The 121896-nt window shown below is 39.2% G+C and overlaps 2 protein-coding genes and 5 long non-coding RNA genes across 14 annotated transcripts; 2 read left to right on the forward strand and 5 right to left on the reverse strand.

Annotated features, from left to right (window-relative positions):
- Positions 1 to 14458: 14458 nt before the first annotated feature.
- Positions 14459 to 30761, reverse strand: LOC105664365 (uncharacterized). 4 transcript variants are annotated; one of them, XR_013039810.1, is made up of 8 exons: positions 30129 to 30761; positions 24344 to 24949; positions 23532 to 23624; positions 23373 to 23419; positions 23145 to 23218; positions 19466 to 19616; positions 18121 to 18335; positions 14459 to 16718 (listed from the first exon to the last, which is right to left on the reverse strand). It is a non-coding gene; the product is annotated as an uncharacterized LOC105664365 (long non-coding RNA). The 4 variants fall into 4 exon arrangements; XR_013039809.1 differs by having other exon boundaries at positions 23532 to 23627; XR_013039812.1 differs by lacking the exon at positions 24344 to 24949.
- Positions 30762 to 42512: 11751 nt separating this feature from the next.
- LOC143265355 (uncharacterized) lies at positions 42513 to 45088 on the reverse strand. The gene is made up of 2 exons (XR_013039826.1): positions 44302 to 45088; positions 42513 to 44219 (listed from the first exon to the last, which is right to left on the reverse strand). It is a non-coding gene; the product is annotated as an uncharacterized LOC143265355 (long non-coding RNA).
- A 139-nt stretch (positions 45089 to 45227) lies between these two features.
- On the forward strand, positions 45228 to 48670 carry LOC143265356 (uncharacterized). The gene is made up of 2 exons (XR_013039827.1): positions 45228 to 45513; positions 45595 to 48670. It is a non-coding gene; the product is annotated as an uncharacterized LOC143265356 (long non-coding RNA).
- A 499-nt stretch (positions 48671 to 49169) lies between these two features.
- On the reverse strand, positions 49170 to 97962 carry LOC100877272 (Sex combs reduced). The gene is made up of 2 exons (XM_003700388.3): positions 95799 to 97962; positions 49170 to 53288 (listed from the first exon to the last, which is right to left on the reverse strand). The coding sequence occupies exons 1-2, from the start codon at positions 96613 to 96615 to the stop codon at positions 52984 to 52986; spliced, it is 1122 nt and encodes a 373-aa protein (XP_003700436.1). The 5' UTR covers positions 96616 to 97962; the 3' UTR covers positions 49170 to 52983.
- A 259-nt stretch (positions 97963 to 98221) lies between these two features.
- LOC143265351 (uncharacterized) lies at positions 98222 to 114928 on the forward strand. 3 transcript variants are annotated; one of them, XR_013039817.1, is made up of 3 exons: positions 98222 to 100302; positions 113513 to 113849; positions 113925 to 114928. It is a non-coding gene; the product is annotated as an uncharacterized LOC143265351 (long non-coding RNA). The 3 variants fall into 3 exon arrangements; XR_013039816.1 differs by having other exon boundaries at positions 113513 to 113845; XR_013039818.1 differs by having other exon boundaries at positions 113513 to 113793.
- On the reverse strand, positions 103724 to 108289 carry LOC100875892 (uncharacterized). The gene is made up of 2 exons (XM_003700459.3): positions 106692 to 108289; positions 103724 to 106224 (listed from the first exon to the last, which is right to left on the reverse strand). Exons 1-2 carry the CDS (start codon positions 107317 to 107319, stop codon positions 105725 to 105727), a joined length of 1128 nt encoding a protein of 375 aa, XP_003700507.1. The 5' UTR covers positions 107320 to 108289; the 3' UTR covers positions 103724 to 105724.
- Positions 114929 to 115020: 92 nt separating the features above from the next.
- LOC105664364 (uncharacterized) lies at positions 115021 to 120616 on the reverse strand. 3 transcript variants are annotated; one of them, XR_013039825.1, is made up of 4 exons: positions 118501 to 120616; positions 117834 to 117985; positions 116421 to 116561; positions 115021 to 115359 (listed from the first exon to the last, which is right to left on the reverse strand). It is a non-coding gene; the product is annotated as an uncharacterized LOC105664364 (long non-coding RNA). The 3 variants fall into 3 exon arrangements; XR_013039821.1 differs by having other exon boundaries at positions 116421 to 116564; positions 118501 to 120615; XR_013039822.1 differs by lacking the exon at positions 117834 to 117985 and having other exon boundaries at positions 118501 to 120604.
- Positions 120617 to 121896: the final 1280 nt, after the last annotated feature.

The following is a 121896-nucleotide window of genomic DNA, read 5'->3' on the forward strand; positions in this document are numbered from 1 at the left end:
GCGATGTTGATCCAATTCGATATTTCTCAAACAATTTGCGGAATTTCAAGCAAGTAACGATGAAAGAACGTGTACGTTTCCGTTCGGTAGAAGCAAAGAATTAATCAGACGTCGGAAGACGATCAAAATGAAATTTCAGAAGAACGAGCGAACGATAGGTCAAAATAGACAGACTGTTCGTCGATCGTTTCACGATTTAGCAACGCGCGGAGAAGAAAGACAGTGAGCTCGTAAGATGGCCAGCCAGCAAACCGTATCCTGCGGGGAAAAATGGCCGTGGCCCTGACCACCTGCTGCCACTTTGATACCGCCGCTAGAATCTCATTTAGCCGTGTAATTCCGACGTTCATTGACGATGGATCGTCCCGTCTTCGCGGCATTGTAGGTGTACTGAAACACTTCGTACCTTCTAATATATGATCGATCGAGAAGAGGCACAACATCGTGCCTGTACAGGAACAAGCCGTGTTAGTCTCAGGAAAAAATAGATTCGGTTTCCTGCGATCCTGTGCCAGAAGTCGATAATCTATGTTCCGTAATACAAACCGAGCGCTTAACCAACTATACATTTTCTGTTGGACACTTTTTATTGTCAACGATTATGGAGACTCGGTATATGGCCCTGAACGAGCGGAAGAAATCGCGCTACAGGCGAACAAAAGGAAGGTAAAAACAGCACTTGCGTGAATAGTTGCAAATTCTATAGCGGACATCTTATGTTATATTCATAATACAACTTTTTTATGGTGCAATCTGTTCGACGTCGATATCCTGTTATTCGTTCAGCTTTACATGACGTGTAATCAATCCATTTTATGCAACAGATGTTATGGTGTAATATTATTAATGTCATTTGCAACGTGATACAAGTCAAAATTTACTGTCATTAACGTGCTTGAAATAGTAGCCAATCGAAGGAGCATTTTGACAATTTCTAAATAAAATTTATGACATTCACCTACTTAGGCCCGACTGGGTGAAACTATTACGGTATAACAGAAATATAATAATGTCACAGGAACATCCTCCTAAAATGACACTATCAATGAAGCATCTTTAACAGTTTCCAATAAGACTTCATAATACAAGATTATAACCACATAAAGTTGTATAAGTAAGGCAGTCGAGGTACCAAATCGAGAAGTGCCGCTTGAGAAGGTTTTTAAAATGGTAGCCAGTGAAGCGGTTCAGTTTGAGAAGGGTCCATCTGAAGTTTGACGCCATTTTCGAGAAAAATCTGGTGCCTCTGATGATCTGTAATTATCTTCCCACGTGACTCACTAGCGGTATACTTGTGAGCCAGTGGGCAGGGCATCTCTCAGTTCCAGCTGCCTAGAAATGGTCACGTAAGACGCCGGAACCATCTTGCCTATTCCATCTTCTTTTTTTTCCTCTCATTTTTCCCCCGACTCGCCTAGAACCGGCGATTAATTATATTCCCTCTCATTTTTCTGACCTCTGGTTGATGGACTTCACAGAGGAAAGGAACGAAACGCTTGAGAGCATCGCGGCACGATGCACGCGCGTTAACATATTTATTTATTCGTTTCCGCTGGTATCCATTTCGTTTCTAGGGTTCCAGCGTATCTGAGAAAAACGATGGCCAGCTAATTTTCTGATAACGATAATTAAATCATAATTATACCGAAACGTATACCCATGTTAAGTGTTTGTTAAGCGCTGCCAGGAGGATTATTTTGACAGAGACAAAGATCTAGAGCGGGATATCAGGACAAGAAGGCAAATAATTGTTCATAAATCAGACGAATTTCATTAGCCGCAGCACACAGGAACGCATTAAATATTTATGCACTCGTTAGGGAATCCAGTGGATTTCCTGAGTGGCTCTCCAGTTCTCATTAATCGTTGCGCTACCGAGATCGTCGGTGTACAACCGATGACATTATTCCTCGCGAAGTTTCAGCAAATGTTTCAGCGTTACAAAAACGAGTCGAACGAGCCAGTGACTAATGCGCAAACGAAGCGAGCGAAGAGATTTATTGGGAAATTTACCACTCGTGACTAAACAACATTCCAGCGGGCTACGGGCTCCATTACCAACTCGCCAAAGAGACATATTTCTCTTGCAAACCTACAGATATCTACCGCGACATACTTCACTGCTGTTTCAATCCTTCGCGATGTATAAATCAAAATCTGTTCAGAAAAATTTTCATACGACTTTTTACCCTAGACCTTCCTATTAACACGTCGCAACGAACACTCTGTATTGCTGTACAGCATGCTGGAATTGCAATTATAGACTCTTCTTATATTGTCACGGACAAGAGTATCGTTCAGACTCGGAATGTATTATTCTCCCTATCTCGAATTTAATGGCGATAGTAATGATGCGAAAATGTAAAGCTCTCGCGTACTTCTGTACCGGTTTAGAACTGCTTCTGTCGCACGGATTCAATAAGAGGATCGATAAGAGTATGATCTATATTCAAATTAGCATCCGTTATGGAAGCGAGAGGTGCATGAAACTACCGTTCCGGCGATTCCGCGGGAAAAATCGCGAACCGTCATTAGCCCGACGGGTATCCACGTCACCGATACCCATCGCTATTAACAGACTTATCAATATTAATATTAAGCAGCTTATTAATATTAACGACCGGGAGACGGCGAATAGTCGAACCGTTGGAACACGGGAGAATTTATCGAGAAATTGCATCCCCCGGTGGAACAAGACAGTCTTGGACAGAACGAAATAGATAGGCTCCTCTATGGGGGCAAGCCAGTCATCATTAATATTATAGCACAGCGGCGCTCATCGCGTCAGATCTATGCCGACCTCTTTCTGTCCACGTCCGATACGCGAGATCCATGTGGTGTCCGAAGGCCAGACACATCAAAAGCCACCTTCGTCCACGTTTCTCTACCGATCTCTTTCTCTCTCGCTGCACGCTGCCTCTATGGCAGGGACGGGTATCGGGACAATCTCTTCGAGCGATGTGTCGCGATTCGAGCAAACTCTGTCGACAGGACGGTGACATTTTTCAACGTTGGAGGAATTCGATGGGATCTATTGCTATCGATATGACAATTATTCGCGGATCTTAAGTGGACTAGGATTGCTGGCTTGGTTTTAGTTTTTTTATTACTAATATGCAGATTTTGGGAGTATTAGATTTTAGAAGCATGGTGTACATAGATTGTAGAATTATTACTTTTTTTTAGAACTATTAGAGATTATTTTATATACAGTTTAAGGTCATGCAGAGTACAGGACACTGTGTACATAGATTGTAGAATTGTTATTTTTGTTTAGAACTATTAGGGATTATTTTATATACAATTTAAGGTCATATAGAGTACAGGACACTGTGTACATAGATTGTAGAATTATTATTTTTGTTTAGAACTATTAAGAATTATTTTATATACAGTTTATGGTCATACAGAGTACAGGACACTGTGTGCATAGATTGTAGAATTATTATTTTTGTTTAGAACTATTAGGGATTATTTTATATACAGTTTAAGGTCGTACAGAGTATAGAACACTGATATTATTCAAACTTTGTACAATTATAAAAAAAGTAATTTATTGTTTAACATAATAGCATGTACTTCATCTCTGAAACCTTTTGTCCTACGAACATCCTTGTTCATTCAAAATATTACAAAACTCTGAGAATATGTAAAAGATGTATGTTACATATACATGAAACATATGTAAAACAAACTTGCATGTTTTAATTGATATATATGACAATAGTTCTGTTGTGTACATCGTAAGTGATGCATTATTATGATTCGTCTGTGATTGAATTTACCATTGCAGTTCTATATGAATTTCATTATATAATATTAGTCGAAGAAAATTGTTTCGATGTGCATCCCTGGTATAACTTACCAGCACTGCAACATTCATCGCATCTTCTTGATCCGAGGCTAGAATTGATGACTATCTGTCCACGTGAAAATGCGAGATATCCTTGCATCCGGTCCGAACTGCTGGACCAGTCGTCCGCTTGTTCTGTGCACCGACTGGTGCATAATAATTATGAATTACGGGATATAATTAAGAAACAGCCAACCAGGGACCGGTTCAGTGACGCGTCTCGAGCAGACTGGACCTCCTCCCGAGCAGAACGCTCGGCCACTGCTTTATTTATTAAACCTCTCTACTACCGAAGAAATTCTGTATTGCTTATAATACTCGATAATTATCGAATCAAATATACAAATGTACTCGATAATCAGATCTTATTTCAATTTGTACGTGGGGAAAATGGTATTCGATTTGTTCTTGAAAATGTGAGACGCAACTTTTATTTGTTTGACAATGTTATTGATACTTTTGATGAGGTGTAACTATTGTCGATGAGGTACAAAGTATCACAATATGTGGATAAGGTGTAATATATCATTTTATCTATAAGGTACAATATATCACATCGATGAGATATATTACAAACAAGTCATTTATTAACGCATGAGTGTTTCTGGAATGAAAGGCGGCTGTGGATGCAAGTGTACGTAAAATATTTTATCCGAGCCTCAGTTAATAGTTGGTCCTTGACTTCAATTTAAGCAATATACTTGATAGGTATTGAATTTTCAACGCTATTAAATTCAGCGATGTTTTAATCCTAACAAGGTTGCCACTGAATATTCATAAATTCATATACACTCAACTATAAATAAAATATGTAATATCTAGAATTTCAACATACCCCAACAATTTAATAATGTTTCAACAAGGCTACATATCCCTCTGAATATTCATAAATTCATATACACTCAACTATAAATAAAATAATTTATAAAATGTCAACATGCCCCAATCAAACTTCCACAACAATAAAAATATAAAAATATTGCAAAAAATATATCAATAAAAACATAGCATTTAGACAGACGTTTAAAAAAAGTGTATCAAAGAGATCAGAATAAGAAATGGCAAAAGAAGGACAATCATGCAGGACGAAAGTTCGGTTAAAAAAGAAAGCATGAAGGGTAGATCGTTTTGACCGGCATGACAGCTGATCCGGAATTAGCATGACTCGTATCGGACGTGCCTTTGCATAGCTGAGCTCCTCCTCTTTCTCGTGGAGGCTGTTGGCGTGTGGCGACGTTTCGAGGATCGTCTGGGGATCGTTGGTGATCGAGGAGGTGCCATCAGTCACCGACGACGAATCCGACGGGGGTTGCGCTGTTCGCGCGAACGCTCCGTTTAGTTAACCCCATTCGCCTGACCCGTTAACCGCACGACGTGACGACGCTTAAGCGTCCTCCTAACCGCTGCATCTACCGATTCCTCGGATGTCCTCTTTGTGACAATTTTATTACGGTAATAGGCTGAGTCCGGGCGATTTTGCGACCGTGGGCTGTTTGAATGTTTAGGAAATTTACAAATTCACAGGTTAATAAGTTTACGAATTTTGGAGGATTCAAGGATTACAAGGTTCGCGGATTAGTAAATTATTAGGAACTAATAATTTAATTTGGAATTTGGGAGAGGTGGGATTTGGGAGAGTTGGGATTTGAGAGAGTTGGGATTTGGGAGATTGGAAATTTGGGAGAGTTGGAATTTGGGAGATTTGGGATTTGAGAGAGTTGGGATTTGGGAGATTGGGAATTTGGGAGAGTTGGAATTTGAGAGATTTGGGATTTGGGAGAGTGGGGATTTGGGAGAGTGGGGATTTGGGAGAGTGGGGATTTGGGAGAGTGGGGATTTGGGAGAGTGGGGATTTGGGAGAGTGGGGATTTGGGAGAGTTGGAATTTGAGAGATTTGGGATTTGGGAGAGTGGGGATTTGGGAGAGTGGGGATTTGGGATATTTGAAATTTGGGAGAGTTGGGATTTGGGAGAGTTGGGATTTGAGGGAGCTGGGATTTGAGAGAGTTGGAATTTGGGAGAGTTGGAATTTGAGAGAGCTGGGATTTGAGAGATTAGGGATTTGGGAGAGTGGGGATTTGGGAGAGTGGGGATTTGGGAGATTTGGGATTTGGGAGATTGGGGATTTGGGAGATTGGGGATTTGGAAGAGTGGGGATTTAGGATATTTGGAATTTGGGAGAGTTGGGATTTGGGAGAGTTGGGATTTGAGGGAGCTGGGATTTGAGAGAGTTGGAATTTGGCAGAGCTGGGATTTGGGAGAGTTGGGATTTGAGAAACTTGGATTCCTAACAAAATTGCAAAAATAAATTTTTAAAGTCACCCAAAAACGAAAGAATAGTTTTCCTCCATTTTCTCTAGAAAAAAATTACCGTACTCGATACTGTGCATTACCCCAGTAATTGCACTTCCGCAATTATCATAAATACAGGTATCCGCAGATTGTGAATGACGACTATATACGGCGCTAGCAGATAAAAAGTTAATAGCACGAGAATGCATGAATGGATGAAACTGGAATGATTTGCTAGGAATAAAATGGCTGAAACACGTTATTTTTAATTCGAGGCACGGATCTCGGCAGCTAATGAGTGGCTGGTGTAAAGCTGGAATGTTAATCAGCCAGAATTCATCAATCATTTCTACAAAGAAAATGTGGAACGATGCGATTTACGAAAACTAATCAGATAGGTGTGTGAGAGTTACAAGAAGAAAACGAATAGATATAAATCATAACCGGCCTGCCGCAAAAAGTCCCTGCTAAATAGCATTTCCATCCGTATTTTCTTTAAGTCTTCCTACGATTAGATATGTAGTTCTTGCAAGCTGTTAACGAAGCTTTCAACATTTTTAACGTCTTCTTTTTTACTTTCAATGTTACTGTATCTTCTTTGACTTTATCGATGACTTCGGAGGGACAGAATCTTTCATCGTGGAATTGATAATGATACACTTTTAGATTAGACAAAGAGAGAATGGAAATTATTAATGTTATACTAAACCGTCAGTAAATATAAAGCTAGTTTACGATACATAATAAATGAAGTTGATCTTCAGAGATGATACTTGTTTTACACTGACAATTAGATTAAACAATACCCATTTATGATTGTACGAAATAAGTCATTTAATAAAGAAAAATAAATAATGAATTATTAAATGCACCTCATGAAAAACAATTCAACATCTTTTAACTGATTATGAATTACATTATAACAACAGCAAACAAAATCTTGCAAAGATATAAATAAGTCACATGCATCCTACCAAAAAGAATTTAAGAAATCTTAACAAATTTTGCATTGCAACTAATGGATAAAATTCTTCAAAAAAAAAAAATAATAATTATCAAATACATCTCACAGGAAATAATTCAGCAAATCTTACATAATAACAGCAACAAAAAGAATTCTTGAAAAAATAGATAAATAATAGACCTCATAAATACACCTCACAAAATAAAATTGAACCCTTAACAAATTACAAATTTGATAATAACATCATGACGAGCAATCACCATACAAATAAATGACAAAAATGTGAAACAGTGCCACAGCACCAATTTCTCATTTTCGTCCCAGAAGCATCAGCCAATAAAATAGAATCTTCCAAAAAATAAATAAATAATCAAATGCACCTCACAAAATAAATAAAAAAAAACACCGCATGAATTTCTCATTTTAGTCCCAGCAGCAAAACAGAAAATACGGTTGCAAAGAACAATAACAACAATAAGCAAAGTGTCGCGAGATAGTTGAAGAGCAGGGAAAATGAGTGACAAGTATGCAAGTGGAATAAGGCGCAGGACAGCGCAGTATGGAAAGTAGCGAAGCTATTCCTGCGGTTAGTGTTTCCTCGTGGCAGTTCCCGACGCCAGTGTGCTCGCCAACCACCGCCCCTCGCCCTCCTGTCGGGCATATCATTAATCTTGCTATGTTTTCTCGCGCACTTGGATGTGGATTTAGACTCGAGACTCCGCGAGGATCTCTGGAAACGTAGGTAAACGCGTCCACCGCGACCCCACGACCGTTTGTCTTCATTCGACGACGCCGATTGAACTTGGCTGCTGCCCTCTCTTCCAACTTCCGCCGGATGCTGGATCCAAGCTGAGATGCAACTTCTTCCTGGAACTCGGTCTAAGCTTTCTTCTGCGGGTTTTCTTAGACCGGGAATATGGCTGGGGATGTTTGATAGTGGATTCAATGGGGATTTCAAGGTTTAGGAAAGTTTAGGAAGCGTTTCAAATTTGGAAAGTTCTAAATTGATAAAATTAGCAAATTTGAAAGGTTACAAATTCTCAAAGTAACTACGGGAAGTTCAAACTTCTCATAGTTCCGAATAAGCAAAGTCCCAACAGTACAAAGGTCCAACTCCATAAAGTTACAACTTTCCAAAGCCTCAACTTCTTACAGTTCCAACACTCCCAAATCCCAACTCGATCAAATCCCAACTCTCCCGAATCCCAACTCTCTCAAATCCCAACTCTCTCAAATTCCAACTCTCCCAAATCCCAGCTCTCCCAAATTCCAACTCTCCCAAATCCCAGCTCTCTCAAATTCCAACTCTCCCAAATCCCAAATCTCTCAAATCCCAGCTCTCCCGAATTCCAACTCTCCCAAATCCCAAATCTTCCAAATTCCAACTCTCCAAATTCCAACTCTCCCAAATTCCAACTCTCCCGAATCCCAACTCTCTCAAATCCCAACTCTCTCAAATTCCAACTCTCTCAAATCCCAACTCTCGCAAATCCCAACTCTCTCAAATCCCAACTCTCCCAAATCCCAGCTCTCCCAAATTCCAACTCTCTCAAATTCCAACTCTCCCAAATTCCAACTCTCTCAAATCCCAACTCTCTCAAATCCCAACACTCTCAAATTCCAACTCTCTCAAATCCCAACTCTCTCAAATTCCAACTCTCTCAAATCCCAACTCTCCCAAATTCCAACTCTCTCAAATTCCAACTCTCCCAAATTCCAACTCTCCCAAATTCCAACTCTCTCAAATCCCAACTCTCTCAAATCCCAACACTCTCAAATTCCAACTCTCTCAAATCCCAACTCTCTCAAATTCCAACTCTCTCAAATCCCAACTCTCCCAAATTCCAACTCTCTCAAATTCCAACTCTCCCAAATTCCAACTCTCTCAAATCCCAACTCTCTCAAATCCCAACTCTCTCAAATCCCAACTCTCTCAAATTCCAACTCTCTCAAATCCCAACTCTCTCAAATTCCAACTGTCTCAAATCCCAACTCTTGCAAATCCCAACTCTCTCAAATCCCAACTCTCCCAAATTCCAACTCTCCCAAATTGCAAATCTCCCAAGTTCCAAATTCCCAAAATTCCCAAATTCGAAAGTACCAAAATTGCAGATACCTCAAACTCCACACCCCAAAATCTCGAAATGTCATGTACCATTTTCCCTCATATCTATTTTGATCAACCAAGCTTGCGTAAGTGTTGTAGCAATGCAATGACGTTTTTATCCAGACGTCAGTAAAACGTACAATTATATCAATATTCGAAGCATAAACACTTTGAATAATACTGTTCGATGTGTCAGTCATTTCATAGTTACTTTCTTGTAAAGAACGTCTCTTACTTAAGATTAAATCGCAGATCGTTCCGTAATTGGTGTAATTACACGAGTTGTTGCACAATGAGGACGTTAAACCTGGAATGGTTTGTGCTATATAATTTGTTTTTTTAAAATGCAATTGCTTTTAGTGCGTTGACTTTCGAATTGGAATGAAGCTTGGTTACTTAAAATTCTTTCGACTAGATTTTTTCTTGTTTTATGCATAAAATTTATTGAGAGTATGCTGAACCGATATATCGATATTTATAATCTTTAGTAGTTTATCTTGGTGTATTAATCGTACACTAGGAGATTATTTAGAATTAGTACTACTTTTATTTATTTTAGTACTTTATTAATTAATTTATTTTAAATACTGTTTTCATGGAAATTTTTTTTTATTTATTATCGTGTACTATTCTTACTAAAATAGTGCTTCGGGTAGTTAATTAAGTAATTAATATTTGACTCAGCATCACTCTGTATTTTACCGTTTTCTCCAAATTCTAAATTTTACTAGTCCACTTTTGATTTCTATCTACCAATTAAATATTAACAGTATATCTGCTTAAAAACTCAAAAACCGTTGTTGAAAATGGAGCTTAATGAAACTAGCGCAACGACCAGTAGAACGTTCAGTTCTTTTTACCGTTTTCTCAACACCATTGCTTCGCGATTATTTTTTCCGCGATTTCGTGTAAATGACGTTTTGATGGCAGCGATGTTTACAGGAGAGTTAATGACCACTGCGTGGCAGACTCTAATGAAGGAATTCATGTCGGACGTCAAGAGAGCGCACATCGTGTATACGCCACATCATGGTTAAGGACACTTTGATGATGTTTGCGTATTAACTAATGATACTCTTTAACCTGTGAATTATTTGATGGAGGATTTGGTTAACGCATTTTACATTCTTTTGTAAGTTAGACTACTATTTACTAATAAAATTATTTTTAATTATACAAATTAAATTTGAAGAATCCTAAATTGCAAATGAAACTTAAATTTGAAGAACACTAAATTGCAAATGAACTTTAAATTTAAAGAATCCCAAATTGCAAATGAAACTTAAATTTGAAAAACCCTAAATTGCAAATGAAACTTAAATTTGAAAAACCCTAAATTGCAAATGAAATTTAAATTTAAAAAACCCTAAATTACAAATGAAATTTAAATTTGAAAAACCCTAAATTTCAAATGAAACTTAAATTTGAAAAACTCTACATTGCAAATGAAATTTAAATTTAAAGAATCCTAAATTGCAAATGAAGTTTAAATTTAAAGAACCCTAAATTGCAAATGAAATTTAAAACAAAAGCGTAAAAAACTCAAGACACTTACCATGTCTTGCAAATCGTACACATCTCTGTGAACGTTTGTCCGCATTATTTCGGAACAAACATATCGAACCCGAATGAAATTATTTAACCGACGTATCCTCGTTAATCATGACGTTATATACGTGCGTCAAAGCACGTTCCATCGGATTTCAATTAATTTCCTTTTTTCCACTCGACACTGAATAGTAGATTTTCCAGCTATTTTTTTTTTCTTTTGATTAAGCAGCTAATTTGTGTACCGATTACAAGCAACGATTAGGCGCGTACACATCGTCGATGAGATAATGAGCTCGGTTGATCGTCATAAGTGATAAGGTCGTCCGATAAGCGAGCAAATAAAACCAGATTCGATCGAGCAACGATCGCGGTGCGGTAGCGCAAGAATCATCTTGCGCATTAATTATAGATCGTTAATTACGGCAGCGGTTGTCAACTAAAATTCATACGAACCGTCCTGTAGATTACAGTAGCGGATTTACTTATGAAAGAAAGGTAGACTAAGCAGCTTCAATCGTCGCGTCATTTGAAACGGGGTCAACTGTGAAGCACAAAAGAAACGTCGTAGAGGTAGTCTCGGTATGTTCTTACTTGCAAATTAAACCTGTTCAATGTATTTACTGTGTAAATCAAGTTTAATTTAATTTTTTAAATTTTTTCATTTATTTTATTATAATCTTGTACATTGTCTGTGGATCTGAGGGGAAAAGAAGGCTATTAGTTAATTTATAAAAGGGGTGGGAAAAAGGGATGTATTAGTAGTTCAAAGATTTATACAATATTTGTATGGTTATGCTATTATTGTAAATTTTGATGTCATAGATTTTACTACTATGTATTGAATTTTCTGGTGACGAATCTACAATGCGTTGAATTTGCTGTGGATTGTACTTGCCACGCGTTGAATTTGCTATGCGTTGAGTTCGCTACGCGTTGAGTTAGCTACGCATTGAGTTCGCTACGCGTTCAGTTCGCTACGCGTTGAATTTGCTACACGTTTATTTCGCTACGCGTTGAGTTCGCTACGCGTTGAATTCACTACGCGTTGAATTTGCTATGCGTTGAATTCTCTACGCGTTGAGTTCTCTACGCGTTGAGTTCCATATGCGTTGAGTTATCTACGCGTTGAGTTCGCTACGCGTTGAGTTCCATACGCGCTGAGTTATCTACGCGTTGAGTTAGCTACGCGTTGAGTTCGCTACGCGTTCAGTTCGCTACGCGTTGAATTCACTACGCGTTGAATTTGCTATGCGTTGAGTTCTCTACGCGTTGAGTTCTCTACGCGTTGAGTTCCATACGCGTTGAGTTATCTACGCGTTGAGTTATCTACGCGCTGAGTTATTTACGCGTTGAGTTAGCTACGCGTTGAGTTCGCTACGCGTTGAATTCGCTACGCGTTGAATTTGCTATGCGTTGAGTTCTCTACGTGTTGAGTTCTCTACGCGTTGAGTTCGCTACGCGTTGAGTTATCTACGCGTTGAATTAGCTATGCGTTGAGTTATCTACGCGTTGAATTAGCTACGCGTTGAGTTAGCTACGCGTTCAGTTCGCTACGCGTTGAGTTAGCTATGCATTGAGTTAGCTACCCGTTGAGTTCGCTACGCGTTGAGTTCGCTACGCGTTGAGTTCGCTACGCGTTAAATTTGTTATGCGTTGAGTTACCTACGCGTTGAATTTGCTGTGCGTTGAATTTGCTACGCGTTGGATTTGCTCCGCGCTGTACTCACAACGTCTTGAACGTACTACGCATTAAGTAAACTACGCGTTGAACTTACTACGCGCTAAATATACTAGCTGCTAAATTTGCGACGTATCGAATTTACCCCACGTTAAACTTATTTCGCGTTGAAATTCCTACACATTATATTTGCTACATATTAAGTGTTCTACTCCTTGAATTTTCTGCACTTTGAATACGCATTGAACTTCCATTTCCACGTTCAGATACGCAACACGAGGATCACACTGCGCATCGCTGCGCGTTGAATCGTAACGCATCACATCGCAGCGCGTCATACTGGAACATTCTTAAACTACGCGTTAAATCACACCGCGTATCACTACAATCGCAACACGAAAAGAAATTTTATCACATCGAACCGTGCACTATGTCACCACTAATACCACATAACTTCCGATTTCATAAAATGAATTATATCATCTTCCCGTCGGTATTACAAAATGTTTACAAAGGAAGTTTCATGCCCGTCAGAAACGTCGTAAAACTGTGATTATTACGAAATTCTCTGATTACTTTTTCCAACCTTTTTTCTCTCCGTTCGACTGGTAGAGGCGCGAAAAATGGGCAGGCTACTTGAACGGTAATTACAGCCGTGTATGCACTTCATTAGCACTTGCCAGCAGTTGCGTAACGAGCGGCGTGTCATTTTAATATGAACACGATCAAAGATTAATGGACGCGTAGCGGCTGTTACAGAGGGTTTCAAGAAAACGCACCAGCCTCTTGTGATCGACCGTGAATAAGAGGATAAGATGTCGAATTAAAAATGATGAGACGTCTATCTGACCATTCGCTTATTCTTCCATCTCCAGTCATCTTCGTCCTTTCTCCTCGGATTGGAAAATACAATCCGCTTACGCTTTGCCTTTTATTCTTCGAAATGCACGTGTACATATTAAGTCCTTTTTAATAAATTTTTGATTGATCTGCAACGAATATTTTTTTGAAAGGAACAGGGGTTTGGAGAATTTCACTTGGGAGTTTTTTATAAAATTTTATGACGTATCGAGTTGCAGTGCAAAATTCACGAACTTAGGAATTGAGTTAATAAAGTTTGTGGTCTACACAAGTTTATGACTATACTTAAAATTTTACAGAAGGTTCAAACTTTCACTTTAATCTTGTGATATAAATGTGGTACAGTGAAATCACAATTGTTACAAATGACATGACCATTGCAAATAAATAATTAACTCTATCATTACATCATTGCATCTCTATCTTGCGATAACATTATCATCAGAAATTAATGATAAAAAGTATAGAAAATTTAATTAATTTATAACTAATAATTAATATTATAATGTGAACGATTATTTCGAGTATAGTATGTAATAACAGCAGCAAACGCTTTCGTTAAAGAAGATGTCAATGTGTAACGTTCATAGCCGCAGTGGTAATTTTTTACCGAATAACACTTATTGCGACCTTGCTCTTACTATTTCTACTTCATAATTACGTATAATAATAGAGCTACATGTACTTGAAAGCATTAAATAATACCCATCGCAAAATTACTATTTATTAAACTATTATTAGTATACAAAGGAGTAGATAAACATAAAATAAATAGCAATACTGAAAAGTCATAAATAATTTCAGCACGACACTCTATAATTTGAGTAGTAAATTTTTAATGACCTCTCAAAAATAGTAAAAGTGTAATTTATTTAGTTGTAGATACATTAGAGTTGAGTGACATGCAACATTGTTTGAAATATCATATAATGAATTTTTGAAATGCCCACTGTATTATACTTAATAAAATTAATTCTGTTTAATAACAATATTTGTCGAAATCCCCTGTACATAATTTTCATAACATTTAAGGTAACCACTGTTAATAACAAAATTAATAATTCAATTTAGTACTATGTCACTTTATTTGAAACATCCTATATTGAATATTCAAAACATCCACCACAGTCATCGTCAATAATAAAATTAATAATTCAGTTTAATAGCATACCACTTTATTTGAATCACTCTATATTAAATTTTCAAAACATTCACCATAGTCATCCTTAATAACAAAATTAATAATTCAGTTTAATGGTGTACCACTTTATTTGAAATAACCTATATAGAATTTTCAAAACGTCCACCACAGTCGTCCTTAATAATAAAATTAATAATTTAGTTTAATGGTGTACCACTTTGTTTGAATCACCCTATATAGAATTTTCAAAACATCCACCACAGTCGTCCTTAATAATAAAATTAATAATTTAGTTTAATGGCATACCACTTTGTTTGAATCACCCTATATTGAATATTCAAAACATCCACCTATTATTTGCAGGATGAATATTAAGTCATCCTTAATATTAAAATTAATTCTGTTAATATTTGTCGAAATCCTCTATACATAATTTTCGTGACATGCACAGTAACAACCGTTAATAATAAAATTAATAATTCAGTTTCATGGCACACCATTTTATATGAAACACCCTGTATTGAATTTCCAAATATCCACCATAGTCATCCTTAATAAAACTCAGTGTAACGAAATGAAATTTTATTTATAACATCCTATAAATTTCCAAAACACCCGCACCCAAAATTCCAAATAAGTATTAACTTGCAATTCGCGAATTTTGAAGAAACCTATACAGGGCTAGTAATATGCAAACGAATAGAACACGTGCATCTGTGAAATAGTTTGATCTTCGGATAACTTTTCTAGCGCACGCTCTATCGGCACAAAGTTGCTGAACAGGTGAAATGAATAATGGTTATTAAATAACTCCTTATCACGTTTAAGATACGAGGCCTGTAATTAAGGTTCTTGCGAGATACCTTGTAAGTACTTGTCATGTAAGATCATGCAAATATCGGAACAACGTGATTTGAGACTCGTGGACAAAAACCGAGTATCAAGATTTCTAATGCACAATAAAATTGAATTCTGTGTTTGTATTACAGTTATTTGTGAAAGAACTGCATTAATGAATCTTATAGGTAGCTTTCTTGAGGCTGAAATTAGCTTGAAATAGCGAATATGAAATGGAGCTAATAAAAAGCAGAGCATGTTTCATCTAGATCAGATTACAAGATTTCTAATCTTTTCAATTAGATCTTTGCTAGTAGAATACTAATGACATTTCGCGGTTGTTGCAATTCGTTCCATGCATTTCAGATGAATTTATAATTTCGCATTTCTGTGTTGATGCCAGCATGTCTGATGAATCTTTGGATAACCAACGCTTTCAAATTTTAACTCTTCCAAATTCCAAATCTCCTAAATTCAAAATTTCCCAAATTCCAACTCTCTCAAATACCAACTCTTCCAAATTCCAAATCTCCCAAATTCCAACACTCCCAAATTCCAGCTCTCCCAAATCCCCAATCTCCCGAATCCCCACTCTCCTAAATCCCAAATCTCCCAAATCCCCACTCTCCCAAATCCCAAATCTCTCAAATTCCAAATCTCCCAAATCCCCACTCTCCCAAATCCCCACTCTCCCGAATCTCCACTTTCCCAAATCCCAACACTCTCAAATCCCAACTCTCCCAAATCCCCACTCTCTCAAATCCCAAATCTCTCAAATTCCAAATCTCCCAAATCCCAACTCTCCCAAATCCCCACTCTCCCAAATCCCCACTCTCCCGAATCCCCACTCTCCCAAATCCCAACTCTCTCAAATCCCAACTCTCCCAAATCCTCACTCTCTCAAATCCCAAATCTCTCAAATTCCAAATCTCCCAAATCCCAACTCTCCCAAATCCCAACTCTCTCAAATCCCAACTCTCCCAAATTCCAACTCTCCCAAATCCCAACTCTCCTAAATCCCAACTCTCTCAAATCCCAACTCTCCCAAATCCCAACTCTCTCAAATCCCAACTCTCCCAAATTCCAACTCTCCCAAATCCCAACTCTCCCAAATTCCACTAATTTAACTTTGCCATAATGATTAGCGATAGATCGCGAGTTTGCACGCTGTTTAGAGACCACACCGTAGCTCTGTATGCACCACACAAACCTCTCTAGAACCGAATTTGTCGCCTCTTATCAAACAAATTCGGATCTACAGGGTAGATGTAGAGCATTAACTGGGCCTTCTCCTATCGGCACGTTGATCAACGCAGAACTTTTTCTATAATTTTATCAGATTCTTGTTTACGATTTTGAGTAACATACGTGCCGCATAACCTCTTCGTTGGCCCAGTATCGACAATGTCCTCCATTTTCTTCTTCTTTTCACCACCTAAAAATATTCTTCAATTATTATTTTTATTCTGTTTATTTTTAGTGAAGCCTAGTTTATTTTGAAAGTGAAAACTTATGTTTTATATAGGTTACAAATTATATTGTTTATATAAGTTTGAGAAAGTGAATTATAGTAGCGTCTCTATTTTCTATTTTACGTAAGGCCTTATTCATGTTAGAAAATAGAAGTTGATCATTTTATTATTGTGTACGTGTAAATATTACAATAGTGATAAATGATGATGATGAACATAAATCCAATTGATGCTATAATAATTTTATTAACTATAGAACAGTCTCAACTTTAATGAACAAATTTTAATTTAGAGGAGTCTATTCCCATTTCTAGAAGCAGTCTGTTTCTCAAGGGTTCCTATAAACAGTTAAAATTGCCGCTCTCACTAGCCCAGATCGAGAGTGTGACCAAACTGCAGAGTCATTCAAAAATAGAACGATTATGCTTCGTCACTGCTTCGACGAACAGGGTTGCATCTATAATATTTCTGCGAAATTGATCGATCAACCTAACCTATGAATTTGCTTCAAATTTTTAATTGGGAAGGAGGAAAAGATGTCCTTTAATTACTAGATTTCTATTCGTAAATATCCAGAGTGCAATGTCTACAAATCCCTAAATTTCAGATCTCTATATTTCCAAATCCCTAAGTATTCAGATATGTGTATCTCCAAATCTCTAAACCCCCAGATCCCTACATTCTCAAATTTCTATGTCTCCAAATTCTTAAATCTCCAAATTCTTAAATCTCCAAATCCTTAAACCCCCAGATCCCTACATTCTCAAATTTCTATGTCTCCAAATTCTTAAATCTCCAAATCCCTAAACCCCCAGATCCCTACATTCTCAAATTCTATGTCTCCAAATTCTTAAATCTCCAAATCCCCAAATCTCCGAATCCCTAAATCTCCAAATCCCTAAATCTCCGAATCCCTAAATCTCCAAATCTCTAAATTTCCAAATCCCTAAATCCTCAAATATTCTCAAGTTGCCATATCTCTTCATTCTCATATCCCCATATCCCCATATCCTCATGTCCCCATATCCCCATATTCCCATATCCTCATATCCCCATATCCCACATTCCTAAATCCCCACTTCCATATCTCCTAAACAGCCTACCACTCACAACAAATACTCCAAACACAATCCCAAAACAATATCACCAACAATATTATTAAAATAAACATAACAACTACCAACTAAGTACATGTAAGACATAAAAATTTGTAGTATAAGAATGATACTAAAATACAATGAAGATTTACTCCTTAGACCCGACGGTCTTGATACACTGTTAAAGATAAATCCTGTTATGTCAGTTGGCACACTTCCAGGACGTATATCGTGTCTGGTTATCTTAGCGACAATAATCATATTACACCTGCACTATCGATAGTGATTGATGCTCCTCCCTGGGATCGAAAGCACCTGAGCGTTAACGGCTCACGGATGACACAGCTGAATGTAGCAAGGTCGTGTTCTCCTTCATCCTCTTTCTTCTCTTATTCCGTAGCGGTACAGCTTCTTTTATTCGAGCACGCGTGTCGATGTACCTTGCATTTCCAGGTTACTTGGTCATCAGCGTTCCTTGTTTATCTGAAATCATCCGAGATTGTGGATTGATTCGTTACTTTCTCGTTGAGTGAATGAGTGGAAAGATAATTGCTACTGTCGTTATCTTTGTGGGGATGTTGATGTGGTGTGATGTGGACATTTATGTGAGATTTTTTTAGAAGAATTTGCAGTTATGAAGTTTATAAATTTTCTAATTTGTCAATTTTGTAATTTCCTACGTTTCAATTTTTTCAGTTTCGCAATTTCGTAATTTACTAATTCCCACATTACCCAATTTCCACGCCCCCAAAATTCTACATTCTCCAATTCCCACATTTCCCAATTCTCACATTCCCCAATTTCTACGCCCCCAAAATTCTACATTCCCCAATTCCCACATTTCCCAATTCCCACATTCCCCAAATCCCACATTCTCCAATTCCCACGCCCCCAAAATTCTACATTCCCCAATTCCCACATACCCCAATTCCCACATACCCCAATTCCCACATTCCCCAATTCCCACATTCCCCAATTCCCACATACCCCAATTCCCACATTCTCCAATTCCCATGCTCCCAAAATTCTACATTCCACAATTCCCACATTCCCCAATTCCCACATACCCCAATTCCCACATTCCCCAATTCCCACATTCCCCAATTCCCACATACCCCAATTCCCACATTCTCCAATTCCCATGCTCCCAAAATTCTACATTCCACAATTCCCACATTCCCCAATTCCCACATTCCCCAATTCCCTCATTCTCCAATTCCCACATTCCCCAATTCCCACATGTCCTAATTCCCACATTCCCCAATTCCCAAATCTTCAAATTCCCATATCTTCCAAATCCTAAATCCCCCAAATCCCAAATCTTCCAAATCCTAAATTTTCAAATTCCCAAATCTTCCACATATGTTGCAATCCCCACATCCCCAAAACTAACCTAAAAAAATGTCCATACTTCCAAATCCAATAATTCCCTAACTAAAAACAAACTTATTGTATGTGTGTTCCTTTCCCTCGCTCCGCCATTTTCCTAAGAAAATATCCATAAATGTACCTAAGCAGTAGAATAGATTACAAGCAATAGCTCTAAGGGACAATTTGTCAGATTAAATTTTAGGTCTGAAGAGGAAACAGTGTGAACTGTCAAAATATTTTACCTTGGATTATTTTGTTCTGGGATTGAAACAGATACGACAACGATAGTCTTCCAAAAATCCTAGAGCTTTGCGTTGAGGGTTAATCCTCTTAGTATTATCTCCTTATGTTTGCCAATCGGGGATTAACTCGAATTAAGGCGGGCACTGGTTCCTGCAGTCAAAACATCTTTAGGTTAGTTTCTTATTTAACTTACAATTCGGTTAACACCTTTCGTGTTCGGTGAAATAAGATTCTTAAGACAAGTTTATGGTATTGTTACAAAAATAATTGTTTAAACCTGAAGTTATAGTACTGTACTCTTTCATTAGAAATATTTGTAAGTGGAATTACATAATGCAAAACATATTTTGGGAAGTGTAAATTCATTAAATTCTTACAAAATGAATGTGTGCATATGTGCATATGTGAATATACATATGTGTATAGCATGTATTGTATTAATTTAATATATTATTAGTTTAATAGTAGTTTAAAATTGTAATTGCTACAAAATATCACATGTCTTCTCCTTATTCCCAAAAATTTTTAATTCTTTATTAACGTCAAATCTAGCACAGCAATCGCACAAGAGGTAAATTCTTTTAGAATTTTTATACAGACCCAAATATAAATAACAATTACAAACTTGAAGAAAAAGAGTACTTCTACCTACTTCAAAGATTAAATTCCGTTATCCAATAAATCAGTATTAATTCCCGATTGATAAAAAATAAATCCAGTAACTCGAGAAGGAAATTGATCTTTAACAAGCTGTCTAAAATTTGTCAGAAACAGTAATCCTTCGGAACGCGACTTCGACGATGACGTTCGAAACGAATTCTCCCGGGTATATATTTACGACCAGGTAGACGTTGATTTGCGACTTTGAAGAGCTAGTAACTTCCCTCCGGGGAGCAATAAACCGACAGAAATTACCGCTGTGAATTTTAAAACCTTCCCTCAGGTATACAAAGTTGAAGAAGCGATGCTATCTTCGTTTATTAGTTAATTTCAAAATGAAGAGGCATTAATAACAATCAGTACATTCACTAACTTTTTAAATTAAGAAAGAAGATTTTAGATTTTATTTATTTGAAGTTCGACTGCAATTTTGTGTCAGATATATTGTTTTTATTTATGAATGTATTTGCTGTTAGGTTAATTATGAATTTTTTACTAGTTTGACGGTATTTAACAATGTTGTCTAATAATATTTAACAGTGAGTTTATCAGTGAAGAAACGTAGAGAATTATTATTGTGAATTATGTTATCATTCATGTTAGTGTCGTCTTTATAACCATTAGACATAGTCTTCATGTTCAAAAATAAAATTGTCACGTTTGACCTTGGCCTCCCTATTTTTCATACGTTCTATATAATTTTTAAACAATCTAATATTACATAAATTGAATTTGGAGATCAACCTCTAAATATTAATAGATAAACTCTGAATCCTAACATTATTAAACTACAAATTTATTTTAACTCTGTTACATTCATTTCACTATTCATTTCAAACAAATGTATTCAAAATGCAGATATAATTCGATATACTCTATTGCTAATATTATTATCAGATAAACTAACAAAAATTATTAATTCTACTTAAGAAAAAATTCCTTAGAATAATTGAAATACATTCTTAAAATTGAATAACTCTCAGAAGAAGATTAAATAATTGACTTCAATCCTAACATTATTATTGCCTTTACAAAATCGAATATATCTAAAAATTTCACGTTCTAAAGCTAAAAGAACAAGTCCAAATAATTACAAGAATAAGTCCATATAATTATAATAGTTAAGATAAATAAAGTTTGTGTTTAAAGAAAAATGTGAGCGAACGATCTCATAGGTGCAGAGGGCGTCCCTGAACCCTCGGATCCGATAGGTGGAGCAGGATTGCTCGAGTTTCTCTATCGACCCGATTCACCCTCGCCATTACAGCCTTAGCGTCTGCACCCCGACGCTATTATCCTCGTCCCCTTGTTCGCATAATTTTCCGTATTAGAACTGTTGCTCCCAAAACCATCGAAACTTTTCCCGCCCTAAGCAGAACCGAGTTTCGCGACGGAATAATGGAACTTGCACGAACGATGATATACTTGGCAGCGCTAATTCCACGGAAAATGTTGCTTGCTCGACCGAAACGCGGAGCACGATAAGAAAATTCGTTTATTTATGGCGACACATGAAGCTTCTGTTCGCTGATTATTATCGAATTTCGAAAGTTTGCTATTTCGGGTGCTTGCAAACTGTGAGCCTCTTGAACGTTGAATTTGATAGGCGTTCTGGTTAATAAGTAGTTAATAGTGATTTTCATTAGTAATTTCTAATAGTGATTTTCATTAGCAATTTCTAATAGTGATTTTCTTTAATAATTGCTAATAGTGAATTTCATTAGTAATTTCTAATAGTGATTTTCATTAGCAATTTCTAATAGTGATTTTCTTTAATAATTACTAATAGTGATTTTCATTAGTAATTTCTAATAGTGATTTTCTTTAATAATTACTAATAGTGATTTTCATTAGTAATTGCTAATAGTGATTTTCATTAGTAATTTCTAATACTGATTTTCTTTAATAATTACTAATAGTGATTTTCATTAGTAATTGCTAATAGTGAATTTCATTAGTAATTTTTAATAGTGATTTTCTTTAATAATTACTAATAGTGATTTTCATTAGTAATTTCTAATAGTGATTTTCATTAGGAATTACTAATACTGATTTTCTTTAATAACTACTAATAGTGATTTTCATTAGTAATTGCTAATAGTGAATTTCATTAGTAATTTCTAATAGTGATTTTCTTTAATAATTACTAATAGTGATTTTCATTAGTAATTTCTAATAGTGATTTTCATTAGGAATTACTAATACTGATTTTCTTTAATAACTACTAATAGTGATTTCCATTAGTAATTCCTAATAGTGAATTTCATTAGTAATTTCTAATAGTGATTTTCAGTAGGAATTACTAATACTGATTTTCTTTAATAATTACTAATAGTGATTTTCATTAGTAATTGCTAATAGTGAATTTCATTACTAATTTCTAATAATGATTTTCAGTAGGAATTACTAATACTGATTTTCTTTAATAATTACTAATAGTGATTTTCATTAGTAATTGCTAATAGTGAATTTCATTACTAATTTCTAATAGTGATTTTCAGTAGGAATTACTAATACTGATTTTCTTTAATAATTACTAATAGTGATTTTCATTAGTAATTGCTAATAGTGATTTTCATTAGTAATTGCTAATAGTGATTTTCATTAGTAATTGCTAATAGTGATTTTCATTAGTAATTACTAATAGTGAATTTCATTAGTAGTTTCTAATACTGATTTTCTTTAATAATTACTAATAATGATTTTCATTATTAATTTCTAATAGTAATTTTATTCTCAACAGGCCTGATAGACTGTTTTGATAATATTAAACTACTTTTTATAGCTATACTTCAAGTGTTTAATAATGTTATTTATCTTTGGATAACTAAAAGTGCTCTCCATAAAAGGAGTACTTGACTCAAATATAAATTTATGAGTCATATGAGTGACGTGGTTAAATGTGTGAATCGTATATGTGTATGAAATTTTCGCCGTAGCGTGTGTGTATATATACGTGTGTGTTCAAAGATATTCAGTGAAAGATTTCTATTTAATATAACTTCATATATTGCATACCTAAATAGCTTTCCGTACGAATGCAACTGAAAGTGGACCCAAAATGAAATCATAGCCGTAATTGAAGTTTTAACCTGAAACGAAACTGAATTATTATACTTGTAACTACAAAATTTTAATTGAATTATATTTGTAGTACATTAAGTATTACAATTGAAATATATAATGTATTATACTTGTAGTATATATTGTATTGTATTTAGAACTGTTTTTTTATGAATTACGTACCGATCTTGATTTAAAAGATGCAATTTTTCTGTTATCACCTTGATTACCTGAAAATCAACGTTTCTCTTAAATTGCGAGACAACCGATGGATGTAAGCAAGGAAGTGAGAATTGCCTTCATTTGCAGTGCTATAATCTGTACAAATGAAATATAGAGTACCGTGTAAGTGGCGATAAAGCAGCCGAGTCAGCATCAATCAACCCTTTCGTCGCGACAGTCCCTCTTTGAACAATCGACATCCGTACATTAACCCTGCTGAAAAACAATTCGATCGTCAAATAATCTACTTAATTCAATGTCTCAATGTTTAGTACTCAAGGTTCAATACTTGCTAATCTAAAACATAGCGTTATACAGTTTCAACTTCATTTACAAATTCCTTTCATAGATAAACTAATGAAGAAACTTTATTTCAAATTATACCTTACAAAATTATTGATGTGTGGTTACATTGTATTTTATAAAAATTCTTGAATTGTAGTTGGACTTAAATTTCTTCAATACTAGGATTGTGATTGCATTTAAACCCCACAAAAATTCTGGAATTGGGATTACATTTACAAATTTTACAAATTACAAATTCTATAAAAGATTTAGCGTATTATGACTACGTTTAAGTTTCACAATGCATTTTTGAATTGTGGTTACATTTGAATTCCGGGCAGATTCATGAAAACGTATTAAACCAAGCGACGGAAACGGGAAGGATAGTAACATGAGTTTAGTAAATTTATAGAGTATCGCTAAAATGAAACAAGCTAATTCTTCAAACAACATGATTCTTATATTACCTAAAGCAGAAATTCATAGCGTGAGTTTAGCTACTTTAGAAATTCGAAGCTTTAGGTCTGCAGAGCTTTGAGATTCCCATAACTAATTTTATTTAATTTCTTCGAATCTTTTAAACTTTGAACGAGAAATTTTGAAAAATGTATATTTACATAAAAATCGAAGAAATCATAAAAAATTACCGTCTTCAAAAACAAAGCTGCTTCAGTCTCACAGGAGATCCAAAACCAACTCAACAATTTAAAACTTAGAGAAATAGAAAATCGAAATAAAATCCAAGCACTCCTCCAGCATTTCACAGCATCACCAAATGCACCACTTGTAGATTAAACCTCTAAACGGAGTTAAATCACCGGCGAAAGCACACCTCGACATCTCGGACATCACCCTCGTGCATTCCACGCGTGTAAATCACGATCCCCGAAAAAGCTCGAAAAAGAGCAAATCGTCCACATCGGCGAATTTGGCGTAAATGGTAGCTCGAGGACAGATAAGACCCGGTTGCTAGTCGTTGGTCCGTTTGAACACAAAGAGGAACACACACCGGCTGGTCCGATGGCTGGACGGGACGTCATGGCTGAACCGACGAATAAACCAATAAACGGCGCAACCATCTGCTTGCCAGCCGGCACATCTCTGTCCTCTCCCCGTCTATTCCGTTTCACGGCCTTCTGTCCTCTCCATTCTTCTTCTTCCCTCGTGTTGTTTCTCTCGGTCCCTGTCCCGTTTCCCCTCGGCACCACCATCTTCGCCAACAGCACTAGCGGCACACACCATTTTATGCGATCCTGAAATGAAATCCACGCGAGGGCTCAGCATCCGTGGGGAACTCCCGTTGCTTTTATTCCACGACAATGAGCATCAACCACCCAACGTTCATTGGCTTTCTCGGTTTCTCTCCGCTTTTTCTTGCCCTTTCTTTTTTGCTTTATCTGGATGGAATTTTTACCGATAAGGGTGAAAACCTTTCGGAGAGGGTAGTCAAGGCGAAATCACGAGGGTCCTGTAACGGTTCTCGCGGACGAGTGTTCGACGAAGCAGTTTTGGAGACCCTAGAAAATGGAGGGTCACTTTTTCGAGGCGATCATCGTGTATATGTTACGCAGAATATTCTGTTATTGAACATTGATTTCTGATGATAAGTTTGGGGAGGTTTTGTGTGAGATTACGTGTGATGTTTGCTTATCACGAGATGAGAGCTCGTGATACTGGAAGAATGCTATTGGTTCAACTAAAGGGAATTTTAACTTCAGACAGACTTTGTACAGGAGTGACTTATTTATGGTTGTACACATCTGTTGATTAGAAAAACAGGCAAAGTTTGACTCTAAATTTTTGGAGTTCTTGTGATGTCACAGTAATTGAGTGTGTCTTGATGTGATGAATCATTATGTGGATTTATGAGGCTATGTTGGCAGTTACACGTGCATACCATTCATAGGGAAACTATGTTCTTCAAAGTTACATTTCAGATTTGTAACTTTAAGAAATTTGAAATTCGTAGACTTGAATTGATTGTGTGAACGCTAGAAATGAAGATGGTGATAAAATACGAAGATTTTCAGATACGAAGAAATGTAAAGAAAAATGAAGAAGGTAAAATTTTGAGAATTTCGAAATGGCCAGTGAATCGAAGGTCAATCGACCGCCATTATTCTTTGCCTATTAGTTACAAAGGTCCACGATACCTGCTCCGAAGGACGAGGAAAAAGAATGAACAATAGTATACACCGAGCATCCCTGCTATATTGCCGCAATAAAACTACTCCGGTGTGTCCGTAAAACCGGACGCGCAATTCCGAGAAGATTTTTAGTAGCCCCGTTAACTTTGCATTTCAACGGGAGGATCAACGAGAAGGCTCGTTGTCTGTAACTACCTCTAATCGCAGCTTCTCCACCTTCTTAATCGTTTGCAAGAAACGATAAAACATGGTAGAACATTTTGGTCTCGTGGAACACATCGATCCCAATAATCATCTTTACTGAGAGCAAATTTTCAGGAACGTACGACCAAAATATTTTAGTTTGATAAAGCTAATAGTGATTAGCTAAATCTTGATTAAAAAAAATTACAATTATAATTGGAAAGAGTTAGGACACAGGAAATGTTTTTGGTAATTTTGTTAATTATGGAGTGCACTATTTTTATGATAAAATACTGGAATTTTATAAGAGAATTTCATGTAGCATCTTCATGACACAAAAATAATAAAATAAATTTGTGCAACGAAGTGATAAAAGCAAACTTAAAGATCCTGTACATATTTAGAAATTTTGTTCGCTTGAAAAAAATAAAAAATGACTACATTGAAAATTAATAGTTAGCATATAATCTTGTACATATTTAAAAATTTTGTTCGTTTGAAAAAAAAATAAAAAATGACTACACTTAAAGTTAATATTTAGTATACATATAATCTTGTACGTATTTAAAAATTTTCACTTGAAGAAAATAAAAAATGACTACAGTGAAAGTTAGTATTTAATATGTAATCTTGTACATATTGAAAAATTTTGTTCGCTCGAAAAAAATAAAAAATGACTACATTCAAAGTTAATGTTTAACATGTAATCTTGAGCATATTTAAAAATTTTGTTCGCTTGAAAAAATGATTACACTGAAAGTTAATGTTTAACATGTAAAACAGAAATTAATATTTAAAATTGACTAAGCTTGTATAATAATTACTAGATTATTTCTAAATTGCGCCAAAATGTAATTTGTAACAGAAAGTGATAAAATTTCTCTGTTAAGAATGAAGAGACATAATAATAAATGTTTGCAGTACAATTACAGTGTTCATTGGATTAATTCGAAAGGGACAATTAATTTTTTACCGGATACAGTTAAAAGAGTTCCAACTGTGGTCGAATTACCATGCACTTTATGGCAGTATACTGCATCAGTGGTGGGAATCGACTTGTGCCCATATGGCGAAGTATAAAAGAGCAACGAGACCTCGTTGCGTCTCCCATGGTCGAATTGCGGTGCGTGACGTCACTTCTCGCGGAAACGTGTTAATTTACGAGCGCGACACTTTAATTTCTTGATATCAAGCGCCGTGAAATTGCGTGGAAACAACGGCAATCCACCCGCTGTGAATAGCGTAATAAAATCTATAGTTCAATCGTTCCATTGAAACGAAATTCCATTTTCGATCGATCGGTTCAATTAAAATTCGCCCGTGTTCTATCGAGTGTTTTAATCGTGAAAAATATTGAATCGATATTGAAATTTTTCAGCGTTTGTTAATGGAGTTATTGAATGGGCAAATATTCAACAAGTAAAGGTGTTGATAGGTTGTGAATGATGCCTTTAATATCTAAAAATCGCGGCTCGTGTATTGTGTGGACAACATCGATCATCGGAAGCTTTGTCGCGTCATGCCGGCTCTTGTTCGTTCAGGTGTCGATTCAACGGACCTGTCGGTGTGTTTTAACTAATAACAAGCTCGAGAGACACTTAACACGCTGTAATATACCAACGTGGAAAGTAAGATGAAAATATTTGCATATGTAACGCGTTTGCATATACTTTCAATTTGCTGCGTGAATAAATATTCAAAACGCGAGGGAAATGATAACCATTATATCACTGTTGCTAACTAGTTCCAGTTACGAAATACCAGCTTTCCAATTTGTTCTTATTGCTATTAATAAATCATATTTGCACTGCCGGACAAATCGGAAATACAACACATTTTTACTTAAAATTAATTCAATTTTACACGAATACATTAACGTAATTTTACGCGAATGAATTAATTTAATTGATACATTAATTTGTCTCACAGAGTTCCAAAGTGAAATTCCGTATTAAATTTCCCATTCGCTAAATTCCGAGTGCTCAAGTTTCCCATTATTCCCAATAAATCAGAATACAAATGGCACGGATCAAATCGATGAATAAGTAACACCGAAGTTTTCCAATAACCCGAGGAATCTCTCCGCAGGGATCTATAACTGAAAATCAAGGATTAATCGAGTTAGATGTTGAACCACCGAGTGGGACGTACCGGCGAGTTTAGGGATCGAAAGACTAGACGTGGAATGTGGGCCGAGTGAGTCCTTGATTGGAGTTATAGCCGGTTTGCCCTCGTGCACACACGTCCACTGAATATTGTCGTCTTCCTGAACGGATTCGAAAGCAACTTGCTAAATGGATCCACGTAGGACGCGAGTCGTAATGGAGCATGTCTCGAAGAACATAACTTCGAAGAAGAATCGTTCGAGATAAGACTTACAGCACCAATAATCGCCTCTTCAAATCTTTATGACGGTTTCAATCGAACTTATTCGCGATGAATGAAGTCAATGTATCGAGATTCGTTTTTCTTTGAATCAAGGCTAATAACGTATCGTGAATTTGTCTTACAGGTTGATGGAAGTATTAATTAATTTGTACTTGGAAATGTTATGTTAGATATACTCTGTATGAGCTGTGAGTGCATCGAGTTTCTGGATGAAAGCTAGTTCTTATGAGTAATAATTTTAGAATGGAACATGATTGGCCACCATTTTCATAATCAAGTTTCTCAATTTAGTTTAGGGATCTTCAGTCTCCAAAGTCGTAGACATCAAGTCTACATTGCACCTAAGTGTACCAAGGAGATTAAACTGAATTACAAAATCATGGGACAAAGTTTGCGGTTGTCACATGGGTGCCAGAGATTTAATAAAATTTTTAACTTGTCTACAAAATTTGAAACTACAGCAATAACATTATTATTGCATTAGAATTTGAAGTGTAGCTAGAAATAAAATTTGTTTGTTCAAAATTTTTAAGTCTAACATGAAATAAATTTTATAATCAAGTTGTGTACCTCGACACAATAAAAAATCCTTGTACGAGGATCAAACTATATATTCCTATATTTTTTCAAAAATTTCTTATTTGCTCCAGAAGTATCACAAAACATGATCATCTTCTGCACATATTATTCTTTATAAAAATTTTCTTGTGACAAAACAGAGTCTTGATTAAGGAGGCGGTGAATTTAAGAAACTGAAGCTTGCATCCACATCCAAGAAATGGAGTATTAGTGGAATATTAGCGTTTACCTAGAAAAATCACACAGGAAAGGAATGTCGTCGATCTGTACAAGGATTCCCCGTGGTCACCTTTCGTCGTTTGTGAAACGAAGCGAAACCAAAGTGTGTCGACGAGGAGCACCGTGCAAATCGATCGACGTCCCGCCAGATTCCGAGACGTTGGCCGAAACGAACGAAAAATCCGCCACCGTCGGCGCCACTGCACCGTTTCTTGTGGCCCGCTTCAAAACAGAAACCTAACCATCAACCTGTCCACTAACATCGCGTTGCTTTTGCTTCGATCCACCGTGTTAGGGTTATTCGTCTTTTGCAAGAACATTCCGACCCTAATTTCAGACGAATTTGTTATGGTGGAATCGTCGGCAATTTTGAGGTTGGGAATGCAGCCTCCAAGCGTGAAGCTTGTCAAAGAGGCTTTTTTAGACGAGTGTTTGGTCAAACACTGGTTCTCTGACAAAAATGTGGATCAAATTGCTTTTGTACTTGACAAATTATTACCTTGAGGGTGGAAGGAAGAAAAGTTCAAATTTTTTACTTTAAGCAGTTGCTAAGGTTGCTAGGCATAAATATTAACTCTTAAAAATTTGTTAGGTGAAACTCTTTTTAGACTCTAGAGTGTAAGTCTAGATAAGAGTAGACTCTTTAGTCTGAGTTCTTCATGAGCTAGAAAGAGTGTAATTGAGTAGGATTTAGATCTGGTAACTTTATTACAAATTATTGAAATAAGTACAGATAGAAAAAATAGTATACAGAAAGAATAGTAAGGCATACAAATGTCTGATGCTTGAACATAAAAATTTGTATTTGAGAGGTTACATTCGAAACACACTGTGAATTAAAAATGCACCCTTTCAGAGTAGAACTGAAATTAATTCTACAAATTATGAAACAGATAATTCTACGCCGAATACTCACTGTATGAAAAGACATCGTTCGCAAATATTGTGAGGTGCTTCCAAAGAACGTAGCTAGAGACCCCACCACCCCCGGATGGTAGTAATGGATTCCGGACGAGCCTGCGCCCCGAGGGATGAAAACGCATGCATCGAACTTTTCTACGACGATCCCGTGACAATCACAATCTTCCTTACGGACCGTGTAATAACACAATTGGATCTGAAAGTGTCGACAAACATGTCACTGAAAAAATCCGCAGCCGATCTTAAATCGGTTCAAAATGTCACTTTGCACTTGAAACAGTTCGTAACATCGTTCGAATTAACACAGAGTATGCGACAGCACTCGTTAAATCACGCGGTTCATGTCGCGATAACTTGCGAGTAATTGCAAGAAGGATATTTTGAGGAGAAAATCGAGCACGGTGTTTTCGGAGGATGCAACGAGCCACGCACAAGCGCCATGGAGCGATGGATGTTCGAGTCTGCGTGGTGGAAGATGGAAACACGGCGGATCGACGCTGGGCGTCGCCATCGAGGGGTTGAAACGAGGGTGGTTGGAGAGGGGTAGAACTACTACGCGAATAGAGGAGCGGACAGTGGCGTGTCCGATCGGCTCCACGGAGACGTGCAGACTGTTCCATGGTCCGGCCTCGTCCCTCCTCGGGCCAAGAACAGTCATTAACATAAATTGTCTTCGGTGACAGTTATTTCCACCACTCTCCGCTCGAGTCTACCGAAATAATATTACGCTGCTGCGAAACTTCTGTCCGCTGGGGTAGAAACTTCGGGAAGTGCCTTTTAATTGCTATTAACGTGTACAAATTTCGCTTGAATTATCTTTGATAGTTGGGGGGAGCTTCACTCGTATTTTAGTCAGTTTAAGGACACCTTGATAACTTTTATGACCTTGACATATCATGTCAAGGACATTCTGAATCATTTTTCTATAGTAGTCTCTTAAATATAATTTTGGGGATGTTTGCAGAAATATTTGTAGCGTAATTATTTAGAAAAGAATACAAGTTTCGTCGATTTTCAAATTTAATTTTATATGAAAACAAAAGTCAATATGAAAAAATGTTATTCTTTCGTTTCTACTTATTTTTACATGTAGAATTTGACTCTTTGTACCACGGATTTTAGAGCAGCTTGTATAATAAAAGAGCATGCAAAATGTAAATTTCCTGCGAATATCTTTGAAACTAAGATAGCGATGTATTTCAACATACACCACTGCTGATCAACTACGTTAATTATGCCGATCTAACAAAAGAGAAATCTTATTCCTTGTTCTTTCTATTAATTATGCATTTGACTTCAATTAGCGCCCGAGATTTGAAATCAAGTAGAATCATTTGTGTTGAGCAGCGGAATGTTCACACATTCGTACTGCTATTTTGCCAGTGCATTTTGCTGTTCCACTTCAACTAAAGATGTTCAAATATCGCGCGTTTCCTTTTTTCTTTTAAATGATAGACGCTAACGAGGATGTTTTCAGTAGTCTCCTTTGTACAGTACTTGGCAGACGTGTTAAGAATTTCTCGAAAGTTACAAGGTTCTAAGCGGACAAAATTTCTACAGCAATCTAACGCAACGATCGATCGCGTGAGACCAGAGTGACCGGTCTTGATCGAGAATTTTTCTTATCGATGATGCCTCGAAAGCCTATTGCCTTATGCAATTGCATGCAATCTTCTGTTAAAACCACTTTCTAAACGACGCTCTTCAAATTATTTATGTGCAGAAGAATTCTTTTATACCCACAAACATTTTTCATGATATCTATATTAGGTACTAATACTTATTACCTCTGAAAGTAAAATAATTTACAAAATTACACACAGTGTTTCACAAAATTTTAATAAAAATGAACAACGGTGAAATAAAAGTGAACATTTGAATTCCAATAAAAAACTTAATAATTTTGCAGCGTTCAGAGTTTATAGCCGCAAAGAGTGCACCGTTGAGATAATTGAAATGCAGATAAAGGCGCTATAATGAATTAAATTTGAATTGTTTGTCGGTGGAATACGGAATTTATTTCAATAGCATCTACATATTTAGCGATCAGTTGCAGCACACAGATTGCGACATCACTAGTACCATTTATATTCCGCATTCCATGCAGCAAGTTGTTCGCGATATTGACCATGACCTTGAGCCTGTCGACGTATTCGGATAGACAGCCTTTGGAGATTGCATAGTCACGAATAGTATTCCAGTCATTGATCATGGACGCCAGATATTCCGTCATGATAACCGATATGACTGTGGTTTCTCGAACACGCAGACATCGAACATAATAATCGTGGTTTTTTATTTTTATTGTCATTGATATAAAATTTTTGACTTGTTTACTACCAACTTTATAATGAAATTTGTATGCACTTTTTTTTTATATTTAAATTGAAGTTAGTGATGAACGTAGATTTATGGGTTTACATATTGTAACGTGACTGAGTCAAATAAATCAAAAGTTCCTAGTGGAGGGGAAAATGTGTAATTAGGATTGATGTTAATTTAATTAGGATTAATTAACTTCGTGTGGAATATCCATATGTTACGCTTTTTATCTACTCTGATGAATATGTGAGCTGAAGTAGGTGTTAAAGACAGATTTATTGTTTTAACGAGATTTAATAGTTGTGTCAATTTTACACCCTGTGAGAGTTATAATGTACATGAGATTTATTTTGCTTTAAATTTGTGGATCGATAATGAAATTTATTTTTGGGGTATATGTTTCAATGAACTTCCAGAGTCAAGACGTAATATTATCTAATGCTTTCAGTTCGAGGTTCATTATTACTAATCCACTTATAGTAAACTTTATGTAATTTAAAGTGTTTTTTTATTCAGAAATTTACACCTGTCAGACAAAGCTAAACAGAATAGAGTTGCAAAAGAACTTGATTGATTAGTTGATTTTAAGAATAGACGTCATTTATGATTATGAGAATAACTACTATTTTGACTGTCGATCATCACTTCATCGATCAAAGATAATGTAGTTCCTGCTCAACGAACATTTTTCATATTAATTTCTGCAACTAGGTACAATATGACATTGATGAATCTTTATTTCATCATAGTTATATTCAGATGTATTTATGTATACTTATGTTTAGATAAAATTTCTATCTCTGTTTCACTAGTTTGAATATATCTTGAAAGATGGCGGTAACAAGTTGTTCTGAGGCGGTCTTTTCAAAAGATCCTCCACTTTATTTCATCTCGAAATCTGATAGTGGACTTGTTAGAATCTCAACAAATTCCTGCCTCAAACATAATTATATTTTATTAATATTACGTTACAGTGACTCTCACTTTTTGGCTAAAAATTAATATTATATCTACAGACATATTTTTCTGTAACTTTCACTGATTGCTACGTTGATAACTTTTTAAGTTATTACACATTCTGTTGAATACTGTAATATTTATTTGTATGATTTATATAGAGGAGTTGAACTTCTTTTTCATTATTTCAAATAATAAATATATTCCAGTATTTTTAATTTACTTTCAATCGCTATAGTCGTCATATGGAACCTATTCTCGATTAACATAGTAGAATGTGACTTGGAAATGGTAACTATCTCTGGAGCCCTGTAAAACGAATGACATGGTATTGTACAACTCGTAAGTGATCTATACTACACATCCTCTATGATTATATTATGTACCATCAGAAGATACATTCTAAAGAACCATTCGCAGACTGCATTATCGACGTTTGTATCGCTAAAAAGTTTCCACAGATCAAACTAGATGGCCAATCCAAAAAATTATATATCACAAGCAAGTCTACAACTCCTTTCTTTATAAAGCACATCAAGGCTTAACAATTTCAAAATAAAAACTAATTTATTTACTAATAATTTCCAGCATATTTAGAAATTTCTTTAAACTGAATCTTAAAGTTATAGTCGTGCCTTAATGAACCTTAAAGCTATACCCTTATCTATGCAACATGATTCACTCATAGGTCCTAGCAAAAATTAAAGTACAATTCGACAAAAATTATTATTGCACCCTAATTATAATTATGAATGTATTGTTCTATGCGTGTGATTGTGGTATACGAGTGATCATTTGTGAAATATTTCTACGCCAATGTGGTTCGTCCAGGTGGTCGTAGGTCACCCGTAGCCGACTCCACCCTTCGAGTGGTAGGCTTAACCAGAAAGACCCACCTCTCTTCAGCATCAACCCCCACTTCCTCTTGACATAATTTGATTCATGATGGCTGTACAACGATCACGACGCCATCTTATAGCGTACTCTAGAAATCCTTGGTATCTTCTACCGCTTGATACTGTAGGTTGTAGACCTCGGAGGAACTTGAATCTACTATCGGCACAATGTACCTGTCAATCTGAGTGTCATTGTTCTGTCGTAGATGGCAGAATTTTTCGTTCTTTCAAAACTAGGTATAAGAATTAACAAACTGTAATCTTCTGTTTAATATTAATAATTCAAACTTTCTAGATGACTGCTTTAGAATTTTTTGCTATTTATTTTTTATTAGAAATAGTTCTTTTTTAACTTCAGACGCTATAAATTTTGAGGAATCATTATTATCAAGATTAATGATATATTAATTATAATATCAAGAATTCGAGTGCAGTTTCAACCTTTCAGTATTTAATTTTTAATGGTAAGTACAAAATAGCAGTGTAGGTGCATATTTTATGCAGAGTTTTATTACATGTAAATCGTTCAAAACATCACATAAATCATTTATTCATTGCAAAACTTTTTTCTGAACTGAAATGATCCACACCTCTGCACTAAATTTCTACCTTCACAACAAACCAAATTCCTAAATTCATAAATCTGACGATTACAATGATCAACCCTATCCTATTCCTCCAGAAATACAAACAGATCCCTAAAAATAAAAGTTACCTTCTACAAATGCATTTTATTGCATACAAAGAGCAAATCTTTTCGACTCCCAATTCTACCTTCAACTTCAGGCTCATCAAAACCTGAATGATCCGATATTTCCGTAGTCCAGAATTTGAATATAGCACCATTTTGACAGTTACGTTTTTAACATTCATATGTGGGGTGTCTCATGTCGCAAGTCGAAACGTTACGCAATCTTATAACAAGGCTCGTCGACCTAAACGCGCGCACACGTGTCACATCACGTTTTCAGTTTTCCTGACACCCACGGCTTTTGCCAGTTGAAGTCTTACCTCTGGGCTCCCATGGGGCCAGTATTCTCGTAGAACATGTAACTGACACTGGTCAGAGGAGAAGCACGCTTTCTTCCTCATTGAAGCTGACGCTGACTGAATCCGTAAGACACGCGAAACGTTCCTCGGGTTCCCCTTTCAATTCCATCGGGGTAAATTTAGAATCGGTAGTATTGCAAAGGTGTCGTTTAATAACGTATCAAAATCTACCTATGCAGCAGATTGTAATTTGCACTCCTAGAATATTGATACAACATTTACGACCAAGTGAAGAGACTTAGAGTGGAAAGACTTAGGTCTGAACTTAAAAAAACTTAAATTTAGTTAAATACAGGTTTAAAGAATTCCGTATATTTTCTAAAATCAACAAAGAAATGACACTTTATCAAATGACAGGTAAACTTTAATGAACTGTAACTACTTTACATTATATAAATAGGCAATCTAGAGGAGGATTAACAAGTGCAGACTCTTCCGTGTGATATTACATTCCAAAAAGGTGGTAATGTCTGCACCTATTAGAATTACATAAGTAGACAATCTGGATGAGGATTAACTTCAGACTTCCGTGTAGTATACACTCTAGAAAGGTGGTACCTATTAGCATTACATAAATAGATGATCTGGATAAGGATTAACAAGTTCAGACTCTTCCGTGTAATACATTCCAGAAAGGTACTACTGTACCTATTAGTTGAGCGTCGATGTTCTTATTTGCTGTGAGTCACAACCGTAATCCCAGGAAATCCCAAGCAAAGAAACGAGTAATTTAAGTTCGTTGATTTTGTGAAAGTAATGATAAAAAGGAGTATAAAGAGTATTGTAGACAAGGCAGTGCACAATAGTCGGCGTTGACGCTTCGATAACTTGCGAATCAATATAGCGAGGGTTTCTTAGAAAAATGACGATAGAATGGACGCGGTTGTTTGCGACCCCCGCATCTCTTTCTCTTCTTCTTCTTCGCGTTTCGAAGCTGCTGCCAAATCTCGGCCCGTCACCGACTCGCGTGATTGATATCTACTTCGTCTCTACTACGGTCCTTCCTCCCTTTATTCGACCGATTCCCATCGTAGCCGACGGAAAACTATTCCGTTCACGCTTTTGTTTTAAAATGAACGCTTGTCTTGCCTCGGTCGATAAATGTTCGCGACTTTCGAACAGTCTCGTGTTTCATCACGCGTTTCTCTCGCTCACGTTTTTTCATTTGCATCGAGTATTTAAGTACTGACACTTACGATTTTTATTCGTATGTGCGACGTTCTTTTACTTTGGATAGTGATATGCGAACTTGACAATGTTTTCAAGTTTACAAGTTCTAAGTTTCTACATTTTACAACATACAAAGCCTATGTTTTCAAACTACCAGTTTTCTTATTACCAAACTGTATTGTAAATTCTGTATTACAAATTTACAATTACAATCACAAAACAAAAATTACAATTCTTAACAAAATTACAATTCTATGGTACAAGAGTTTTGGATCCTAATTTCTGTAGTCTTATTAGAATTCTGGATCCCTATGTATCAAAATCTTTGTATAGTAATTTGAAAGCTGTAGCAGGGAGGTACATGGGTGTAGCCTAATTTCTGTATCAGTATGACCCGAAAAGAGGAAGATGATTGTCGCGAGGTAGGAAAACCGTTGATCATGGGCCTAATCACGTCCAGTGGCCTGGATCTGTTGATCGTTCACGGCAATAAAGGGTCACAGAGCAATTCGCAGCAACGAGGCTTTTACCGAGTCGTTGCACGCCATGCCGTGAAGGAGAGGCATCGACCAGAGCACGGAACACGAGTACACCACCACCATCGCAACCCTCTAGCAGCTGCAACGACGTCGACAGGTTAGCCTCGCAAGCGACGGAGTAAGAGAACCGAGTTCTGCGGCCGTCACGTCGGAGTGACGAGTGCCCCGTGCACCCCCGACACCTTGCCAGCCCATCAAGCGGGCCAACAACCCAACGTCACCCAACGCCACCTACAACCACCCGACAGAGGGCCCTGTTCCCCGGAACCGCGGTGTGCAACCCCCTTCCTCCTTCGACCCCTTCACTCTTTGCTTCTCGTCTCGTCTCGTCTCTTCGTTCCTTCAGCCACGGCCGACTAGTAGTCGAGGAATTCGAGTTGCTATAAATCTCCCTTGACGGGCGCGATGCCAGAACGCTGAAGGGAGGGGGAGACGTGGGTTGCGGAGGGCTACGAGCTACGAGGAACGGAGCCGGAGGATGGGGATGGAGGATGGGAACGCGCTTCAGCCACACCAGGAATTGTAATAGTTTTGCTCGCAGGGTTAACGCAGTCTGCGGGAAAAGAACCACCCCGCGAGGAATAGAAAGAACTCCGAGGCGACGCAACCCTGTGTCTGCTCCACGACCACCAGACGCTTTGTCCGGCTCCCTCGAATCCTCCCACGTGGACCCGTCACGATGATTCTTGTAAAGAAGTCCTTGAGCGAATTTCATTTTCGCCGAGATTGAAGCGATCTCGCTCCTTTCTGTTTCCTCGCCATCGACAGAGCTGACCGCGCTGGGTCGGGCAGCCTTGAATTCTCTTCACCGAGGGTGGAATTTGGACAACCTTTACGATGAGTCGAATCGATTTTCGACCGTCGGGTCACTCGCAGAAAGGATACTCGAGGAATCTTAAGAACGGTTATTTCGCATGGTTATGCACGACCTTGTCGCGAATGTCGAGCAAAGGGGTTTGGCTCATAAATCAAACGGCATTGATCCTTGAAAACTATTTCGCATAATTCGTCGGGGTAATGAGGAAACTAGGAATGCTTCAGGCTCTATTCTTCCTTCTCTCGTCCCATTTACCCGAGATTAACAACGGTATTGTAGTTTGTATCTTGAGAGAAATGGCGGGAAATTCAAATCTGCTTCAGCAACCTTTTTTGTTCAATGAAAATAAGGCTATCGAAATTGTCAAAAATTTGATACATCTCAAGTTTTGTGACGATTTCATGGAATCACAATAGGCTTCAGCTCTTTCGCCCTCGCGAGTACGTAGAACGGAGTTAGATTCGGTAAGTTAAATTTCCATCGGCAAATGGCGACTTTTATCGACGTAACATCGGTAAATTAAAGGTGGTGCTCGCGATCCACGACGGGGTCATTAGGAGATAGACGCGGAGCGGCAGTCGAATCACGACCGCCTTATCGGTACCTTAAATCGCGACCAAAGAAAACAAGTCCTTCTTCAATTCAACTTACTTGATGAACCGACGACCTGGTCGCTCGGGTTTACGTGCAACGACGATTCGGTCGACACCTGGAAACTTTTCGCCCCTTCTTCATTGGATTGCTACTTTCGGTCTCATCGGTTCGCAATTCGGCCTTAACGGTGCGATACTGCAGTTGTTAACCGTCGGGGGGTGGAAGGTAGTTAACCTCCAACGTTGACTGAATTACTACCGAATTCTTATCGTTCTGTTTTTGCGTTTCAACTTTTTAAACGCCAACGAATTGTGTTCTCTTGTTTCAACAGCAATTGCATTTTTGTAATCTTACGGATCGTCTGATTCTCATAGTTCTGCGTTATTCGTGATTTGCATAATTTGTTATTTCACAAAAATCTTTTGATATAAACTTTTATCTGATTGCATTAGAAAATGTCTTTATTCTAATATATTTATTTATTAAGTTATCTGTTGATTAGTTTTTTAACGCAAGTCGTATAGATTAAAAATATTCATAAAACAGATAAGTAAACATGTTCATAATAATCTCATATATTTTTATAAAATAAATAAGATAGTAATATACTGTTCCCATTCGGAAGTCTATTTTCATAAACAAACAAAAAGAACAAACAGGTAAACAGATAAAAAGCAAAATCGTTTAGGAGGACAGAATCGATAGATCGAGAAGGACGTTCGGCAAAACGCTGCTGTAAATTGAATTCGCAGCGGTGCCGTTATTCGAGTCGATGTTACGGAACGGTACTTTTCTCGAAAACAGAGTGGCCGGCCTGTATAACCGTGGTCGGGAGCATAAATCAATTAAATTATAAATTACTATACAGAAGTTGAGCAAAACGACCACCTGTTGAAGACAGGACGAGGAAGGTAGGACGAAAGGGAACCAGGGTGGGGAATGCTATCTCGTAAATTCTCTGCTCCTACCTCCGCTTGTATCCATGTGTAGAAGTGTTTACTACTTACTTCCTCTCTTCTTTCATCGTGATCTCCTAGAAAGTTATTTACGAGCCCTCTATTGTTGCTTCTCCTATATTATCACGGAACCGCTAATTGGGCCTCGCTCGTCACGAATCGTTTCGACTCGTGTGCTTTCCCTGATTTTATTAGCGAAAAGACTGTACTTTAACATTATAATAATAACAGACACAATTTTAGTTCAATTTAGTTAGATATTATATGTTCAATATTGTACTCAAATTTATCAGTATCTATTTTCTAATGTAATAGTTTTATATGTCTCAGAATTTCATTGAGTATTTTTACTTTTGTAGGTTAACTCACCCCTAGAATAAGGAATGTAGTGTACTATGTATATTGCACTAAGGATATTTTTTATAAAAAGAACAACTCCATAATACAATACCAGCTTTTATAATATTTGTGTATGTTACATGTACTTAAATTTCCTAACACATATAGCTCAAGGGGTTGAAAAGTACAAACTGCAATTTTATTCATTACAAGAAATGAAGCTATAGAAGATATACATGATCTGCAAATTCAGCCTAAAAAATAACTAATCATTACACCCTCGAGAACAAGAAAAAAATTCATCGAATACTAAAACGATTAAAATCGAGCGAAGAATTCCGATCGATGCAGTGTCTTGAACCCTGTCGAAAATAAGAAGGATCGTTACAGAAGCACCGCGAGCGAGTGACAATAACGGCGAAAAGAGGGGAGAAAGTCGAGACAGACAAAGAATCGGTGGTAAGAAGCTGGGTTAGCGGTTAAAGGTAACGGGGCGGCCTTTAGACGTCACTCGGAATTCCAAATATCCGCGAGTTTCTACGATGTAATAACGAATGACACGGCCGGAGAACAAACGAAACGAGAAAGTCTGCCGTAAGGTAAGAGCGGCTCTGTTGCGAGAGGGTCGGAGGGTTGTCTTGGGTTCGCGAGCAACGAGCACCCAAGGGTGGGAGGTTCGGGTCGATGGTGGAACGGGGGCAGAAAGGGGCGCTACAAGCGAGTTCCAAAGGGTCTCTCTGGCACTTTCCAGGCGAGAATTAATCATCCCTGGCAGCTCTCAATGTCCCTGCCTACTACTTTCTTCGCATTCCCAATTATACGCTTATCTACCAAATCCGAGTCAAAGCTTAAATGTAAACGAACCCCTTTTCGAAAACTGCGAATGCGGAAAAACCGCGAGCATGTTCTTCGACTTTTTGCAAAATCTTCTTTTATCTTTTAGGAAGTTTCGACTGTTGTGAGATTTGGGAAGTTGAGGAAATCCGAAGGTACAACGCTTAATTTGGATAACCCTGTATGTGGCGGTTGAAAGAAAGTTTGAACTTGTATTTGTAACTCTTCCAGTAGACAGAATGGATTCTTTTATTTTTTAGAACAAACAAAATATTACAGCGATGAAATTTTATCAAAAATTACTATTCACGTAACTCGTATCTCCCAACAAAAATACACAATTATTCACAAATTAGATATCGCGGTATAGATACGACGCAAGTAGATACGCAGTTGAGTTGCATAACCAAATATTCAAGATGTCCGGAAAAGCGTTCAGTCGACTCCGGGGGAGATGGTGGACACACCTCGCAGGCGTCACGAATGTCCATACGTCTCGAACCGCGAGATGCGACGGTCAGACAGCACGGTTTTCCGATGGCAGAATTTTTCTCGGTGGAGAGAAGACATCGGGGAAGGTTTCTCCGGTGTTTCAGCGAGCCGTCAGCGAAGCGGGTCTCGCGGGGAGTGCTCGCGATATCGCAGCTATTTGCATAAGGCTATCGTCTTTCCTTTGTTGCGAGCTCGCCTCCCACGTACGTGGCGAGGCTGTCACTCAGCTCCAGACCTCTCTTCTCGGCCTTCGCTCGCATCAGCCGCGGATCAGAGCCTCCTCTCTATCCACCTCGACGTTTCTTTTTCTTTCTTCTTCCACCGCCTCTCTGTCTTTCCTGTTTCCTCCTCGTCCCGCCTCGCTCGTCCTCGCTCGTCTTCGCTCGTTCGATTTCAAACCTCTCCACGGAACGGACCCGAGGTACACCCTGTCTTCGCTACCTTGCCTGCATTCCTGCATACAATTACACGGGGCTGCGCTTATGCATTTCGTGCGTAACGCTCCCGCTCGCTCTTCTCGATTTCCACAGGCTAAATCGACCACTTTTGCGTGCGAGATGCGCGCTTAGATTACATATTGTTTGGAAAGCCGATTATGGAGTTGATTATCGCCCTGGGTGCATCGCGATAACGTTTGATGTTTCAACTTACAATTATTCTTCCTTCTTTCGACCTATCTCTCATAGAATGACACGGTTACTCGTTCAGCTATCATATTAGAGGTATAAGTATTCAAAATTTCTTCGATGACTTTAAACTTTTTCTATGAAAAGTCGAAGGACTTTGTTTAAGAAAGGAACAATTGCCTTTACGCTGGCGAAAAGCGTTAGAAAATGATGGAAATTTTGTTGATTAGTATTTAAGATTTGTTTTTCGCCAGCAAACAAAATTTTAATTACTTTTCGATACCCCTAATATATTATTTATATATTATTCCTCGTCGATGCACATGCTCGTTATAAGTCGCAGTCTCATTTATATTCAAATTCGATAATCAAATTACCCCCTCAATACTGTGTTTAATATAAAGACGTTCGGTTAATTATAACGAGTCATTTCAGATATTAGTTCCGGCTAATTATTATGTCCAGTGCGAACTTACATACTTTCACTCGCAAGCGTGAAAACAAATGTTTAACGCGTTAACTACCACGGTGGTCGTACGTGACCGGCGCTGCAAACTCGGTTAAATTAATTATTTATAGGAAAAGCGCACGAAAGGATCTTTTGAGGGCTCTTAATATTGAGACCATGATATATACTGACAGTTTTAAAGACAAAATTCAAAGTATCTTTGTTTCTAATAATCTGTGTTATAACGGGTCTGATCGCAAAGGTCAGTTTTCACTCAACGTGTGGTCCACGTGCTAAAAACGGTATGAAAACTTAAATATGGTAGAAAATCTATCTGGGTGACGTTCAGAAACATTTATTCAATAACATAACTCAAGTACTACATTAAGTTTCTAAATATTTTTTCGCGAATCTACAAGAACATAATCTAGACTTTCCTTTTGCTTATAAGACTAAAATGTCCTCATTAAAAAAATAATGAATTACTAAAAATTTTTTAAAGCTCGCTTATATCGGTAGTTGAAAGAATATGAATGGATACTGGTATCTGAAAAAAACAAGTACATGTTATTCGACGGAAGTGAAGTGTCTCGATTGCGACACGCTGCTGGTATCGCGCCGGAATGATATTAAAATTTTCAAATAAATGCAACCGGTGGGCCACCGGCGTCGCGTGTGCCGATAACTATCGCGATTCGCTGGCAAATTGGGTAACTCGGTCAAACGCCTCTGCTCCGGCCAGGATTTACATACAAATTGAAGTTGCGCGAACAACATCGATCGCGAATATGGTAATCCGACGCAATGCCATCGATGAGTTCGGGAAACGTGCTCGGCAAATTGAATCACATTCCACGAGGCTTGTGTAGCTTCACTCGTTCTTCGACCATTCACTTCTACCTCCCACAGGTGTGTACTTAAATTATTTATTTATATAATTTTTTCGTGGGCTGCATAAATCTATGTGTGGTTATACAAAAAAATATATGAAGAATATTGGGTATTATTAAGATTATTTATGTTGTTGGTTAATTGGTTAATTGCTAGGATATGGTTGCTGTTTTAGGCTTACACCTACTGATTTCATTAAGTCGACACGTAGGCGACAAATAATTTCGTTATCTATACCATTAGGTATATTTTCCCATTTAGAAATACTTTGTTCTTATCTAATACTTTATCGTTCCGCTTTTATGCACGGTGTCGCTTTATACAAAAAATATATTTGGCCTGGCCTTGTACGCTTGGAAGGTCCAAGTACACTTTAAAAATACGAGCTTTCTATTAGTACATTAAAATGCAAACTTTTGCATCTTATGAGATTGTCAAGATGCATACAGACGCGTGCCACTTTCACGTAGCAAATAATTCAAATCAAAGTTTTATCTTAGTTTAGAAGTTTTCTGAACGAACCTCTAAGTTGTGGAGTAAATGAACAAAACTAGTTTTAAAGAGATTTTGGACAAGTCGGAAACTCGAGCATGAAGAGAAGGTTGTAATCTAAAAATTAGTTAAGTAGCCAGGATGGTCGCTGTTCAGTCTCTCGTGGAGTCAATCCAAGAATTCATTCTGGTGCACTTAACAAATTGTCCGTCTTTTATTTCGTTCTGCTCTATTTTCGATAAATTTCCAATAGAAGCATTCGTCCCGAGTTGGACTTACGATGGTATCTGAATTAAGCATCCAGAAGAAGTTTGAAAAGTAAATTGTTGACTGGTTATATGGCAGGTGGAGATCCGCGTTTGGAAAAGTCCTATAAGTGGATCGTCGGTGTCAGTTTTTCCGGCGGCGATTCAGAAAGGGCACCGCGCGATGGAAGCTACCGTCCGCGGCCCTTTCTCCTTCCATCAGTGGTCGATCGGTTGAGTGACAGGCGACGCAGGAACCAGAAGAGACTTGGAAGCTGCCCGTCCGTCTGTCCGTTCGTCCACGTCGCGTTTGTTCGTTCCGTTTGTCCACGGTCGTCGTGGATATCTCGTGGCCGTGGCTGGCCGTCCTGTCCACAAACGGAGCGGAGCAAGACTTCACCACTTTTATGTACGGAGTCTGAATAACAAATCTGTCCAATTCACATGTCGACATCAAAGAAGATAATATAAACACTACATCGATACATCGTCTACAAAACCTTAATGTTTTATTAATGCGGTCTCCGTCCTCGTCCCATTCCGCCGGAGTCCATTCCATTCCATCCCTGGTATAGGAGAACGTTCGGCGACGAACGGACGGGACGAACGAACACCCGGCATTCGTGGCCACGAAACGGCTCGACCCATGGTGTATCGCGCTATGGGAACACCCGATACGATGGACCCCATCGTTTTGCGCCTTTTGCCAACGACCACCTTTTGATCGCCTGTCCGGTCATAACGTCGAGATCCTTGTCTTGACGCCCCGGTATCGCTGTCTCTCGATCCCTACGTCCTTTGGCGAAAAAATCGCGAAGGTGAAAACGAGCTTTCGAACCAAGGATTCGTTTTACTTCTTGCATTCGCTCTTTAAGTTCTTTTGGGCTCGATATGTCTGAACAGCTGTGTGATATTTCTACCGTATTTAGCTTATCTTGCTCTTATTTATTGGGTATCGTGAGTAATTTTGATGGGTAAAACCTCTTTCTAAACGTATAGTAAGAGGGAAAATTGAAGGCACGTTGATATAACATGCTAGTATAAGTTCACAACGTGAGAAGACGAAACATGGTATCAGTGCTCTGACTTCTTCACGAAAAGTACTCGGTGTTTAGAATTTTATGGAAATATTTAGTTTGTAGTTAACTTAACATTTGGACTACGAGTCACTGACTTCGACAACAGCCATGTCCATAACCTAACCTCGACGTTCACTAAATTCACTTAATACTTCCTCCCACTTATAATTATTGCCAATAATTATTATATTCTCTGACATATTTAGAATTATTGATACCTACAATCGTAATATATTAGAATCTCCATTTAAAATACTTGCAGTAAATAAAATAATGGTAGTATCACGAGTTGCATATTTTTCATGAAATGCAAATCATACACTTTGCCATTTTAATATCATGAAACATAAATTTAAGCATCGAATCAAATACTAATTTTAAAACTCCACACGTGTGTGCATCTTCTCTGTTTACAATGTATGCAACATTATCAAGGTTTCTCGTTATTATCTTGAGCTATTATATATAAGGAAAGTAATCAAGAAATGGAATACAAAAATAGACTCGTAAATATTTTGTTACGAAATTGCAAGGAACATATGAAATGATAACAGTTGTTTTTATATTAATACTGCAGAGTATGGGAATCAGTCGATAATGTTTATTAAACTTCGCAACAATGTTTCATGAAGAGTAAGTACATCGTTATTTATAAGTGGAGAGAAAAATCTGAGATGTTCTAAAAATATTCAATGTATCTTAAGACTTTCTTAGAAAGTGTAAAGGGAGTTAAAGTAGACACTGCTCTTCCTGGCTTCTCGATATTCTCTTCCTAGTCCCTGGTCTTTTTCTAAATTTTTAATAGTGCATTTGACGATTTGGGAGTACAAGAATTTGTAAACTAAGAGAACATAAAAATTCAGAACAATTTCAATCACCTCCTCCATTCACCTTAACCTTATTTCAATAAAATTATCAATACATAGAATCATCTATACACCGATATTATTAATATTTAATACTACAATATGTATTACAATGCCATAATACTATAATACCATAATATTGTAGTAGTATAATACCGACACCTTTGATTTATACGCATCCAAGAAATAAAAGAAACATCAAACTAATTGAATCATCACTGATCTACTTTCTTTGAGGACAAACCTTAAATCCATCCGATCCCTCATCTAATGGATCCTTTCTGAACCTTCGCGAACAAAAACTCCGCATCAAGGGTTCCAGGAGCGCGAACGCAAAAAGAAGACCCTTCCTCGACCGAGAATTCGAAATTCTCTCGCAGCAAGGATTTTCGTCGGAATCGTTGGAAAATCGTGAGGAGCGTTTCGCGCTTATCCCGTAGGTATATAATACCTCTCGGTTGGCGTCAGTCACTCAGTCAGTCATTGATACCGCGTGGTGATTAATGAAGAGTCAAGGTTCAGGATCACGGTGCCGAGTTCAGAGGAGGGGACACGACGGGAGAGCTCTCGACGTCGAGAGACGAGTATCGATACAGCGCGTTCCTCGGGAATGAAGCAGCGACCATGTCACTGGGAAACGTCCGGTGTTTACTCGATACAGTTGATAAAATCGTAAAACGTTGCTTCGTGAAAGTTCTTCTCTTATCGCGTTCACCATCGACATTACTTTCTTACAAACATTTTTACCTTTGTGCACCAAATTCGAGTCTGCTAAATCAATACGTTCAATCTTTCACGAGATTGATTTTGAGAAAGTACAAAATTTCAATGTTAACTCTTTAATCAACATATGTTAACGTATACATTATTTAATAATATTAAGTTCAATATTAATATGAAGTTATGAAGTTCATCTTGTGACGGATTTTCTTGAAAGTGATTTTCTTTAATAAAATATGGTATACGTTTTGTAGCATTCAACTCTAAAACCTTTAAGTCGATCATTATAAAAAATTCCTTAAATTAATAGTTATCGAAAAAGAGGTATCATCCCTATTTTTGAGAATGACTTGTAAAATACATTCCATGTGACAACTATGATGCAAGTGTACCTATTGCTTGAACCAGTAAAAGAAAAGTTGCTACCTAATAACTGAGACGTTCCAAAAACACTCGCAATTATTAACCCTTTGCACTATGGCTCATTTGTCAGGTGCGTCAGTGAGAACTGACTAATTAGAGCTACAATATTAATACAGACAAAAAAATGTGAAATGTTATGTCAATATGTTATTATGCAATCGTTGACTATGCAACTTATAATTGGATTTGAACTTCAAACTGAAGAGTACTGAAAATTCGAGTAAAATTGATCACGGCCGAAGTACGAGTGCGTCAAAATAGTGCAAGGGGTTATATTTAAATTTACCTCCCCTACCCTTAAAAGCTGTGTTATTCTTTCCTTCTAAAAAGGTGTAGAATACTTATGTCGTTAAGATATAATTTGTAATCGACGCAGGTGGTCAAGTTCCCAATGAGAAATATCTACTTAGCCGCTTTTAATTAAAAGAAAATGGACGTTGATCGAAAGTGGAAGCCGTTGATCACGAGATCCGTGAGTAACAGGGTCGAAGATCCGCCTTGAGAGCGGCGATAAGATCGCGTGACAACAGCGGGAGGTCGCGCGTGATAAAGAGGCCTCACACCCTCGAAAACTACCGAAACGGACAGGAGTCGTGTAACAAGGAGACGAGAGAAGACAAGAGGAACGAACGCAAGTCATGATTCGTGCGAGCAAGTTATGTGTGTTCTTTCCTCGTGGTCCACGATACAACCATGCTACCGACGATGACGCCGCTGATTCGATCACGATCCACATCGCGTCGAATCTTTGGTTCCTCTTCGACGATCGTGACTTTCCTTGTAGATCGTCACGATAGACCGAGCCAAGGATGAAGCAACTACGGCGCCGTCGAATTATCGATTCTTTCCGATTCAATGGATTCATTGCTTGGGAATCGGTGATTGCCCGTCGTATACGATTAACTCGATATTGCCTTTCCGATCTCGATACTTTTCAATCGAGTTTGGAAATTGAAACGAGTTTAACAACTTTCGAGTTTCGTGCAATTGCTACTGGGAGTAACAGTACTGTTGTTAGGTTAGGTTAGGCATTCTCAAATTTTCAAGGCTACTCATATATGTGTTTAGTTTCACTTTTAATGCTCACGTATGTAGAGATTCTTTTTTCTATAGTATTAATTTGGGAAATACTTTTATTTGCTGACTAGTGATTTTTATGACCTGAAAATTGTTATGAAGTAAGGTCTTCATGTAAAGTGTTTCGATATTTTCGTATTATTCGTCAGATATGCAGTGGTACGTGTTATACAGAGTCACCGAAACGAAATAGATCATACACACACACGATAACTAATTTGACATGATGTTAAATGAACAACCAACGATTAACTGATAAACGAAAGTGTAATTGAATAATCATTTATTCGTTATTTAGATAACGCCGCCCGTAATGGATTGTATTATTAAATATAAAAATCCAAGGTCCTAAAAAATCGCTAGCAATTAAATGATGAAAGATATTCAGAAGAGCTGTAGATGAAGTAGCTCGTAATCAACAAAAATTGCCTGTTGACTCTCTCGTTAAGGGGATGCAATTATTGCACGTGAGTCAGTGGTCGGTTATCTTCCAATAAGGAATTATGATTCTCTGTCAAGGCGAAATACAATCAGCCATTCCCGTTATCGATAATTACGGATAATTTGCGAGTCGGAGTGGAGAGTTTCAAAAATGGAGATCGCCGATCGTGGAACGTGGCCAATTAAAGAACGATCGACTCGAGCGTATTACGAGCGAAGAAAAAGACGGTGGCGTGCGACCAGATAACCTCTGGCTGGGCATCGTTCGATCTTTCGACTCGAATGTTATCGCCGTTCGGAATTTCAGCAGCTACATAGCCCGCTATCGGTGCGATAGTAAACATAACAATTATCGTTTTATGAGCTGGCCATAATTAACACGATTTTTATGCGTTACCCCGTGTCCTCCTATTTCCACCGATTAACGAGCAATTCATAAAGCATTATCGTTCGACGGGCTGCCCGTCACGGCGTATCTTGTAATGCGCAATATTTATTGCACTTTTAATAAGCTTTTATTCTTCCATGATGTTCTGTCAAATATATGGAGCGTTAATTCTTATGACAATACTCGATTGATTCGTTATTATTGCAAGTCACTTGCGGATTTTTAATATTCGAGGTACGAAAGATTTCGTATATATATGTTAGAACTAAATAATTTTAATAAACTCTCATTTAATGAAAATAGAGGAATATTGAAAATAAAATAGTGTTTCGTTATGATTTCGGACGAGTAGGGAATAAAATGACAGTCAAGCGTTTCTGTACGTCATACCATTTAATAATTACAATTTAAATTATATAATTATACGACCTTACACGTACGGTGCTCTAGGTTACGTAGATGTAATAAGTAGGTATTTTAGTTAGACTATTACGTATATTACATGGAATGAAGTAACATTTCAGTTGACGCTACACGAACGTAATACTTGAGCTTAATTTAAAAGTGGAGAACGCATCCTTCGCACCTGACGAGTAAATAGGTTTTCGTTTACGTTTTTCAAAACCCCCGTTTCTATCATCCTCGATTCTTTTCTCGATACCGCGTGTATATACGGACGAACGATGCAATCGATAGGAAAAAAAAACGAACGAACGTGACAAAGTCGGTCCGAGAAATCAGATTGATTGAAAAAGACGCGTTACGCGACTTCCTTCCATCACGGATATCTTTCCCCTTAAACAGCGCGAAAAAAGCCGAACTCTGCGAGTTGAATTCATAGGTACGGAACGTGTATGTACGACACGCGGCGTGAACAACAAAAAAAAAATAATAATAATAATAACGAAACAAATAAAATACAATATTAACACTGGACCAAGTCATTAGCAACAGGCTCACTCTCAATAGAATAATAGCGATAATATCAATAATTTCAATAATCATCGTAATAATATTAATAATAATAATAATAATAAACCTCACTATTCATTTATTTAAATATCCCTAATAAGGTACCAGGCGATAACGAAAGATACAATAATGTAGAAATTGTTTGATCGCGTTGAACAAGATATCACAAGTTATTCGTGAAGTTCGGATACCTTCTTCCTTTTCTTTTTCTTATCGACTGCAGAAAGAATTCGAGGAATCGACTCGTTCGTTAGCGCCTCGTACGATAATAACGTCGTTCAATATCGTGTTGCAATATATTCAATAGTTATGTACAATTCAACATTATCCTATTCTTACATCTCCCTTTTCCTCTCCTTTGTTCGCTTGCACCTTACAATTTAGTGACCTTTTTCTCTCTCTCACTCTGAATATCGTTAATATACTTTAGATCCCTGTATTCTTCCGAATTTGCCTCACGTATACGCGTAATTCACGACGTCTTATTAAGCATAGAGCGACCGCTAGCTTTCTTCGTTTATTATTCTCTTACGTATCACAAGATAGACCAATTAACGCGTGCGCACGCGTGCACGCGACTCGTCCGCGAACACACTATCTAAAATTCATTTACACACCTGCCGTTTCGTTCGATTAGGTCGCCGAGAGGTCTCCTGTTCCTCCCCTTTCTCCTCTTCCTCGAAACAACTGCTCGTTCTTCTTTTTCTTTCGATGGTACGGTGTATTGACGCACTGGGGTATTTAATTCGCTTGTGTCCGCACACTGCGCGTTGGGATGCGCAGTTGCGAGTGCGCAGCCAAGTGGAAGGCGCATGCGCTACTGCTAATACGTTTCGTTCGCGGAGTTATGGTTTCTATCAATATTCACGATTGCAGATTTACAAAATCGCAACTTCGGACGAAATTTAATCTTGGAGAAACATTAATGCTTCGTTTATCGCGTCTAAACAAACGATATACAAATTAAACTTTAAAAGGTTCAATGTTAGGCGTGACCAAGTGATACAAAATTCCCAAATTACCGAATCTTCAAACTTACAAATGTTCAAGTTTCTAAATTTTCAAAGTTTAAGTTTCTGAGTTCACTGTCGACAGGAAGACGCTTGTTCACGCCTGTATGCAACACAACCTGCTCTATATATCGGGATTATAAAGCAAACTTATTAATTTTCTCGGTGCAAAGCGATACTTTCCCGGTCGATTTGGCTTAACGCGTCCACAACGCAGCAAACGAGCTCCACAATTGCACGACGATTCGGATTCGCAGTCGCCACTACTAACATATCGGTTGTTTTCGTCTTATTTGCTAGAGAGTATTATGCGCCTGGTCGGCTCGGTTTCCAAGGAGCGTCGTTCGAACGGACGTTCAATAGATTCAGCAGCCTCTATCGAAAAACGGCAGAGAATAGAGACTCGAGTATTAATAGGCACCTTACGTACTATGAAGTAGAGACTTTAACGTGCACATAGAAACTGCGCTTCGTCGGGGAGGGAGCGGTGCGGTCACGGATTCCTCCCTGGCGAACGCGCCCGGACAGATAGATCGAACGAGCGAAGGAAGAGAAAGAGAAAGAGGAAGTGGAAGAAGAAACGAGAAGTAAGTACATCAGCGCATCTCGTCTGCTTTGTTTCGTTTTCGGGGCAAAAGGGAAAACGGCGCGTGGGCAGGAAGTGGGCACAGGAGAGGTGGGCAGGGGGGCAATTCAGAGATGCGGAACGGTGCGCAGCCAGACAAGATAATTAATTAATTAGTCGCTCAATTAATTAATTATTTAGACCGCTAAATTCTACGCCTTAAACTACTGATTCGGTTTCATCTCACCCGCTGAGGTAGCCTCTCGTCCGCGTTTAATATCCGGTACTCTTGCAATCTAGTCGCGGCGAGAGGCCCTCGGAGCGCGTCCAGTCCATTTGATCGGGCGAACGGCGTCTTTTGCAGAATATCGTTTTTGGCTTCTCTTCAACTTCGAATAGTCCTATTGTGACGGCGTATACTCGTGTACACAGGTCGATGCTGACAGATTTCCTTATCGTCATTTAATTCTATATTTTCTCGATACTTTGTACAACTCTTCCAACCCTCGTGTCAATAATCCAATTATTCACTATTGTTTCATTATATACTTCAAACTGCTTTATAATTTCTAAAATGTTCGCCCATCACAAGTCCTGCGAATACTCAACAGAAGTACACTACGAGTTCTTAAAGCAGTGTTACACTTATTTTCTGCAATTACGGTCCTAGATATTACTCAGACCGAAAATCGTAGAAAGTACACTTATCATTCTGAATCCTCATCTTGTGGCGAGTGTATAGCAATGTAGAATAAATTTCCTTCAGCTGTTCTTAATATCGGAACAATGTAAAAAGAGAACGAATCAGACAGCTGAGTTTTAAAATAACGAAAATATATTTGACAGACACGCATTGCCGATTATTTTTGTTGATATACGAATTGTATTATTGGCACAAGGGTTGAACTATCAGAGGGACAGTGATGATGGTACAGTAGTCGCAGAGATATATATAGCATGGTTATAAATTTCGTTGATTCGTAAACGACACCTGTTTCTTTCACGCTTGACTGGCTCGAAAGATCAGAGATGCCGATAACGAACTCGGATCGACGTTCAGTGCCGCGCAATATCAATGACCGTGTAATACTTATTCACCAAAGTGCTTTTATTTTATCCCATCACCGATAACAGTCTGTGAACGGTTAAAGTTCCAGGTATTTCAAGTACTGAACAGAATTGTCCGACATTGCAATCGAAAGCAAACACGCGTCCGACAAGTTGGTTCACGTGTTCCATAGCCAACTTAGCGGACGCGCACGGTACCGGTCGAGCGACATTTACGACCACGCTATATTTTCGCGGCAAGTATACCGAGATCGAAATCGCTCCGTGAAACCTCGGAAGAAAAAAGTCCGAACAGCGTGTTTCTCTGTCCGCGAAAAGGAAGAAAAGGAAGAGAGAAGGGAAGAAGAAATTCCGGTTGACGAGTGACAATCCGTCTAGGCATCGGTGGTCTGTGTCAGACCTCGCTGGGTCTCACCACGTGTCCTACTGGAAGTGAAGTGTGTCTCAGCCCGGCGGGTCACGTGGGACGCGGCCAGGCCGAAAGCGTAAAAAAGCCTTTTAGAAGTTCTGCTCGCCGTACATCCCGGGGAACCGGACAGCGTGTGCTCCGAGCTCGGCGGGCGAGAACTCGTCCTATGTGGCCAAGTGAGCGAACTGGCCTGGGTGGGGCGCGAACTGGTAAGGGTGGCCATACGGCGACATGTGGTACGGTACAATGTTCATGCTCGCCATCTTGTGCTCCTTTTTCCACTTCATCCGCCGATTCTGGAACCAGATCTTTATCTGACGTTCCGTCAGACAGAGGGCATGGGCGATCTCGATGCGACGCCGCCTCGTCAGGTAGCGATTGAAGTGAAACTCCTTCTCCAACTCCAGTGTTTGGTACCTGGTGTACGACGTCCTTTGTCGTTTCGTTTCGCCGTTCGCGTTCACCGTGCCTGCAATCAGAATTCTCTTATTAACACCGACACGTCAGTGATACACTTTGTTCGGATATTGTTCCATCGCTACACGTTAGACAAGGACGCGTTTAAGTGGTAGATAGCATGCTCTGGTTCTTTCGTCTCCGTCTTGACTTGACGTCATTTTCATATGCAACGTAGCCCTTGTTTTTACCGCGTATCATTATGCTCGGTGCACATATTCTTCCTCGAAAATAAGAAGCAAACGTTTGAAGACATAAAAACGTTTATTACCGAATTCCCAAGGTTTGAAATGCTCAGTTCATAACACAACCCCATTAAAATATCCAATCGACATGCAACCGGATCTACGTGAAATTAGGTTCCGAGGCGTATAAACCGGCTAGACCTATTAGCAAATTGATTGGACGCGCGCAAGAACGATCAAGGGGGGTAGAGAAAAAATATACAAGACCGTGAACCGTTGAACATGGCGGCCATACGAGATACGGTACCCGAGCAGGGTAGGAAAAATGGGAAAAAGGGCGATCAAAGGCACACGGTCCATAATAGCAGGGGCTTAGTCGTGTAACGCTTCGCGAGTTCGTTAATTATTTCAACGAGTCCCGCGGTTAAATGCATCGACCGTTGCTACTGGATCGCGAAACTGTTCAGTTGGCAGCTGTTTTACCTATTTGCTCAGCACGCTCGAGCCATAAATAATTTTGCAACGCTGTTATTACGATACTCCGCCTGTTACACCTATCTCCTCCGCGTTGCAAAAGCCGTGACTATCTGGTAAATGAATAGCTCGGCCAACGAGCATCGGGAGAAATCTCGAGGCCGCCTTTAAATACCAATAACCTGTTACTTATGCGTTTCCAGCTGCGCGATTGCTACTATACGCTAAAACACTCTGATTTACTCGTTACGCCTTAATATTCCAATTACATACCGTATTGCCACGTTATACTTTCATTTTATTACCAAATGGAGAATCAATTTTACAACCCGACATTATCAATTTAATAAATTATAGACATTTCGTTTGAGTCTGTTTATCTTTCAACGATCGTAGACGTAGAGCAGGTACAGAGATTTAGAGGTGTAGAGATTTAAGCAGTTTTGATGTTTATAGGAAGTTGAAAATGTAGAGGAAATTGCAGATAGGTGGATCTGGAGATGTAGGAGCTTAGGTTTATACAATGGGATTATAGGAATCGTATGAATCTAGGTTTATGGAGACCAAGGGATCTAGGAACTTAGCCTCGTAGAAATCTACATTCGTGGAGATCTAGTTTTATAAAGTTTCAGACTCATAAAGAATTAGAGTTGTAGGGATCTAGTATTATAGGTATCTAGGTTTATAGAGACCTGGTCTTATAGACATTTAAGTTCATACCAATCTGGGCTAATAAGGTTATAGGGATCTAACTTTGTGGACATCCAAAGACCCATGTTTATAGTGTTCCATACTTATAGATTCAGAATTCGTTGGTACCTATTATTGGTAATCTTTTCATTCAATTGGCCACACATGAATCTGGGCTTACATCTATTTTCACTCCACAATTTGAGTACTCAGATCATAGATATCTATAGATCTAGATATAGCACTCGTAGAAAACTATGCTTGCAGTGATACTTAACAAGTAAAAAATACAGGCTTTCACATAATACCAAGCACCTGTACCACGTAAACCAATGTTATAAATTGCTATCTGACACTTTGTATACGAAGAATTAATTACACACAGATCACGGAACAAATTGTAATTGATAAGATAAGAATTTTGCTTACGAGTGGTCCGATATCCAAGACAGATCGTAATTTCTTTTTTTCTGGATGGGTAAAATCGAACGCGGTATCGGGAGTTTTCGATCGATCGAGCAGGTGCGAGGTGAGCCAAGGGTCGAGACTCCGGCATGATCATAGATCCATGTCGATGCGGATATTAAAGAGTCCGGCTCATTTGCAGCAATAATGAAAGTGCTATTAATAGCGTTTCAAGAGGGAGAGTTGAATGTGGATTGCTCAGGGACAGCGCTCCGAGTCTAACTCTGTATGCGAAAACTAGCTTTTCGTTAGAGAAAGAGAATACATTGTACAAGGCAGTAGAAAGTGTTCTTGTTCGAAATTCTGTACATGTGAAGTAATTGGAATGATTTAGACGAGGTTTGTAATTATGTTTCTTTACGAAACGTCAGTATTGCGATAACGCGAGCGCGTTCTTTAGAAAGGATGTTAATGGTCCAAAGAATGAAACTATAGCTGCGTTTATGTTCTGTACGGTTAAAAAAAGCGTTCACTTACGTTTCACAATACATGTATTTTATTATGTACATTATTTTGTATGAGATAACACAATTTTTATAATTGTTCCTTTAGAAAGTCAGTTCCTTATTGTTTTGTATAACTACCCCTGAATTTTTGATGGAATATTAGACAAGTATTTTATATCAGTTTCATAAATGGTTTCCTACAATGATTTGTCTGAACCTATGCTTACAACACCAGACTGTAGCGTTAGAAAATTCAAACAACAAGGACAATATTATTCACGATGAATATACAATATCCTACACTACATCGAGTTTTAAAAATTATGAAGCTGCAAGATGAATAATGAAAGTGCAAGTCCAAGTTATCTCGTGATCGGTCAACAACGTTTAGGCATAAAACCCGAATTAACGAGTAGCCGATGATTGTGTTAATTGCCTATATAACAGCGTGTCCGATAAACATCGGAAAAATAAATTTTCCTCAGACGATGAAGGATCTGCATGGTAGTCGCGATCTTCATCGAGCTGAAAATCACTGTAGCTTGATGAGTAATGCGGCAACGAATGCGTTAAAAATGATCAAGTTACGAAGAGAAATGTGAAAAGTGAGGAAAGGGTTCGAGGAGGCAAAGTTGGAGCTTTCGGAGTGGAGGTGTCCAAGCGAAGCTTAATGACCAGACAGTCGGAGGTGCGCGTTATCACTTTCCTCCCGATGTAGCACGTCGTTGGTCTGACTTTTTAATAAATAGTGGGCCGGCTGTCTGGCTGGTCCAGGCCCGCATATCGTTTATCCGGCACACCTAGCCGTTTTGTAACGGCCGAACGGAATTCCTTTTTCTGGCTGGCTCATTATTATACGACAGTCGAACGCGCGAACTAAGCCGGCACGCGTACCGAACGTTGCCCAAGGGATCGAGCGTGCTCGATCGTCCTCCCGTATCCTCTTTGTGGATCCTTTCCGGTGATTAATTGCTATCCGTGTACCGCTGACGTCGATACAACCTATGCCACGGCGAGGGAACAATCCTGAATCGAGCTGCTTCGTTCCTGACGACGGACGTCTCGATCCTTTTTATCGTATTTTTCAACATTTTTTACGTAAGGTTATGCATTCCCTTCGGTGACAACTTTCACGCGTACACTCCAAGTTTTATCTGATTATTTTATCAAAATCCTGCGTGGTTGGAGTGCGTATCAGTTCATAAACCATTGTTTGTAATACTTGAAATTTCAGTGAGAATAGGGAGAAATATATTTTAACGTGAATTGTATAATGTTACAGTGTTGTGAGATATAATGATCATTCAACGATAGAAGCTTGAAGAGTGAGAGTAGGGGATGAGCATAGGGGACGAAGCGCATTACGCAAGTGATACATAGAGGTACGAATAGTAGGATCAAAATTTAGAAATATAAAAGCATGGAAATTTGCGAACATGGTACTCTATAAATTTAGAAATTGAATACTTGGAAATTTGAGAGTTGAAAAATTGAAATTAATGAGTACCTAAAAACTTGAGTGTTTAAAATTATTAAACTTGAGGAATACTAAAATCTGAAAATCTAAAAATTTGAAAGTTGAATATTCAGAAATGTTATAAATTGTAAATTCTGCAACTTGGAAGCTATAACTCAAATTTCAAGAAGTCCAAAAATAAAAGAATGAAATTTGTAGAAAATTTAAAAATCGTGTAAAGATAAATCTCGAGCACGTACAGAAGACCTCGAACGAAGGAGGAAAAGCTAAACGGAAGCATAATAAATTCAACGCATAATTTCTGGATATGTTTCCAAGCTCTCATCATTAATCTTAAATTTCACACTGCGTGGAACGTGTTAAAAATGAAATTGGCAACGTTACAAATGTCGTGTTACAATTGGACCTCCTAGACGTTTGATTTATACATTTTGTCAAGCGCTGTTAAACCAACAAGAACTTTTACAAAAATCCCACTACCCGAGTGTACACGTTGAATCTCGATATTCGAAAATCTTTTATACGTATGATTTCATAGTACCTCTATTAATAATTTAAGAAACATAGTGAAACTTCTATCTGACATTTCTGAAGAGATCTATTGAACTGGCCGTAAATGATAAATGCAGGGAAACCATAGATGCGTGAACGTTGAGACGATGAACATTTGAGATTGGATCACATTAACGATACACGTGAAAAATTATTCGGGGAACCATTTAATGTTTCATTTTACATAGAGACGTCATATGTTCTTATATACACAGACATTGCTGCGTTTGTAAATGTTCTTTTATGTACAGAGTCATCTCTATATTCTTATATACTCAGAACATTACTATACTCCACTATATTTATACAGGGACATCACTATATTCTTATATACTCAGAGACATTGCCATACTCGACTACATGTATACAGAGACATCGATATATTCCTATATACACATAGACATTGCTATGTTCCTTTATTATACACAGACATCGTCATGTTTCTATACAGTGTGGAAAGACACTGACTCACTCCTTTATATATGGAGACATGGCTATAGCCTTACACATATTGTATAACCTTACATGTTATGCACATATATGTTCACTGACAATGACGTACTATACATGGATACTGTTACATACACAGAGTCATAAGGATATGAGGATATAGCGAAATAAGAATGTTGGGGTAAGACGAAAAATTGGGGATGTAGAAATATTTGATATGTAGGAAGCTGAGGACATGGAGATATATTTTCTAGAGATGTAGAAATGCATTTGGAAATACATAGATGTGGGATTATAAGCATTTCAGATTTTAGAGATATGGGAATGTAGATGTGTGGAGATATGTAGTTAGGATTTTAGAGATGTGATGATGTAGGTGTACTATATGAATCTGAGATTATACTTGTATATTGGGGTTGTAAAGATATGGGAATGTAACGATAGTTATACAAATAGAATTCTACGGAAATGAAGACCTGCGAGGTTGGAAGTTATTGAAGAATAAAGAGATCTAAGAATCTATGAGTCTAGAAATGTAGCGAAGGAGGAATATAAGTCCAAAGTCCCATCCTATAACGAGAACGTAGCGTATCGGAAAAGAGGAGGCAGAAATTGAGTCGCGATCGAAGAAACCGTTCTACGTCAGTATGAACGTACGGTAACACGATAACGAGAGAAAAAGGAGAACGACATCCGTTTTCCGCGTTCCAAAAGGAAGAAACGTCGATCGCGGGAGCGAAACAACGAAACTCGCCCCGACTTTCACCGGGCACCGCATTCTTCCCGTGCAGCCCGGTACGGTGGTGCATCGACGTTGACAAGACACGGACAGCGATTAATCATCGCGTCAGCCAAGAAAGAAAGAAACTTTCGGCTCGGAGGCCGTGTATTCGAGTCACGAGTGGCCGCCAGTTCGGCCACTCGCGTATCTTTATCACCGGCCTGATAATGGATCATTATCCGTGGCGTCCTTTTGTTCGTTCTCTGGAACAAACCGGGTCGAAACGCGAATCCATGAACGCATTCACGGATTATTCAAAAGGTAGCAGCCCTCGTACGGTGGGTTTTGTTGTTGCGAATCCTTGGTCGTGGCATTCTTTCAACGTTGCTCGATGCGACGTCGACGAAACGCCGTGGATACCCATTAATCATCCGCTCGGACGATTTAGAAAAAGCATTTGTGTCCTTCTCGATGACAGACCGTATATAGCGGCCGCACGTTCTCCTACTAATAGTTTGATCCGTGTTTACCGCGCTCCGCTGCGATTAAGTGCGATACCTTTTTCGATTGACACTCTGTCCGAGTTCCTTTATGCGCTTCGCTCGAGTGACATGTGCTTTTGCTTGCTACTAACTCTTTTTCGGTACAGTACTTTTATACTGTTTTTGTTGTTGCGGTGACTTAACGCGTGATAATGCGCGATGATTTAATTCATGGTAATTTAACTTGTGGCAGTGTCATCTAATTATCCTACTGATCACATAACTTACGGTACAGCGCGGGGAAGTATACACGTGTCGATTTGATGTGCAGCGAATCTGACGCACGGCGACTCTAACATGTATTCTAACGTATGACGATATAATGGCGATCTGTGACGATGGGATGTTTAGCCATACATTGCGATGGAGTGGTGATGCAACGCGTGACAACTGTATGGTAATTCTAACACATGGTGATCTAATATGTAGCAATTTTAACGCATGGTAATCTAACTGAAGAATTCTAACTAGAATTGTTATATAATATATAGCATTGTTGCTATGTAACATATAGCAACCTTAACATAACGATCACTAGCAAACATGATGATCTAACATACAGCAATCCCAACGCCTGGTGGTCTAACATGTAGCAATTTTAACGCATGGTAATCTAACTGAAGAATTCTAACTGGAATTGTTATATAACATATAGCATTGTTGCTATGTAACATATAGCAACCCTAACATAACGATCACTAGCAAACATGGTGATCTAACATACAGCAATCCTAACGCATGGTGATCTAACATGTAGCAATTCGAACTCTAATTCTGACTACCACAAATTGAACCAGTGAAGACCTACACGTGGACATGCAAATACATTCAACATCTAACTATAGCAAATTTAAGGTGTGGTGATTTATCACACAATAACTGAAGGTAGTAATCCATCGCGTGGCAATTCTAATGCGTACCGATTATAATGTATCATCCAACATGTAATTATTCTAACGCGTTCAAATTATAACTCCGGCAAATTAAACTTGTGATGACCTACCATGTACTAACTCTAATGCGTAGTAATCTACCACTTAATAGCTCTAACGTGTGGTAATCTGCCATGTAATAATTCAAATGCGTAGCGATTCTAATGCATGGTAGTTTAGAGTGCAGCGATTCTAACGTACTCAAATTCTAATTGTAGCAAAATAAACGCGTAGTGATTTATCATATAGCAGCTCTAGCATGTGGTAATCTACCACGTAATAATTCTAATGCATAGCGATTCTGACGCGTGATAATCTAACGCGTGGCGATTCTCACACATTGTAGTAGGAAGAGTGGTAATACAACGCTTGGTAAACTACCACGTAGTAATTCTAACGCGTAGCTATTCTCACGCGTGGTAATCTACCACGTAATAATTCTAATGCGTAGCGATTCTAATGCGTGGTAATCTAACGCGTAGCAATTCTCACACACTATAGTGGTAAGAGTGGTAATACAACACGTGGTAATCCAGCACGTAGTAATTCTAACGCGTAGCTATTCTCACGCATGGTAATTTACCACGTAGTAATTCTAACGCGTAGCGATTCTATCGCGTGGTAATCTGACGCGTAGTAATTCTCACGCACTGCAGTAGTAAGAGTAGAAATACAACGCGTGGTAATTTACCACGTAATAATTCTAACGCGTAGCTATTCTCACGCGTGGTAATCTACCACGTAGTAATTCTAACGCGTAGCGATTCTATCGCGTGGTAATCTAACGCGTAGTAATTCTCACGCACTGCAGTAGTAAGAGTAGAAATACAACGCGTGGTAATTTACCACGTAATAATTCTAACGCGTAGCTATTCTCACGCGTGGTGGTCTACCACGTAGTAATTCTAATGCGTAGCGATTCTAACGCGTGGTAATCTACCACGTAGCAATTCTAATGCGTAGCGATTCTAACGCGTGGTAATCTAACGCGTAGCAATTCTCACACGTTGTAGTAGTAAGAGTGGCAATACAACGCGTGGTAATTTACCACGTAATAATTCTAACGCGTAGCGATTCTAACGCACCGCAATAGTAAGAGTGGCAATACAACGCGTGGTAAGTTACCGCTTAATAATTCTACCATACAATCCAACTTAGCGATGTCAAACGCATAGAAATTCTACCTCGTTCAAATCTCTACTCTTCGACATCTCGAAATTCTTGCCAGTCAAAAATAGAAAGCACCCTTTTACCCATAGAACACTTTATTCCCCATCGTCGAGAAAAGTGGAAGAACCGAAAACACGAATAGGATTTCCCCGTACATTTCTCGTCTTATTTTTTGTCTGTCGCCGAGATAGCGGCATCAAAAATAACCGCAGAAGATTGAGTAGTCCGTTAGAATCTCGACGATAATTGAACAGGTGCGAGAACGAGCGACAGCTAATCGACTGGACGATTGTAAATTCGCACGGTGAATCGCGATCATCAAATGTTTTGTATCTTCAGCAATTAGGGACACGCGTACCCTTATTTTCCTTTCTTCCGCGACAGAGGAAGCGTTATCGTAATTAGAGAAAAGCTGGCTGACGAAACAACATTTTATTATGTGTTGCCTTCGTGCAAGTCTGTTATTAACAGTCGAGATCTTGCGATATAGAAATGTAGAAGATCAAACGCATCAACGTGCAATCAGTTTTTTCCTGCAATTACTTCCTCTTCAAATGCTGCAAGTATTATTTTTTTGCGGCGTGCTGGACTGATACGAACAATTTAATGTTTTTCACACCCATTTTCATTATACATCTTGCACCTGAAATGATCTCTAACACCTGTTTTAATTATAATGATTTATTCATTTATACTGTTTAATTAGCTCGTTTACATATTGTAAAATTGCATTATTTATTTATGTCCTCTATACATAAGATATGGAAAGCAGAGTATAAAATGATTCTTCTGCAAACAGAGATTTTTAGGGTCTGTTAAATTAAATTGGAAAATTAAGTGAAACTTTACAATGATACTACAGCGATGAAAGAACTCAAACCTAACATTTAAAGCAAAATATTAATCATGTAAAATGTGAGCACCTTGCACTGAAACACCCTGTATATACATACAAAGCTCCAAATACAAACTTCCTAAAAATTTTTCCAAAATATATGTACATATATAATTATAACTATTTGTATGTGTTCACATGACTGTTCAGAAAATTGAAGAAAAGTCGCCATGTTCTATGAGCAAACCGTTAAAAATAATATTCAGGATTTAAATTTAATGCACGACGTGTCAACGATATTCGAGAAAGATTTTTATGAAAAGAAGAAGATGGAAACCTTCTTACAACAAAATATACGAGCCGTCAACGGTGTGTGTCTTAAGAGTAACAACAGCTGCGATCGTTCGCTTTTGTGTTTCGTTACGTGTCCAGATAGTTTACCATAAAGAAAAGAAAAGGGGGAAGCAGCAATGAAACTATGTTTATGATATCAACATGCTCCTGATTTGTGTAATCGAAATAATAATTTTCACGCTGATAATCCAAAACGTTATTAAAGTTCTATATAAAAACTCCAAAAATAAAATGGTAATAGTGTGGATTTTTTGGTAAATATATTAATGACTTTTTAGTAGATAATGTAGCCTTTTTAGTAGGTATTGTATATTGTAAGTACTGATGTAGATTTCGTAGAAAATATTTAATGGAGATTTTCTAATAGATACACTAACTTAGACTTTCTCAATAAATACGACAATGTAGATTTTATAGCAGATACACTAATGGAAATTTTTTAATAGATACACTAACTTAGACTTTCTCAATAAATACGACAATGTAGATTTTATAGCAGATACACTAATGGAAATTTTTTAATAGGTACACTAATGTAGATTTTCTCAGTAGAAGCATCAATGTAGATTTTATAGCAGATATATTAATGCAGATTTTTTAATAGATACACTAATGCAAACTTTCTCAGTAAATATATCAATGCAGATTTTCCTGCAGATATATTATTGCAGATTTCATAGTAGATATAAGAAAGTAGACTTTCTCGTGGATATATTAACGTAGATTCCATAGTAGATATAACAATATAGATTTACTGATAAATATGTCCTCATTTGAGAATCAAGAAGCTTTGTTCAGAAAATAATTGCGAGTATTAATTCTTTGATATTTCTTGTTACGGTATTTAAAATTTCTTGTTCTTCGAAGTGAACGATTTTAACAATGCTGTTCTTGAAAAGAGCTATTTTTAATGGTGAGACAACAGGTGTACGATTTATCAAAAATAAATATTCTATGTTAGGTTGCTAGAAACAGAACCATTTGTTTGAAATGTTTAAAATTGTTAACTTGTAAAAATTTCTGCATTTCTGATAAGATTCAGTCGAAAAAATTAGAATTCTACTGATAACAGGTAGTAAAATATTCCTCCTATGAAAATTCTAGGTTAGCTCGTAACTTGAAAACCGATTCTAGACACGAAGCTCTTAAAATTATCTTCTGAAACATGTACTTAAACTGGAGAAACGTAAAACATTTTTTAAACATACACCTAAGTACTAAATTCAAGAAAATCCCCAAACCATAACCACCACCGAATGTTCCTCATATCTCCAAGACAATTCACCGAAGCGAGAATAACGAATGATACCGAATAACGTTGAATACTCACGTTGCACCTGCTTGAATTTCTAAACATCTCTAATTTCTCATTTTAACACTAAACCTATGAAAATGATCGTTCAACAAGTTTCTTATCTTTAATTACAAACTTTGTTAAGGACCTTTTCCTGAAATCCGTGTTGAGTCTCATCAAGATAAAGAATTAATGTGCACACTCATTGTTTTTACACTACGTTTATTTTTCAACCTCACTTTTAATTTGAAAGTTTAGCTGGTAGATTTAAGATAGTCTAATTTTGCTTCCATCTGCACTATCTTTTACCTTTCATTCACTGCTTGTACGATCCGGCAAATCTAATTAATAACCTAAATCTACTTTATTCAACAAGTTTATGGGTTTATGGGACACTTCAAAATGACGCATCTTAGGTCCCTCATTTCAGATTACAAAAATTCATCTCATTTTTTATTTAAAAGTAACATCAGACTGATGTGATTCTAATGTCGAGTAGTCCTGTACCTCTGTACCTTTCTACTATCCTCAGAATATATCCTCAATTCATATGCTTGAACCTTAACAAGTTTATTAACGAAGGTTTAATAACAGGTTTACTAACGAAGGTTTAATAACAGGTTTACTAGCGAAGGTTTAATAACAGGTTTATCAACGAAGATTTAACAACAGGTTCATTAACGAAGATTCAACAAGTTCAATAACAAATAGTAAATTAACGAAGAATCGTCACGGTAGTCTCAAACATCTAAGCTCGAGAGGTCCAGTGCATCGAGCAAAGCCCGTAAAGAAATCCGGTGCCTAATAATAATTTCCAGAGCAGCATTATTTTCCGTCGGTTAGCAGGGGATCGTGGTCTGGTAAAAATGTTTGACATCCCTGGCACGGTGGCAGAAAGGAGGTGGAGGAAAGAGAAACGACAGGGTCAGCGAGTCGCATAGCTGTCGGTGCTGTTAAGACACCGAGGGCGACCGGTGTAGAATGAAAGACTGCGCTAAGCGCAGGCCCGTGTCGTGTCAGGCATCTCGGTGTCACCTCGTGTCGTCTAACGTTTTCGTGGCTGGCTCTTAATAGAATGGCCCGCTTCTCGAATCGTGTGTGTATTCGCACCGAGCACAGCCTGTGTACCGAACGTGTCACCGACTGCCTGTCCGGAGACCATTTCTGACCGGCTGACTGACAGACCGCCTGCTTCAGCGTCACCGGGATAACCTACCCTCTTCTGCGTTATTCTTCGTGTCTAGTGCTTTCTTTCTATCGTTGGACTCGGATTTCGCTGCTTATTTTACGATCATGATCGGCGATTGTTTACTGAGGGGTCGCTTGCGAAATTAACGAAAGGGGGTTTATCTGGGGATGGGTGGAAGAAAGTGAGAAGGGTGAGGTTTTAAGTGCATAGGTGGAGTATCAGGGTGGAGGTAAAAATTGGGATTGGAGGAAAATATGGGGTAAGCTGGGGAACTTGGGTTTTCACGTCTTTATATTTGGAAATTTATATCTCTCTGAATTGTCATATCTATAGCTCTTAAATTTGTGAATGTTCCATTTGAAGTTCTGCATAACTCTTTCAAATCCCACCTTCGAAGTTCTGACCCTCCAAGTTCTCAAATTTACAGCTCTCTGAATTTTCAAGCTTATAACTCTTTAAATTTCCAACCCTTCAAATCGACATTCTAAGTATTCAACGTTGCGAATTTTCAACCCCTCAAACCTTTAAATACCAATCCTCTCAAGCCTCCTTTTCAATATTTAGCTCTCCGACCAACTCCAATTCCACCTATACCATAAATTATTTAAATCTCCAATTCATTCAAAGCTTCAAATTATTCGAAAGTCCAGCTTCAATCCTAATTTCCTAAATTTCCAAACTCCCTCAAGTTTTCAACTCCCCAAACATTCCCCAAATTCCCAAAATCACACAAATTTCTAAATTCACCCCTACCGAAATCCCCAAGCGTTCCAAAGAATCCAAAGACTATTAAGTTAGAAAACGAGAATGCGCGTTGATCGGTCAGTCCGCAAAGCAAGGAATAATCTCGACGGACGTGGAATTAATCGGTTTCGTTGTCGGGATATCGGCGAAGGCGCGAGCAACTGGTGAACTGGCGAGCGGAATCGCTCGATTAAGCTAGCCAGACAGAATCGGAATCTGTCGCTTTGAAATGACTGCGTGTCGCGTTCCAACGGCTACAAAGAACACTGCACGATTGCGTGGTCTGTAGTTCCAGTCGACAGCGGATTCTACAAACGTATATTTAGAACCAACCCCTCTCCGCGCATCCGAGTGTTTATCTGATAGCAGGGCTGCAGATATCAACCGTTTCCATCTGCTCGATCGATCGAGGAATTCCAAAGAAAATAATGACACATCCGGTCATTCGCGACTTAATCGTCACGAGATACTTTGAAACCGATAGAAATTCTCTTCCTGTACAGTTGGGTCATCTTTCAATTCTATTTGATGTTATAAGATGTACATTGGTCGATACATTAAATTAGACCCGATCAGGTGACATCATACATGTTTATGCGAAACTATTGTGTGAGTCATTTGTGCTGTTCACTAGGTTTCTTTAATTTTTTTAGGTAGCTGTATTTCATTGTTTTTCATTTTCTTTTTTACGTGAATATTTCTACGCTACTTCTTTTTAATTCTTCTCTTCGATTCTTTCTTTCGATCATTATTATATTTGATGCAAACAAAATTCTTCTCTGAAATTTATTAATTTAAATCACTTCATATATAAAATTAAATTCATGTTTAATTAGATTCATTATTTTCAGCTTAACTTAAATTCATTTTGCAAGAGCTTGATATATTCATATATATCTTAATTTTATATATAGCTTCATGTATCTTAATTTATCAATGAAATTGTACATTTATATACATTATGTACACACGTATAAAAGTCGTGCTAAAAGATTTGCATCCAAAGAGGGAAAATAAACGCAGGAAGTTAGAATTGAAGGAAGTGACTCAATATCATAAAGCAAGAGGTAAAGGGCCATTTTTCTGCGCCTAAGACAAACGCATCTAGCTGTTTTTATTTTCCTGAATCATGAACGGTTGAAAGCGGGACCATACCGAGAAATACTGCGCATTCCTAAAGCGTACACAAAAAATACTCAGCTCACGAGATTGCACGATGCAAGAGATGCTTTGCATTTCATTAAACGGAGACCTCCCCGTGGAATGTACGGAAAGAATGTCGTGGAACTTGGCCTTTAGGCGGAGAATCAACTTTCAGCGGAAAAAAATGGAACCGAGAAGAAGGCACAGATGATAAGTTGCAAACCACTTGGTAGTTGCCTCCATTTTCTCGAAGCTCGGTAGCAATTACTGTTTAATGGAGGGCAGCTTATTTGCCTGAATTATCGTTGTTAGCTGGGTACCGCATTATCGGTACTCAATGTGGTTTGTGTTATCGGTGCTTAACATGAATCGTATTATCGATTTTTGTTTTATCCTTGATTAAACTGATACGCTGTGGAAGCTAATCGTGACATTTGCTAATAGTAAGTTTGTTAAACTTATTGGAGTATAATTGCCTTTGATATGCAACTGTTAGGTTAGGTTTGGTGTGATGTTAGAGGAGGATGTTTTACTAAAAACATGTTGTCGTTTGTCAGGTTTGGTATGATTTTACAGAAGACTGTTTTATTGAAAACCTCACGTGAACGACATGTGTTATTAATATTTTAAATGTTCCTAATTTCAGAGGATGTTTTACTAAAAACCTCACATGAATGATGCTATCGTTTGTCAGGTTTGGTATGATTTTACAGAAGACTGTTTAATTAAAAATCTCACATGAATGACATGTATTATCAGTGTTTTAAATGTTCTTAATTTTACAGACTGTTTTATTAAAAACCTCATATGAGTGACATATGTTATGAATATTTTAAATGTCCCTAATTTTAGAGGATGTTTTACTAAAAACTTCACATGAATGACATGTGTCATCAATGTTTTAAATGTTCCTAATTTTGATTGGCAATTTTGATACGAGCATAGAAATCATATGTGACTTCATAAACACATGTGTTTCCAGAGCAGTGTATTTACAGTATCTTGCTCAGAAAAGCTTATAGAACTTGGTTGAAAATGATAGTTTTTTGGTAAAATAAATTTAAAAATGGAGAAGAGTTTTAATCCCGTTAGAGTATAATAAATCGTTGTTCGAATAGTCGACTAGTTGTTTATCAACGAAAATCAAGCCTCAACACGGCGATGCCAGGGCAACAAGTATTTATAACTCTGAACAGGAATCTCAGTCCGTAGAAATTATAAATCATCAATCCTCGCTGGGGAGATTAACCAAAGAAGAAGAAGAGGAAGAAGAAGAAGAAGAAGAAGCAGTAGAAGAAGAAGAGGACGAATAATAAGAAGAAGAGTAGGTCTGAAGTACCGCGTGGCACGACGACAAAGACGATGTAAATCTAAAATCTACTCGGTCTCGACATCGTGGACCGATCCACTGAAACACATCCAGCACCGTTCAAATCCCAGCTCCCCATTGACACGGCCGACAAAAGAAGAAGAGGAGGTTCATAAATAACCCGGCCAGTTTATCGTGCCTATTATGCAATTACGATTGCATCTTTGAAGCCTAGGTGGTCCACGGCCTCAAGATCTCAGTCCAGGCCAACGAGATAATGCTTGTTAAAAAGTTGTCGTTGTTTCTTCGACTCTACGGGACTTGGTCAACTGTTTCGCTCAACTTTCACCGTTTATCTCTTTCTCCTCTATCTCTCTGTTTACTGATAACACCACCGAGGAAATCGTCGGATGAGGGAAACATTTTTTCTGTTAAAACAAACCTTTGCCATGAAAGCCTTTCCTATACAAAATGGCGATAATACCCGGTAGATGGACTACGCAAATAATACTTGTAGGTTAGGTTTACATTTATTGAAATGTTTAATAAAATCATACATCGTAAATATTATGTCGTTTATATGTTTATTCATCCTGTTCCCGGACTTTCAAGATAAACACAATCAATTTTTAGTGACATATATAGTATTTGCATGAAATCTACATCATTAAGTGTTGTTCTCCGAGTTTCTAAGTAAATTAGCTTTTAAATGCAACGATGAATATTTAAATTATTAACGACATTTACATCATGTTATTTTGTTGACTGCCACGATTTTTTCTATTTATGATCATGAAGATTGATGTTCTGCTACTTTATTGTTAATCGCACGCTTCTTGCTAATCTGATCAAATTGCTATAGCTCATATATTTTTTTTAATGTAATTACCGACTTCAGGAATACACATCTTAATAAGAAATTTGTCATAATCAACAAAATACTTTAATTCCACCGTTTCAAGCTTTTCAGCAATAAATCATTTAAAAAAAAATAAAAACCTCTATAATTTAATTTATGCAACTGAAAGATTGTTATATAAAAGAACAGAAAAAAGTGTTTGCTGAGACTGACTACCTCACTCAGACTGTCTTTGTCTTCATACAAAGTGTGGTAATTTTTCCCTAGGGAAAGATCGAGTGTCGCTTTCTTTCCGCTTAGGTTAGGTTAGGTCCCGCAATCGTTAGTCGAATAGTCACGAGTTTCGTTACGAAATCAAGGCTTATTTCGTCCCCGATAAGGAAACGTTACGTAATTGATAATTGGAGTCCGTGGTTCAAAGCTGTTTAACCGGTGCAGATGGTTTGCCATGAATGTTACGATAAAAAAAGAGGTTAGTCCGTGTTGGTAGACTGTCGTTGAGAATCTTTCCTTTAGAAATAAAAACGTTACCTAGATTTGAATCTCTGATGACGCTTTAAGCATCGCTAACGGTGTCTCTTAGTGAACAGGCTGATAGGAATGTTGACCCTAATGAAGCTACCGATTCTGTGACACTAATCGCGTGTTAATACGAAAACATTAATCGTTCTGATTAAATAGAAGTACAGATGGTCCATCTCGGAAATAGGACTAATTTTATTTTAATGTTCCACTTCGTTGAATCAGGTTTTTTAGGCAACCCATTAGCCGTCGTTAAAGAAGTGAACTATGAACTTCTTCAAACGTCATAATTTTTAACGTTTAGAAACTGTGGTTTATTAGTTAATTTTCGTACTGTCCGATCGATTAGATTGGCAGATTTGATACTAAATAAACAATGGAAAGTGTTGATTGTACTTCGATCTTGAACACGATGAAAATTTATAGATACCGCAATTGATCATATATCAAGATATTGTACAGTTTTCAACATCGGATGACGATTTCTTTCGTCAGGTGACGATGACAGGAATCGATGTTAAAATCATGATCAACCGTGCGACATTGTGCGGGCCAACTTTCAACACCCCGCATGAGACTCGTAGCTTCTATGAATGAGTAATGAGGAAAGCGACATCGGGTAGTCACATTAGGATCATCGTACAGTGGAGTGAGGTATTCGTAGGTTCCCACAATTCTGAACTCTAGAAATCAAAATTCGAAAATTCAAATATTCCATAATCTCAAAGTATCAATACTTCCCGTGTTATAGTTTCCACCTTATCCACAGAACCGACTGTACTTATCCTATTTTCCAAAGTTTGCATCTGAAGTACGTTCATACACGAGTACGTTCATTCTAAAATGAGATATGGATAGATCATGGATACCGATTAAAACCACTAAGGGTCACATCCGAGACTACCAACATGAACACTACGTAGTACCAACAGTACCATAGATCCTAGTGCAGATGGCAATGTAGAAAAAGCCCATGCTCGATTAGATCCAGAAGTGATATCTTGCGTATCTGGTATTCCACAATCAGCAGTGAAGCAGTGTTGTTCTTGGGTTTGCAAACGTGTTCGGCACGGTCCATCTATTTGTCCGATATGGCAGATTGAATAGTTTTTCGCGAAGAAAGGAGGACAGCGATGACTGGGAGGATTGAAACGGCGATTATCAGCATCTCGGTCCGTAGCTCATCTATTTCTTCAGCGTCCCATATGACGCGTTTCACGATCCGTTTGGTGGGCGAGCAAGGAGGAGCCAGGGCGACGATAGACATCAGATCGGGACACGTCGGCGACTGGCTCGTGGCCAGTGGCGCCCACGGTGTTTCGCGAAAACGCGAGCGGTTAGTGGTTACTAGGAGCCGGTCCGTGCGCAATTTAAATTTATCTAGGCATGTTTTGCGTCACTCAGCCACCATCCCGGCTGATTTGTGACCTTTCGGTGCTTTCGCAGCTGGCGGCCGATCGCGGGCCAAAGATCGCCAGTCGGCCGGCAAAATCAACGACCTGTCGACATTCCGCGACGAAGACGACGCTGTGTCCCGCTCGACGATCGGCCTGGCCGATCCGCTCTGTCGCTACGCCGTGATCCACCTGTTACCGCACGTCCTGGCCGACTCGGATCTGTCCACCGTTAAGCCCGCGCAGGAAACTCGCCGACCGGCTTCTATTTCCACTGATAAACAGCTGACGCGTTCGACCCGTAGCGCTAACTCGTGCGTTATAAATTCCGCCGGAGTAATCATTTTCACGGGGACCTGCTATTTATGAGCCGTGACGACCGCCTCAGACTCCGCTGATCAAACGCCGAAACTTGGATTTCTCTCCCTTCTTTAACTGCGGTTTCTTTTCGCCGCTCGTGAAATATTGCGAACTGCGACACGTTCGAAATTGCAACGATAACGATAATGAGTATGGGTCTCTGTATTTGATAATAGCATAGAAATAGACAGGCATTGAACTCGACACGGAAATAGAGCAATGATCTTTCATTTCTTTTTTCGTCCAATATATAAGTTCATGGAAGGATTTTTTTATTTTTCCGCAAATACCATTATCTCCCTTATTCAGATGTCAAACTCAAGTTTTCTGGTAGGCGCATTTCTACATGGCAATACATACGGAGTGGAATTTTAACTATAAAATAAATAGTAGAAACGATTGAATGTTTTATCCACGTGGTGAGAAAAATGAACATAATTAAGTAGACGAAAAGCTTGTTAAGTCCGTAATTGAAGGTTAAGAAATCAAGTTCATCTTTAATGATACGAGTAAGCGAGATCTTGTCGAGTTGCCTTCTATAGAGCAATCACGTGACTGCCAAGTATAGAGAATTTGCAGTATAATATAAAGTATATAGTCAACAAAGATCTAGTTCAGACGACGACGCTCAAGGATAAAATACTTGATGCATGAAGCACAATTATACCCGCAACTCTAATTTATTCTGTATATCTCCAAACTTTAATATGAATTAAACATAGCTGAATCACGCAAACTGGAGATGCATCAAGATCCCGGGAAGAGTGAAGGAAGCGCAGAGAGTTCAATACCTGGCGTTGGAATCATGCTAGGGAGACTACGTCCTGCAATCTTATTCCGATAATCTCCATTTCAGTGAATCAGCACAAACGAATGAACTGCAGGCATACGGGTATATAGCATTTTAGAGATATAGAGTTGGAGATGATACCCGGAGATTATTTTTAGGTAATAGATTTAGAACGATGGGGCGATAGGAAATATAGTGATGTGGAAGTATAGGGATTTGGATGTATATGAAACTGTGAATGTGGTAATTTGTGGATACAGAAATTTGTTAATACAAAAATTTAAGGATATATGGACCTGAGAGTGCAAGATACAAGGCACGTGATTTGAGTGCAAGATACAAGACCTGACTTGAAGATACAAGGGGACCTTAGGATTTTAGGATATAAGGATTTGATGTAAGGATTTGTAGTCAGGGGATATAGGGACCTAGCGATCTGTGAATATAAGGATCTGTAAATCTAAAAATCTGTAGATGTACGAATTTGTGGACATAAAGATTTGAAGATGTAAAAGGGATTGGGAGACTTGAAGATTTGAAAATATAGTGAAGTAGAGGTATAGAAAATTGGGAATATAGAGCTGTATGGAAAGCTGGAAGTTATGAATCCCGAGTCAACGTACCAATAAACTTCATTGATGAATGCTCAGTACTGTTCCTCATTCCTCCAGCTCGAATAGCCTAACTCCAGATCCAGTTCTGTGACGTTTCATGAACTAATACAACGCAGCTCCTCATTTTTTCCCGGGCGACTATAAATTTTCTTACCGCAGCAGAGCGAGGTTCGCGCTAGCTGTCATAGCATCTCAACGAAGGAATTTCTTTCATAGAAAGACCGCTATAGTCAAATCAGATCGCTGCTGTTGCGGCGCTGGCCGCGTGGAACGGACAGTTATAAATAGATTCAAAAACTATTGCTTTTCAATCCGCGTGGCGTGGCGAGAGGTACCCCGAGAGGCGGGTTAAAACGAACGAAAGAACGAGCGAGGGGTTGAAGAAGGAAACGAAGCGATCCACTGTGAACGTGGAAAGAGAGGAAGAGAGCGAGAGAGAGAGAAACGACTATGGGTTCTCTCCGGTGAAGCTTTTATGCCGAAGTTTGCGAGCCGACCGCCTCGTGGATCATTTGTTATCTTCCACGAGAAAGCTCCCCGACGCAAATAGGTTTGTTTCTGGCCGCTTTAAACGCTTCACAATAATCCACACGAACCCAAATTCAATTAACGCCTCGTCGTTCCCGTTCCCCCCAACCCCGCCCTCTTCGAACACCAACGTCCTCTAACGCTCCCCACCATTTCTGCACTTTGTACCCGTTGACAGCCAACGAAAGTCGCGTACTTCTTCTTTCGTCTCTGTTTTATGCGCGGCCATGGACCACGCTGGAATATTGACGTACGTGCCTGGAACACCCGATGACCTTGAACATTTGCATTTCCTTCCAGACAGGACATGATCCACCTCGTTGCGAGCAAGTTTACGTAATTTGTAAACTTTTGCGCTGTCTCGATTGCTTAGCCGGCTCTTCTTATATTGCTACTTTCCCTTGGCGCTTATGCTACGCCCACTTGCGTATAGTGACATTAATCTTAGTTTCGAGAACTTGTTCAGTCTACTATATTATTATAGTAGCCTCGTTTCATTGAAAATATTAGTGCTAAAATTTAGTACAAATACAAGGAGTACGGAAATATTATTTAGAGACATATTCTACAGGGACTCTTTTTATGACCAGGTATATTTGAGACCTAGTGTTACATGGATACAGGAACATACGTGACACACGCATACCCCCTGAAAAAATAAGTTGAACGAAACACAAGAGAGGACAGGAGTAAGATGGCGATGGAGTAGGGTGAGGAGAAGAGCATTCGTAGATGGGGAGAAACGGAACAGGATTGAGGAAGAATGGGGAGTAGTGGGTACGCGTCTCCATCCATCAGGCAACGGTCCGATCGGTCGACACACGCGACTCGAACCTACGGACAACCTCCGAATGCATTATCTGCCGTTCCCGGTGCCCGGCTATCCTCCGAGTCGATGCCTTTTCGATAATCAGAGCGTTTAGGGCTGTTTATGCATTCGTCGGATAACGTATGGCTTGCCGCGAGACCGATACTGATGTCACTGTTCTTGCCTTTCAATGCTCCATTCCCTCACCGCCTGCCATTATACATACATCCTGGACGCTTTCGATGTCCTCGATCTTTTCGATGGATCATGAGTGAAAGTTTAAATATCTACTCGGCCATTTAACCGTGCTCTTTTAGCAAAATTTTCTTTCGGAACTTTTGGTTTCTCGTTTAATTTCGTTTATGGTTTGAATACAATATGGATAATTTTGAAAGGAATTGTCATAGTTTTTGGGTTTCCTTGAAAGGAGGTTATGAAGTCTGATGTGTTATCTTTGAGTTCCATGATTGATAGTTATGCAAAGTATTAGTATAGGTACTGGTTATTAGCAATGCTATTGATAGTGGTATTAGTCTATACCACTGTGATCTATGATGTCATTATTGATAGTAGTATTAGAACAATTAGTTAATAACTGCTATTGATATCCGAGAACTCGGTATTACTGCTGTTGACTAAACATAACCTCAATCCTACAACACCTACTGCAGCATTCTACCTGCTTAACCCCGTGTCCATGATCTCAGCAATATTAATGATCCGACTGAGCAAATAATATTACAATCGCTGAACTTGAAATTTAACTGTATCGCAGACTCTTCGCACTTATCCGCGATAAGTTGAGTTACGACGGTGATCTCATGAGACAAGGGGTTAAAGACCCCGGCAAATTATAGGTTCTACTAAACGTCCGATCTCTAAACGATTCAGTATCCCGTTCAAGTCTTTATTCATTGCGATCCGAGAAACGGAAGAGGCCGAACATCGGCAGAGTCAGCAAAGGCAACGGTACACGGGGTCAATAACAAATTTTCAACAATTAATCGACAATAATCTCTCGAACGGGCAGATTGGTCGGCTCCTCGTGAACGATACCGACATTCTATAAATGCACGAGCTTGATCGTGTGCGTGTACCCATAGAGAGGCGCGCACACGATTTCAGACAGCGTTCCTGCCGCGAGAAAATTAATGACTTGCCTTCAACGGGAACAATACAGTCAGCTGCGACTCTTTACGTGTCTGGCGAGTACGCGGCGATGCTTAGGCCGTCTAAGGTCGAACAAAAACACACAAACGAACGGGTGACGCGTGTGCGTTGGATCGATTTATGCCCGACGGTCCTCGGAGCTAGCCCAAGAATGCGAATGTATAATTTTCATACGGTTTTTCGCCCGACGCGCCGTTAGAACGCTTTAATCCGCTCCGACGACGGTGCGCCGGTTTGGCGCGAGCGCCGACCAAGTCGCGCGCAATTTGCCACAGTTTCGCTGGATTATCGTGCCTCCTGCACTCTCCTCTTCGCTGTTACATTGTTGGCCGTTCACGACACACTTCCGGCCTTCTGATTTAGCGATACTGTATTTTCGGGCTGCCTCTTGCGCGCTAGCCAAAGCAAACTTTCTGAATATTGCGAGTTTCAGCTACGTGAGATATTCTCAATTATAATTTGTATTTCTGCTCTCTTATTTATTGCTTCTTTGAAATGATTTTCTACGGTCATTCGTTCTAAAGGTGCCGTGATTTTGGCGTGTACAATATCGTGTTTGTTAGTTATCGTTCTACAGTGGGATCTCAGAATGGTACACGATCAACGTGAGTATCCAAGTAATGATTTATGCTCTGTTTGTAAAATATGGTGGAAAAAGTATGAAGTGTACTGCCCAGAGAATTTCGACACTGCTCTTGTTGGACATCTTGTATATTATATGCAAGGAGGTTTACCCAAAAGTTTCATAATTTAATGACATGTTATGTTGTGTACTTTTGTTCTTTGAGTTAAAAAAATTAACCTTCAGCGTACAAAATTAAAATTGCAATTAAATGTGCAACCAAAGTGCGACACATAAGGCAAGAAGTTAACTCCGTGCATCTTCTAAGACACTTCCATAGTTTGTAAAGTTGAACACATGCTAAGTTTGAGAGGGACGCCATTTTACGGAGCACACGTGTGACTGCAGCATCGAAAGTATTAAAACGCTGGAGATTTCATTCTCTCCGCTTCAAATATCGTTGTAATACGATTCGGCCGTGAACGGGTCCGTCGAAGCATTAATAACGAGGAAAGTTTTATCGGAAATAACGCGGAGCAATCTCGGGAGCAATATTTCCGGAGCACTTGCCAGAATCCGTTAGAAGGCTCGGATCGCGAAACGCCATCTGCTTCTTATTCTCCATGCCAGCCATACGCGTTGCAGATAAATATCATCGGAAACGCATCCCTCTTTCTAGCAGACCCGGTTGCGGTCCCGTCCTCTATGAATCATGTAGTACCTATGTTTTAGGTCAGCTTGTTCCTCTTAGGAGGCTGTCGGGTTTGATCGGCCATAACGTTCCTCCTGGTTACCCTGTTCTCGGGTGGTGGCTCGAGCCTTCCAGAAGATCTGGTAGGTACGTAAGCCTCGCATGAGCATTTATTTATGGTCCGGGATCGCTGGGGTGTACGTGGAACCGCCTCTCTATACCGACCATCATGCTATTCGCAGCGTCCATCGAATGAACCTGTCGCTTAATTCAACACTTCACGTTTTATCGACCGATTCCGCGTAATCTTGCTTAATTGTCAGATATAGGAACGTGGAACGAATGAGCATTCTGAATACCGAGCGTTCCGGAATCCATTAAGGTATTGAAACTCCAGAGTAGAGAGAGTACTAGAATTTTCAATACTGTATGTTTTACAGTACTATGGGTTTCATAGGCAATATCAAAATTATCTTTGAAAATTTTTAAGATATGACAAGGCAAGATACAGGGAAATTAGAGCAATCCACACGTTATATATAAAAAAAATTTCTTTTTGTAGAATATTAAATCTTCTTGAGTTTTAAGTGAGTTAAACTTCATGAGTTTACTCGAATTTGAAAATGTTCAAAACGAGATTGAAAATTAATCTAGGATTCTAAATTCAGTACTTGAGGCTATGAGAGTTAGTTTCCCTAGAATTAGCTGTAATATTCAAGTATTTATATGAGCATTCGATAAGTGGAATGAATTGTATAGAGCATAGAAAAGTAAGAAGGGAAAAGTGTTGGCCGCATTTTTCAGCTTAATCGCCGACGATTTCCCGAGGGCAACGTTTGGAAATCTTATCCGAATAGTAAGAGCCCTCGGAAGAATTCACAGTAGTATGTAAACCTCACGCAAGCATTTATTTATGGTCTCGGGTCACCGGCTGCGCGCGAGGGCCGGCTTTACAACACACTTTACAGAACATATTTTACACAGCCGGGGAATAAAGCTGTTCCCTACTTAATTCCGCCTTCAACTCCGCAACTGTATGTACGTAGCCGTTAATTGACGATGCACGCGATAATTGGCGAACATCAGCTATCTGACATCATTCATCCCTGTTTCCCGCGATCTTCCTTATTTCTCTATCTTCTTGATGTATCGAACGTTTAGATCAGGGGTACAATTTTATGCACTTCATGTGTGCTTTACGTATGATACTTTACATATGATGTTTGATGTATCGAATATTCAGGTTAGAGGTACAATTTTATATATTTCATGTGTGCTTTACATATGATGTTTCACATATGATATTTAATGTATCGAATATTTAGATGAGGGGTACAATTTTATATATTTCATGTGTGCTTTATATATGATGCTTCACATATGATATTTGATGTATCGAATATTCAGATTAGGGGTGCAATTTTATATACTTCATGTGTACTTTACATATGATATTTTACATATGATACTTGATGTATCGATCATTCAAATTATGGGTTCAATTTTATATACTTCATGTGTGCTTTACATATGAGACTTTACATATGATACTTGATGTATTGAACAATCAAATTAAAGGTACAATTTTATATACTTCGTGCGTGCTTTACATATGAGACTTCACATATGATACTTGATGTATTGAACAATCAAATTAAAGGTACAATTTTATATACTTCATGCGTGCTTTACATATGAGACTTCACATATGATATTTGATGTATTGAACAATCAAATTAAAGGTACAATTTTATATACTTCATGCGTGCTTTACATATGAGACTTCACATATGATACTTGATGTATTGAACAATCAAATTAAAGGTACAATTTTATATACTTCGTGCGTGCTTTACATATGAGACTTCACATATGATACTTGATGTATTGAACAATCAAATTAAAGGTACAATTTTATATACTTCATGCGTGCTTTACATATGAGACTTCACATATGATACTTGATGTATTGAACAATCAAATTAAAGGTACAATTTTATATACTTCATGTGAGCTTCACATATGATACTTTCCTCATACTTTACTTCATATGATACTTCATTTTATTTTACATATGTGATGCTTCTTGGGGAACTACATTAAATTAAGATATTAATTATTGACGATCGTTTAATGTTAGAATGTATGCTTTCGGTGAAGGTTTCGATGCTTCCCTTAGAGCAGCAGTGTCGATGGGACACGGTAACAGACAGGACGAAAATAGGCGGTAAGGGTGTAAAAAGGGGACGATGCAAGCTGAGCGTGATTCCGCACGCATGCATGGCGCGAAACTCGCTCCTACCTTCGCAGATTGAAATATCCGACGGGATAATTAACCCGTACCAACTAAATAACGAATTAGATTCTCAATTTAACATCGAAGTTGTCGCTGTAAAGAACAAAAATAGCATTGACACTTTGAACTGTCCTTAATTGCCAACTACTCCCAGAACTATTACATACTTGAGAAGAGTTAAATGTTTTGCGTGCAAAATGTTCTCATATTTTTGGACCAATTCATGTTAATTCCTATATCTACTTTAGATCATGCTAACAGAAGCATATGATATTAAAATACAAAGTAAGGTTAAAATGTTATAAGTGTTATTATAATAAATGTTATAGTTAAGACTATAATACTATGAGTGAATTCATGAATTATAAATATAATTTAGTATATGTATAGACGTAATTAATGTAATTATATAAAATGAAATATAATTTAAATTTCAGATGAAGTAAGTGCATGAAAAATTAGGAGAAGACAGAAGGTTTCAGCACCATTGATCAAACGTTAAAGCGTGAAAAGGCAATCGTCTCGAAAATATTTACAAGATTTCTAAGCGTGTCAGCTAGGTGGCGTTAATCAACGAACGGTGCAAATCGTCCCATTAGCGAAGTTGCTAATTAAAAGCGAACACGCTTGTTCGACGCGTTTCGTTAACGCCCCAAGTTCTATGATACGGTGCATTACGTTTCGCGTAACGGCCACATAAATTTTCCATCGGTGGATCGCCAACCGGATAGATTTAACGAGGAATCGTCGATCACGGAAAAACTTGGCATACTTCAGACAGCGTGCCAACCTGAAAGAATTTTTTATTTATTTATTCGGTACTCGATCGTGCACGCTTGTCAATACTCGATGCGTTCCATCAATCGTTACTTTCCGCGTTTTTCAATCGTGCATTTCCATCGGATATGCGATCGGAATCACGAGATATTTCTATTACAACTTAACTAGGGGTGTAGAGGGATGTAAAATTGAGGTGTAGGAATAGAGAGATGAAAAAGTGTATAAATATAGATTACAATTATAGTATTACATACATTTGCGGTGCAATTGTATGAACATAATGCAATGTTGCAATGAAGTCGATTGTATTTATTTTAATTACGTGATGCACATTGCACAGTTGAAATTCAAAGAGCATATGATTCTAAATATTTATTAATTGATAAATTGAATTCCATCGCGAGGAATGTCTTTATACGTACAACCTGCTGTACGCTAATACCGTGAATGTCACCGTGACCAATCCTCTTCTAACAAGCGTGCACATGACGTTTGCATTCCTTTTTATCCCACATCGAAATACCATTGCTTCGTCTTCCGTTGCTCTCTGCATTTACTGTGGCTTCTTTAGCTTTAATATCTACTATCATATCTTTTATCTTTCACTCCCTTCATTTTATGATAGAATTTTAATTTTGTGAACAATTTTTAATTCGTACGTTTGTCTAGATTGAAATCTTCAAACTTAGAAATTTTTAAATGCAAGAATTTTTTTTATATTATCAGTTTTGATTGTCTATTTCTAAAACCCCCTTTCTGGCAATATAACGAGAGTGCATTGAAACAAGAGTGAATACACTAACTGAATTAGCTGCTTCATAAACAAACTAAAAGGTTATATTTGTAAATTAAAATTAAAATAAAATAATTGTAAATTAAAAATACACTAAATTATACAAAGTTACTATGTTTAAAAATATATTTGATTAGACGTATTTCTACGTCAAAGGATGCTATGAAAATATCCTTCGAAGTTAAAAACTCAAAGAACAATTAATACAACCATAACTGTATTTAGCAGTTCTTCCTGTTTCTCGACGCACAATTTATGTTAATAGTTTTCGCCTATACGTGTACGAATACAACGATCGATACTGATTAATCGATCGATTCGCAAAGGACCTCAAGCTTGATGATCGAGAGTTGAAAGCTGGCGATCATTGATTTTTGTGATCGATCGATCGCGACAGACAACTGACGGTTTATGTTTCGAACACTTTGACCAGCGATCCATCAAAATCCGCTGCTAACAATGGTTCTCATACATGACAGGAAAAATTTAAATTTGTAAACAATTAAGAACACGGAGAGTAGCATGAATTATAATCGCAGTATCAAGCATGCATGATTCATTCGTAAAGGGTTAACACTTTGGCGGTCACATAATTCATAAAATTTATGACTCTGTGTAAGATACCATACACAACTAAACAGTCAGTAAATATAAAACAGAAAAATAGAATAATTTATAAAGTAAAATTTTAGAACCTTATAAAAATAGACACTGAATGAAAGAATGCACAGTAAAATAACCATAGTCGATCGATAAAACATTAGCGTGTTCAATCCTTTACTACAAAACCAATAAACGACCCTAGCAAAGGCAGTATCCCGATTTCGCATAAATAACTCAAACGCCGTAGAGTTTGTCAGGTAGAATTGTATAATACGTGGATGTTACGCGTTAAATCGTTCCCGATATTATTCTAGGGAATACTTGCTGCTCACGTTCGCAACAATCATTGTGCCCGGTTGTTCCGGTGCTCGTGTCGTATCAAAACCCCCAAGACGCACGAACAGACGCCATTCAAGAGCAGGCCATAAATTTCCCGGGGAGCGAAACACTGTTTTTTTACAATGATTCGTTCGGGCTGGGCCAGCGAACGGCCTGTTTCATACGAGCCACGGATTCCTCTCTATCTTTTTACCCTGCCTCCTTTAAACGGCTATTAATACCCAGGACAATTTGTCGAAGAGAAACCGAGAGAAAGAGAAAAGTGTGGTTAATTAAACAGCCGATCGTCTAGGGAGATTGAGGCAACAGAGACGTTATGCGCATGTTTCGAGATGTGCATAAATGGATCATTGCTATGTATTCTTCGTATATTAATAGAAAAATATACTTTTTAAATTGTATATCATTAAATACGCACGTTGTTAGAGATCTTAAAGAAAATGACTCAAGGTGGACAATTAATGCACTTAACCTCAAAGAGTTAACCTCAAAGTGTTAGCTAAATCTACATACAATCTCATACACGTTATAAACATAGTCAAAGAGATAATACTGACACTTAATAGCACAGAAATAATTTTGTCAAAACAGAAATAATGGCTTCTAGTCAAACAACAGTTTCATCAAATTTAAAATAATAATTTTTAGAGGAACTTCACCAAGCCAGAATAATAACTTCTAGAGGGACAATAATTTCGCTAAATAGATAATTTCTGAAGAAATTTCTCGAACTAGAAAAGTGGTCAATCATCTGCCAACAAGGAAACAATAATTAAAAATACAAAATATTCTTTAAGTAAACAAAAATAAGTGTAAGGGGTTGCACCGACGCCGATATAAACATCAAAAAGGTGGAAACGTCAGTTGAATTGTAGTAACGACCCAGGGTTGTCATTGTCAGAAAAGCAAACCATATAAAGACATCCCGCAATAAGCAGAAAAAAAGACATCGGTTGGGCTTCGGTTTTCCGGCACTTTTGTCGCGGGAAAACCACGGAACGCGTGTAGCGTGATGGCGTGGCGCGTCGAGACGAGGCGGTCTGGCCAAGCCATTCACCGGCAGCTCGTAAATTTTCAGGAGCGGGAATCCTCCTTCGGGAGGGGTTTGTCGAGCCGAAAGAGCGACTGCAGGAGCATAAGGATCAAGAATCCCCGTGGCGAGCGGGCCACGCAGCAACAGGCGGCCCACTTCGCTCCCGGCACACATCCATTTTACCCCATCGGCTCATCCCGTTTGCACTAGCTGCTCGCAATGAAAATTTATGTCCTAATAAGTGATTTGTACTGTGGCCTCGCTTCGATTTCACTCCTATTAGTTACATCCATCGTTTAACCCTTTGCGGATATACACCCACGTGAAATCGCCCTACAAATTTATTTCGTTACATGCTTCTCTAATCTGCGCTTTCTATCGTTTTTATAATACTTTCTATCGTTTTTATAATACTTTTGTAATGCAATTTTATGATACTTTTATCGGAATATACTCGAACAGAGTCTGTTGGATGTAGACATTTTTTCTGATTTTTTTTTCAATTGTTAAAGATGAAACGTCAATTTATTTTGAAGGTGAAACATAGATATTTGTAACTGAATATGTTTTTATTTTGGAAAATAACTTCTTTGAGTAGTCAAAAGGAATCCAAAACTCGAGAGACTGCAATGCCGGCAATGTTGACAAAAACAGATGACATAAAACTTTACATTTTAACAAACAATCTGTAAAAGACATAGCGTCTAATAAAACAGTATCTGACGAAAACAATAAATCCAGTAATTTAGACCGAGACTAACGTACAAAACCATAAATCGTATTTATCCATTACAGTCCATAAATTGCATGATTTGTATTTCTACGAATCTCAATACACACATGCCTCAATACCATAAACCGCAGTTAACAAGAAGATTTGCAAACTTGTAAGAAATTGTGCGCAGTGTGATCCGCGAACGTCGCGGTCGTTGAAACGCCGCCTCGATAAAAAGAAATAACCCTGATGAAGTAGCGAACCGTCGAGTAAATTAACTATTGTTAACCGTTCGCGTGCAAAAGTTCGATCCCCCGAAGAAAAATGGCAGCGTGTGCGGGCGACGAGAGCGTGTGTGTAACGTTAACTAAGGAACTAGCAATATATTTGACAGCATATTGGTCATGCGCGTTGATTGATTAATGCATACTAATGAAAAGAATTTTTGTTGTTACTAAAATGAAATATGCGACGCGACTGGGAAAACCAGTTCCTGCATTGCGTTCCCGTGTTAGTTTCGCCTGTTACCCATGGTAATCGCTTACACGCGTTTGCATACGCTCTCATCATCCTCCGGCATTGCAGCCCTCGAGGATCGTTCGAACTCTTTCATGATTTTATATCCACAGTACCGAAATTCACTGTGAACTGGTACTCTCTTCGTGAACTACTTTATTCACTTAATATCGTTTTAGTATTTTTGGAGAAAATATTCTGGGTGCAATCTTGTTACTCGATTTTCTTATTTGACGATGGTATATTTATTTGTTTCGTGATTAGTAGCTGTGTACTATATTGCACCTTCTTCGGGTAAATTTTCTGGGATATTGGTTAAGTATCGTTTCATCATTTTGTCATTTCAGTAGTCAGATGTTGGGTATCAAACCGAAATGTTACATTAATATAGTTTGATGTGTATATTTAATTAGAAAGTACAACTTATTCAATGAAATGTATAGCAGGTGCAACTTTTATTCAATTAAATTATACTTTGAAGCGAAGTCAAGAACACTTCATTCCGACAATTTTAAAAAAATGATCACAATCATAAATTCTTCGAGGTATACTGTTTCTAGCTTTGGCCTAACTGCGACCACCCTCAACCGATCAATTCTTAATGCACCTATTTATTGCAATCGATCAAACAAATATACCCCTACGGCCCGCATCGAGGTTTCGATAAGCAGATTAGACTAGCAGTACAGTTCCTATCGATTATTAATACAATTAAACTTACAAACAGATTTTGTAGTTCTCTACTTTTTGAACTGGATACAAATTCAAAAAATACCTCGTATATTTATTTTTGTCAAAAAGATCTACCTATTATTATAAACGTTGTGAACTGCTACAAAGTGTTTAATAATCTTCCACAGAAATTCATGAGCATTCCAACATCGGTAACTTAAAAGTGCTTTCGAGTTTAGCAAGAAGACCCCTTAATTTCAAAATTGGTTGTCATTATTGCCGCTGTTAAGTTCGCAAAATGGTACTGGTAATGGTTGCATGGTTCTCGTTACCCACGAAGTGGTCGCTTTTGATTATGGGTTTTGCGAATGATCTGCTTGTCCTCGATTGAATGATAAACTGTTCTTCGTAAAGGGACCAGTTTATGCTCTGAAGCGAAATCGAACATCTCTGATGTTGCTAATTTATTACCTGATGCTCTAACTAACGGTTAATACATTAACACTTGACACATTTCAACCTTAAAAATATGTATTAACATATTTGATATTTTTGTATGCATCTCTGGTACATTTTATATATTTTACGTTGTTCAAGGTATTCTTAAAATCTTTTTAAATAAAAAAATTGGGTATCAATTAATTTTTTTAAATAAAAAAAAATTCACAGAACAAAGTACATGTGCTCTTGATTATTATTCACAAATTCGTAATTAAAATTTCTACGAGCATTGAATACAAAATTAATACCATTGTACAAAGTAATATGAAAATTAACTGCAAAATTAATACCATTCTACAAAGTAATATAAAAAATAAAAAAATAATACCGTCTCCTAATATAAGAACAGAACCACTGATACGAAAAGAATAGAAAAGTTGATACCATAAAGTGACAAAAAAGTGTTCACTGACATACGGAAAGGTTCATCAAGAAAATTGCGTCTCGATCAATCGCGGAATGGAAAACAGAGAAAGTCGAAGTGGGAAAAAATTAGCGACACCAGATTTGCCAGAACTTTCATGGAACTGGTCAAACACGGATGCACCTCGCAAGTTATTTCTTATCGGTACTGTTTTATTGAGGAACTGGCTCCTTCCATAAGAATTCAACGAAGACTTTCTAAAAGCAACTCGCGGAGAATCTATGCAAACGAATCATTGATTTTGATCGTTGCACTTCGCTCGAGCTAATCAATTTACCGCCATTTATTCGACACCTGCGCAACGAATTGCGCATTTTCGTGTACCTAAGAAGAATTATAGTGGCCGCCATATTGTACCGTTACTCGAATCCTTACGACGTTTAACCCCTCCTCGGATTTCTAATTTCTACGGTGCTTTTCTGCGGACATTTACTTTGTTTTTGTGGGGATAATTATACTTTGAAGACGAACTTTAATTGCGTTTATTTTCTTGGAAACATCTTCTAATTTTCTGTTTTACGTGGATTGTATTAAGAGATGTAAATTGATTCTGAAGAAATCAGATGATTCACAGATAATTTGAATAACTTCAATCAGCGAATTTGTAAAACTATTTATTTCTCAATATTGCTAGATTTTCGAGGTTAGTCATTTTTTTTATATCAAATCCGTGTTAGAGGTTGTCTCAAGGAAATTATTATTCACATCTTACAATATGAAACAATTTTTTGGTTATATAACATATACATTATTCAACAGCCACAGTAATCTTTGTCTTGGGACAGGCGTGATGTCAAGTTTACGTAAAGTAATCAAGGTTATGTGACATCGAGTATAACTTTTGTATTAGATTTTTATTTTATTGTCAACTTTTAAAATTACACTGACACAGAATCGAAGATTGGATCTTCAAATATTTACAAATAAGAATATTTGTACACATCTGAGGTGCAAATGTTGGCTCTCACACGAATTTTCAATTGCAAAATCAACTTTGAAATATCTGCTACAGTATAGAAATGTCTGCTCCATTTTCAAAGTGTTTAATTTTGACATTTGCAAATAAATTTTATAGATTTGTGTAAATAGAAGTTTCTTTCATATTTTGTAACGATCAAGTGTTCTTTGATATATTATATTTTAGTTTAGTAAATGTACGCATACAATAAAACCTAACAACAAAATAAATCCTGAGACATTACCATGAGAAGGCAACCTTCAAAAAGCACCCAAGAACAAAAAACAGTTTGTACAACAGTTTAAAAAAAAGAGAATGATCGAACGTCCCACGTGGCAGGAACATATTAGACTTCTAATCTCATAATCCACTTTAGACTCGGATACAAATCCGCAAACAACTCATTTTCCTCTCGCGACAACGGGGAAATCGGTGGTTATTATTAACGAAAGCTTCCTTACACATCGAGCGCGGTATTTTTAGTTTCCGATGATAATCGAACGCGCGAGCAGCGGATACTTCGTTTATTTCTCCAGAAGCTCGAACGTTTCGTATATCCAACACTTAGCGTCGCGACGCTTGAACAAGCCGAACGGATCCATGACGAATCAATTATTTCACCCTTGGACACGAATATTCGTGTTGTCTATTTTCTTACGCCACACATTTAGCCGTTCTTTTCCGCTTTCGACCTTGTTCGAGGCCTATTATCCCGTGACGAAAAACAACGCGACGATCGTCTAACAGACATTCGACCTCTTACCAGTTTTTGACACTTCCTCGCTTCTTTTGTGACCCATGGTGGTCTCGCGAGCGGTGCTCTTTGACCAACTGTCGCCACTTCTATAGAATGTTAGCAACCTTCGTTACTGTAGTTTTAAATTTAAATGCAATTTATGTATTTTTAAGTAATGTATATATTTTTAAATACGTACTTAAATACATTAAATTTAACATATACATACATATGTGTGTATTTAATACATATGTAACTGCATGTGTAACTACATATGTAACTGCATGTGTAACTACATATGTAACTGCATGTGTAACTACATATGTAACTACATATGTGATTACATATGTAAATACATATGTGACTACATATGTAAATATGTGTGTATTAAATACATATGTAACTGCATGTGTAACTACATATGTAACTACATATGTGATTACATATGTAAATACATATGTGACTACATATGTAAATATGTGTGTATTAAATACATATGTAACTGCATGTGTAACTACATATGTAAATACATATGTGACTACATATGTAAATACATGTGTAACTACATATGTAACTACATGTATAACTACATATGTAACTACATGTGTAACTACATATGTAACTACATATTGAGATGCTTTTGTTGTAGATCAAATTTTTTAATACATACATAATTAATTTTATGTACGTATTAAAATTTGATCTACAAAAAAAGCATCTCCACAAAGATATATTTACTTTTATCTTTATTTTTATTTTACTTTGTGAGGTACACAGTTGACGTTGTTTGAAAGCTATTATCTACAGCTGCATATATAAATAATGCACGTTAATTATTCAAAAATTGATGCAGTTCTTTAAGAGAAACAAACAAAGAAGTTTACACAACGGTTTCAATATAAAAAGTAGCTCTGAAGGTACGAAATCTGGAAATGCAAATATAATTGGCTGTTGGTATTCAGTTATCATGACTGTATCTTGAGAGACTTTTCAGAGACTCAGGGGATAAGTCCATAAAAGGGGTGGCCGATCATCCGAGCGTGAGTAACCTGGTCAAAGTCAAAGTATTAACAAGAAGTCCACTTTCAACAGAAACACGGCAAGATTTAATGCCTGTAATGCATGAAGGATTTAGTGAGAACGTATGTTGAATACAATAGGTTAATTTGGGAACCGGGAACTGGTTTAACCCTCCAAAGAAACGAATGGGGTGCGATTTTATTGCTCGAGAAGTACCCTCTCATCTGTTTGGTCTTCAACGATCATTTGTGTTCTGAATGCAGTTTCTCGAAACGAATAAGACCTTGCTAACTTGGTGGAAAATTTAGTACTACACCTTGCCAACTGCATCAATTTTATTAAGCTGACAACTGAATTCGGGGACGTTTGTATGTTTTACGAATTAATTCGCTGCGGCTCGAAATTAGCTACCATTTCAATTATTATTTACTGTATTTTTAGCAATTTTTCTGTACGGTAGAATTCTTGGAAATTTTCTAACAAAATGTGAAGAAAGGTCATTAGTCGCCAGCTCGAAGTTAGGTTAGAATCTTCCCGAAATTTATTTAACTGAGGACAAAATAAATTCAGTGACATTATTTTTAACACAACAATATTGTGCTACATTTATGCGACAATACCTGGAAAATTTATTGTGCAACGATGGTAATCGAAATAATAACAAGTTGCAGTGTACACAACCGTTTCCACCAAGAATTTTAACGCGCTATCTCCATGCATTCTCATCTGAAATTTAAGCACTCGGTGGGAAAATAACTTCGCGTATTTAAATACTGATTATCATATCTTTGAAATAACTCACAGGAAGAAAGAAAACCGTGTATTACTAAGCGAAATGGTAAATCTTTCCGATTGGTTAGCAATGCGTTAAGATTTCCAAGCGAAATAATTAATTATAGGGAATAAGTAAATAAATTCTCTGTACTACGCATGTAATTAAAATGATATTTATCGAACGATAAATCAATCACGTTTTAGCGCCTTTTGGAATAAGAAATCTCTTCAACTTTGCATTCTAACTGTACACAGTGATTTATGTAATGATTTCAATTACCAGGGCATTTCATAAATAATGTTGCATTCACCTGTCGTTCTGCAGTGTTAAAAGGGATTATGGCTCGTTAATTAATCATCGATATTTGATTTCTTTCCTCGGTGTTTCTAAAGTGCAATTTGATGACATTAGTTTGCTAGGTAGAGCTGGTGAAAATATTAGTCGGGGATTTTTATTTCTGACAATTTTAGAGTTGGGAAGTTTGAATGTTTGAGAATTGGAATTTGCAGAAGTCCCATTTTTCCCAAGATTTTCAAGCGTTTGCAGAAATTTGGGAATTTATGAATTTGATGAGTTGGTTGAGTCCCCAATCCCCAAAATTCTATCGACTCAAAATTGCATTCTGGCAAACGTTTATAATTAAATGTCCCCAAAGTTCTTCGCGAACGAAAACGTACACAGCGACCTTGATGCAAAACTCCGGTGTATTTGCAAAAGGAAAGGATCGAAGGAGGGACACAAGGGGTTCTTTGGTTTCGGGATCGTTTAAAGAAGACACGGCCAGGTCAGAAATTACCTAGCATAATTATCTCGAGCACAATCACCCCTTTGACGGTTCCGACGTTCGTGCAACGGTTCGTGATTTACGGTCACTACTTGCTACACGATTCCGCGAAGAAGAAACCAATTATCACAGCGCCGTCTTCTACGGTAGAAGCGTGCAATTAACCCTGTACTGCTGTTGAATTGCTCCAAGAGACACGGTGGACGTACCCGACAAATTCGAACCCGGTTCGTTGTACGCCGAAACGCGAATTTGGAACTTTGTAGGCTCCTTGTCCGACGGTGCTCAAATGACCAACTCTTTCCACGCGATTAACGCGCATCTAGTCTGAAAGTAACTAGATTTAGACTGTGTCTAAAGTTACTAGATATGCGGCACTGTCTGTTGGGATTATGTTTCGCATTCATCGAAGATGAGATTTCGTGGTTGAAGAGATTGAATTTATTTAAATTTTCTTCTGTTGAGGTTGTTGATCAAGTTCTAAAATAACTAGACACGCGTTGTACGTTCTTGAAATGTGTAGGGTTATGTTTCGCGTTCCTCACCGAAGAGTTTTCATGGATGGCAGAGTCGGTTGAATTTATTTAGAATTTATTCCGTAGCGACAGGTTGAAGTACCATAAGGTTCTGGAGTTATTAGACACACGTGTATGCAGGATATTTTGGTGCACTATTGTGTGAAGTTAGGTTCTTTTGCTTTTCTTGATGAGGGTGTTGATGGAGATGGTCAAATGTATTTCTTCAATTATGATAATTTGGGAAATTCGAAGATGTGATCGTATTACGTATTTATTACTTTAATTCTGAGGAGGTTAGGTTTCAAAATATTCTTTGAGACAGGCAAATATACCCATGTTAGTTGTCGCCATTTTTCTTCAAAAGCATGAACTCTCATTAATGGAGAAGAATTAAACTTTATCCACAAATTTTCATTTCAATTTTAAATATATGAAATCCTTATGCATAGAGACGCCATACTTTTAAGGTTATGTTTCTCGATATCCCTCAAAATGGCGAATATCAATTTTTTATCAAAGATTCTTCCGCTAAATAGCCTTGCTTCCTCTAGCACCGAAACGCTTAAAATCCTAGAACTTAAATTAATTAGAGATTCAGACGTCATTAATAACGTATGATCTCAGAGGTCGTTATCCTTTCAGTTTTAGATAAAATCTGAAACCGGGTGGGAATCTCCTGGATAGAATACTTTTAACAAAGAATATTCAGTCATTATTTTTTCATTTAGCAGTAATTATTACAGGTGGTATGCTCTTATGTTAGTTCTGCGGGGTTAAATGAAGAAGATTAATCTTTATTAATAATTTTCTCGTTATAACTGTTCAGGCAATCAGCAGTTATACATAAGTTTAGTACCTTTAGAACTCTGAACTAAATAAAAGGGACTTTTAACCTAACCTCAAAGAAATGTTCTCTGACGAAATTATCTTATGACAAATACAATTGCTAAGACTATTCTGTCCTACAATTGTTAAGACAATTCCTGCAAGAGAATCTTGTAAACCATCTTGCAAAAGTGACTCTTGTAAACAATATTACCTATGAGAGTAATATCGCGTGTTGCTAAAACATTCCTGATCCCTTCACCAGAAAACATGACAGTAATCTCACATGCAAAGCATCCATTTTGAAGTCAAGATCTTTCAAATAATCTGTACGTGTCTTCTTTATGTAAAGAATAGGTAACGTTTGACTCGCCTAACCTTAGACCTAACCCCAAGTTCCCGATGCAAGTCTTCGGTGAAGATTTTCTTCGTTGGCGCAATCTACGTGTCTTTTCTATATGAATCGCAGTCGAGGTTACTCGCTCCTTGCCTAACCTTAGAGCCTAACTGCAAGTCCTAGTAAGCCTTCGGCGAAGTTTCTCTCTGTGCAATTGCTTTTGTGTAACGTAATCTGCATATGTCTACCCGAAGCACTAGGTTTCGCGTAACCTTAGAACCCCACCTTAGTACCCGATTCAAGTCAGCCTTCGGTGAAGTTTCTCTCCGTGCAACTACTCTCGTATAACGTAATCTACGCGTGTCTTCTCTATCCCAGGTTACATTTGTTCCCCGCCAAAGAACACTCGATGCAAGTCACTCTTCGGTGAAAATTCTCTTCGTGCAACTATTCGTAATCTGCATATGTCTCCATTCGAAGCACAGAAGTTACGTTTCTTTCGCTTCACCTTAGGACCCGATTTAAGTCAGCCTATGGCGAAAATTCTTGGTGCAATTGTATAACATAATCTGTATACGTCTTCTCCGTGGCAAGCATCTAGGATTTGTTCGATTCCGTGCAACTACTCGTTGGCGTAAGTTTAACCCCCCGCAGTGTGGAGCACGCTAAGAAAGCGGAGAAACACAGGGAACGAAGGAAAAAACGAGAGAGGAGGAGGCGCGAGTAGCGAGCGAGAAGGAAGTCGGGAGACGTATGGAAAGGAGCTTTGGTTTTCGTATCCCGTTTGGGAGGCCCGTCGAATGGGCTTCGGCCTTCGTTCCAGAGAGGCCGGACACGCTGCGAGCCGAAAGTAAAGCCGAGAGCGGAAAGGAGAAAGACGGAGAGAGAGAGGGACAGGAACGACGAAGGAAAGGGCCCCCCGCGCCTTACAATGCAGCCTGATTTATGGCCCGGGCGCACATACATAGAGTTACACACGATATCATAATACCATTAATTCTTCGTCAAATTCCCCGCTGACTGAATCATACTGGCCGCGCAGTAAATCACGCGGGGCGACTAATGTGAACGCGACCAGCGCTCGCTGTCTTATCTCCTTTGAACCACGGGGGCAGGTGGATCCCCGGCCCCTTGGACTCTGCCTGAATCGCCGTGGGCCCTCTTTCGACCCCCTCCACTCGTCCACCTCGTGCTCCATCTCGGAGGCGACGCACTCTATTTGTCTCCGCGCCGCTCGTTTCCGTATTTTTATAGCCGACTCGGTTATCCGCCGATTTCACGAGGGCTACTTCACCCGACCACCGTTTACGTAATCGTGCCTCACCGTTAAACTTCGACCCGCGAACCGCGTTCGGATTAAACGGGACAATATCTCTTTATAACTGTTTTTCCTTTCCACTTGGTCATCAGGTTTTTCACTTCCTTACGGGACTTATAAATCTTGCGTATTTAACTCTTGGACGATATATTAGTTGTCCAACGAGAATTATTACTTAGCTTTGTTTAATAATTAGTCACCATTTATAACTATGCTTATCTTTATGAAAATAATGTATTGCTGAGCTGACCAAAACTCTTGCTGTTCTTTATGGAACATGATTATACACCTTGCGTATTTAACCAAAATCTTGTTATTGTAAAATCTTGTTGATATATTAATTAAATATGGAGATCTATTTTCGATCAAGACCTTCAAGATCGTCTACAACTCTTGTTCTTTTAGAACGCGTATCATTGTTCATGAATCACTGTTCAATGCAACCTCACCGTATATTACATGCATTTTTCAAGTCATCTTCCTTTTACAAAAATGTCTATCATAGTATAAAAATTGAACTTTCTAAGTCAGTTCCGATTCCAAGTTTTTCGAAGCTAGTAACAACATTATTAATCTAACAAGGGAATTAGAAGTTTGTTTTTAGAGTTGCACACCTACTCCGCTATTTTATCACAATGTGCGACAGTGACGCTACCTTCTCGCAGGAAAGGGAATGTGGGCGTTTGTGGCTAAGGCCATTCGATTCCATTCGTTGTTTCTTCCTTTTTCTTTATGGACCTACGTTTTTTCGGTTGCTTTTTCACTGAGTGGCTATGAGAACGTTGTAATGAATCGGGCCCCTTTGGGACCAGTTGCGGTATCCGAACACCGTGAGACCAACTTTGGTGAACTTTCATTCGGCAAGAAATCGCGGTTCGAATTTGTCGACGAATGAGTTGCTCGTTTTTCATAATATGTATATTTTAAGCATGAAAGACATTGCAGAAACACAAATTTTCGTTGTCTTCAAACTCTGTGCATATCACAATGTACATGACATTTATTTCAAATTCGAACACTTATTGTTGCAACATGATTACAATTGCACTTGTATAATTGAGAAGAATATTGGTGTACTATAACCGCAGTGAAAAGATTCTCTTTTTCGATTAAAACATGAAAGAGTAATTCGACGATGAACTTTCGATATTATACAGTTACAACAATTCAGCCAATTTATTCCTATCAGTCTGTAACTCGATCCTTCGTCTATCAATTGCGCCGCACATCGTTGACCAAATCTGGACGTCGTCCGTCAACTTCGATCAAACGTCCCACAACACTCGCGTATTTTCCAGCTACTTTCAAACAACCGCAGTCCTACTCTATCGATTATTTTCTACTATTCTTGTGCGCCGGCACCTCGACCACTCCAGATAACGTGAAACATTTACAAAGCGGACTCGACGAGCCGCAAATCGTTCCAAATCGTTCAACGATAAATTCGTCTTCGGCCTACGATCGTTCCCGCTAAAATTCTCCCTCGAATTTCGTCAAGTGGAAAGAACACCTTCGAGGCTAACTAATTTGATGGTTCGTCGTCGGACATCGCCGGTGATATACGAGCGAGGATCGTAATCGCGACGAGTATCGTTTATAATCTCACGGCTAATATTTTAGACGTGATTTAGCGGGGCCGAAGGAGAGGTTGCATAAAATAATCGCGATTATTAAACACCCGTGTATTCCACCATCTCGTTACGACACACTGGCACAAATTTTCGTCGCGCCGATCTACAAATCACCGCCGCTTATTTTTACGTTTCATGCGCGTTTATGACTTATCACCGATCGAGTCCCGACCCGTCGCGCGATTTACGGCCTAACTTAACCGTTGGACGTACGAGCCACGTTTCTTCTTTTTTTTTTACTGCGTCAATTTCCCTTCCTTCTTTCCCTCTATCCCGACCGGGAAATGCGAGAACGGACCAACTTCAGGCAATTCAAACTTCCTTTCGACACGCAACACGTGTATACCGAGAGAAGTCTAAAGCTGGACATCTTGAAACGTTCTGGGACAATTGTTCATTTACGAGGAATGTTGTCCAGATTTTACGATTATAAATCCTACGTTTGGCGATGTAGAGTTCATCGAATAATTGCTTGATTAAGGAGCAATACGCTTAGTGTCACTTGAAAGAAATTTCTGAATAAATATTGCAGAATTCTGTTACTACGAATACTAGGTATATTATAGTTGTTAAACCCTGTTAACCTCTATCCTTTAATAATTACAAGCTAGATAATAGAGCCTGCTGATAGCAACGGTGGTTTAAAGCTAGCGAAAGTGTTATGAAATGTCGCCTAAACCATATGTGAAAGGTACAATACTCCTGATATATCAGGATCCATAAGGACCCCTACCGAATCAAATCGTCCATTATAGGAACAGCGGAGGGCAATTGCAACCGCAAGGGCGTGTAGCCGGCGGGCATTGATAGGCCCAAAGCATCCAATTACTGGCAATTTAAACAAGTACTTTACAATGCATTAAAGTGTATATTATAATTTCTATACAATTGTGCATCATAAAATTCAAAGATTTTTCTCTAAGTAATATTTCTGCAACCATTTTGAAATTATTTTCCATAAGTTAAATTTATGTAAGAACGTGCATACAAGTCCTTAATTATTGACATCAATCACTAACAACTGACATATACATTATTTCAGTTATTTGCATGTGGTTTGATTGATTGACATGCTTGTTATTAGCATTCCCTTAAAAATAATAAGCAAATAGACAAAAAAGGATGATTTATAAGAAACAGGAGGCAGTGAGAGTCGGTAAACCGGTGCTAGCTACTGGGTCTTTTACTCTAATAATCATTCGTTGAACTGAGTTGCATCGAGCTTTGTGTCAAGTCGAATAGTATCGAATTGAATAAGGTATCAGGTGAATTGATTCAAGTCAAATCGAGAATTGCAGTGAATGAGATCATGTAGAATTATGCTGAAGTAAACTTAGCTGAATTGGACCACATAAAATTGTATCGCGCCAAAATTAAGCGACATCAAATGTTGCCAAAACGAATGGCATCGAATCTGATTTCACCGAATTGAATCGCACGAATCTCGTAAAACCGTCAAGATACACGAGGTACCATTTTTCGTCGCTGATCGCCGCGAGTACCGTACACGGACCGGAACAGTCGAGCGGAGAACCGATCAGCCCAATACCGATTTAAAAGGTCCTGGCGGCAATTAAGTAGGAGAACGGGCGTTCGGGTTCTGCCTACCGCGTTCAAGGTACCCCGCAATTAAACGCTATCAGGAGGAGCAAATAGAAAGGGAAGAGCAAAAGACTTACTCTGTCCGATGTGCACCCTCTTCATCCACGGGTAAATCTGCGGTGGATTGCTGCCGGTGGCATTGGACTTGTTGGACGAGTTATTCCCGGTGCTGGAGGTGCTGGAGGTGGAGGATGCGGGCGAGGACGCGGACGACGCGGTGGTCAACGTGGAGCTTCCTTCGCCCACGGGTCTCGAAGTTCCGCTGGCCGGAGAAGATGCCGACGCGGCCACGGACGACCTCGAGGAGCTTCCTGGCGGCGAGGTGAGTCCCGACGCGGTTTTGCTGGAACCGGCTGCCACCAAGGGCGTCGGACTGTTCCTGGAGGTGGACGTGGACAGATCTTGTGGCGACGCGACGCTGGTGGAGGACGTTGAGTCGGCGTACTTGCAGCTCGACGTGGAGGCTGCCGAGGGCGCGGACGCTGCTTGGAGCAGCGGCGTCGTCGGATCCTGGTGAAGCTGCTGCTGAGGATGATGCTGCTGCGGATGGTGCTGCGATTGCGGCGCGTGCAGACTATGCTGTTGCGAGGTGGTCGTCGCGCTGAGTCTCGGCTGGGGCTGCAATTGCGTGTAGTCTATCATCCCTGTGGGCGCTGTGTGCTGCATCCCCGAGGCCGGTGTCGCGTACGGGTGCTGAGGATAGTGTTGCTGAGGCGAGTAACAGGGTGCCGGATAACTGGTTGCCGCGGCGTTCGGATTATAATAGTCTCCACCTGCTGGGGACGCCGCTTGCATCGGTTCTCCGGGCGAGTTTGCTGTGGCTCGGGGCTGTTGCTGTGCCTGTTGGCCCGCGTAGCATGACGCGAGCGAATTAACGAACTGATAGGAACTCATCGTTCACGCGACTGCACCCGTCGTCGACGTCACTCTGTGAATCGTTCCACACGTGTACGGCTCGACATTCACGAGAACAACACAGCACCGATCGCGCTCTGGTCCCCCAACTGGCGGCAGGCGGGAACTCGTACGCGCACTGTCGTTAAGTACAGGACCGTGTCATCGCGACGTTGCTTTCACGACGACGACGATGATGACACCCCGGTGGTATCCGACGCACCGGCAGCTCTCTACGGGTTTTATTATCACTGACCGGCAGGAGAAAACAAGCTCACCGTTTAGCTGTTCCGTTGGACCAGCAGTCAGTTCACACCTATCGTCGTTACACGCGGATAAACACGTCCCTAAACGACTCGATAATGAACGAGGGGGATCGCGACGAATAGACGGAGAGGCAGACGGGCCGTGTGCCGGCAGGCGGGCAGAGTCTGAACCGACCTGAGCCGAGTCGAGTTTACGAGGGCCACGTGGGCCTGGGCTATAAAACTGTCTTCTGCTTCTTTACGATCTCACGAGTCGCAATTACCTACAGAGAACTCGTGGAGGCAGCGTGCAGTAGCGCGTAACAGCCGGCTTATCGGGTCGCCCCATTGAAGACGAGACCCTGTACACACTTCTTTTTTTTTTGCCTTTTTTCCACCCTCTCCCTCTCTCTCTCGCGCGATGATTTATTCGCACGAATCACCGATGTTTATATACCGTGAAATCCGTGACGCAGGTTTCGCGAAAGACGAACGGCCCACGACGGAGTTGGACCACGGAAGCGCGTCCCGACGCGGAATAATGTTCCAAGGAACGAAGTAACCGTCGTTGGTTGTCGGTATCCCGGTGTACCGATATCACCGCATTAGGGGGTGAAGCGTATCGCCGCGGCTCGCCGTTCACCGTTCCTGTTGCGTGCGCGGAGGGTGGTTGGTATCGTACTGAAGGCCTCGCCACGATCCAACGGAGGCCCGGTGTGTGCGGTAGCTTGTCACGTGCCCGCGCTCTCTGCGTGTCAGAGGAGCGCCTCGACCAATCCCCGTCGTTCGTCAAACCTTGATTGGTCTCTCCGCCGGCGTAGGATTCTTCAACCCCGTTCCTTGCGTCTCCGTCGGGTCTGTGATGGTGCTGCTGCTGCTGCTGCTGCTGCTGTTGGCGCTGCTGCCGCCGTTTGCGAGTGTGGTGGTGTTGCCTGGCTGCTATCCGACGTGACAAGAGGGGTGTGCGAGCAAGACGGGAAATACGAGGGGTCACAGGGAGGGGATAGCACCGTCAGGGGGGCTAATGGAGAGATATTCGGGAGCCCCGAGCACCGATGGTGGGGCGAGGATCGCTCTGCTTCTCTCTCCTTCTCTCCTCTGCAACCTTCTGGCCGCAACGTCACCAAGAAGTAGTCTTCCGCTTGCCGTCTCCGCGAGGGGGCTACGCGCGCACGCGCCCCCTTCCGCGTACACCCTCGTGGCGTGGAAACGAGGAAGAAGAGGTGGTTCCCCGCGAGATCGCCGATCGTTCGATCCTCCGTTCGAACTTGTCTCGGTCGATTCGCAACGGTACCCGTGTGATTATGTCTTCGGCAACACCTTCGACGGATCGGTGCTCCTCCGGTCGGTGGCGCAACTTCTCTGAACAACGAAGCACTACTATCGGTCCACCGCTGGACGCATCGCGCGTCTCGGAGCGCGCGAAACGGACGAGATGCGGACGAGTCGGGAATCGGAAGAAGGGGCGCGCATAAGTCAGCCGGCCCGGCCGCGGTTGACAGTTTTATGAGAGTTTGATAGTCTCCGGCGTTCTCCGTTGACGGCGCGAGAGAATCCGGAACGTGTCCGTGGGAGAGAGGCTGCTCGAACAGAGAGCGAACAGCACGGGAGCGAGCGAGACGGTAACACGCGCGCACTACGCACCGCACTCTTTATTGTCCCATAAATTCAAACCTGTTGCCCATAGCCGAATGAGAGGGACGGACCGGAAGAAGGAGCGACAGGGACGAAGAAAGGGAAGGACGAGGATGGAACATCGAGAGAATCGGGATGAGAGAGAGAGAGAGAAAGAGGAAAACGTGCACGAGGTTAGGAATCCTCTCCCAATCGCGCGATCCGATTGACGCCCCCGTTATCGTACGTACGGCGAACCCGGACGCAACTCGTAACTCACTGAACCGACTGAGCCGGTCGAGAGGAGAGCCTTCGGAGTTGGTGGCTACGAGCGAGCAGAAGCATGTGTGACGTAGTAGCCAGTTGGTCAAACGGGGGGCACCGCGGGGTGGCGACGTGCCGGTGGGGTTCCGGAGCGTAGGGGACGGCCGAGGAGGCGGAGCTCTCTTTGCTTCTCGCGGATGACGCTCGCTATACTTCGACCTGTTTCCTTGCGTACAGTCTGTTTTAAATAAGCGTGGACACTGTTATTTTAATGCCACTGATTTGATCACCAAATAAATTTATCAGAGCTTCGTGCCTCCGCGGACAGAATTACGTTTTCATTCATTTCGACACTATTCGAAATCATTCTAAACTTGTCAGTCCTAAACATATATTCTGACCGTGTACTCGACGACCATTTGGAGTAGAAATTTATTGCCGACGAAGAACCAGCTTTGAACCAGATTAATCAATTGTTGGGAGCATTTCAAAGGTTGCACCTATGCAACTACCGGTATATTATAAGGGTCGAAGGGATAGTACCTTATTATGTCTCCATACTCAAATATCACGGTACTCCTGCTCATTGTACCACGGTATCGGACTTTTGACCAAATGACCATGTTTTTCTCAAATGACTTCCTGCAATTATTCCTCGTGTTCGAATTTTTAAATTCAAATACTGCAAGCACACAATCACAGCAGACAGGGAATTTTCTTTTGGAAAAAATTCCAAATAAGCAGTGAGCCTACGCTTATTTCGAGCAGATCGTATTGCTCGTATTCCTTCTAATTACTATTTTCCCATCGGGTTTCCCTTCACCTATTACTTACACCTCCGTTAAGAGTGTAGCTTCCCAAGGTCCTCGTTCAGGTGCACGGTCTCGCCTTATGTAAATTTTGGAAAAAAGAAACGAGTCGTCCGATCGGAGATCGAAGAGGAGAAAATCGAGCGTAAAGCGAGTAGTGTGCCGCTCGCTCACCAGATGTGGCAAGTGCGGTCGTTCCTGTTGAATTGTCGCGCGCGCCCGCCCCCGGTCGCCCCACCCCTTCCTCCGCGGACTCCCACCGCCGGGGCAACTCGCCCCACCATCGCGAACCGAACTGGCTATCTCTTCCACTTTAAGTTCTCTCGCGGTTGTGTACGTGTACGCGGGAATCCCCACCACCTCTTCGGTATTCGCCACTTCGGAGCCCGGTATTTGTCCTACACCTACCATCCTTCCTAGGCCTCGCTTTTCGCGCCGCGACGGCGTGCTCTGGAGGAGCGCGCGCGCGCCAACTCGAAACGCCGAGAGGGAGAAAGGTTGACAAGTGATCGCGGGATCAGACACGGGTTCATCCTGGCCGCAAAACACCGTCGAGTTGCTGGAAACGCGATGATCGCCGGACCGTTTGCGGATTCGTCATCGCGTCGGAGACACGTCGCTTTGTTCTTGCACGCGAGTTCGAGGGGACCCGACTTGAGGGATGCTATCAAAGCAGATACTCTTTCGAGGGTGATTTCGAGGGATCTTTGGCTGGATTGGTATTGTTCAGATTCGGGGAATGTGCTTTTCAGTTGGTATACACTGGAAGAAAATTCTTCTTTTATTTATGACAATTGCTATAGTTAGTACAAATCTCTTTTAATCTCTTTATGTAAATATTCGATCGATAAGTAGTTATATTGTACAGGTTCCTACTTCTAGACTTGTTATACAGAGTTATTTAAATACACATAAATAATTTGTTAACGATTATGTAAGATAGGATTTACCTTTTCAAATTATAGTAAAAGATTGTAAATTGTTTTTACTTAAACTTCTCAACTTGTAACGTCAGATTGTATTTCCCGCGCTCTAGATTTTAAGGCGCGATATTCAAACACTCTAAACGTAACAAGACTATTATAAAAGTATTCAAGTCTTACGAAGCTCAATACCTTGTTAATAGATTTAACCTCGATATTTAGACAAGGCTACAATTTCAACAAATTCAAAATCCCTTTTGCGTAAAAGCTACCTGTTCGCAATTTCAAATTTCCCGCGTTCCCAATTAGCTCAAAGAGCGCGATATTCAAACAGAGGGAACATGTCGATTTCAAAAAGTTCGCTTTCCGTCAAAACCCGCGTTCATTCCTGGAAGAATAGTGGTCACGATTCAGCGTCCGAGGACGGGTTTCGGATAACGAAGTCATCACGTCAGGATGTCGATGTATTTCAGACTGACGTAATGAAAGCCTTTGGGTTTCGAAGGGATCCAGTGGAAGAACTCGGCCACGGTCGGAGCATTTCGGTCCGATTCGAGTCGCATTGCCTCGCGGCCGCGTGTCACTCTTTGCTGTTCTTTTCTCTTTCTCTCTCCGACGCGTTCACTGTTTGCCCGTCTCTCCCTCTCTGTTCCCGTCGGCTCGTCCCATTAGAATTTCTAATAAAGCCGTCGCAGGTGTAAAAAACGTATCGGGACCCCCATGAATCACGTGTCGCAAAGCAGAGCCGCCAGGACACGTGTATCTGTTATGCCCTTCTCTCGGCGACGCCACGCGGAGGACGCTTTGCGCGTCATCCTCTTCGGCTCCCTCGTCCAGGATGCATCGATACTTCGTAATCTAGCGGGTCAACGAAGCGGAACGAGTCCGGGGAAGTAATTATTGCCGGTGATAGCGGGCCTTAAGTGGTCGCGAATTATCGTGGGGAGCATTTGCGTTCGTAGATCGAGGATTCCCTAAGTGCCTCGCCGAGACCACTATTTGAATAATAATCGCTTCTAGACGGAAATATTAAGTGATCAGTAAAATTGATGACAGTGCTGTATGCGCTAATGTATAATTGCTACGAAGTTCAGGAAGCTTCTTTCGCGATAACGTTTTTAATTGTGTCTCATTACTTAATGCGAAATTTCAGTCGATTGGAGTCATCGGTGATTGGAGCTGATGATTCAATTTAGCATAATAACCGTACAAAGAAGGAAAAACGATTTCAAGTTGCTAATCGTAGTGATTCGACTTATAGCCACTTATAAATGTGCTGATAGAGTATTAGGGTGAATGCTGCGAGTTACTTATCTGATTGTTTATGCGGTACACGTAGATTTTTCTTATTGTAGCTTTATACGGCTCGTGAAGCGAGCATTATCGCGCTCGTAGCTTATAGAAAGATGCAGAAATTTGAAATTTAAAAATTTTTGAATTGAAATGCATTAGTAACTGTATTATCCTAAAGATCAATGGTACAATGATTTGAGCGAGGAAGTTTAACAGACAGTGCTTTCATGCAGATCTTGTAATAGCGAGCCCGTCAGGATACCCATATATTAACTTCTGCGTGGACGGTTCTGGGCGTTTGCATAAATAAGGGTTGCCGAGCTATGATGCTTTTCTTTTTGCCGTTGATGGGATCGTAGGTTGACATTTCTTGCACTGTCTGGAATATACTTAACCTTGTCGTGGTGCTTACAACTTATTCTAATTATAAAAGAGTTCTTTGAAAATACATACAATCACATATACAAATACATACATATTCAATCACAATTATATTGTTATACATCAAGTAATTAAACATAAAATACATTTCCTGTCGAAATCCAAATTTAAAGAAAACACAAATATTGTAGAAAATTATTATTCAGTTGAAGTGGAGTTTAAACTTAACGCTTCTGTAAGAGAAAATTACAACACCTGTTAATTTAGTCACCTAGTATTTATTTCTGTAACATTAAAATTGGTTCAGGTCGAAAAGAATACAGAGAAAAAGATTAACATACCGCAGACACTTGGAAAAAAAGTTTATAAACTCTTTGGAGCGAAGGAGGCGCGTTCTGGAGAGCTGATAAATTCCGCGCGGGTTACCCGGACAGGCTAGAGAGAAAAAAAAGAATATATTCAATTCGAGGTTCACAGCTAAGACGCGTTGCAGAAAATCCAATACGTATCCGTGTGCCGGCCATGATGGATTGCCGGAGCTATGGGAAACTATCTGTCAAGCACAATATCGACCCTCGCCCTCTTCGTCCAACCCCTGGGTACCGAAGGTTCACTCTCGCCGCTGCTGTTCGTCTCAGGGTTGTGCTCTGCAACGTAGCTTCACCCAACGCTGCCATACAAACCTTTCTCCCTCCTTTTTCCCTTCCCCACTTCTGGTCGAGCGGTTCGTGACCATTTCGCAAATGGCACATCTCCTCCATAGATTCTGCTCTTTACGTAAAAAAAAGAAATAAGTACCAGTTTAAACCCGTGTCGGCCACCTAGGTGACCGGTTCGATAATGACGAATTCTCGTTAAAGTGCTTTATTGCCATTGATGGCTTTCGATCGGCAGATAACGAGTACACGATTCACGATTTAAGAGCGTCGGATTGTTTTTACCGAGTAATTTGGCGGGAACCTTCGCTGGCGGTCCGAATTAATTTCACTTTCTACAGGCGCGAAAACAAACGATTATGTATCCTTGGAGGTACTCGTGCCTTCAACTCCTTTTCGGGTTATTCTTAATATAGAGGCTTTTCTGAGATTGTTTTATCCAATTTGTGAGTGCGTTGCGATGCTTAAAATTAATGAATCTTCAAGTAATTACGTCCATATACGTTGAGGCACAATTTACAAATTTGAAGGGTTGATTGTAATCTTAAAAATTTGAAGAAGGATTAAATTAACCATTAAGTGAGGAATATCTGGTGAATCGGGAGTTAAACTTACTGAATATACGTACACAAAAATACTAACAAAAATATTAGGCTGAAAAATAAATGAAATAAATATCTGTAAATATCAGCGAGTAGTTGTATAAAATATTGGAAATAAAATATGTAACAGATTGACCATTAAAGAAATTGTGTCTTTAAATAAAAGTAAAAAGTTGAATAAATAAATGTCTTCAAATATCATCAAATAAGTTGTATGAAATGTTAAATATGTAATGACTTCATTTTCATAGTATAGGAATTATAATTTTAAATAAAAGCAAGCTTCTATCGATGTTAATAATATTGACGAAGAAACAGTGACCTTTTTGGAATAATTTATTATCCGCCAAGTATATAGTTTATAAGATTATCTCGTGCAACTTATACTAAATCGACTAGTATCCCTCTTGAAGTACAATTTAAAAAAATATTCGCTGTAACATTAATTCCGTAATAAATAGATTTATATTACTAACAATAAGCTTTATAATTCTACGATTGTACTTAAGAATATCTACTCTTGTCTGTACAAGAGCTCGTTTCATTTTTATTTAAACATTTTTTATCACTTTCAAGACGCTACTATAATATACCTAGGTATTTATGTACATCGTTTTACTATCTAATAGGAACATTCAGAGGTAATGCATAATATGCAAAGATCAGTCGCTACATTATTGCAACAGAAGTTCAAACGTTATAATTAAAAAAAGTTACCTTACATATAATTACCATCACGGTTCAAATAAATCGAACACGAATTTGCAGATCCTCGATCTCGTTCGATCTACATCAAATTTAAATAACACTTCTCGGAGCAACTCGAGTTTGAATTTCGCGGGCGACACAAATTCTACAATTCCAGAAAACAATTACGATTGCAAATTAAACCGCGAACAGGGAGAAAAAAGAATGAACAAGACCGGCGTTGCACGCACGAGGAACGTTTGCAGCCATCTTGTTGCGTGTGAACGGCGCAGCTGCTGAGCGCCCCCCACTCTTCTTCATCCCTTAACTTTTCGACTCCCCGTTGTCGCCCTATTCCACAACTCGCATCGGTATTGCTAAATGTCCACTCAATTATAAACATTTCCTTCCACCTCACTTTGAATCATAATCTTATACACATCTTCAAGTGCAAATCTTGGAGATGCTTTCAAGGATACTTGTATCTTTGAAAGTATACATTTGCTTCTTCCATTGGGGGTTTCAAGTTATTCTAAAATTATCTTCCTGCACCTAATTCCTCTTCTGAAATCTAACACATCCAGCACTTTTTAACTGAACTATCCTAGTGCTTTCAGAACCTTTTCGTTTAATCACTATTTTCTTAGAAGATATTAAAATAAATAAACCCCCGCAATTAAAACGTAAATATTACATCCTAAATATCCTTAAGTATCCATAAGTATTTTAAGAACAACGAAAGTTGCACGGGGTATATCAGCCAAGTACATTTCCGTATCGATTCGCATCGCGATCAAAGCGGCACCGAAGCCCGTCTTCAGTCGCCCCGCGCCGAACTTTCCCCAAAAGCGGAAGAGTCGCCGAGTCATCGTCATTAATCAGCCGAGTATGAATTTTCAGCGGGCGAGTCAAAATATTTTCAAAACGTACTCGAAGCGAGAAAAAGTGAGCAAGCGTGTTGCAACGCGAACCGATCGGAGCGGACCGTGGCGAGCGAAATACGGCGTGAACGACCGCGCTTTCGGGATACCTGAGCCGCAGGATGCTCGGCTGTTTAGCTCGTTTGGCCATAAATCATAGTGGTTGCAGGGTCAGCTGGCCCGATCTTGTCCCGAACGGCATTCCCTGCTCACGATCCACCGTAAAGGTCGAACTTTGTCGTGCTATACTTGTAATTTCCTTTCTTACGGTTGTTCCTTATCGATTCGATGCTCGAGGATTGAATCGCCGATTGTAGGTTATGCTTCCCTAATGGCTAGTTCATGAGGCACCACTGACTAGTTTAACCGTTTGCATGGCACGATTGAATACACTGTTCATAAATTAGCTAACTTGTTCGAGTATCTATAACTTAGGTAATAACTTAACACTTTGACCATCGGGAGCTTCATTGGCTTGCAAAATACACAGTAAATTTCCTACTTGCAATTAATGTACAAAAACTATTAATAAGATAAAGTCACGTGTCACTTCAACTCAGAATCTTGCAAAAGTATCTACTGCAGCCCCCCGACGTTAATAGAACGCAGTCTATTGCATAATATTCTCATCTTCGTTCAAGGTTAACCTTCGAAACTACACTAACCAGTCTTCCCCTAACCTAACCAGTCTTATTTACAAAGCAGATAAAAATGTTCAAGATTCGATATGATGATCAGTCATTTTATGTATCTGACTTCCGTACGCTTGTTTATGAAAGTAACTGTGTCCGTCGTACATGCTGTGCTGCTGGTGACGATATTGAAGATAAGCTTCGTGAAGATGCTGCTCCGACATTGCGGAAGCGTGCTGAACGGACGTGGTAGGTTGCGCAGCATGCATCATGGTCGTCGTTGACGTCGTTGTTCCCGTTAGAAGACCTTCGATGGGTGACCCATTTTGACTGGTGGACGCGATGTCCTCCATGTTCGTTTCCACCCCATTGTAACTGAGTTTGCCATCCTTCTTTGCCTTCATGCGGCGATTTTGAAACCAAATTTTGATCTGGCGCTCGGTTAAGCACAGAGCCTGCGCTATTTCTATGCGACGCCTTCTGGTGAGGTAACGATTGAAGTGGAATTCTTTTTCCAATTCGAGAGTCTGGAAGCGCGTGTACGTCTGTCGTGTTCGCTTTTGTCCTGCGCCGTTCGTATCCCCTGCAACCGGAGAATTGAAAAGTGAACGAGATTTTGAGGTTAGGTTACGTTTCTGAGCTTGGGGAGTGAAATTGATTCGATACGGTATCGAAGTGGAGTTGAGGCATTAGTTGGAATATTCTCAACACAAGTTCGAATAAAATTAAGGTTTTTGAAAACTAAGTTCTTTCTTAATAAAAATTTGTTAATAAATCTTGCAATTGGACTGCAATTCAAATGAACTTTGCGCGTTGTTTTTAATAATTACTGTACTTCTGAGTTGTTCATTAGCTTAGTCATTCCAATGAGATAAAAATTTTAATCAATAATTTATCGACTTATTAAATCATATATACATTTCAACTTTCCGTCCCTCTTAATATTGTATTAATAATTATCTAACTGGCGCAACTGAATGAACCAAAAGTTAAATTAACTAGATATACAACCACGCTATATTTCAATGAAAACCAAGATCACAACTTTACCGTTGGCGTACGAAGACTTCATCCAAGGATAGTCCACCTGCCTCTGCGTCTGGTCGTCCTTGTACTCGATCTCGTTAGGACTCCGCTTCCCATCATTATTGTTATTCGCATAAGCGCCATAGCCTTGCTGCACTCCATAATCGGGGGGAGACCTTGGTGTCACCACCGACGGGGCCGCGCAATTGCTAGAATGTGGCTGCGCGGGGTACTGATAGCTCTGCAAGTATCCGTTGCTGTTTTCCGGTTGCTGAAGACGATCCTGAGCGTCCGGGAGGTACGGTGCGATCGGCGACGTCCTGTCCGTCGAAGAAGTCGGCGTGTACGGCGGAGTTTGACAGGAAACGTAAGGAATACTCTGTCCGGTCGGTGACGTCACCGGTTTCCCGGTCGAGTTAGCATAACCCTCCGCGATGGCCTCTTTCCCATGACGCAGAAGAGTCTCCAGGAGGCTGGAAGGGGGCGAGAGCTCTTGGCTCGGTCTCTGAGCGTAATCCGAGCTGGAGTGCAGCTGCTGATGCGTCGGCTGATAGGCGCTATCGGGATACATAACCTGTTCGGATCGATCGCCGATCGACTGATACGGCCAGTAGTCCGAGTCGCTGTTGGCGAAATACGCGGAGCTGGCCATCGCGATCGGAGTACGAAGGCACAGAGACACAAGGCTTATCGGTCACGATGGATCTCAGACGACACCGGTTCGGTCACTTCGAGTAGAGCACATCTCACGAACGGACACGTGGTTATAACCTCACTCGATGAAAACGATCGGGAGCTTCGCACAGCACTGAGCCACGGTATTCCAGAGAGACGGCACACGGAGAGAGGTCCTCGCCAGGCACCGAGGCGGACTTACAATGAAATGAAACGAATTCTGTCCCCGTGACGATTTTCGACCGTCCACGGTACACAGGGGGTTCTACGCGTGCCAAAAAGGGCACCCCGGCAAACTTTCACCGGGTTTATTGCCGTACCACGCGGACACAGGCACCCCGGCGGAGGTGGAGGGGACTTTTACCCTTGGCTCGTCCATGGGGTTTCTCGTGTAGCGCCTCCCGTTTCGGCTCGGGCTACCGCAGGGGTGCTCCTCGGCTTCTATCAGCTGCCCTTTGATTCAGAGTTAAGGCCACCCCCGACACACGCGGACGATTTTCGATCTGTGCCGCAATCCCCTCCCACTATTCACGCTATTCACACAAAACCCATATTGGCTCCCCTTCGCACCCGACCTCGCACAATGCCTGCCATGTGTGCAACCCCCTGGCTGCGTGCTCCCGGCAGCCTATCGGGGACGACCAAACCCCCTGCATGGAAGCTGGCTCGCGAGATACTGCGATAAAATCGGGGAAATTGATAAGTGGGTTTTAATGATGCTTCTTAAAAAGGGAAGGTGTTTTTTAATGGGGAGCTGGTCGCCGACGACAGATCGCTCAGTTATTTATAGGTCGTTTCGATTGTCGACGAGATCGGGGTCGAGGATTTAATCGTTGTTTTCGTGTTTAGCAAGTTTATAAACGAAATGCATAATTCTTCCAGCGAATTTTTAGTTAGTCCTGTAGAAAATAAATCTCTTCCGTTATTCAACGACCATAAAACGAGAAATCCTGAATTGAAACAGAATCGTACAAAATGACGAAGGTTAACAATGCAGTGGCACGATTGATCATCCGTTGGATACGGTGCATCTCCAGCTTCGTTTTTGGAAAATTTTTCGAAGTTCCAAGTGTTTTTCAGCGTTTTTATCGAGCAACCGGAAAGACTGAAATAGATATTTCGAAGCGGGTAAACAAAGAGAGCTCGGCGAAGCTAGACGCAGGCAGTCTTGCGAGTGACGTCTCTTTCTAGAAGCCTGACCGGCGACGATTAATCAACCCTGTTGAACCCTCTCTCCTCTTTCCCGTTATATACACGTGCATTTAGCACGTCTCTTCTGCCCCCGTTCACCTTCTGTATTTTCATTAATCCCACTTTCGTCCCGGCGCATTTGCGAGGAGGGGAACCGGGCCGGGAGGAAAGACCGAAGAAAGCTGAAGAATTATGAAAGTAGGCTCGACCACTTTCGGAGGGAGAGCCCTTCCATTTTACCTCATCACGGACAATCGAAATCTTTTTCTTTCATACTAGCCCGTCGTCGTAACACTCTGTGTAGAATTTAACGATTCTGTACTTTATGTTCTTTAATTGCTTTTATTGTATTCTTCTGTAGAAACAATCGAAATCATTGCATCCCCAGATCTGTATACACATATTCTCATACGCTCCTACATCCCTAAGTCTTTAGACCCTCAAATCTTCAGAACTATACTTAGAAATTTTCCTGTAACCTTGCCACCGTATTAAATATTAAACAATTAATCAAAGCAACGCATCTTGCAGCAGAGATGGATGAAGAAATCACTGTCTCGGTAAAACTTTCATCAAGAATAGACCGAAGGAGATACAAATGGCTATCTTAATGTTTCCACTAAGTCTTTCATTTGTTAGGAAAGTAATTAAGCAAAGAAAAAGGCGTTAACGTTGTCAACCAGGTAATTGGAACGGAGAGGCAGGATTAAGTAAGACACAATCGTGAAAGCTAATGATCGGCTCGCGCTTAAACGGGCCCGCTTGGAAACAATTATCGTCCGGAGGAAGATAATAGACGGCTTTGCGGACAAACTATAAATAGTAAAGCAACCCCGAAAAAACGTGATTGATGATGCGTTTGGTCGCGGTGACCAAACCTACGGGGACTCTGAACGGCTGATCAGGATGGACACGCGTCCGCACCAGCACGATCTTACGCGCGTACGTGTGGAACCTTCACCAACACTAGGACGCAAATGATGCCGGGAGAACAACATCGGAGAGCTCCAGCTCTCGTGTGTAGAGAACGATGATAATAAATAATAATCCGCAAAGGGCGATACTTGTGGGAAGCGACGAGGGTTCCGACAGGGACAACGTTTCGCGGTCCGTAAATGATTTTACCTACTGACTTCATTTACCCTGCTCCGAAATCTCTACCATTTTCCGTTTAGACAAGGAAATATCTACGAGCAACTATGATAGATAATTTCCCGATGATATACAAATCATTCTAAGACCTTGAAATTTCTATATATTTCTAAATTTTAAGAATTCCCATGTTCACAACTTTATAAGTAAATTTGGTGACTGACAGATTTGAAGATTTCTGAAATTCGAAACTTGAAGGTTTGAAATTTGTGTGTTTATCTCTCGGAAGAGAAGATGAAAAATATTCCTGAGTACAAAGGGTTAGCATGGTGTTTAAAAATTTTTAATTAAACATCGGACGTTGAGACTCGATTTCTTCTTACAATGTGCATGCAAGGTCCATAATTAATTCTCGAGTTCGACATATGGGACCTTCGAAGGAATTCACCGTAAGCATAATAAAAAATCTTAATTACACGGTGAAATTCACGAGAATTTCCTTCCTGGAGAATCAACAAAGGATATAGAAGAAGACGGAAGACGAAGAGGGAGAAAAAAGGGCAGGTTCTTATTTACAGCGGGACCAGACCAGACACGTAGTATTAAGCAAACTACCTGAACGACATCTGGGATGACGTATTGCAGCCAAAATGCGCCGTCTTTATACTTTATGAGTCCGCTTCATAAATAGCAGCGTCCCTTAACAACCGAACAGCTTCGAAGACACGCGCCTCCCCACGCGTTATCCCCACCCCATAACTGTACACCACGGCTAGCCATGGTGTCTTCATTTTTGAGACGTTGTCGCACGGTCACTCAGAACCTCGGCAACACCATAAACAGAATTACTGCCAGCTGTTTTGCACGTTTTCCGCAGGTAGAAGGCAAAAATTCCCTGGCCACGTGCAATAAAACTTTCACCCCCGTTTACCTACCGTTTTTTCTGCCGAAAATCTGTTACGCGCTCCTGTTGTCGATGGACTACCTCGATAATTTGCCGAAGTTTGGACACGTTGATTCTTCATGGATGGTTTCGAGGTTCTTCTTAGGGTAGACAGCTACCTTTAAGGGATGTAGTAAATACGATTGTACAGTAATATAGTGCTCTAGTGTCGTTTAAGTTGATTTGGGATGATGATTTGTAGTTTGAATATTCTGTCGGGCAGGCTTTGAGGGTGTGGTAGGGATGAACTGATCGACCGTGACATTTAAGGGATTTCTACGTTTTTGGAGAGTGGAGGAATGTAGAGCTGAAAGTTTGATCTGCAAGCTTACGTGGCGATACAATGAGGGATAATTTCATGATACAACTCGTGATGCAACGCATTATCCTACGTGTAGTAATTTAACATAGGACTACCTCACGGTGATTTAACACATGGAGATTTGGCGCGTAGTAATATAAGAAGTAATCTAACTTGTAGCAATTTAACTGGTGGTGATTCAGAACATAGTATCGTAACGAATGGTAGTCCAGCGCGTAGTAATCTAACAAGTGGTAGTCTAACGTGTAATAATCTAGCGGATGATAATCTAACGGGTGGTAATCCAACGCGTAGTAATACAGCATGTAGCGATCTAACTGTGTAATAAGTGTAATAATGCAATGCATAATTATCTCACGCGTGGAAATATAGCACATGATAATTTAACACGTAGTAATCTATCGTGTAGTAGTCTAAGGCGTAGTAATCTATCGTGCAGTAGTCGAAGGCGTAGTAATCTATCGCGTGATAGTGTAACCTGTAATAACTCAACGAGTAGTAATCTATTTTGTACTAGTCTAATGAGTGGTAACCCTACGCGTGAACGAGTGGTCAACGTTGTAATATAACAATCTAACGTTTAACAACGTAACGGTGATACGAGATCCGCAGAACCAGATACATTTCGGATTCTTGCTCGCAGAACAAATTAAATTGGGGCTTTGCGTTGCGTGAAATGGCGCGGTATCTCGGGGGGTAACATATGTGCCCTCGTCCGCCCCGTGTACCCCAAAGGGAGAGAATGTTCACCGGCTGTAGGGTGGCGTTTGCGACCATTTGGGAAAATTGGAAATATCGGGATCAAACCGAGCGGCCTCTATTATTGTTCGATTGATTTATATTTTGTTTGCGTTGCGCCTCGATCAATTTTCTGGATCTATCTGAACCGAATGCAGCTACGAAATCTGTATATTTGCACGAGTTACATTTCTGTAATTAAATATATAAAAGGATTGACATCACCAGAAAATATGACGAGTACTCAGCATTGGACCTTAAGTTGGGTTTCCTCGTACAAACAGTTGGCGGGAAATTTAATCTTGAATTTCCATTGAAAGGTCGAGGGGTTGAAATTCTCTGGCCGTGTCGTAATAAATTAATGTTTAAAATAGCATTCGTTCGAAGTGCGATGGAATTAGAATACAGAAGAAGGGAAATTCAAAATGGATGGCTATAAGTAGAAAGCCACGGATTTAATGGCAGCGTTATAGCGAACACGAGACGAACAGGCGTTTCGGGGCGGAGCGGAAAAACCGCTGAGCAATCGTTCGAAGGGTAGCCAATCTTTTGGATAGAGGATCGAGAACTAGAGCAAAAACCGCGATACCTTTTCTTACATTAACGACCCCATCTTTGCAACTGGCTACGCAAAATAGATGCGATTGTAGGACGATCATTTGTCTTCGCAGGAATCGTTCATGAAAATTCTATTATTTCACTTTAACATCAATTTTTACTTCCATTATTGAAAAATACTAAAATTCTCAAATTATTAGAATATTATAATACTTTCGTTACTTGAGTATCGAAGTACTTGTATACTTAAATATATTATTAATACTTAAATACATGTATTATTGAATATGTTACCGATCATATTATTTGACTCATCCTATCACGTATAATATAATTCTTAAAAATAGTTATTACAATTTAAGTAATAAATGTAAAAAACAGAATTTTTTGTCACAGAATATCTCCCCTGTCGTAGCGACCGTTCATGGACCGGAAAGGCAAGGTTGGGCGCGTTTAAATTTCGAAATTCCTCAGGGAGGGTTGTCGGTTCGTCACATACCGATCGCTTGCCTTTCGACAAGAAAGCTATTCACCTCTTCGGTACAATGCAAATCCCTCGGGTGTTTAAACAACGCGCGTGTCCAATGCTCGAAGAATTAACCAGCGACTAATAAGTGTCAATATTTACCCTTTCGGTCCTAATCTGTCGACGAGTTGGGATTTGGAGTCCAGAAGAAAGACAACGTCGTAAACGGTGCTTGTACCTGTCCGGGTTTATTGAGGATTTGCTGAAAGCTTGTTAAACGTCAGTTTTGAGAGAGTTTCTAAACCAGTGACGAGGAGCACGTAACTTGTTGAAAAAAAAAAGTGGACAGACAATTTCTTACGTTATACAGAGTTATAACTAGTGGTGCAATTGGATCAATTATACGACAAAATAAAAATTAAAATTATTACAAGTAGTAAGTATATAGTAAGTATAAGTACAGTTTCAAAGGATGAAACCTGTTTCGACGGAACGAAACCTCAACTTTCGATTGAAATCACAGAAACGAGTTTGTTCTAGGAGAAACATTCTTTTCAGGAAATCGACTGATGGCTGGTTGATTAATATTTAACGAGTATTAGTTACACCATCGTCGACTAGAAAATTTTATATCTGCGTTTCTATTCTGTTTTCTCTGTAAATACAGAAAGCGCATTCAGCGATCTACGAGTTCCTCTAATTATCTGGTATTATATGTATGTTGATTTCATGATTACATTCGCAGTTTTGCAACTCAGCAAAAACAGTTTCCTTTGTTTCACTATTTTTATTGTGAAAATTATTTGAAATTAATTGACCAATTTTAAGACAACTTTAATTTCTCTATGCTATCCTCTCAGATAATTTCGAGAATGCATCTTCACTCAAACATCGCGTAAAACACTGAAATATATAAATCAGTATAATCATGATCAACCCTTCCTAACAACCCTCGAATCTGCAATTAAATCCAGTCCGTACCGAATCATATTCCTCCGCAAATCCGAGAATTACTTAGCCGAGGTTATCGATCATGAAGGACATCGAGGACCCTCCAGAGTGAAGCAATGGAAAGAGAACACGAGTCCCTCGGAAAAAGCTTGACGAGAGGGGAAAAGAGAAGCCGAAGGAGTTGGAGGAGGTAGTGAGAAAGTCTTCACAGGATCCCAAGCAACGCTATCGATCCCGCATTCGTTTGTATAACGTGTTTACTTCTCACCGCAGAGATATCTTCTCTCTCCGCTCATAGTCTCTCTTCGGATGTCTGTTCAGACTGCGAGCGGTCCGAGAACGAGGCACCCTCTTTCTCGATCGAGCTCAGCAGGGGTGGATCCACGGTGAACGCGAAACTCCAAAGGAGAGAGGGGTGCTATGGGGCCGTACCGAGTATCATTTATCAAGTCCGGGACTGTCAATCCGAGGAGCATTGATGCGATGATGGTCCAGCGACGCCACGATCGTCCGTCGCGATGCCGATGTTTTTCTCTCGACGACCGTTTGGTATTCAACGTTAACCCTTTCAATGCCACGTACATTGAATTATGCTTAAGAACTGACGATGTAAATAATTTCTTATTCTATGCTCCTACATTATACTGCTGACGACTTGCGACTGCGGATCGAATATCGATATTCGGAATTAATATTTTTCTAAATAATCATAGCCCTCCATTACTGATGACTTAATACCGGGAATGTCAATCACATATCGATCTGATATTTAATTATTTTCTTTACATATAGCGTTCGTTAAATTATACTTAAGTTACGACAATAAAAATTAAGCGGTGCTTACGCATTGATGACCAGGATGCTAATTTATTTACTTTATGGTCCTCCATTACGATATTGCTGATGACTTGACACCGCGAGTGTTGATCGATTATGATATTTCAATACCTGTTTAATATTCGAAATTAATATTTTCCCGTGATATTCGATAAATTATACTTATGTTACGGTAAAAATTAAGTAGCACTGCATCGATGATGAGGACGTTAAATAATATATTTTCTTTATGATCCTGCATTATGATAATGTCTTGACACCGCGAGCGTTTAAAAATATTAAGTATTATTTTCCATATGACGTTGTTTAAATTATACTTATGTTTATAGTCCATTATTATATTCTTGATAATTTAACATAGGGAATGTTAATCGTATTCGTTATCGATTCAATAGATAATACATGAATTTTGAAAGGAATATTAATATTTTCCACGCGACATTATACTCGCATTACGATAATAAAAATTGAGCGACGACCAGGAGAATGCAAATTTGACAGCATATTTAAAATTAATAATCTCGTAGCGTTCGTTAAATTATACTTTCGTCACGGTAATAAAAATTAAGCGACAGTCGGGCAAAATTGATAAATAATTTATTCGTCATTTATACAAGCCTGCGGCAGCACGACTGGTGCGCCGAACATGGCGTTCGACGAAACATTGACAAAAAGGCAGGGGTTGTTTTTGCTTCGGCCTCGTGGCACAGTTCGCTAATTGCTCCAAGTGTTTAAGGTGCGTGCAAAATTTGGGAGTGGTCCGAGCGCAAGGATGTAAACGTGGTCGTATCTGGCAGCGGCAACAGAGGAACCCGCTGGTTTCCGGAACACGCGAAACTCTCGTTAACTTCGACCGCGTGATATTGTATTACGCTTTCGAGTCGTTCTTCGACGAAGACGCCGGCTGCGAACCAGGACTCTGGAAAAAATGTTACAGCATCGCAATTGCAGTTTAACCTCTTCGGCTGATTTTTTTAAGGTCAAGATGTAACTTTTTCTTGTAATTATATCTGTTACCATTATGTTTCACTCGCTTTAAATCTGTAACCATTTTTCTGGTTTGCAATCTGTAATTATATAAATAAACTTGAAGAGAATTTATAATAAATTGAGTGTTAACAAACTTATAAACTTGACAATTATATAATTTAAATATTTAAATATTTCCGACTGAATGTAGTAACGAATGTTAATTTATCGCAAGAGGTTTAAATAATTATTTTGCGTACGAATATTTGAGAGAATTTTCGGGTCGATTTCCTTTTGTTATCAAAATCAATGGAAGATATAAAAATTATTACACGAATTTTCTTTATTATGAACAACAGCTTCGTCGACATGAATTGCATTCATACATATTATGCGCATTAATTTTATTCGCACTCAGGCCGATTCTAGCGCCGGTAAATTCTCTCGCGAACGAGATTAATGCGCATTAATTAAAGATGAGGTTGGGGTAACGTGTTGATACAGTCTATGGACAGGAACAAAAAAATCTGCCCTTGGAATTTCTACTTCTTTAGAATGATCAAAATTCGAAGATTGGTCATTAAATATATAATATACTCGGTCATTTCATTCGAATATTTTGAATATTTTATTCATATACCATGCGTCAATTTTTCATTTTAAATAATTTGTTTGAATCGCACTATTATGGTTGGATGGTATTTCCTGAAAGGGAAGGTTGATTCAAATTAAAAATAATACAGATCATTCGTTTACATAGAAAGAGTGTAGAACGTAGAATTTTTCGAAATGTACTATTTTTGTATCGATTAACGGTATTTGACGAAATCGAAAAAGGTTCGAATTGAAAGCGTATAGAAAAGAGAAGGAAATTCCAGGGGAAGTACAGAGAACACGAGGATGCCACGAAGCTCGACCAACAAGCCGGCAATGCATCGTTAGCCGGGATGGTTGGCAGATAAATGACGTGGTTGGCTCGCATCTGACGTGAATGAAGCCAGGATGGCTTACCTACGTGTCCGTCGGCGGTGCGTGTACCTACGGGACCCACGGTGATCGCAATGACTACCTAATGATACATTGAGCTGCGTTCTGCTTACGAGACCCATCAGCAACTTTACGTGGCTCTCGTTCGAATTAACCTTTTCTCGGCTACTAACACAAAAACCATTGTGCGATTATAACTTTCGGAAAAATTGCTTAATAGTTTGAGTATAGGGACCGAGTCATGTCACGGCCTTTATGTCGCAACGTTGCATATCATTACAATGTTAAAACGGCTTGACTTTAACTACCAATTTACTGATAAAAGAGTACGCTTCGCATTTAATGGTAAAGTAGACGCACTCACGAAAGTGCTGCGTTTAAGCGAATTTTATTGGTCGATGTGTACTATGTATGCGATAAATGTTCGTGGCATATATGTGTAACACTTGTGTAGGATAAACGTATGTGCTCAATGTGTAATACATTGCGGTGCAGTGCAATAATTTGGTAAATGTATGGTGCATTGTGGTTCATCATAATAATATGATCAATGTGTGATATATTGTGGGTCATCATAATAATATGATCAATGTATGATACGTTGTGATCCATTATAATAATATGATCAATGTGTGATACATTGTGGGTCATCATAATAATGTGATCAATGTGTGATACATTGTGGTTCATCATAATAATGTGATCAATGTATGATACATTGTGGGTCATCATAATAATATGATCAATGTATGATACGTTGTGATCCATTATAATAATATGCTCAATGTGTGATACATTGTGGGTCATCATAATAATATGATCAATGTGTGATACATTGTGGTTCATCATAATAATGTGATCAATGTATGATACATTGTGGGACATCATAATAATATGAACAATGTGTGATATATTGTGGGTCATCATAATAATATGATCAATGTATGATACATTATGATCCATTATAACAATATGATCAATGCGTGATACATTGTGGGTCATCATAAGAATATGATCAATTGTATGATACACTATAATGTACCACAATAATATCATCAATGTATTATACATTATGTACATAACCTCTAAACTTGATGTACTTCAGTTTTAAATTACAAACTTCAATTTATAATATCAAAATATCATTAATTCAAGTGAAGTTAGATTTAGTATTTAAATAAATAGTACCTATTAAAGAATCAACATAAACTAAAATTTGATTTGAAATGCACAAGCAGGACGCACCACGTACGTCATATAAAAGAACATTTCTCGACGACCGACTTGTTTTTCAAGGAATAATAAAGACGAATATAGACACGATATCAATAAAGAACGATCTGGAACAAGATTTCTTTTAATATTAACTGAAGTTAAACCATGAAAACAACGACCTTGATAAAACGTAGCATGGTTACCCAGTTTTACGTCACTCACTGTTTTTCCGCGGTGCGTCGTTTCTTTCCACCGCCTCCTCTATCAACGTTGAACAGCGAGTATCAGTTGCTTACGAGCGTAAGCATTTTCGCGGTCAATAACCGATTGGAGTATCGGTATATGCGCGATATGCTCGAACCACTGGTTTATTCCTTGAAAACGAAGATTGTGAAAGTTGCAACCGCGAGATAAACGCGAGGGTCGTCCCAGAACAGAAACAATATGTTATTCGAAAGTTTTAAGCGATTACGATAATTGTTTGTGCTGCTTCACAAAATCTAATGAAAACGTTACACATTCAGTTCAGGGACGTACACTATGTTCTTTGGGCGTTTAGGGCACTTTAGTTGCCTCTGGAGGAGGTTTTGAAGCACTGTTCATTCTACTTCTTTCTTTCGAGCAAGTATTTAAGGGTGAATATTTTATAATTTAATACTCTTACTTTTTATTTTGTGAGACATATGTCAACTATGCTATAATATTTCAATTGATGGACATTTCATCAGTGATGGTTCAATTATTAATAGTCAAAGGTAGATTGCAAGTTTGTCACATTTAGAAAGAATTTCAGATTTTACGTTGAAACAGTGTTGTACATAATTCTGAGTCATATCGAGTTGCAATATTCTTACTCAAATATAATTACATTTTTGATTATTTACTTTACCTTGAGATGATAAGGTCGATCTCTTAGCAAATTCTCCGTCGAAGAAAGCAGTGATTATCGAAACCCGATGAATCAGAGATGAACGTTAGATCACCGACTACAATTATCGTGACATCGACGACCGGCGGAAGAAGAATTAGAGTTTCGAGCGGAAAGAAGGGTGGGAAGGATGGTGGACCGAGGTTAGCAGCAAACGGTTCTCGGTTACGTCCAAATAGAAATTCAATTGATCTTGTCCGGTAGTGTCAGGCAATCCATCTTGTTCCTTCCGCAGCGTCCAAAAGGCGCGTCTCTGCTTCGAGTCCAGAGGAGGTTTCCGCGTTTTCTCCGGCTTTCGTTGCCGCGACGGCCAACGATTCCGTTCGTCGCAGAAAAAAGACGGGACAGCTGTCCGGCCGACCGCCAAACTGCTCATTAATTACGTTCCTGGAGCCCACTCGCACGCCGCGACCGGTTGTTTGTCTTTTCCGCCCAGTTTTATTCCGCCCTTCTCGTTCTGAATAAAAATCACCAAACCGCGATTCGTGACAACTCCAACGCGGTTCTCTGTCGACTTCCGGTTCTTCTCGCGAGTTTAGGACGAGGGCTCTTTTGGGCCTTGAACGGTATTTAGGAGACATATGGAGAGATATGGACAGTTGCGAACAGACAATGTTACGTTTGGACAATTATGGATGGACATGGCTTTGGATAGAAAGGTTAAGGTTAATTTCTATTATGGATAGAAAGGTTAGTAAGTTAGATCTTTCATTTTGGTTGTGTGCAAGCTATAAGGGCTTGAGCAAGGTACATTGGTAGTAACATCATTCGATGTTAATATTAGATCTAACAGAACATGAGAACCACGAGCAGTGACATTATTGGACAGAACATTCTGACAGACCTAATAATAAAATAAACATTGTATTTGTCGTACAATTTCGTTAATTCTGTATGTACTGTACTCGATGATAAAAACAGGTGAAATTCGGAAACTACTTTAGGTTCCTCAAAGTTCATACAGTTTGTTCAGACAAATCCAGAAGACAGTTTGTTTAAATAGAATTATTCAGACTCACTACCAGGTCCAATTATTTACACTTAACAGTAACGGACCTTGGCAGCAAATCCGTTCAGTCTGAAAATTTTCAATTTTGTCGTAATTGGTTTGAATCCGGCGATCGATACACAACACCTCCCACATAATTCCGTAGTTAGCAGAAATGGTTTTCGCAACCAGGAAACCAGTCGTTTCCCGTGGATGCAACAATCGAACACGATCATAGACTGGCAAATTGCTCGGCAGCTGCCGATCTGTGTGCCGAGCCTCAACGTAAAATAATAACGATTATTCTCGGATTACCGATTTTATCCTGGACGACCGAAACGAGATATCGTGGAGATAAAACGTGGCCGCGATACGCAAGGCCGGCTACCTGCTTCGCGTTGATGCGCGTGCTTCCACGGCGTCGACTAATTGGTGGTACAACTTTATTACTCACCGTTAAGTAATGACGGGCCATACTAAGTGCGCCGGTTTAAAGACCATGAAAGGGAACGCCGATACAAGCGGCTGATAAAGACGGGACCGCGTCCGGGGACGCAGTCCTCGAAGGGTGCCTTCCCTAATAAGGCGATAAGGGTCACGATTCGAGCGATTTCCGATGGCCTCTGGCTGTTCTTTCGTCCTTCTGCGTCGAACAACGTGGTGAACGCCCACATCCGGTCGATAGCACCAATTTCTGATCAACTCGTACCTAGTTTCACCTCGCTGTCATAGGAAGTTGCGGATAAGAGATGGGAATTTTTAAGCGACTTTGCACTGGATTGCAGCGTTTACTTTTTCTTTATCTTTCCACTTCGTGTTTTAATGAGATCCTTGTCTTAATAAGCGTTAATATATTTTTGAAGAAAGGCATTTCCGAAAGTTTCAAAGCCTCAATGTCTAAAAATTCTAAAGTCCTGCAGTTCCAAACTTAGAAAGATCCAAATCTGGAATTCCTAACGTCCTAATGAATCAAAGTTGAAAATCCTTGAATGTCAAAGTTCCAAACCTCCGAAGTGTCAAATCTGAAAAATCCTAGAGTCTCAAACTTCCAAATCTCCCAACTGTCAAATCTGAAAAATCCTAGAATCTCAAACCTCCAAACCTCCGAACTCCCAAATCTGAAAACTCCTAGAATCTTAAACTTCCAAACCTCCGAACTATCAAATCTGAAAAATCCTAGAATCTCAAACTTCCAAACCCCCGAACTCTCAAATCCGAAAAATCCTAAACCCCCAAAGTTCCCAACTTGCAATCCCAAATTTAAACACCCCAATGTGTCAAACCCCTAAAGTTCCAATTCCAAGAACCTAAACTCCCAAAAACTACGTTCTTCCAATAAAGTAAATTTTTAACGAGAATTCATACAAGTTGTGATATAATCCAGAATCGAGAGTAGCGATGGGAGAGTAGGAAAGGACCGAGGTTGAGTCACGGGTCAAAGTCACGGGGGTTCTCCAGACTGGAAAGTCAATCTGGTCTAGAAAAAGAAGGCCAGGCGTTAGCAGCTACTTGCGGATAATTAATAATGTCGGGATCAAAAGTGTGCCCATTGAATGTTCGCTCATTCACAAACGATCTCTCTCCGCCCAGATGAATGCCGGACCAGATCGTTACAAGGGTATTCTACGGGCGTGCCTCGTACGGGTGTCTTCAGGTCAATACCGGCGGTTCGTTGAATACAATTATTAATGCCGTCATTAAGAGCATTTACCATTTTTTAATGCGAACGATCGGAAAGAAATATAAATCATATCCTTCGCTCTTTCTCTCTTCTACGCGTCTTCGCGCGCTCTCGCGTGACCCTTTTGAACTTCTTTCCTTCTTTCTTTCTTGGTTACTTGCTGAGGGGAGAAAAATTCGGCCATTTACACTTGGATTACCGGAAGAGGCTGTCGATAAAATTCGCGATTTAAGTTATGGTAAAATACATTTATTTTGTTTGATTATGAAGTGACATTACTTCAAATTATGTAGATATCGTGAATACTATCGGACGTAGAAATTACATGCATTTACCAGGTGTTCTCAAGTGATAGATAGTTGAAATGTTCTTTGTTACAATCAATACATAACAAGTTATTTTAGGTAATAGTACTTAACGACTATGGGTGTTTCATTTTCGTCGAACATTTAAATTATTTTCGTTGCTGTTAAGGTTAAACAAAAATGACTAATAAGAGGTTGTATGACATGTATACTTTTATTTAATGTATGCCTGTGGATAATGCATATATTTAGTGGTAATAAAAAGTGTCCAATGGTCACTGTAAATGATCTGTCATAATTATTATCACCTTATCATAAAAATAGTTTAGATATTCGACTAAAGTTCCCTGTATACATCTGTATGTATACCTACGTACACATTT

The sequence above is a fragment of the Megachile rotundata genome, chromosome 1 (genome assembly GCF_050947335.1).
Source record: "Megachile rotundata isolate GNS110a chromosome 1, iyMegRotu1, whole genome shotgun sequence".
Taxonomy (NCBI): domain Eukaryota; kingdom Metazoa; phylum Arthropoda; class Insecta; order Hymenoptera; family Megachilidae; genus Megachile; species Megachile rotundata.

Excerpts from the sequence above, each read along its gene's own strand:
- LOC100877272 (XM_003700388.3), bottom strand. The coding sequence starts at position 96,615 with ATGAGTTCCTATCAGTTCGTTAATTCGCTCGCGTCATGCTACGCGGGC. Across the intron at positions 53,289-95,798 it reads GAGGGTGCACATCGGACAGA|GCACGGTGAACGCGAACGGC; the intron begins GTAAGTCTTTTG and ends TTCTGATTGCAG.
- LOC100875892 (XM_003700459.3), bottom strand. The coding sequence starts at position 107,319 with ATGGCCAGCTCCGCGTATTTCGCCAACAGCGACTCGGACTACTGGCCG. Across the intron at positions 106,225-106,691 it reads GAAGTCTTCGTACGCCAACG|GGGATACGAACGGCGCAGGA; the intron begins GTAAAGTTGTGA and ends CTCCGGTTGCAG.